Below are 144,179 nucleotides of genomic sequence, written 5' to 3' on the forward strand. Positions count from 1 at the left end.
TTTATTAATGATCTTAAACATAAATAACAGTCTCACACTGTAAATCCATATATTAAAATGAGATTCGACTTTATTTCAAGTAGTGATACAAATGTATGTGGAAATATTGAGAATTTTTAAACTGAGCTAGTAGTAATACAACCTAATGCATGTACATGAAAGTTTGCTCTTCACAAAACTAAGTCATCTAAAGGTGACTAGTAAGACGTATAGGAAATGGAGATGAATAGTGTTTGAATTTTGTGTGTAGGTTGTCTCACCAGAAAATCCAGAAATATTTTTTAAATTGGATAGGAATGTGTAATGTAGTCAGTTTTTCTGTTTTAGGGAAAGCACAGGAAAAACTGGTGTGCTTTAGGCCATTCTTGGTGTTTTTCACACTCTTTAGTTTCTCCTTAGGCAGGTTCGTCTAATTCCACAACTTCCCTTTATTCATGAATTTTCAAATTTTATTCTAATTTCCTACTTTTACTTGAGATTTAAAATGTTTAAGATTGAAGCCTGTTCAATGTTCTTTCCTGTTCATGCGATCCCTTTCTTGGCTAGTAACATAACTATATGCCAAATCCCTGCAGCTAGAAGCTTCAAGCATTTTTTACTCAAAGCACATTCTGTTGGCCATTTCTCCGCATTTACCTGGTACACTGGACTTCAGATTTCTATGGGTGGACGTAATACTTAAGAACTGTTTGATGAAAAGCTTAAAGAGTATGTTTAGTAATTCATTCATAGTTTCAAGGATATTATGAGATTATTTCAATTCTGGATTACCTTAATATTTAAATTTAGTAGCTGTTTGCATTCCTACAGTGTTTAGTATTCAATCTTTTTTTTTTTAGTATTCAATCTTATAAGGGTTTTTCCTTATAGTTAATTTATAGATTTGCAGGGGGGACATGATTAATAAGACCTTTAATTTTGTTCTCATCTTGAGCCACTTAAAATTTTGCAAATGCAGAGTGCACCATTGTGTTTTCCTTAAGGCACCTCCACGATTGCATTTGTGCAAAAAAAAAAATTTGTTAGCTTTGGTTATTAAAGCTGGTAAATATTGGTGTTTTATCTTTAAATTTGAAATAATTTAGGAAAAAAATCACCTGCAGTTTAAGTGATGTGCGCATAATTATGTTGGGTAATTGGTGTGTTTTGTAAACAGAATTATTCCAGTTTTCTTTTAATTACCAGCATAAGGAGGATAAATTAAAGCTGCTTCTCTTAAAACACTATCTTTTGGACTTTGTTTTGGTGGTGCTGGGTATCGAACCGAGGGCCTCAAACAAAAGTAATCTTTAATACGTCTCTTCCTGCTTCCCACCTTCGTCACCACTCCCCCGACAACAGATATATTAGAATCTTGTCTGATTTTGTCTCTCCAGGATCTCTTCCACATTCCTCCTTCTTATAAAAGCACAGTAACATTATCCTGGAAACCTGTACAGAAGGTTGAGATCGGGTAAGAAATAACATTTCAAAGGGATTTGAGAGTTATCAAAATCTGAATTCAGTTGTCACTTTAAATAAGAGTATATTATTAGTTACATGATTCTCAAGAAAATGTTAAAATGTGACAATTAGAAGCACGACGTAAATACAAATTCTGATTCCAGTGTTTTTAAAATAAACTGGTGGAATAAAACCCTGGAACTCAGGGTGGTTGGTAATCCTGTAACATAACTAGATTTTTCTGACAGTTCCATAAAATGAGTCTGTTGCATGTAAGTCTATAAAGCTATCCATTTGCCAGGTGTTGTGGTGTATGCCTTTAATCCTGCCTACTCCGGAGGCTAAGACACTGTTACAAGCTTGGGTACAGCCTGGCAACCTGGCAAGACACCATCTCAAAAATTTTAAAAAGTCTTGTGAATGCCTTCTGACAACATCTGCCTAACCAAACTGCAGTTAATTTGATGACGTGGAACATTTCGTTTTTTCTGATGTGACTGTCTTCTTTTACAGTTAACGTGCTAAGTTATAAATGTACTGATAGCTTTTGGCGTCATAGAATACCTTTTAATTCCTATTCTTCCCGCCATTGTAGGCAAAAGAGAGCCAATGAAGATACAACTTCAGGTTCACCACCCAAGAAATCTACAGCAGGACCAAAAAGGGATGCCAGGCAGATTTATAACCCTCCCAGCGGGAAATACAGCAGCAATTTGAGCAACTTTAATTATGGTGAGCGTTTCCGTTTGGGTATAAGCAGTATGAAATTAGGTAGAAATTGGGTTGTACTTGATTTCATTTACTAATTCCATACAGTATCCTAGTTCTGTGAGTTGACTTGAGTTAGGTTAGGAACTAGAGCTATTGGGGAAACAGTTTCTATCATTTCTCTTAACCCTTATAGTCTTGCTGAATTGAGCATGCAACACTAAACACTTCTCAGACAAGGTGGTGCACACCTGTAATCCCAACACTCGGTAGATGGGAGACAGGAGGATCTCGAGTTCAAGGTCAGCCTGGACTACACAGCAAGCTCAAGGCTAGCCTGGACTACACAAGTAGAGAGAGACCCTGTCTCAACACCAACAACAGAAAATGCTCTTAAAAAGGAAAAATAATGCCTCTTGGACTCACAGGCACCAACAGAAGAAAGGAAGTTGGCATGAATCACCCATTTCTTCTTTTCTGAATTCTAGCTTCAAGGCAAACCATTTGTACATTCTACTTCAGGGATGAGTATATCTTCTGACAAATGTGGTCCTAAGGATCTTTTTTGGATCTTGTCACCTGTTGCTTATCCTTTTTTCTGTAGCTTGTACAAAGAGAGAAGTCACAAGGGTCACCTATGCAAGCACCAGTAAGCAAAAAAAATGTTCTATTTCAGTCTCTCCCTTTCCCAGAATATAGTCCTGCTTCCCACCCATCCATTTGCTCCCGGGGCTGTTGAATCTGAAGTCAAGTGTATTTCTTACTGGCTTTTTGGCCTCATAGATCCTTTCTTAAAAGAATGAGAAGAAGTATCAGCTCAGCTCCTTATCTTGTTTAGCAAGACACAGTTTAATAATGTCAGCAACCAGACATACTTGTGGTCCTGATTACCACTTACAGTTAATTCTACAGTATTTATTAAGGGGAAAAGGTACATTCTGACCATGTACTCTCTATAATTCCATTTTCAAGATGAGATGATTGTGACATTAAGTGAATTCCTCAAGCTGAATTTCTGTCTGAGCAGTTTGGAGAAAGCCATTTTGAGACTGAGAAGTAAACCCTTGTACTCTAGTTAACTCACTTGGAGACAAGTTTAGAAAATACTTCTGAACTCTCACTTACATACCAATATACAAATGTGTATCTCTTCACCTCTTACCTGAAAAATAAGGGAAACACGGGGCTCTTGCGAGCTTCAAATAAGAATATTTGTGTAACCATTTTCTAAGTGAAAATGATTCTGCATTACTTTATTGCATCAGGTACTGTACTTTGTTATTTGTATGATTTAATGTGTCTAACAATTCATTCTTATAATCAGTGATTATCTCAGTGGAAGGATGTATCATAAATGAAAGTAATCAAGAACTTTGACAATACCTAAGGGAATTGGGTTCCTTTTCATCTGGCCTTGCTAATAATTTCAGTCAGTTTTCTTCACTGGAAAGATTCTTTTAAGGAATATTTCTCTGGGACTATAAAAGTCACCGACTCTTGTTCTATCATGGGATACAAAGGACTTGATTTTTTTAGTAAAAGATACACACAATGTCTATCAGTAACTGAAACACTGTGTGTGGACGTGTGTATGTCTGCTATACATTTACAGTTTAAGCAGCACTTCAGGAAATTCACATGGCTGAGAAAGTGAAAAAAACTTCATTTATATCTACATTTATGTAAGTCCCAGTACTTTAACTGTTGTAATCAAAACAAAAGAAATTGCCTATTGGTTGCATTTGATGGGTACATTTTTCACTCCTTTTCAGAATTGATCATTGGTAGTTTAACATATTTCTCATCTATGACACTAACTTTTAAAGATCAGTGGCTTTATTAATTGCATACTAAGTACAGAAATTTATATAGTTTATTTCTTTGGTAGTGACAGGCACCAAAATAAAATAGTTCCAACATTGTCACCTGAAGCCACTTTGTTGATGGAATGTGCTTCATTGAGCCTGTACTGTGAATGTACATATTTAGCACCTTACAATATTCCTTGCTATGTATGCTTCACTATAAATGTTGGCTTGGTTTTATGTACAGAATTAATTTGTAGATGGATTAGTAGAATGCCAGTTTTGCTTTTATAGGGTCTACTGCTACTTTCAGAGCTAAAAGCTGTATTTCTTTTGTTTGCCATACATGAAATCCTGAGCAAGACCTAAACCGTTGTTCGCTTTTTCGTAGAGCAGAGAGGAGCCTTCAGGGGAAGTAGAGGTGGCCGAGGTTGGGGAACACGAGGAAATCGTAGTCGAGGAAGACTCTACTGAATAAGACATCACATCCTTCAAGGACTGTCATGAGCTTAATAAACATAAATTCTACTACTCATTGGATTGCCGGGGATGTCCCTTTAAAAGGACTGCTGCCTTCAGTTGAAAACTTAATGTTCTTTATACCTTTGTATGTATGATCTACTTTTGTAACAGACCATGGTGTGTCCGAGGTAAAAACCACAATATTTTTGGATGCTTTGTCTCAATCTTGTTTTTGCAGTATCATTAGTCAGACTTCATACTGTAGATCTTTTACTTTTAAAACATCTTGGCAGTTTGTTATTGAGAGCAGTTTGAATCTAAAAATGTAATGAAATTCAGTCTAGTTCTGATAATCTGGTAAAGATCATCAGTTTTGAAAGGTTACTGATTTTTCTTCTCCCATCTTAGTTTTTTTACCCAATATATGGAGAAGAGTAATGGTTAATCTCAACATTTTATTTTCCTTGTTATTTTAATAAAGCTGCTAGGCAGTTGTGCAGCATTCCCTACTAGTGTCATAAAAATAGAATACCAATTTTCTGAAAATGTAGAAGTGACAGTACATTTTTAGGAGAAAGTAAATTGCTTTGCACTGCTTCCTTTACTCTTTTCCATATATTGGGATACAGCTTTTGAATATGGGATCTTACTATTTGAATAGAAATGTGTATGTATAATAAGCATATATCTGTATGTATGTATGTGTGTGTGTACACACATATATATATGAGCATGCTGTGAAAAACATCAATATTTTAAATTCCAGGAACGGGTAGTCTTTGACACGGTGATTATCCTTTTGAGGCTGAGTACATTACTGACTTGTTATCTAAGTTTTTGCTCCCCGTAGAGAGTTTTGAGTCAGTTGCACTTACATGATTATTCTTATTTAAAACTAAAACCATGGCTGTATTTTGATAAATTTGGAGATCCCTGTTGGTAAAATACAGCCAAATCTGATGTATATATAGGTTTCTACAGGATGAGATAGTATAATTTAGGATTTGAAGATTTAATAACCAGGGCTACCCAGGAAAAGTGACCTGATAACATCATACCAATAAGTAAAGGAGGCTCTCTGTTTGCTTTTGCCACTTTTAAGACTTTTAACTTCTCAGGTTATTAACCAAATTATTGTATAAGTTAGCAAATAGAATCCTTAGGTTAAAACGACAGATAGGAGGTTTGTGGAGTGTCTAATGTCATGGGCATTTTTAGTAGCACAGACCCATTGTTCTGCATTTATTTCATTTATTTTTGTCCCATAGTTAACGTTCTCTCCCCAAATTTCCTATTAAAATCAGATGCCCAAATGACATTTCTAGTAGTTTGATGTATTTTTTGAGGAATAGTTTGTGATTCCAATGCAGGTGTCTCCATTACCATTACTTCTACACTGGGAAAAAAAACAAAACCCACATGTCTATGAGGAAAATATTTCTTTCTTTCTTTCTTTTTTTTTTTTTTTTTTTTGGTACCAGGGATCGAACTCAGGTCCTTGTGCTTGCAAGGCAAGCAACGGAACCACTGAGCTAAATCCCCAGCCCCAAGGAAAATATTTCTTAAAGGCTAGAATGATACAAGTGAGCATAAGAAATTGGTCAGCTTGACTATGGAGTGATGGCAATAATCTCTAAACATTCCAAAAGACTGAGCTGCACCTAAGCTCCCTTGGAACCTGAACAGACATAGGAACATGGAATGAACATTTGAAAACTTCTGCTAGCTGGTCTGGACCTGAGACACATCAGCCAATGACTTAAAGCCATTTCAAGTACAAAACACATGTTGGAGCTCCAGCTATATAAATCTGAACATTAAGTGTAATTTTTTCTTTTTAAGGATATTTGTAAACCTAAAGCCGAACAAAAGTTTGATACTGATTTGACACTGTTCCTTCCCTTAACACTTTTTGTTCCCCTCCCCTTTCCTAAGGCAATAGAGTGTTTGTTTTTTGTTTGGCTTCAAAAATGAAAATGAAAAACTTCACGCCATGGATTTCCTTTCTTTTTGCAAGACACCTGTTTATCACTTTAAATGTAAATGTTCCTTTATGCTTTTGAAATAAATTTCCTTTTGTAGTTTTGCATCTTGATGTGTTATAACTTCAGGTTGTTGAATATTTATTAACATTTATTGATTGCCTCTCATGTTCCAAGAATTGTATTAGACCTTGAAAATATATAACAAGACACTGCTCAGCCTTCAAGGAGTTCATTCTTTATACAGTCTTGTAAATTAACTGTATTGGGTTTATTTTTATAAATTGTCGGTTTTATGAGCTAATACAGTCTTCTGGGAAAAAAAAGTATTTGGTTCTTTTTATCAAAGCAAAACATCACATACTTACCAAATCTTCATGAAATAAATCATTTCCATCCTTGAATAATAGTTAAAGCAAGGTGGAACTTACTACCAGCCTTTTTTTAAGAAATCTTCCTGAAGTACTAAAGATTATTAGAAATGTTCAGAAGCCAAAGTTTAAGTGGATCAGGACAAGATAACTAAATTCCCAATCCTATTTAAATACCATCTCTATGCTAAGAACTGCCAAACTATCTCTATCATTTCTTGCCCAGCATTTCATAATCTACTTGATCTCCCAGCTATTAACACTGAACTCCATACAACAGCTCTAAACTTCAGCCACAGAGACACATCCACTCCTCTACCTGAAGTTGTTCAGTGGTTCCCTATTTTATTCCTCCCCTTGATCACTCTTCCTCTGCCATTTGACATCACCCAAGCCAGCCAAGACACTCTTGCCTTAGAGTCTTTCTACTACCTACACCCCATTCTACCTTATATCCACATACCCAACCCCATCTCTTTCAAGTCCTCAAGAATCGTGTTTAATTCTACAATCCTTTTCTTATCCCAAGACTAGATTCCACTTACCCTACCATATTGTTTTCTGTAGTATTTACCAACTTTCTCCTTCACATTTGTCTCCGCTAGAATATAGCTAAAATAGCAGAGGCAAGGATGTTTTGCGTTTTGTTCAGTTAGAATCTCAACATCTAGAACAGTACTTTATATATATTAGGCTCACAATACATAGTAAGTTGAAGGCACCGTTGAGACCCTGTGGATACAGTAATGTGTAAGAGACTAAGTCAGGGAGTTTACATTCTATCATCCAGAGTCGGGCAAGCCTGAAAACAGTAGAGCATTAAGTACTGTGAGGACACTGAAGCCTTCTAATGTGTGATGAGACTACAAAAAGAATGGCCAGAAAAGGCCTCGAGGAATTAGTCTGAGCCGAGATCTGGATGATGACAGCTGGCCCGGTGAAGATCTCAGAGGAAAAGCAGTTGAGATTACAACCCACAGGATGCTTGGCTTTTAACGTCATGCCAGGCTGGGCTAGAGAACTGGCTATCCCAAAATTCCTAGGTTCCTAAAACCTGGACCCCAGAACTGCTCTCAGTAACTTCAAGAGCACCACCGTGCTCCTTTTGATATCGGGGGCTATTTCGCCCGGTAAAATCACTTCCTTGATTTTGCCCATGCACCAGGCTAACTTCCTTAGGTCTGAGTAGATTCCACTGGGGATGGGAAGCCTTTCCTCGGAGCAGCCACAGAACTCCCCACCGGTGTGCTCTCGGAGCCTGTCCGTGGACGAGGGTAACGTTGATGCTGATTCTAATAAGCTCTGGGTGATGCCAAAGGCTTTCCGCGTTCAGCCTAGACCTCCAGCTCGCACCTGTTCTTCCCAGTGTCAGGAACCAGCGGCTGTCAAGCGCCTCGACTCCAGCCGCCCCAAACTTATCTGCACGCATGAACTACACTGCTTTCCAAGACATGAGAAACTGAAAGAACAGGATTTCGCGTACAGTATAACGGGCTGAGCAAGATGTCATCTCCGCTCCTTCCTACCCGCGGCCCGCACTGCAGCCTTAGTGTATGGCGCCGCCCTCGTCCGTCGCTCCCCACTCAGGCTTCCGCAGCTGAGACTTAGGGTAAAAGCAAGGCCTCTCTGCCCGTGCGTAGTTCCAAGTCGTGCTTTTTGTTTCCCAACTATCGTACACCACTGGAAATAACCTTTAAAATCTAAAAGCAAGAATCTGTATTTTTTATAAACACTGTCTTCTCACTTAGACGTAAGCTCCACCCTGCAGACTGCTTTTAGCTCCCTCCGGTTCCCACGCTTAGAGATCGCATCTCCTATAGGAAAACAATAACCAAAGAGCGGCTTCCCGCGCGAGGCGCGCCTGGGCCGGACACCCGAAGCCGCACCCCGGGGCCGCCCCCAACGGAGGCCGCAGACGCAAACCATCCGCTGGCAACGCTCTCTCGGCTCCTCCTCCTCCTCCCTCCTCAGCGCCGACCTTCCCAAGATGGCGGGCGGGCGGCGAGCCGCTTCCGCTTCCGGTGTGAGCTGCCGGGCCGGGGGGGGGGCAAAATGGCGGCGGCAGTGGGGGTCCGCGGCCGGTGCGAGCTGCCGCCTTGCTCTGGCCCACGCTGGCTTCTCAGCCTCTCCGCTTTGCTGAGTGTAGCAACTCGAGGGGCCTTCGCCACCACCCACTGGGTAGTCACCGAGGACGGAAAGATCCAGCAGCAGGTAGCGGCCAGGGCGTCCCTGGGCGCCCGCCCTCGCCCCGGGGGGGGGGGGGATTCCCCGGCCGGGCCCCCCTGTGCTTGGCTCCGCGCAGCCCCGCCCCCAGCCCACCTTCCCGTGGTCCCCGCGCGGCGGCTTGGGCGTTCCGAGGTCCCCGACCTGGCGCCTCCCCAACCCCCCAATTGTCGGCCGCCTGGAAGTTCGCAGCTTTGCACCCCGGGGGCCGCGCGCTGCGTGGGCTGAGTAGCCCAGCGGTGGGGGCAGGGACCCTGGGGCCGGCGCTCAGGCTTGGGCTTTAAATCTCTGTCCCTTAGCCCTGCTTCGGTGTCTCTCGGGCCCACGCGTCACCAGTCCTCCCGAGGAAGTAGAAAGCAGGTGGCAGCACGGGTGCGCGCGAATCCCAGGGCAGTGACAGCTGAGGTACTCTCGGATTGGGGACCATTCACTGCTACTCCCCCAGCCTCCTGGCCCACAGGCTGGGATTTGTTTTAGGTTTGGGGCTTTTAGCTTGTGCCGTTGCCCCAGGCCAGCAGGGACTCCTTAGGGACATCACACACTGACTCCTTCCGAAGGAATGCTTGGAGGATGCCTCTGGTGGCGTTGCCTGCATCTTTCCCAGTGTACTTTGCCCTGTTTCTTTACCTAGTTCCTGTGACCCAGCCTTGCTCGGAGGATATGCAATTTAAGTGGATTCTTGTGTGCTGGAACTAATTCCTCAGGGTTGAGACCGCTTTTCTGATGTAACTTTATGGTGGCTGCATTTTGTTTGTGCGGCTGATGCCTACCGAATACTTGTGTGTGTGTGTGTGCGCGCGCGCGTGCGCGGGTTCGACCACAGAATCTTGGTAAACTTAGTGATTTCCAGCACTTAAGAACTATCTTGAAATGTCCAGAAGACATTTAGAAATGAATTGCTTGCCCCCACCCCCACCCCGTGCAATGTAACCCATAGATCCCAAACGTTTTAACCAGTACTGGTCCTTTGGGTTGGCTGCAGTGAATGGTGATAAGAACACTTTACAAGGTTTACTTTTATTTGAGGTTTAGTTTTAGACTTGCTAGGCGATGGAAAATTTTATAGTGATCCTTGGACAAATATGTTCAAAATCTGCCTGTGTTTTCATTATGTTCTCTTAGAAAAAGGTTTCCTTTTGATAGCCGTATCAGCTGAGGCTTAAAATATGCACCTGTGTGTTTTAGAAACCCTGGAAAACACTGCAAGTACGTCTTCTTGACTTAAGATTGGAAATCTTATATTAGTCCTGGTGCTTCTGCTTCTTTGCTTCCCGAGGCTGGTTTTCCCTGAGGCCTTCATGAAGGAAGATGTGGAGTTAAGTCATTTCTGCTGCAATTGGGGAGCCTTTCTCCTATTGGCTCTTTTGCTATATTGTTTTCTGGCCGCAGCTATTTATATTCTGTGACATTGATTTCTCCTCCCCATTTTGGTGTCCTGCCACTCAGCTGAAAAGTAACCCATCTGAAAAGATGAAAGCTGGTAGAAATATGTATATGCTGAACATTGCAATGGGAAAGTAAAATCTGACTTGGTTTGCTTTTTTAAAAAAGAAATTCCTGGTGCACATTGAATACGTATGTTTTAGTAGAGAAAAACGGGTCAGTGGTGACTTGGCTCAGAGAAGGGGGAATCTGAAGACATCTGGATCTCTGCCAAGTCACCCCTGCCATAAGTACTTAGGCTTAAAGTTAAGGAAGCAAGATTTCTTTCTTCATGTATCTTTTAGTGATCTTTTTCATTGAATTTTCAAGTACTTTGCTCTGTGTAGTGTTCACAATGTTAAACTTAGGTAGCCAGAAAAAACTTGTTCCAGAGAAATCTTTGTAAGGACAAGAGGTCAGGAAAGGGAAGTTGGATTTAATCTGAGGAAAAAGTAGCACATACAAATAAAATAAGAGTTGGGTAGCATAGTCAGCTTCTGATTTCCCCACTGATAACTACCCATTAGTCATGCATTCCTTCCTGGCAATAATTTGAATACAGGCAGAATCCAAACTCAGTTTAGATTAGAATAATTTATCACATTTGGGTGTACTAAAGGAAATGAAAGATACTATTAGTACATGAATTTGGGAATTCTATAGAACTGTTTGTACATTCAGAAACATACTTAAAGCTTAGTATATATACTGTATACTGGGGCTGGGAGTATAGCTCATTCCCAGAGCTTTTGCCTGGTTTGCTCAAGGCCTGGGGTTGAGCCATCAGACAAATCAATGTATATTGCGTCCTGAGTGACGTATCAAAGTCCTGCTGCTTGTTCTTGTTATAATTGAGAGCAGCAATATGATTTCAGTCTTAAGGTAACCTAACATCAGGGAAAAGTCTACGATCAAACTGAAATAGCAGATCATTGAAAATTATAGTGGCCAGTGCCATCCGGATTGAAAATCTGATATTCAAATCTACCCAAATTAAGTATAATAAGTCATTATTTTCTACAGTAAATACCAAGAAGTGTTTATGAATTAAAATCATAATTGCCTAAAATACAGATTTAAATAAGGCCATTTTCTATCAGGAGAATTAAAGTTATAGATACAGGGCTGGGAATGTAGCTCAGTGGTAGAGAACTTACATAGCATGCATGAGGATCTGGGTTCAGTCCTCAGCTCTGCAAAAAAATAAACTTAATAAAATATTTTAAGTACAGCCAGAAGTCCTTACCAGGAGAAGTGAATATTCATTTGCTTTTTATATTTCCAGTCCTAGCATACACTAAAGATAGGCGCCCACCAGTTGCATGCTGCAGACTTGAGGACATACATGTATGTTAGAAACCTGCGTCCGTGGGTGAGTTGAAAGGGGGTTTTCGTCAGATTGTGCATTCCTGTGGGCAGCCTCTTCACAGCCAAAGCTGGGCCCGGTGCTGGCACAAGTAGGTGTCAAGTACTTCTCGATTTAGGGAATTGTTTCCACGCTCCCTGCCTCAGCTAGGGACCATCCATACCCTGCCCAGTTTATAAACAGCATGTTCCTGAGCTGCCACTGAATTCCCAGGACTACAGTCCGTTGACTCCTCCAACTCTGAGAGGATCACTGGGAGTTCAAGGCCAGCCTGAACTACACTAACAGATCCTGTCTCAAAAAACAAAACAAAATGAGTTCATCTGTTAGCTAGTAATTCAGAACACAGAACGTACATTTTTCCACAGAAGTTTAGCAATCTTGGCACAGGACTATTTGATAAGTGACTATTTCAGCAACTATGACCCAAAGAAGAGCTATCAGATTTAGTTGGAAAAAAGAGGCTGAATCTCTGTCTATTTAACAGGTTATAAGTGGAGCTGTGGTTTAATTTTTGGTCTAATGTTAAGTAATTCGATTAATCTGAGAGAATGCCTGATATTTCAGCACTTTTTTTTTTTATCAGCACTTTTGAAAAAGGAAACCATCTCTTTATCATAGAGCACTGTTTGTGTTAATACACTTCAAAGATCTGCTTGGACTCCTGCTAAACCTTCACAGTGGCATCAAAGTGATTCTCATTCAGTCCATTTTCTTTCAGGTAGCCACTATTAGAAATTATCTGGGGGCCCGGGGATTTAGCTCAGTGGTTTCGCTGCCTGCTGCGCAAGCGCAAGGACCCGAGTTCCATCCCCGGTACCAAAAAAAAAAAGAAATTATCTGGGCATTAACTCTGGGTAAAATAGCAAGGAGAACTAGGAAATATACAGACATAAACTATAACTTTAAATAATTTCCCTAAGCATTTATAGAACAAATATTTATCCACTGCTCACTTTTCACCAGTCCGTGGTGCTTTGATGTGTGTTCTTTTCCATTGACTACCAACATGAGATTCGCGTTTTTCTTTGCAGACAAGAGAAGCGTAGCTCTTTCTTAATCATCTTTCCTTCTTCCTCCACTTGTCGTCTAGATCAGAGCTCCTCAAACTTTACTTGCTCAAAAATAATCTAGGGTACTTGTTCAAACGAGACATTTCCTGGTCACTGAGAGTGTCCGATTCAGTAAATTTGTGGTGGAACCAAGGTTTGTACATTTTTATCAGATTTCTCGGGAGATGATGGTATAGGTAGGCCACACCCCATTTTGGGAAATTTAGCTGTACTCACTTGGATGCATACCCCAGGATGAGATCAGAACTCTTTCCCTGTCTCGTGTCTCAGCCCTTCTTGTCTCTCTGGCCATGTGTCTGGTCATCCTCGAGGGCCTCGCCCTCCCTCCCTCCCTCCCTCACATACACACACTTAGCCATGGTTAATGTTTAGCGAGCAGCCCCACACTGTTAAGTTCCCCTTGCTTCTGGCCTTTGCTTGTGCCATTCTTTCTTCCAACCCCAGTCTGGCTAAGTCACACCCCTCCCAACTTAGACCTCACTCTTCAGTGAGGCTTCTCTGAAGCCCAAATCTGAATAAGCTGTTCTATTTTGTGTTTCAAAGCATCCTGAATTTCTGTATGAAAGAATTTGCTTCACCCAGCTGTGTGTTGGTTTGCAGAAATGCCCTAGTAGACTGCGGGCCATGCTCCATGGAGGGCGTGGCCCGGTCCAGCCTCGAAACCCGGGTGCCTCTCACACTGCCTCAGCACGCAGGCTGCAGTGCGTATCTGTTGACTGGATGATACCAGCCAGTTGGCCAAGCAGTCTCTGCCTTTCAGGCATTCACGGTTGTCTGCAGGAAACCTCGTAGTACTCCCTGGTGTGATCATTATCTCGAGACACAGCCTGGTGGAAGGAGACTTCCGAAAGATCATTAAAACTCTGTGTACCCGGTCAGTGGATCAGCCTGTAGGCCCCCGGAGAAGGCGCACAGTGGGTCATAAGGGCTGTAATTCAGACCACACTCCTGCCCGCCTGTCATGGGCAGGTTGTGCTGTGCAAGGGAAATCATCTCTTAGTTGCTGATGTTATATCTAAAAGGTCAGCTTTTTTGCTCAGACACCAAAAAGGAAGGAGAAGCAATAAGAGAAGGATAAAACAATGAACAAGAAAAGCAGAAGAGACGACTGAAAGCCCAGAGGTGATGCCAATGAGAAATGGCAGCTGCCTGGCTCAGGGCGGCTCAGAGTCGGCGCCAGGGCTCGGCAGCTGTTGCAGTTTGGAAGCTGCACTGGTGGAACTGAGCAGAAGGCACCCTGGCAGTGAGGACGGAGAGGGCTGCCAGCAGATCAAGTCAAAAATTAACACAGCTTTGCACTTCAGGGTGGAGTGAGCGTGGTGTAAGCAGTACCTGCATCTCAACTATGCTCCGTGGTGCCAAAAACAACAAAAGGCAGCTCCCTGTGTGTTTGTGGCTCTCTTACCATCACACAGTGACAGAGTTGTGCGTGTACATAGCCTTCCTCCCTGTCCTCCCGTTCTCTTGAGCCCACTCCAGTCAGCCCTTCATCCCTGCCGCTCTTGGCAGAATACTCAGAGCTCTCTACATTGCCCACTTCAGTTCTCAGTAATCTTGACCCCTTAGCAGCCCAGCCTGTGTCCTTACACCTTACTGAACGATTTTCTGATGTGGCTGCCGGGATAGATACGCACTCCCGCACGGTTCTTCCTCTCCACCCCTGGCCCTCACTTCTCATTCTCTTCTGCTTCATGCCTGCCTCCTTGAAGAGTCTTGAACGTCGGTGCGCGCCTTTCTCCACTGTTACATGTGTATGCCCAGTAATCCTATGCGGTCTCATGGCAGAGAATAGCAGCTGTCATCTGCGGACTCCCAAACCTTATCTGCCGCTCCAGGACTCCCTGAACTCCAGCTTACAGGTTCTCCTGCCCACCACACATCACCTGGCTGTCTCATAGATACCTCAGGTACACAGAGCAATCAGAAACTACCATGCATGTTTACATTTCTTAAGTTACAGTAAAAGGCACATTGCCATTCAGCCCCCTCAAAATGCTCCTCCTGTCTTCAAGCACACTCACTGGGTCGTTCCTGCCGTTGTCGGAAGTAGTTCTGGAAGTCCTCTTTCATGACTTTAGTTGTGCTGTTGTGGCTGCCTTGATATCCTGCATCAATTCAAAAATATCATTTACCTCCTCTGGTCATTCTGACTTTAGGGAAGGTCCCGAAGTCAATCACATCGCGCCAGGTGCAGTGAATAAAGTGGGCGAGGACACACCGTCATGTTTTTATTTGGCTGAAATTGCTGTAACAGTTTGAATCAGTTCAGGACATTGAGGCAGCTGTGACAGCATTAACTAATGGCACTTAGGAAAGAGGACTTCCAGAACTGCTTGAGAAAGTGGCACAGACAATGGGATAAGTGTCTTTGAAGCGAGGGGGAGGACTTCGAGGGAGATTAATGGCAACGCGTCTTTGACTGCAATGATTTTTTTTTAATTTAAATGTTGATCATAATTTTTGATCACACCTCATGCAAACGTCCTAAACAAAACTTTGTTTCTTTCCTACCCCACTAAACCTGTTCGTCCTCTGTTCCCCAGATTGCTCCGGTGGAAACTATTGGTGCCTTTCCTGGCGCTCCTTTCTCTCCCAGTAACCGGTCAACTCTCCTCCCGCAGTGCATCCTTACCCTGCCTCATCTTGCACTTCGCGTCCCTCCCCGTAACTGCCTCCATCTGTCCCGTGCTGTGGCTTCTGAACTGGCCTCCTTGACTGATTTCGCCCCATAGGGTCTCTCCTCCCCACAGCAGCCAAAGTGATTTTTCAAAAACCCTAAGTCTGGTCCTGGGAGGGACGCAGAGAGCATCACGGCACCCTCACTGGTTTCCATCGCACCTGAGGATTAAAATCCAGAGTTTTCAGCCAGCCGCCTTGGCCCAGAAAGGCCTGGCCCTTGGCCACCCACCACCCTCAGATGCCACTTCCTTCCTGTGCTCCGGCCCTTGCCCATCTCAGGGTGTTCTTCGGACCACCAAGCCCGCTCCTCCCCTCCCCTCGGGCCTTTCACTGTTGCTTCTGCCTCTGCTCGCTGAAGGCAGCACCTTTGTTTCCTTCAGTGAAGGAACTCAGGTGCCTGGCACATGCTGAGCGCTCAGGAAGTACTGAGTAAGTGCAAGCAAATAGTTACTTAGCCCTGTAGTAGGTCTCACGTATATCAGTCCCGAAGGACCATCATGTTAGTAGTCTGGAGCAGGGACATTGTGTTCACTGTGACGGTGACAAGCCAGGTCATTTGTTCTCCCTGTTACAGGTAAGAGGCCTGAGCAACCCAAGTCTTCTCTGAGAGTGTGGTATCTGTGAAGAGGCGTTAAAAATGTTTACGGGATACAGTAATGGTGAACGTCTCTTCTGTATTCTTCCTGAAAGTTTCTGGGTATTTGCAGACACTCTATAGATGTCTTTAACTCTCCCGACTTGAAACATTTTGTCCGACAAACAGCTTTTAGATATTTAATGTTAAGTCTTAGCTATCTGTCCATGTTAGAAAGAAAAAGCTAACTCATTCCCCTGTAACACCACTAGTATTCGGGTAAATGGAGATTCTTAATGTATTTTACCACCCCCACCCCCACCCCCACCCCCACCCCATGACATTTAGATTGTTTTCAGTCTTTACTTTCATAAGCAATGCTGCAGTAAGTGAACGTGTTCGTGTGTATATCTTTGCGTGCCTCTATAAAATATATGTAAGATAAATTCTTAGAAATGAAATTACCTGGTTCAAAGAATGCATTGTGTTTCATTTTCTTAGATATTGCTAAATGGTCCTCCTAAAGGACTGTCTCAGTAGTATTTGAAAATGCCCAACAATATTTGGGATATGCAGAACCTCAGTTCACAATCTGACTTTAAAAGACCACTGCCTTACTCCATCTGTTGCCCTTAGCTAAGGAGTGCTTGGCTGTCAGAAGTATGAACAAAAATAACCCCTTCGATTTGGTTTTCTTATCTCCATGGAAAAATTAAACCTTTATTATTTGTTTATTTGTTGAGATTGCAATAAAAGAAATTAGTCACACTGATTTCTTTCCCCCTTTAGGTGATACTACTAAGGTTTCTCTCTCCTTTTTTTTTTTCCAGTATGGGAATCGAACTCAGGACTTTGTGCTTGCCAGGCAGGCACGGTGCCACTGAGCTAAATCCCCGGCCCTACTACTAAGGTTTCAATGAGTGTCAAGTTGAACTATATTCAGCTGTCTTTCTTAGAGCAGTGGTTTCCAGTGTGCGATTGCAAGGAATTCACAGGCCATTGAGTCTGCCGTTATCTGAGGAAGAACAAGTTTCCATTTCTGGCACTCATTTTAGTGTCTCTTTTCAGACATTTGATGAACTCATCTACAAATTTTTAAGCTCACACATGTTTTGTTCACCACCACAGTGCCTGGCATTATGTCTACCATTTAGTGGGTGCTGGTGTTGTTTTTCTATTGCTGCTATGAAAAATGACCACAAACTTAGTGACTTAAAACGACCCATGTTTATTATGTGCCAGTTAGTAGGTTAGAAGTCCCACACTCGTCTCCCTGGGCTCTACCAGAAGGATGGCAGCACTGTGGCGGTGGCTGCAGGGAGCAGCCCTTGGCCCTCAGCCCTCAGGGACTGGCAGTGCCCATCAGCCTTGCCTCTGGGGCCCCTCTCTGCACATCTTCAAGGCCACAGCGTTGCACCCCTGACCACTCCTCCTTAGTCACCTTTTTCTCTCACCTCCTTTATCCCACATTGGAGGACCCTGTGGGAACTGCCCACCTAATAATCCAAGTCATGTTTCTCCCTTAATTAAGGCAACCCGATTAGCCCCTTCATCTTATTGACAGCATAATTCCCTTTGCCAGGTAACATAATGAGTTCACAGGCTTAAGGATTAAGGCATGGAGACCTTTGTTGGGCCATTATTCTGCCTGCTGCTGTGCTTAGCAAATATTTACTGCTTGAATTAGAGTCACTTCTGAGTGACATATAAAGCAGCTATATTGTCTCTTGTAACACACAGGAATATCACAAAATAAAACAAACCTGAAAGAATCCATGACTCTTGTGTCCTGATCCAACATTTCATTTTCTGGTAAAGTTGTAAATCATCCATTTTATTCAGTCTCTTATTTGTATACTTATTTCTCAGTGACATAAATTAGAAAATATAGACTGACAGCATTTTATAAGAAGTTATCCATTTGCTGTTCATGTTGAAAATGATGGCTCTCTCACTTATCAGTTAGAAAAATGGTGATTGCTTGACATGAACGTTCTCAGAAAATTGACTGCAGTGCTGCAGCATAAATGTCCAAATCTAGACCACAGTTACACAGTATTCTTCGCATATCTGTATTAGTGTGAATTTAAGCATTTACAACTAACCTTGTCTTCCAAGAACTGTGAAAATGAGACTATAAAAGCTAGTTGAGGGTAAAACTTCAGAAAATCAGTATGTAAGGCCATAAAATTTATGGTTTGGTCAAGATTCAGTATTTTAGTTTATTTAAAGTTGAATTTTGATGACTTGGTTTCCTACAATACCAAGACTAGTTTTTAATTTCTCATTAAAATACTATAAAAGTACTCTAGCAGAAAAAAAAATTGCAGTAAGAATGTTACCTTTGATAAAAATATTTCCAAATCCTGATTTTGTAATAGTAGTGCTTTACTGATTTCACCCAATTAAATATTCCAGTGAAATATCTGCGAATAGTACACATTAAAGTTTCGACAGCTGTTACAGGCAGGAGCCCAGGAAGTCCCATTTGAAGAGTGAGCCTGGGCTGGGGTTTTGTTCATTTCTTGAACCTGGAAGACGGTAAAGTCCGTGATGGTTAAACGTGAAGGCAGAGTTACACGAAAAGTACAGGCAGTAGACTTTTCTTCCTCCCTCACCCTGTCCTCTTAAAACTCATCTTGCTTACCACTGTGGTAGCCTGGCAGGAGTCACAGATGGAGGATCTCTTGGGCAGTCTCGAGAGGAGCAGAGAACTAGACTTGAGATAAGGGTAAAAAGAGGAAAGAATAGAAAAGGAACAGAAAACACAGCTGTCTCTTTTTTAGGTGTCTACCTGGGGCTCACATCTATGACAGAAACTTTTTCCTCTATGAATAATACATGAAGGAAAGCTACAAGATTGTTCCTCAGATTTGAGCTTATACTTGGCATTACAGTTTGTTTAAAAAATTAGCCAGGCCTGGTGGTGCACGGCTATAATCCCAGCACTCTGGAGGCTGAGGCAGGAGGGTCACTGCAAGTTCAAGGCCAGCTTGGGCTACATAGAAAGACCCTGGCTCAAAAAAGCAAAACAAAAAAAATAAAACATATTCTATAGCATTCAAAGTTTAATGATAACAAGATGACCTGTAGGTAGCACTTTTTAAAAAACACTTTATAAACGTAATATGCTCATTGTAGAAAAGTCAGAAAACACAAATAAAAAAGCATAGTCACCTGGAGTCTCACCAACTGGATACCATATTCTTAAAATACAGTCTGTACACTGGGTACAGCGGTGCACCCCTGTAATCCCAGCTATTCAGAAGGCTGAGTCAGGAGGATGGCAAGTTCAAGACCAGCACCACTGGGGATCAAACTCAGGACCTTGTGCTTGCCAAACAGGCTCAGTGACACTGAGCTAAATCCCTGACCCAGCTCAAGCAATTTAGTAAGACTATCTCAAAGTAAAATTAAAAAGGGCCAGAAATGTAGCTCAGTGGTAAAGTACCCTAGTTCAGTCTTCCGTACTGCAAAACAAGAGTCAAAAACAAAAGATATATACACTCATTTAAAAAGAGGTCGATTTTTATAAGTATACAAAAGAAATACATAAAGCCAACAAAGAGATTAAAATGTACTCACTCTTGTTCCTACTTATATTCCTGAAAGTATATAGAAACTCAGTCACTGTGGGTAAGAATTTAAGTTGATTCAGCTATTTTGGAGAAAGGCTACCAAAAATAAAAATTTAAAGTGCATTCCCTTTATCCTAGCAATTCCCTTTCAAGGAAAGGAATAGACAGTTGTCTAGAAAATTTATTTGGGAGAATGTTTATCTTTATGTTGTTTTTAAAAAGAGAAGGACTAAAAGCCTAAATTTTGGTTAGCAGGAACCTGAATAAGTCACTTTAGTACATTAACTACTGTATTAAAAATGACGATGCTAACGTTTGATGTATGTTTTACAGGGAAAGAAGGAAAATTACTTGTTTTTCGTGTTTTTAGTTTTTGGAGGAGTTTTCTTTTTTCTTTTTTTTTTTTTTTGGTACCGGAGATCGAACTTGGGTCCTTGCGCTTGCACAGCAGGCAGCGAAACCACTGAGCTAAATCCCCGGCCCTGGAGGAGTTTTCTTGAGACAGAGTCCTGCTGTGTTGTGCATACTGACCTGGAATTATTGATCCTCCTGCCTCAGCCTCCTATGAGATTACAGGCATCCACCTCTGGGCCCAGATAGAAAAATATTTTCCAGGTTGAATTCTGTTACGATTAAGTGCTGTAAGGACAGAGAGCTAGCTTTGCCTGTGATATAATAAGCAGCGTCACTACTAGAAATGGTCACAGCTAATTGGAATCTTGGTTTAATTTGGCAAATTGACCATTTAAAAGAAGCTTTTAACTGCAGCTTTGGAAGTCATCCTTGCCCGGAGCAAGAAGGAAATTCGTGTAGGCAAATTCCCAGTGGGATCGTTTCATTCGTTACTTGGGTGTAGTTCAGACTAGTAAAAATGTGATACTCTTCTGGCAGTGTTAAATCTTTTAATGGAGTAGGATCTGAAAATTAAAAAGAACCTTAGAAATTGTTTGACTGCGTCTTCTCTTGGTATAGATAAGGAAAGAAGCCCAGGCAGGGAAGGTGATTTCCTTCAAGTCACGTGACTGGTCACAGCCATATGGTCAAGGACACACTTCTGAGCCCCAGTGGCTTAGCCCTTTTACCTCCTTTCCAGGTGGTCTCAGTTCGTGATAAGGCCTTAGGGAGTGGAGATGGAACATCTAACAAATGTGGTAGGAGAAACCAGCATTAAATAAGCAGCAGGGTGTTCAGTGCCTTACATTACCCAAAAGCATACATACACTGAGCGTAAAAAGAGGAATACAGAAACAGAGTTTGGGAGAGACAAACAGCAATTAAACAATGTAATAAATGCTTTTATGGAAGCGTGCATCAAGTACCAGGGAAACTCAAGAGAAGGATGACTTCATGAAAGAAATGTCATTCGAGTGAAGTCTTGTGGCTCTTGCCAACAGGATAAAGGTGGAAGCCTGTCCTGGGGAGAGGTGGCAGCATGTGCAGAGGCACAAGGGACCCTTAAAAGAACCACAAGATAAAATGCCCCAGCAGAGGGTCTCTAGAAAGTTAGGCAGAGGTTCAGTTATTTACTTGTTTATTTTTACTTACTTGTTTGTTTTGAGACAGGGCCCTGCCCTGCTGCATAGGCTGCCTGAAGCTTCATGCAGTTCTCTGCCTCCATCCACTTCCCAGTAGTTGGGATTACTGTTGTACACCACTGTGTCCAGCTTACGCAGAGGTTTAAAAACCACATCAACTCTTTTTAGAATTACAAAGTTTTCACTAGAATGTTGGGCAAATCCAAACGCTAGCACAGTTTGATCCAGGACATAAAGAGTATAACAAGGATGCTCTCTCTGTGCCTGCAGCCCCTTTCTCTGGCCTCCTGTGGTTACAAGATGGCTGAACCCCACCAGCTCAAGCAGAAGTCCTGGATTGGGTCTCTTCAGTACCCCCTGACCTCACTTGCTTAATCCCGTTTCAGCAGTATTCACCATGATTAGGGAAAGGAATCCACTGACCAGGGCTTCCTGTTTTGCCACAAAAAGAGGAGCTTGGGTACAGAAGAGCAAAAAAATCACAAATATCCACCAAGCAGAACCATTTCAGGTTTTATATAGAACTAAAATCCATATTGTTTTAAATTATATAATCTAAAATTCTGAATAAAAGATAAAAATATTCTGTTTCTAGTTCTTGATTTAAAATTTTTAAATGCTTATGGCATAATACAAAATTTCATTCATCAGTTTCCAGCAGCTTTTGGGAGAAGCATTTTCCATGCTACTTTCATGTACTCAGATAAAAACATCTTAAAAAAAGAACAGGTTGTAATTATTCATTGTATATAAAGAATTGCATATGAGGGCTTGAATTAAAGTTATAATGGAAATAATGTTAAATTACCTATCATAAAGGACCATTGGAAAATGAGTGACTCAAAATCGCCTTTGTAGAACATCAGAAGTGTTCGTACCCCTAGATGGGTGATTTTGTTTAAAATGTTCACCGTTTGTCTGATCTGGCAATGAAGTAGTTATCTCCATTCTGTGCTCTTTGAATCCATCACAATGTAAATTTACCAAATTCACCAATAATGGACCCAGATTGGAGCTGTGGATGTTAACAGTATCTTGGTCAGTTAGAGAAAGCCACAGATGAAATATGTGAAAATGAACTTGATATTAGTGAAATGTTTGCTACTGACATATATGATTAGGTGCTTATACTTACGTAGTCAAAGGAAAATAAAACTGAATTGCTTTGTTGGTTTTTTGTCTGTTGGGGGTACTAGGGATCAAACCCAGGGCCTTCGCTCTGAGCCACATGCCCAGCCCTTTTTATTTTACTTTTGTGTATGTATCTATCCATCTGTTTTGAGACAGGGCCTCCCTAAGTTGCTAAATTGCCCAAGCTGGGACTGAACCTCCAGTCTTCCTTCCTCAGCCTCCCAGAGTACTAAGGTTGCGGGCCTGTCACCATACCCACATTGTCATTTTCCTTTCTAAAATAAATTACCATAGTAATAGTGAAATTTTGTTTATCTGGAATTCTGAGAATGAATCATTTTTAATAATAGAAGCCCACATAGCCTAATTTCCAAATATTTGGTACGTTTTTCCCTGCAGCATACATTTTGCTGTGAATGTATTTCATAGTTCTTTACCTTCGTAAACGGAGCAAATGAAAATAATTTTACTTTTTCATTATGATTTAGGTAATTATGAGCATCATTTGTTGTGCTTCGTGGTAGGGAAAATTGTAGAGTTGTTGTGAAAAAGCCAGAAAGTGCTCTGAGGTCTTACATGTGCATTACATCTTTTTTTAACCCACCTGTCTAATACCTGTCCTATTTTCCTGCTGGGCTTAGAGTAACCTCTTTGCAGTGCTATCAGATTTATTTATTTAATTTTTTGAAAAAAGGTCTCACTACACAGCTCAGACTGACCTTCAACTCATCATGTAGCTCAAGCTGGCCTGAAACTTACAGGAATCCTCCTGCCTCAGCCTCCCAAGTGCTAGGGTTACAGGCATATGCCACCATGCCCGGCTTGCTGTCAGATTTTTAAAAACATACTCATGTTTCTTCATACATTGTACATAACATAGGTACGTAGGCTCCAAATATTGACTAATTTAGGTGGATCTGAGCCAATAAATAGTATTGGTTGCATGGATGTTGTAATACATGCTGAGCTGTCAAACATACCCTCTTTTATAATCTTCTGAGGAGAAGTATCCAGAAGGAAATTCAGGTTGCCATTTGCCAAAGATAATTATCATGCCTTAAAATTTAAGAACCTGAAGTTATAAAAATACATGTCAGGTTATAAATCCTCCTTTTGCTAACCCTTTATCTGGCAAAGAGCCATGCCATTTGTTGTCTCCTCAAAAAGAGAAACGCAGCTGTCAGTGGACCCCTTTTTTTCTTTTTTTGGCAGTATGTAGTAAGTGATTTTATTATATGGATGGTAGTGTTGGTTCAGCATTGGAAGATCCACCCCCAGAAGTAATCATTTTAACAAAGGAAAGGAAAAAGGCATATGATCATATCAGTAATTGCAGAAAAAGTATTGGACTAAATTCTATAGCCGTTCATGGTAAAAGCTATCAGGAGACTAGAAGTAGAAAAGAACCTTCTCAACAGATAAAAGACATGTGACCCGGAAGGAAGCTCCCTGCCTCCGTCCCAGGCTCCTAGGCAGAGAAGCTCAGCCAGTCCCAGCACCTGGAAGGAAGCTCCCTGCCTCCATCCCAGGCTCCCAGGGCAGAGAAGGTGAGCCAGTCCCAGCACCCAGAAGGAAGCTCCCCGCCTCCATCCCAGACTCCTAGGGCAGAGAAGCTCAGCCAGTCCCAGCACCTGGAAGGAAGCTCCCTGCCTCCATTCCAGGCTCCCAGGGCAGAGAAGGTGAGCCGGTCCCAGCACCCAGAAGGAAGCTCCCCGCCTCCATCCCAGACTCCTAGGGCAGAGAAGCTAAGCCGGTCCCAGAACCCAGAAGGAAGCTCCTCTGCTCAGTGGACCCCTTTTCTTCTGCTGATACTCCTGTCTTTATAGCTCCTCTCGCTGCCATCTTCGCTGAGCTCGAAGAGCTTCCAGGAAATGAAAAGCACTTCTTCACAATTGATTGCTGCCCACACCCCTGTAATCCGAATATGATAAAGTCCTGGTAATCCAGTAATTTTTAATCTAAAACTGAGATTATTCTTTTTTGTTTTTGGTACCAGGGATTGAACTCAAAAGACCTTGCACTTGTGAGACAGGTGCTAAGTCCCTGGCTAAGATTATTCTTTAAATATTGGTCTAATGCAAATCTTTACCTGTCTCATTCTTAGAGCTTCTCGCAGATATCAGGTAAACAGAACTGTTCGGTATTTTGAAATGGAAATATTATAGTCCCACATTGCGCCCCACCACCAATTTTTTTCTAAAAATCTCATTAAAAATATGTATAGAGCTAGGTGTGGTGGCACACTTCTATAATTCCAGCACTCAGAAGGCTAAAGCAGGAGGATGGCTCTTCGAGGCCTGCTTGGGCTACAAAGTGAGTCAAGGCCAACCTAAACTAAGTAGCCAAAGCCTCTGTCAAATAAATAGACAAACAGATAAGTCACCGATCCAGTCAGATACTGAACTTGAGTTCCGAACGGTCAACACTGAAAAGTGAGCAGACCATCTTTGGCTTCCTGTGTAAGGCTACGGTTTTAACATTTTCTCCTACAACCTATTCCTTTGGACAGTGGCTCAGGTCCCTCCATTCCTCTGTTGATGAAATTGAGTTTGTTCTTTCTTTGTTTCTTTATTTCTGTTGGTTTTTTCTTTTTCTGTTTTTCTGCAGCTAAAAATGTTATAGTGAGCATCCTAGTATATATGTTTGCCTACTGGCCAGAGAATATCTCAGCATAGTTTCCTAGAGTTTGGCTAAAGTGAAAGATTATGTACTTTTAACATTTTGATGTATGTTATCAGAAAACCCTCTGAAAAATGAGAGCAAATTTATAAGCCTGCTACCAATATATGAGGGTTCATGTTTCCTACATTTTCAACAACATAGTCTCTTGATCTGTTGATCTGGAGAGCATGAGCTATAGGTAATAAATCTCAAGGTTATCTTACATTATCTTTCATTTATCCCTTCTACAAATAGCCTTCAAATATAGGTGCTTTCAATATTTTCTTTTTACTGCTTCCAAACCTATTCTGATATGGAATGTGCTATCAAAACAAGACAGTCTCTTCTCTGTTATCACAGGCATGAGCCATCTTTTTAGAAAATTGCCTTATCATTCACTGCCAAATATTTCTCTTCTTGAATATTTTTATATAACCTGTCAAGTCAGAATTTTCACTTGAGATATTTGCTATTTCAAGTTGGAGTTCATGGGGCAGCTATTGAACCTCTCATGCCCTTTGCTAAAATTTATATCATGTGATCAGGTTTTTTTATTCTGGTGCTGAGAATTGAACTGAGCGTCTGGTGCATGTGAGCAGGTGCTAGTGCCCAGCCATGCATCTGATCACTTTTGAAATATCCGTTGAGTTTTACTGACCAGCTAGCACTAATTATAATGGTGATTGAAGGAGTCATATTAAAGTATTAATACAAACAGACATTAATGAAATGTGAGTTATATTTACTTGTCTATTGCTTACTTGCAGGTGGATTCACCAATGAACTTGAAGCATCCCCATGACTTAGTTATACTAATGAGACAAGAAACAACAGTGAACTATCTCAAAGAACTGGAGGTGAGGCAAGTGGGCATATGTATGATTTGCAGCCGAAACTTGCAACTCAGTGGAGCTATTGCTATGTTCCAAGAAAACCTAAAACATGTTATTTCTTAAGCCTGATTCTTCTGACCTCTGCAGGAATACACTACCTTTAGATCATGTTTTGTTTTTATAAACCAGCTTATCAAAGTGATTTTTAAGGAGTAGTGAGACTAACCTAGTGTGGGTGTGTGCCTGACTCTTCGTTCATTTATCCTTAAACAGAATTTGTGTGTTTGTTTTTCCATCAAGTAGAAAGAAGATAATAATCGATAATGATATTCTTAAAAGAGGAGTTGGGTAAAATAGGAAAAAGAAAGTTTTAATAACCAAAACATTGTAACTTGTGTTTATTTGCAAATGATGAAAACTAGGGCCTTGCTGTGGGTACTCTATGGTTGAAGTGAAAAGTCTTAATCACTTTGCATCTTGAAAGCTTGAAACTTACAAGTGTAATAAAAGCTGTTTAATAGGGCCAGGGATTTAGCTCAGTGATGCCGCCGCCTGCCTTGCAAGCACAAGGTCCTAAGTTCGATCCCCAGGACCAAAAAAAAAAAAGCTGTTTAATAAATGACTCAAGCATCAGTTTTACCTTTTTATTTTTCTGGTGCTGGGGAATGAACCAAGGGCTTCATGCATGGCAGACAAACAACTGAGCAAGCAACTACAACTGAGCTATATCCCCAACCTAGTTTTACCTTCCTGTTGTTTGTTTTTTGTTTCAGATTTTTTTTCAATGTTACTTTATACATTTTTAAAAAGTAAGTCATAGGAAATTATGAAAGAAGCATGATACTCATATATAACTTTTAATTGCCTACATTTACTTATGGATGGATTACTAATAATAAAATAATTGTTACCATTCACATTTATTGACATTTAAGCAGCTTTATCTTTTTTATCATTGACTTCTACGAACACATTTTGCTTAATTTATTTGAAAAACTTTTTTCTCATGAAATCTCTCCCTAAAAGTTACTATATAAGTTGAATCCAAATTTTAAAGAAACCGTAAATTGTAGGGTAAGTAAACGAAATTGCCAAATGGGAGTTAGAAAACTATTGAGAATACATAGGAGTGATAATAAAAGAATCAGGTTGTGCAAGGTCCCAAGTTCGATCCCCGGTACCCAAAAAAAAGAATCAGGTTGCTTTAGAGCTGGAAGGAATTACAAAGATTGTCATTTTAGAAGCAAGGAAATATTTAAACCTGAGAGAGACTAAGTTGCCTGAATTCATAAAGCAAGATACAGCAGAAGGCTTATCTCTGAACTAAAAGCTCATATACCTGTTATGCCAGGTCGATACTCATTTTCTAGTTACATAAAAGTCCCAGATTTTACGTATATCAAACCAGTATATATATGTATGTCTATAAATAGTTATAAATTCATTTTTTTAAAATTTCTAAGATGGAGATGCTTTTAACACATATTAATCAGCTCTGTATATGTAGTATTACCTTTAGAATATTTATAGGGCTAGAATACCTCAACATTCTTAAAATAGCCTCTCACCTTGCTGCTACTGGTTTTTTCACTTACAAATCTGGAAGTGCTAATTTTTTATTAATGTTAGGGATAAGACAGTAGCTATATTTATAGGACTTCATTCTTGGAAGCATCTGTATTTATTTTAAACATAGTGCTCAAAAAAGTACAGTGAAGAGTAGTTTTTATTTTGAGATGCATAAACATAATAAATGTTTATTGCTGTCTTTTTTAGTAGGTGGTGTGCTACAAATACAAGGTTTAAATTAAATGATATGTAGTGAAAAATACCATTCACTAGGTAGGTAAAATGCAAATGAAGAATATTGACTACCAGTTTTTCACTAAGGCAATATAGGAGTTTGTACTTAGTATACACACAGTAGTGACAGGGAAAATGCAAAAGTAGGCATCAAAATAAAGTGTAGTCAGACTCAAAAGCAATATATGCATCGGCATGAGACAGAAATAAATAGAAACACTACATTGGAAATGTGGCCGAAGCTATGGACAAACTCTTGAGACTCCAAGGTCAAAGCAGCCTATTGTTTTTGACATTTCAGCTCTGACCTTATTCCATGTAAGATAAAGGAACAGATCAGCTTACTCTTGAAGACTGGGGTGGAGCCATTCTGCATATAGAGAGAGTCTGAGGGAAAATAGCAGAAAGACAGCAAAACCTGATGACCACAATGGAAACCAGATCATCCATAAGTTCAGTACTTGCATCCTCAGTTTTCTGAATATCCTTTCAAATTAGAGTATTACCCTAGGGTAGAAAGTCCAAAACTGGCAGATCTGATCCTGGATTTGGAACAAGGTAGAATCTGGAAATAGCCACAAAACTGCTAGAGGACACAGGATGGTCGTGGCATGGTCGAGAAAGAGATAGGAGGGGAAGGAATGCCTGAGGTTTTGGGACCTGAGTGATTGCAAGGGTGAAGTTCACAGTAGCTGAGCTAGAGAAGACTGAAGGGTGTGCAGGACTGGGGAGGAGGTTGGCTCTGGTGTGTGCCTGTTGCACATCCAGGTATAGATACTGAGGTGAGAGTCAGTTGTTCAAGCGTGGACTCAGGGAGAAAGGTCTGGGCTGAAGGTAGACACTTGTGGCCATGAAAGACTTAAAGCCATGAGACAGAGAAAACAGTTTGTGTACAGAGTAGTGACATCTAGATAGACTTCTTGGATACGAGAAGGCAGTGGAAGAATGTCTTCAGAGTTCTAAGGAAAACTTAGTCAAACTAGTTTATATTCTTTTAAACTATCATTCAAGAATGAGGACAAAGTAAAAAATTTTTGATGTACAAAATGTTTATTAGCCACAGACCCTCACTTAAAAGGAAACACTAAGGATATATTTCTGTAAGAAGAAAAACCTAGTGGATGTGTAATGGTGAGTTGAAAACCTTGATATAAAAGTCACTATATTTAAAAAGTTGGTAAATATAGTTATGTATGTGTTTACAGTGCTAAACAGTATTTAGTTGGCTTGGGGCATGTTCGGTGATTGTTAGACTGTTTTAGTCATATTCAAGAGTAAATAAAAGTAAATAAAAATCCTATTTGAAAATTTATTAGCAAATATATTAAAAACTAAGAATGTCATCATCTTTTAAGTAGTCTTGCCAAAGAAATCTAGTCAAACTATAATATAAATTGTTTTTCAGAATAATTGTCATTTGTGATTCTGTATCTTTTATTTACTTAAGATACTATTCTGAGAAGAAGTCTGCAGGCAGCAGTCCGTGACACAGAAAGTTTATTACCCTAAATCTTGCTGTCATCACTCAAGAAATACACAGGACAAAGGAACATGTTAAACCTTGATGACTCAATCAGTAAATTCCTGTAGAGTGGCAAACTACAGGACAAACAGCTCAATTTCTTTAACAAATAAATTAAGAGAGCAGAAACTTGGATATATCACATAATTATAGTATGTGTGATTGAATTCTGATTTTTTTTAACTATTTTAAAAAGAGGGAAGAAACAATTGGGAAGTTGCAGACAGATTAGGTATTTGATGTTATGGAATTAGTAGTTGTTATGTATAAAATTAGTACTTCTTATGTATGCAGTTTTGTTTTGTTTTACAAAGGGTCTTTTCTTCCAAAAAGATACTGAAATATTTACTAATGAAAAATTTAACCAAAATAAAATAAGGACAACTATTGCAATTATAAAAATGCAATCTATAGTTTTCAAACCTACAGTTAAATAAATAAAACAGGAGGAAGATTGTAGAAAGTGTTACCAGCACATGGCAGGCAGGAAAAGAGTAAAAAGCCAAATGATGAGCATAAACCCAAAATAAATGGTTGAAATAAATCCATAAAGACTAACAATACCAATAAGTAGAAGCAGGATAAACTCACTAATTAAAACTCAGGTTATAATATGGGTTTCTTTCTCAGTCCAGCTATATGACGCCAGCCTGGGCAATTTAGTGAGACCCTGTCTCAGTAAGTTAAGTAGGTAGCTAGATAGGTAGGTAGTTTCTACTGAGGAGTCACATACTTCTCCACTCATTCTATTGACCAAAGCAAATCACATGGCCAGGCTTGAGGTCAGTAGGACAGGGTAGCATGCATGTAAGAAAATGGCAGGGTATGAGGGAATAATAGCAAACAGATCATAAGATCTGTTCCTTTTAGTAAGAATCCAAAATCTTACCAGCTTAAAACAGTTAGGTCAGGCTAAATGATCATCTTGGGCCATGTCACTCTGATCCATAAGCCAGGCCCCAAACTCAACAGAGCAGCCACTATCAATATACCTTGCCATTCTCAGTAGTGGAGGGAGAAGAATATGGTAAAACATACACTGGTTCTAGAAAAGCTTCCCCACAAAAGGGCCGCGTGGGACTTCTCAAGTTGCATTGGCCAGAGCAAGTTGTATTGCCTAAGCCTGAGTCCAGAACAGTGCTACATAATTGTCTAGAAGGAGGTCAGTATATCAGTCAATCACAATAATGTAATCTACAATAATTATGTCAAGATATTTTATACACATCAGAGGAGTATTCATTTAGAAGCATGACAAAACTAAATGTTGATAAAAATGTTGTGGGAACGTGGATATTGTGATATGCTGGTAGAATTCTAATTGTTATAACCAGTATGAGGAGCAGATTCACAATGTCTAAATAAATTTGAAAACATACATCCTGTATGATCATCTGTTTGTATCCCTGCAAGAACTTCTACACAGGTACACAAAGAGATCGTTTAAGAATATTGTAACATTTTAATAGCAAGAAAAAAGGGAAACAACTTTAATATTTACAGAAAAGCTGGTACATTTTCAGACATACATTAACATGAAAACATTAAATTTCAAATGGTAAATGTCATTATATTGTGTATCTAAAATGTATCAATAAAATTAATAAAAAATAAATAACATAAAAATATTAGAACTGCAATTATGTAGATAAATCTCAGAATAAATTAAAAGTTGAAGAGTAGCACATTCTGTGTACCTTTTATGTGAAATTTTAAAAACTGATTTATAATGAAAGAATATATATTGGAAGATATATATTGATTTATAATGAAAGAATAAAGGAAAAAGGTTATACAGTATATTTTGTAAGAATATATATGAAATGATACATAAATTCAGGATTGTCCTGACTGTGGGAAGGAAGAGGGATTTGGAAGGCAGTGAAGAGGATTTTTAATTCCTTTTTTGTTCTTTTTTAAAAATATCAAGTTAAATGTATGATGAATGTTAATGTATGATAGGTAGGGTGATGGAAGCAGGGATGTTTATGTTACTCCTCTGTGTTTAGAGGGGATAAATGTGTAAGGAATTTGCCTGGAATGCCCAGGTACCGATAGCAGAACCCTGTATAGTCTGAAGGACTGCAGCAGTCTGCTAGGTTGTACGGGCCAAGGAAGTGCAGTTCTAGAGCCATCCTGTGCAGGAAGTCAGTTGTGGGGCTGCTGAATAGGTGGCTATGTTACAAAGGTACTCGCGTGTAAACATTGTAAGTGCTGTGGTCTGTTACATTCCGTGTATGGGCACCTTCTCAGCGAGACTTACGTGTTAACTAAGTTAACTAAGAGCGTTTTCAGAACCCCTGTCTTCTGTGATAGAGGATTCTCTGACTTGTGGAACATTCATTACGTTCTTTGTCTTCAGCGTTCTCTAGACTGAAATAAGAATCCATCCAGTTCTTATTTTTTTCTCAACAGAAGCAATTAGTTGCCCAAAAAATTCACATAGAGGAAAACGAGGACCGAGACACAGGCCTGGAACAGAGACATAATAAAGAAGATCCAGACTGCATCAAGGCCAAGGTGCCCTTAGGGGACCTGGATCTATATGACGGAACATACATAACTTTGGAGAGCAAAGACATTAGGTAAAGAAGTTTTCTTCCACAAGTAAAGTTGTTTTTCCTAACAGATCTTTCTCAAATCAGTAAGAAATTATTTGTATAAGAATCACAGGAAAGTTTATTGAAATTTCAAAGTTCACAATATATGTTACGTATAGAATTCTTATAAATCAACTAAAAATATTTAACACCACAGTAGAAAGTTGAATGATTTATAGTGAAAAGTAAAATATAAGTGGCCAGTAAACATGGCGAAAACATTTCTCAGAAATGTCACGCAAGTACAAATTGAGACAGTTGTTTTCATCTACCACATTGGAAAAAGTATTTGAAAAGTCAGTAACTGTAAAAATGTAAAGAGCCTGTAACTGGAAGCATAAATAGGTTTAACATTTTTAGGAAGAATTTAGCAATGTTATACTATATCCATTTTGAAAACCACAGTCTTAGCATTCTGTGAGCTACTGCTATTTTTTAATTCTTGACTTACTCCTTTAATTTGAATTCCCAAAATACTTTGACTTCTTATGCAGCTATGCGAACAGGTATTGAATGTTGATTAATTTTGGTTATAAAGTTAAGATGCTATGAGAGTATGAGGAAAATTTAACATTTCTTAAAGTACTGATTTTTATATCCTTCATTCATTTCTTGCTTGCTTCTTGATCTTAGCCCTGAAGATTATATAGATGCAGAATCTCCTGTCCCTCCAGACCCTGAGCAACCTGATTGTACTAAAATTCTAGAACTTCCATATAGTATACATGCTTTCCAGCACTTGCGAGTAAGTAGAGAACTTCACAGATTTTTGTTTTGTCTTGCTTTGTTTTGCATTTTTCTTTCCTTTGGTCTCTTGCTTATAAAAACTGTTTTTCTTCTCTCCTTCCAAGCAGCTTTATAATTTGACAAACATTATCCTACTTCATAAAATACTTCCAAAATAAATGCTACAAGATACTTAATTACTTGTGATCTTTTATATCCTATCATCTCCTTTGATCATGTTTTTCAATCTTTTTCTTTTCTAGGGTGTACAAGAGAGAGTTAATCTTTCTGCCCCTCTATTGCCTAAAGAAGATCCAATCTTCACGTATTTATCTAAGCGGTTAGGAAGGAGTATAGATGACATAGGTCACCTCATTCATGAGGGCCTGCAGAAGGTAAGTCATCAGTGACTTAGAGAGCTAGAGACTGTGCAAACAGAAAATGTTTTTCTCCAAAAAATGCCTTCCCATTTGTATTGTTATTATTCCCATTTGGATTGTGTAGAGCATAATCCACAATTATTATATTATATATACTGTAGTTCAGACATGACTAGACTAGTTTCCTTTATGATAAAGTTTTATCAAAATAATTCATCAAAAAAAGAAATAATATGCTAACATATGCAACTGGGTTTATTTATATTGAGTGTGGAAAAAAGTTCTAACAGTGATATATCTGTCCATAATACATAGATTATAACTGTTCTCTGAACCAGAGAAAGAATCACCACCAGCAATAAAATCTTCTATAATTTTTTTTTTTAAGAAAACATCTGTTTTAAAACTCTGAAGTAGGGAACTGGGCATGGTAGCACATAGCTGTAGTCCCAGCTACTGGTGAGACTGAGGCAGGAGGATCACATGAGTCCACCAGTTTGAAACCAGCCTGGACAATGTAGGGAGACTCCCGTCTCGGGAAAAAAAAAAAAGAAAAAAAGTAAAGTAAAAGAAGCAGGAAATTATGTAACAAGACTCAAGAATTTAAATGTATCATTCAGGATAACCTCGGAATTTAAAAAACATTTTTTGCTCTTCTCTATGCATAAGGAGTACCATAAAATGCAGGTTAGTTTCTAAGTAGTATTATAGTGATATTAAGTAAAATGCATACTTAACAGCATTTCCATAGTTTATTCACATACATAGCTCTGTATCAAAGGAATTTTTCGATAAAAGTAAGAAAATAGTTTGATTTTTACATGCATTATATGATTATTTTTGAGATACAGTTATCATCCCTCTGAAGGTAGTGTGAACCATTGGCAGTGGCAGAAACTTACTGAGTAATGAGGAGAGCATAGCGATTCTGTCTTCTCTGAGCACTGTGACCGCCCTGCACCTCCATGTGTTAACCATCCTGGAAGTGTCCGCGCTCTGAACTCAGTCTGTAGCCCTTTCCCCTCTCCGGAGTTTGTGGTGGAACAGAAAATTCAACTCTAAGCGGAGCTTTGTTTTTCTGGGACCAGCACCTGTCCTAAAGCTATCTGGGCTCCCGGCCCCGCCATCTCCTTAGCATACAGAAAACACTCCTATCACTCCTGTATTCCAGTGGTTTTAGGAGCTGTGTGTCAGGAACCCGGGACAAAGACAAATACATAATTTTTCCATACTGTAGACTGAGCAGCCTGAACAACAGAAATATATTTCCTAGAGTTCTGGAGTTTCCAGGATCATCGGGCCCTGTTGGTCTCTGGTGGAGAACCTCTTCCTGGCTTGCAGACAGTTAGTTACCTTCTCATTGTGTCCTCCCTCACACGGTCTGTTCTCTTGTACGTCTGGGAAGGGAGAGACCGGTGGGGTGTGGGGCAGGGTGGTGGGGGGCGGGGGGAGCTTTGCCTCTCCTGTCCTTCTGAGCGTATCTGCCCCACTGCCTCTGACCTCAGTTACCCCTTGTCTCCTCCTCACAGGCCTTATAGAACTTGGGGGACACAGACATTCATTTAATCCATAGCTGGTGTCACCTAACAAAATTCAGGCCAGTGTGGCTGGAATCTGGTGAGCAGGAGGGAGGATGGTAGAGAATAGACCAGGGCCAGATCGTGCGGGCTCTGAAGACCAATTTAAGGGCTTTAGATTTTATTCCAGGTGTGCTTTAAATATATATTTTTCTCTTACCTCCAGATGCTATGCTGTGTCCTCTGCTGTTATGATCTTTTTAAGAGTTTGTGTAGATTTTTTTTTTTTGGTATGGGGATTGAACTCGTGTCCTTGTCCCGACCCTCATGTAGAATTTTTAATTGAACTCTTTGTCCCAATTCACAATGTAAAGTCTGAAAATGAAAGCTAAAAGTAAAAGCATTTGTTGATTTGAGGGGAAAAAAATGTTTTCAATAAAGCTACCGAAAAGAAGACCAAAACCTGTCAGAAGCTGATTATGAAGGAATGTACTGTCCTTTAAGCAACCATAGGGAGAAGAAGTTCACAGTTGATTGTTCATAGTGCTAAAATCTGTAATTGCATCACTGAAAAATCATATACTTTCCTCAAAGATCGAATGCTTAGGGCCGAGGATTTAGCTTAGTGGTTTCGCCGCCTGCTGTGCAAGCATAAGGACCCGAATTCGATCCCCAGTACCAAAAAAAAAAAAAAGATAGACTGCTTACAGATAAATAATGCAGGGTTATACTTATTTAACCTTAAAAATATTTTTAAATAACTATATTAAATTATATTAACAGGAATTTTTTAATGAAACAGTTGACCCTGTAAAAACTTCAGACTTCATAAAAATCTATAAGAGAAAGTAAACATTATAATTTCAAAACTTGCTTTTATAATATATTTCTTTGGATTTTGGTTTTTATATATATTTATAGTTAAAATTTATTCCCATAGGGTGCATATTTATTAATGTAAGTGTGTGGGTCAAAGGGTAATGACGTTTTTAAGGCTTTTTACATATATTCTGTCAAATTGTCCCCAGAAGTGCTGGAGTAGCTTAACATTTCTACATTTAATAGCTGAAGTTAATATATAGTACAGCGTAGCTAACAGTAAGTACTGGCATTCTTCTTAATCTTTGCCAGTTTATAACAAGAAAACATGTAGCTTTTAAATGTCTCTTTATGACATTATATGGTTCACATGCTTATTGGCTATTTAGTATTTTTGAATCATCTGTTTATATTTTTGGCCCATTATCTTTTTTTTTCTTTCTTTATGTTTAGATATTTATTGAGCTCTTTATAAAGATCTTAAACCTGTCATGTACAGAGTCTGCTAAAAAAAATGTATACATCAGGAAAAGAAAAACTTCTATAAATATTTTAATACTAAATTTATTGAGTCATCATGTGATTAACACAAGTTACCTTTGGCCTCTACAATTACAAGAGGTGCTCAAAGTGGTGTCTTATTAGCTTCCAGACATTTATTAGTATGGGGAACTGCCATTTACTGGCAGACTGCACATTATAAATATGTTTCCCAGTTTATTTTAAACTTCATGATTTTTTTCCCCAAGGCAGAAATTTAAAGCTTTATCTACTGGGGTTTAAACTGAGTTTTTGACATGGTCCAGGTCAGTATTTGGCCCCCCTTTTTTTTTTGGCAGTACTAATACTATGGATTGAACCCATGGCTTTTTATATACTAGGCAAGCACTTTACTACTAAGCTACATCCCTAACCCTTTTTATTATTTTTTTTTAATACAGTCTCACCATGTTGCTCAAATTGGACTCAAATTTTCAGTGTCCTGCCTCCGCCTCCCAAGCAGCTAGAATAACAGGTGTGCACCACTACTCCCAACTGTATTTTGACTTTAGGTGGTCCAAATTCAGAATATGTTAGAGGATAAAAAGTCCCAACCATGAAGGGAGAAGTGTATCCGAACTTTCCAACTTGACTAAATAATATACTTAATTACTGCATACTTAAGATTTAGTTTTTAGGGCTGGGGATTTAGCTCAGTGGTTCCGCCGCCTGCCTTGCAAGCGCAAGGTTCCAAGTTCGATCCCCAGTACCAAAAAAAAAAATATTAATAAGATTTAGTTTTTAACACTTGAAGGTTTCAGTTAGATTCTAAACACTCATAAGAAAATGACAAATAAAAATTCATCTTTCAAAAAAGCATAAGCCTATTTGCTAAAATTTGTATCTTCACTCAGATATTATATAAACAATATTTTATAAAACACTAATTTCAGGAATTTCATATTAAAGCCACTGGCATTTTTTTTTTGGCATTTCTAAGTAGATTAAGCCTTAATTTCTAAAGTCCTGAATTAGAGTCCAGCAAGTTGTGACTATGGGAGTGTTTCAGCTCTGTTTCCCCCTGGAATGATAGCCTGGAGTTGGATGATCATTCATCATGGCTACTCGGTAGCTCATGGTCAAGGAGCTGTGGACAGAAGTAGCTTCTTCGTACTTCCGCTTTATTATGACTATAAATAGTCTTGCACTTCTTCATCTTGAATTTCAGAAAAGCTAGAGTATTAATGATGCTCATTTTGAATATTTTCAGTTAAAGAAACTGAGTTTTGTGAATTGTTGTTTTGTTTAATCTCTAGAATGCTTCCTCATGGGTGCTATATAATATGGCTTCATTTTACTGGAGAATAAAAAATGAACCATATCAAGTAGTGGAATGTGCCATGCGAGCACTTCACTTTTCTTCTAGGTAAGATCTCTCTTCATCTCCTAACTTTCCACATTACTCAGGACAGTTAAAGACATGAGACATAAGAAAGTAACAGCACTGCATTATACTTACTCTCCTCCATGTCTCACTGAAAGTAGTCAGTCCCATCACAAAAGTTCAAAGTGATAACTGTATAATAATTATACTTTCCAATTTCCATTACAGAAGAAAAAATATATATAAGGTAGATGCCTTGTGATTCACTTGAGATCTGCATGCGAGGACCTTGACTGGAGCAATTGTCATAACTTTAACTTTTCTTAAAAGCCCTAAATGAGTTGTAAAGTGCCTGCCAGACCCTAACCTTTGTGGCAAGATTTATAATTGTCAGATTGACTAAGCACCACCAATAATTTACAAATGAAACGTCATGATTCTGACTTTCTCAGAACCTTATTTTCTAAGTAGTTTTCTTACAGTGATTTTCCTGAGCCTAGTGTGAGCTAATTCTGCATAACCATGAAGCACATACTTCTTTCCTAACATCTAGTTACATTTCTCTTCTTTTAGGCATAATAAAGACATTGCCTTGGTCAATTTAGCTAATGTTCTACACAGAGCACACTTCTCTGCCGATGCTGCTGTCGTGGTCCATGCAGCCCTGGATGACAGTGACTTCTTCACCAGCTACTACACCCTGGGGAACATATATGCAGTAAATACTCCTTTTGTTTCATGAGCTGAACCAGTTGCTACTTCCTGGGGTTTTTGTTTTTTTGGGTTTTTTTCCTCAACAGAATGTTTCTTTTTTCCCTTCTTTTGATCTGGACAGTGGAAATAAAGAAATTAAGGGGATCAGTCTAATACTGTATCATAATGGTCCTAGTCTCTTGACAAAAAAGAAAAATAATTAAACTGGGCAGGTTGTGCCTTCCACCTATAGCGTGCCTTCACATAACTGGGATTTGGTCACTGATGAGAGTAATGTTCACTGTAGAGTGAAATGTAGATGTAATTTCATAAATCATTAGGGGTTTCAGCAGATGCAGTGAAGCCCTGGCTAACCTCTCTTCCCCCGTGTGTGTGTATTTTTGTCTCTTCAGATGCTTGGGGAATATAACCACTCGGTGCTCTGTTATGACCATGCTTTGCAGGCCAAACCTGGGTTTGAGCAAGCGATAAAGAGGAAGCATGCTGTCCTCTGTCAGCAAAAACTGGAGCAGAAATTGGAGGCTCAACATAGGTAATTGGGGGGATCATTTCACCAGAACACTAGCACCCTAGATCCTCAGGTAGACCTAGAGGGTCCCTATGACTTCTGCAAGTCCTATTACTTTTCTCCAAATGTGTGGTTTAGCACAATCCAGTGTTTGTATAGAGAATGTTTGCATTTAATTCTCCACAATTTTGACCATGAATTACGGTTACCAAGGTAGATGGAGTTGAGGAGGCTACAAGATAAAGTAGTCTGTTGATGACATTTTTACTTTCATAGATTATATTGTATCAGTAAGATCACATGTAATGCAATATTTGATCTTTTCCACCTCTGGCTTCTAGGATTAGACTGTTGTTTTGTTAGTTAAGTGACACTGAGAGACATTTGGCCCACATTTTAATCAGACTTGTGTATTAAATTATACAGTAATGGAATTTCATGTACTTGGACCTTGTGGTATAATTAATAAAATATGTTTGATTCCATAAATTATAGGGCCAGATAAAAACTTCACATAACTTAAAAGTGAATTATTCATTTCAGGATTAGCTTTAATATTTTGAGTGTATTTTGGTTATTATAAGATTAAATAGAGATTTAGAGTTCATTAAACTTTTATATTTACATATTTTCCAATCTGCTTAAGCATAATATAGTAAAAAGAAGAGAATGATAACTTGCTTATTTATGTCAGGCTTCTTTTATACCTACTCAGATCTTATCCTGGTTGAGTTTCTTCCAATATTATGTTCTTAATAATTGAACTTACTTTTTTTACACAATCCTTATACATCCTAAATCTCCATATGTTACATTGTAATATAGGTAATAAGGTTTTGGTGACTTAATTGGGTAGCTGATTTATTGAAATCAGGTGGTGAAGAATATTTCTATGCAAAGTTTTTGAAGTTTTTCCCAAAATCTGTAAACCAAGGAGCCAGAGTGTAAAATCAAGGTACGATGGCCCTAAATCCTACCTGTCTTTAGACAGAATCAAAAGAAAAAGAAGAAAAGGATTTTAGGAAGGCTTTGAATGTCAGTGAAACTAATACAAATTTTGTGGAGGGAAATAGCATTATTAAATATGTCTATGATATATTGTGATTTTTATTCATGGCGTTTACCCTTTTTTACCTTTCTTTAACCATGTGCTTTATTTAGCCACTTACTTAACAGTGCTGAGGATGAAACCCAGGGGCTCACATATGCTAGACATGCACCTTATCACTGAGCTACAATCCCTGACCCTAAATTTATCTTTTAGCTGATGTAGAAAAACATAAAATTGTACACATTTGTGGGGTACCATGTGAAGTTTCAATACATGGAAACTTTGTGCGATGTTTAAATTAGTGTAAACATACGTATTCCACCACAAAGATATGGTAAATATTTGATAGAGTAGTTTTGTTGATGGCTGAAGACAAAGGAAGCATCAGAGGAGCTGGTTTTTGAGGAGAACCACAGTTCAGCTCTGACAAGAGCTGTGGAGGGCCCACTTTGTCTGCCTCTCCAGCCTGCTGTCCCAGAAGCAGGACAGTGTGGTGTGTTTTTTATGGCAACTGAAAAGTCCAGGGCACCAATTTGACATCAAGATGGTCATCTTTAAAGGAAGGGTTGTGCCTTCATGTTTTGTCCTCAAGTAGAAGAATGACATTTTCTTTATTTAGCCTTGTTATTCTTGAACTTGTACAGGGTTTTGGATTAAATAAAAGGAAAAAATAATTACTGCAGAAACCAGAAATGCTGTGCATCTAAGTAAGTTTTAAAAATTCGTAATTTTAAAGATCTTTTTTTCTGTTATTGAAAAATGTGAAGATCCCTCCAGCGAACACTAAATGAGTTAAAAGAGTATCAGAAGCAGCACGACCATTACCTGAGACAGCAGGAAATCCTAGAGAAGCACAAGCTGATTCAGGAGGAGCAAATCTTGAGAAATATCATCCACGAGACTCAGATGGCAAAAGAAGCACAGTTAGGTAAGTGGTAGCTCCACGAAATTCAAGACAGATCAGGAAATTCATTGCAAGCATGGTTCATTCTCATAACATTCACTCAACCTTGGAGGAAGGAAGTTGCGTTTATGACTTCCGTAGATCTTAAGGTCAAGACTCATTACAGTGATTGCACAAGCAGGCCTGGGAACTGGTTGGGTTGCCTTTTTGTTCACATATTGAAACAAAATCCAAGTCATTTAGATTTTTAGAATCTTGTATTTCTACAACTGTAATCAGTCTCCAGGAGATCTTGTTAAAATGCAGATCCTGATTCATGGGCCTGAGGAGGGGCCTAATATTCTTCCTTCTGAAGGAGCTTGCACATCTAAGAGTGCTGGTGGTGTAAAAACTGCCCTGTGATTAACAAGACCCTGTGCTGTGCAAACACAAGCCAGGGACACACATAGAAATAGCACATACGTGCTATCATGAAATCAACCAATAACAAATGCTGGCGGGGCTGTGGGGAAAGAGGAACCCTGCTCTACTGCTGGTGGGGGTGTAGACTGGTGCAACCACTGTGGAAATCAGTATGGAGATACCTCCAAGAACTAGGATTGGAAGTCCCATTTGACCCCGCTATTCCTCTGCTGGGTATCTTCCCCAAAGAATTAAAGGAATCATACCACAGTGATATAAGCACACCCATGTTTATAGCGGCACAGTTTGTGATAGCTAAAACTTGGAAACAGCCCAAATGCCCATCAACTGGAGACTGGATAAAGAAAATATGGTTTTAGGGCCGGGGATTTAGCTCAGTGGTTCTGGCGCCTGCCTTGCAAGCACAAGGTCCCAAGTTCGATCCCCGGTACCAAAAAAAAAAAGAAAATGTGGTTTTTTTCTAAAATGGAGTACTAAGCCATAAAAAATGAGAAATTAGAGACATTTATAGCTAAGTGGATGCACATTGAGGCGATACTCTTAAGTGAAATAAATAGGACACACATGTATAAATAACGAATAGTTTCTCTGGTGTGAGAAACTGAAAGTGTAAATAAGGACTAAAATGTATAATAGGTAATGTGAAATAGGAAGAAAAGGGGCAAAGGGGAAGGAAGTGGGAGGGCTAGGGGAAAGGATAGAAGGGAATGGGATTAATATGAGAAAATGGAAAAATAGGAACAAAATCTTTGTAAATAGGGAGAACTGGAGGGGTTGAAGGGAGGGCTGGGCAAGGGTGAAAAATAAGAACCAAGAGAGACAATGTAAAGGTGCAAATTTCCAATGATGAATGTCATTATATTGTATACCTAAAATGTACCAATGATTAGAATGAATAATCGATAATGCAAAATAGGAAGAAAAGGTCCAAAAGGGTAGGGGTAGTGGGAGGGGCGGGGAAAGGAAAGAAGGGAAAGGAAAAATGCTGAGAAATGGAAAAAATGGAAGTAAAGTCTTTGTAAATAGGGAAGGGTGGAGGGGGTGAAGGGAGGGCTAGGAATGGGGAAAAAATAAGAACCAAGATGCATTATGTAAAGGTACAATTCCCAATGAGAAATGTAATTGTGTTGTATACCTACCATGTACCAATAAAAGAATTTAATAAAGTGCAAAAAATAAAAAAAAGAAATAGCACATAATGTGGCTAACCGGGTCAAGAAAGCTAAACATCTTTTCTTTTTTCCCTTATACTCTTAAAAACAAACACCGTTGTAGAAGATTTTTAAATTAGAGTTTGTGTCTGGTGAGAATTCCTAACCCGGCCAACAGATTAGTTTCAGGGAGTTCTGAAATCATTTCCAAAATTATATGGAGTTGTTTATGAACAATTTTTTTCTGGAAAAATGATATATAGCTGTTATTAAAAATCTTAGGTTTGTGATCCAGAAACTATAACCACTAGTGACCCCAAAAGGGGAACTTTAGTTAGCAGAGATCATCAATGATTTGGTTATAGCCAGAGTGTTTCATTCAGATTAAATCCCAAAGGATCAGATCTGGCAAGTTGACACCAGGGAATAAATTACTAGGGTCCCTTAAATTACAACCTCCCTTGATAAACACATTGGTCTGACAAGCCTCTTAACCCTTGAACCTTGGCCGTGAACATTTTATGATCTATTTTGAGTATAAAGAATATGTTCAGTCTTTAGATGATTTATTGCTGTTCTAAAATGTAATCAGAGCTCTTATATATAAATTTGAAACAGAATTAGGAAATATATAGGACACATTCTCTCCAGAGACATAGCCAGAGTCCTTTCAAACTACATAATCAATAGATTTTATAATCATAGAGTATAATTGGCACAAGATACCTCGGTGATCATCTAGGGGAGCCCTTTTGTTTTACAGATGGAGAAACTGGAGCTTCTTTGGAATTGATTTAATTAGTAGTAAATTCCTCTATATAAATACCGTCAGAATAAGTACTGTGCTAGGCTCTGAGGTACACAGAGTTGAAACAGAATGACCTGGACTAAGAAAAGCATGTGGGTATTGCTGACCATGTTCATTGTTTGTGTAATTCTTGTCTTATTTCAGGAAATCATCAAATATGCCGGCTGGTCAACCAGCAGCATAGCTTACACTGCCAGTGGGACCAGCCAGTGCGCTACCACCGAGGAGATATCTTTGAAAATGTGGACTATGTTCAGGTCTTTTTCTTGATCTCTTCTGCTGCTTAACTTTTGCATATCTGAGAATAATACCATGTTTTCTTCCCTTGATTTCTTGTCTATCTGATCCCTAAAATTTGCATCATTTAAATCTTTAAGATATTTAAGTATCTGTTATGTTTTTGAAGTTAGATTTTGTCATGAGTACTCAGTTACTGCATGGATAATGCTGTTTCCCGAAGTATTTCTGTAAATGTGTATGCATATGTATTTGATTCTTTTCTCCTTTCCCATGGGAGCTAGAATTGAACTGTTATTAATATTTAACTCAAAATTTTTATCTTCCCTCTGAGCCTTTTATAGTAAACCTACGTTAAATTTGAAAGAGAGCTATCTCTTTCCTGAAGTCATCAGTCCAGTTAATTTGCCTCAACCAGAAACATAAAATTATCATTATCTACAGAAAATGGTTATTGAGCACCATTGCTAGATGCATACCTCTGTCATCTTTTGGTCTCTCTACACACACACACAGAGTATACATTCACATCCACACATACACATATCTGTACAAACAACACATGCACATCTGCCTGCACACACACCTCCTAGCCTATCTGATTGGGGAGAGCTAACACATAAATACGATGATGCTGAATAGCATGAAACTGTTGCTGATGCTGAATAAGTCACACAGGGAATGAGCCCAACCAGAATTCCAAATCTCGTACAAAAAGATACTGAAAATAAAACAGTATTCATACTGTCTTAAGTAAGACCTATCATGCCCTATCATAGATACAGAAATTTCCAGAGATAAGCAGCTTAGGAAAGAAATCAGGAAAGCATCTATGGGAGGATATATCACAAAATATAGAGCCTTTTTAATCTGAAGAAACCCAGACTTCTTTGGGAAAGAGTAAGAAATTAGCAAGCCACTTAAGAAAGGAAGTAGTAATGTGGCTCAAAAGCTTCCTCTGATTTTTGTAAAACGGTTGCTAACACTGTCTCTTTGGTTTTCAAGAGAAGGAATAAAGGAAGGTCAGATTTACAAAATCAAGGACTGTAACTCCCTAACTAAAATCCAAGCATTTTAAGGAGGGAAAAAGAAATGTTTAAGAAGGAAATGGATTGAAGGCCATTGTGATTTTTGAATGTTTTTATGGTTTCAAAACTGTCCTGTACCAGTACAGCTTCCACCACTGTATAGTGAAAGAATATTTTCATTCTTTAAGGCCTAGAGCTCCAAATTCATCATACTCATTTCTTTTTCTCATGCCTTTCCTACTCCATTCCATCCCCGGTCCTGTTCTCCTTCTCTAATGAGGTTTCAGAAATACACAAGAGCTGTGGTGTCTTACAGTATATCAAACATTTTTTACCTTGGTTTAGAGGAAGACTGTATGTTTGTGTCTTTTCATTTCCTCATTTTGTCCACACCTTTAAAGCTTGTATTTGGAATCATTGACAAGAGACTATAATCTCTAGATGACAGTTACAGTAAACCCTTAAGAATGCTTTCTTCCTTGCCTCCACCCACAGCACACTAATTTTATAGAGTAGTAATCACTTTTGTCGAGGTGAGCGAAGGGCATAATGAATGGAATATCTAAATGAGTTAATCATTAAACCTAAAAAGCAATAAATCGTAGAAAGGAAGTAAAGGAACAGGAAGGTAATCCATGCTGCTTTTCTCATACTGCATTAGCAAAGTTGACTGAAAATCGCTAACCGTGCAGTTTCCGTGAGAGACTACTGCTGAGGCATAGTTTTTGGTTTTTTGGTTTTTGGGTTTTTTTTGCGTACCAGGGATCGAACTCAGGTCCTTGAGCTTGTGCAGCAGGCAGTGAAACCACTGAGCTAAATTTCCATCCCATGCTGAGGCATAGTTCTTAAAATTAAAAGAGCTGGTTACTTCATTGCTGACCTTCTTTCTGATTTCTTACTCATCATGAATATTCAATAGCTTTTTTAAAATTTGAGTTAAATCTTGGTCATAACTCCTTTTCCACTCAGAATTGGATTGAGCTTTTCTTTTCATTTTCTAGTTTGGTGAGGATTCCTCAACATCCAGTATGACATCTGTGAACTTCGACGTTCCTACAAATCAGAGTGCTATCAGTGGTTCAGTCAAGTCTTCCCCCGTAGCCCACTCTGTTCTCTGGGTCTGGGGCCGGGACTCTGATGCATATAGGGTAAGTTTTTACAGGATGAAAAATGATTTTCTCCAACAGACAAGACCTCATAAAGCAGTGGCTCTCAACCCCACTGCTGAGCATGGCCCCATTGCTGTTACATTTAGTGCACCAAACATTTATTAAACTTCTAACAAGGAGAAGGCATCTGTTTGGTGGGAGATATAGCCTCTGCCTTGAGTTCTTCTCAATCAAATGTGGCAGGTAGAAACACGGGTTCAGTTCATAGCTTTGCATTTTGAATGCACACCTATAATTCAGCAGTCAGGAGGCTGAAACAGTAGGATCACGAGTGCAAGGCTAGCCTGGGCTACATGACGAGACCCTGTCTGTACATTGCTCTGCACTCAGAATATAATTACCAACTAAGCTCGACCTAAGTATACCCTTGTACATATTTAATCAGCATTCTTTTATTGTACTCCCACTGTGTGGCTGGCTGGTTCTAGGAATGTCTTAGTCAAGTTCCTTATCTCTTGCAGCTTACAAAAGATATCTGTATCTTCTAGTGGAAGATACAGTGAACAAGTTGACAGATACTCATATTTAGGCTAGAAATTATATGTTGGCTGATAGCAATGCCAAGGTATCAGGACAGAGGCCATGCTTTTTATTCACTATTAAAATTTTAGAACTTATTTATTCTAACAAAATTTAAACAGCCACTTAGATTTAATTATATAAACTCCTCAAAGTTTGATAGCTTCAGTATATAATTTTAGCAGGCCTTTGGTATAGTTATTTATATTTAGAAAGATAAACATTTTATAAGTCAAAAAACAATTGTTCATTTTGGTATTGGCAAAGAAAAATAGTTTCCTGTGCCAATTTTACAGGCATATATGTCCTTTAGTTAGAAGTCACAAACTGTACCCAAAATTGACTTAAACAAAAAGAAAAATTGTCCTTAATGTGGAAAGTCCAGAGGTGGGGTAAAACTTTAGGTTTGGTTGACTCTGGGTCAACAATATCATCAGTGACTCATTTCTTTCCTTCTCTTCACTGTGCCATACTTAGTATGGATTTCATCAGAAAACTTGTTTTCCTAATGATCGTAAGATGACAGCACAAGCAGCAGCCTGAACAACATCCTTTTTGTTCATAAGTAGCAGAAGAAAGTAAGACTTGCTTTTCTTTCCCAGAAACCCCAAGCAAATCCATGTCTCACTGGCTTAGCTGGCTTAGGTCCACCCAGCCTTCAACCAGTCTGTGGTGAAGCAGATGGAATGACTGGTTTCAACTGAAAATCTGCAGTAGAAAGAGCACTATGGAATTAATCTACCACAGTACATTTATCTTAAAATGTTTCTGTTCAGTTACCCTAATAGGCCCAAATTCTTTTAGCAATTTATTTAGCATGTTAAAATAGTCAATCTAAAGAGGTTTATGAGCAGCTTGCTTTCTTTCTTAGGACAAACAGCATATTCTGTGGCCTAAAAGAGCAGAGTGTACAGAGAGCTACCCCAGAGTCCCTGCTAGATGGGAATTGCCAACGTATTTTCTGCCTCCGGAGAACAAAGGACTCAGGCAAGTGCTGATGGATTTGGCAAAGCACCTGATTCTGCATGGTTGGCATCTGGCGGTTCTTATAGAGCACCAGCCTTGGACTTGAAAGGTTAAGTCTTTATCTTGAACTCACTCAAACTTTGAAAATATGAATCTTGTTCCTTTTTCTTGTGCTAGGATCCACAAACTCAACAGTGAGGATTATTCTTCAGAAGAAGAGGCCAAAACCCCTGGCTGTTCCATAACTGGCGTCAGAAAAAGCCACACTCTGTCCTACTTAGTCAGAGAATTAGAGGTCCGCGTGGATCTGAAAGACAAAATACCAGATGACCATGCACGAAAAGTAAGGCTCCCTTAGGCTGGTGTTTATTGCCGTCCATTCTGGGTGACTTCTGAAGCCGCTTTGATGCAACAAGAATTTGATAGAAGACCACTGTAGAGCTTTATGTTTATAAAACTCAAGGATAGAGTTAAAGAATTGAAATGATTGAGAAGTCAGTCGTGCTAATAAGGGAGTGCCAGGCAAGTGTTCCTTGGGACTGCTGTTGGCATGGACCAACTGAGCAGCCTTTGTTCCTCTAACCCAGAGGGTCCACAGAACAGCGCAGAACCCTTTACCTGAAGGAGCCCATCTTACAGAGGCCATTCTGACCCCTTCAGTTCAGCTATGTGCCCCTCAGTCCTCCAGAAGTCTATATAAACAGAAAGCTTGAAGGTTCTGTTCCCCTGGCCTTACCAGCCCTGCTTTGGCCATATGAGGTCCTTAGGAATATGTATCAATTTGATAGCCACTCTAAAATTATAAGTAAGTTCGGTTATGCTGTTTTCTTTCATTCATATTATGTATGACTAATAATATTTCACTACAGATTGTTGATCTGTACTAGATACTGTTGCATAGCCTTTTACTGAAAAACACCCATCATGACCACCTTTTTAAAAATTTCAAAACTATAAGCCGTTACTAATATTTGGTAAACATTTACTGAGGCAAAACATACCACTTTCCAGCTACTGTTTTGTGTATTTGGAATACAGAGGCAAGTAGACCATGATCTTTGCATTAGAGTTGCTCACAGTTATCTAAATACTACAAGAACATAAAGTAGATTAAGGGAAATTTGGTACTTTCCAATGAGGGAAGATAGATTTTTATCAATTACAGATTGTCCTTTGAATAATTTCTCATTCGGTTCTTGACACTTAGGTTGACTATACTGGGATAAATTACTGTGTATGTGTAAGTGTATGTATGTGGTTGTGTGTATGTGTGTGGGTGTATATTTTTTTTAGTTAAAGGAAACTAGTGCATACATGTGAGCAGGTCAACAGCTGTTGGTATGTCAGTGAACTCATGTTCTATATATTATAAATATCTATTCAAAGTAACTGTTTCTAAGCTGTCCTTGTCCAGGTAAAGACTACCATCCATAGAAATTCTTTTTAAATGTTCAAATGTCTTCCCTTTTTATTTTCAATTGAGTCAGTCTTCCTTTTGATGTTTTCAGATTTTGCTTTCCCGTATTAATAACTATACTATCCCGGAAGAAGAAATTGGGTCTTTCTTATTTCATGCTATTAATAAGGTGAGTCATTTACTTAGGACACCTGAAACTTACACTGCTTAGTAATTTTGACTAAAAGTTAAAGTGTTCTTATTAAAGATCCTATTCAAGTACTATATTTTTTAACTAACGGAAGTGTTTTGGTATTTCCAGCCCAATGCTCCTGTCTGGCTCATACTCAATGAAGCTGGGCTCTACTGGAGAGCAGTAGGAAATAGCACTTTTGCTATTGCTTGTCTTCAGAGGGCTTTGAATCTAGCTCCACTTCAATACCAGGACATTCCTCTTGTCAACTTGGCCAACCTTTTGATTCACTATGGCCTACATCTTGATGCCACGAAGCTGCTGCTTCAGGCTTTGGCCGTCAATAGCTCTGAGGTGAGGATGGATGGATTGTAGTTTCACATTCTATGAGGGGAGCTGTTTTACTGTACAATTTCTATTTTTCTAGAAATGGCATAAAAATGTCATGTTTTGTTCTTCAGAGCAGAATTTGCGTGTTTCAAGAGTGAACATAAAATTTTTTTGTCTTTTTAAATTTTAACAAGTAAAATTTATAACTACACAGTTAACTTTTTAAAGAAACTTCTATTTAAAAAAGAATGATACAGCTGTAAAAATATGCTGCCATCTTTTTATGTCAGTTAGAAATACCTGGTTCTTATTTTATCCTCATCACTGTGTGCTAACTGCTTAATATATATACTATTTTACAGTTCTAATTTATAGGTATATTTATACCATCCAAGCCAGAACACAGTTTCAAAGTTGTTTCGATAAGAATAAATAGGTAGATTAATATTCATGCCCTGAACCTCCCACACAGTCAGTAGTTCTAATATCAAGGGCACCACTTTTCTTTTTTCCCCTGTACTTTAGCATGTCTGAAACCAGGATGCATAACTGTTGTCATACTGAGTTTGATGAAATACAGTTGTAATAAAAATAAATTAAATCGATCTCACTTTATGCCTAAAGGTTTATATGTTGTTATCTTTAGAAACCTTTGGAAAGATGCATGAATTGTTTAGGTTTATTTAAAGTATTCCAAAAGTAAAATTTTAAGTGTGAAAACAAAATATTGCCTGTTAAAGATTTTCCTTTGAGGGCCAGGGATTTAGCTCAGTGGTTCTGCCGCCTGCCTCACAAGCGCAAGGTCCCGAGTTCGATCCCTGGTACCAAAAAAAGATTTTCCTTTGAAATACATAAATTTGGATTGCAGGCAAAGTTTACAATCCCTGTACACAAACTCACAACTGGATTTTAGGCAAAGCTTTAAAATGTCTGTTTAATAGGTCAAGTTCCCAATGTGCACATCAACTGTTTAATGCTTACTATGTGCCAGTTGCTGGTACAAGAACAGTTTATACACGTGTATAAAACATGGGATGTGATGAAGTAGATGTCTAAATGGAAGGCTCTGTACAGCTGTATTCCTGTGATACCGCTTAAAGTTCACTTTCCACTGCTACCAGCCAAGGCCGTTAGGCAGTACTTCTGTGGAGAAAGAAGAATTTCCTCAGAAAGCTAAAATTTTAGCTATTAAATACAGTGGTGCTGCAACAAGAATAAAAAGACAAATCTGTGGATCAGGGTGGATACGTCAAAAATACACCTTTACCAGCACTTCCTCCCCAACTGTCAACAGTAAGAAGTACTAATTGATAAGCGTGTCTTCTATGAAAATATTTCATAGTCTTGCAACTTTACTATACTAGTGACCTTTAAAGCTTGTTTTATTAATAAATTTATTGCTACATGATTTTTAAAGCCATCAATTTAAATGGCTGTAGAAAAATTCAATGGATTCACATGCCACAAGTTATTTGTTAGGTGCTAACAATGCTTAGCTATTACCAGTAATAGGGTTTTCTACGGGATTATTTTTCTGTATTCCAGATACTTTTCTTAGCTAAAATTGCGAAGTGAGATTGCTAATCAGTAAAAGAATGAATATTTTGTTAGCTTTGTTACAAAATGCCAAGCAGTCCACCAAAAAGTTTGGGCCATACGTATTGCTGTGATTCAGATCTACAAATACTCATTTCACCTCTGTCTTCAACTGAATTGGACAATTGAAACAACTGCCAACTTTTTTAGATTTTTTTTTAAGCTAGGGCCAGATACTATACCCAGCATTTTGCATTTAGTTATCATAGCAACCCTGTGAGATAGAATTGCCTCTTTGGTAGATAAGGAAACTAACAGGAAAATTATGGGATTTACTAAGTCACAGAGCTTGGATTTGAACTGAGGGAAACTGGTCACAGAGCTCCCACTCTTGAGTGATGTTATACTGTCGCTCAGTTAATATTTATAAAACAAATTTGCTTGTTTAAAAATATCACTTCTCTGTTACAATTTTTTACCTTTCAGTCATATTTTTAAAGGTTTACATATTCATTTTATTATTTTATTAAAAATTAAGTTTTGTATGAAAGCTTTGGACAATTGTTTTTTGTCGTGTTAAAAATATTTCCTTTGCCTTTTTATCTTAGCTTTTAAAAATTATCTTTAAACTATTCAGTCTCCTCAATTTTGATTTCTGTTGTATTGTCACAAGAACTTGAAAAAATTCTTATTTTGTTTTTGTTTCTATAACTTGATCTTAGTTGTATCTCTTCAATCTAAATATACACCAGCTTTATGGTGCACTAGGTATTATAAATCCAAGGAAAATTAATACAATATACCCCACAAAAGATATTTACAATATTCCTAGTAGCTTTAATCATAATAGCCAGAAGCTAGAGGCAGCCCAAATACCAGTCTATAGGAGAATGGATGAACAACCACAGTATAATCATACAATGGAACATTACAAATCATTTGGGAAGAAAAGAATGAACACAAAAAGATCAGTGCATTTTTAATTTAGTGAAAGAAGCTACAAAAGGCTACATGATTTATGTGTATATAAGAGAACATGCTGTGTAATTCCATTTATATGAAATTCAGGAACAGGTGAAGTTAATTTATGGTGATGGAAGTCATATCAGCAACATTGGCTACTTTTGGGGTGGGGTTGGGTTAACTTAGGAACCTCCTGGTATTCTAGAAACATTCTAAATGTTTTATATCTTGAGCTCGAGAACTAGTTACCTTATGGGGATATATTCAGATTTTAAAAATTCATTGAATTGTTTAAGACTAGGATACACTATACACTTTTACAAGTTTTTGTCTCATTAAAAAGGTAAAAAATACATTTACATATTGTTACACAGTTTACAATTGGCTGGTGTAAATCAAATAGACAGTTGGCAGTAATCCTTATTGAGGTAACCTAAGAAAAGCCAAAAGACACACTGTCCAGGTTTTGTAACTCAGAAAATACTCATTCATTAACATTTTGCTGATACTTTGTTTACTTATTTTTTTCTTTTTAGCCCCTGACCTTTTTGAGCCTGGGAAATGCTTACCTTGCTTTGAAGAATATCAGTGGGGCACTTGAAGCCTTCAGACAGGCTTTGAAATTAACCACCAAATGTCCAGAGTGTGAAAACAGCCTGAAGTTGATCCGCTGTATGCAGTTTTACCCATTTCTGTACAACATCAGCTCTTCCATTTGCAGTGGTAAGCAGCTACTTAATGCTGGCAAAATCATGAGCTCAACTAAGAGTTCCTATTCTGACCAGCAGAACACAGAAAATAATTTTCTCAATCTTTCCCAAGGATTTTAGATAGTGTACTTCTGGAAACAAAGGGAAGCAGTTAATTCATTACTTAATATAGATACCTTAAAGTTTTATGACTTATTTTTCTCCTAGAATCCTGGTTAAGAAAGTATATAGTATATGCAGCTGGATTGATAGATTGTTTTTTTCCTCATCCCAAAAATCTGTTTAATGACCAGTATTCATGGTAAAGACTAGTTTTTTGCTTATGAAGCCCAAGTATGTAATAAGAGTTGAAGCAGTTCTTCAGCATACTCAGCCTCTAAAGTACAGCCCGTTTCCTTTCCATAAGGTGATTCAAATTTGGGCCTTTACTGCACCCTTAATATAGTTACCTGACATGAAAAGGTATCCCTCTCTCTTCTTCCTGTCTCACAGCTGAGGGTGCTTATGTGTGTGCCGAAGTGTGTGCATTTCAGCAGAGCTGATATCTAAACCTTCTGCAAATTCGTCTGTTAGAACCCTCTAAGAGTCACATGATGCCTGATTATTTCCACTATAAGGAGAAAAAGTGATGCACTTGACATTCTGTATTGAATTATGAGAGGTGCAGTTTACAAATAGTGTGAATCTTCAGTACCTGTCCATTGCTAACGAGGTATACGATAAAGGATGTTCAAATTAGGTTGCAATATTTAAGCAGAGATCTATCATTCCAGCTCCTGCACTTTGGATATTTAACAAAATAAAATCTGACACCCACTTGTTCATGTGACTTGACTAAAGAACACTGATATTTACTGGAAGATTTGGGACCAGAAATTGGTTTTCCTCATTCACTATACCAAACTGCCTTAGGATTTTAATGCACTGTTAAACAATAAATAAATGCAGTGCGGTACTTGCATTAAGTATCAGAATCCAATTATTTAGTAAAGAAACCAAAAATCTCTCAGCAATATAATGCATAGCTCAATTGTGGATTACTCTGGAGCACAATATGAATTAGATTTCTTGTATGAATACTCAAGGCCTAAGATGGTATTTAGCAAGGGTTACCATGGAGTAGCTGCCACTAGAATCACACAGACTCATGTTTGAGCCCCAGCTCTGCCATCACTTTCTGATCCCAGTAAAGTACATTAAAAACAAAGAAACCTTATCATGTACTTGTTGTAAGGATTGAATAAGATTTTTATCAGGTACTAGGTGTTAGATAAAAGTAGCCCATTAGAAAGTCATAGTAAATACAAAGTATGCAGGGCTTTAATGGTGAAAATTATTATCTTACTTAGTCCTGGAAAATACGTTCTATTAAATGTTGTAGGTCACCTGTGAACAATCTTGTAAACAGGATTTCACTTTTTCAAGGAGTTTCTTACATTAGTAGAAACTCTACTATCCTCTCACTCACTTCTCTTGGAATTTATTACCAGGTGAAATGATTTTAGATGAATATAGTCGTCTTTTTTCAGTTTGAAAAATCTTTCCTTAGCATTAGTTTTGCATCTTTTAGTTTAGTATTTCAATTTCTTAAAATTTATTTATTGGGGAGGGGGGTGATAGTGAGGATTGAACCCAGCATTTTGCAAATGTGAGGCAAGTACGCTGCCACTGAGCCCTCAGCCCCTCAGATGAGTTTTTCAAGACCAAAAAATAGTTAAGTACTCTTGGAAAACTTCTCAAAAATAATTTTTCTGATCACTGTTGTTACTCTTATACAAATTCTCCTTAAAGATCATCCCTCAACCCCCACAGTTCTGGGCTGAACCCACTAGCAGTCGCCCACTGAGCGACAACCCCACCCCCTTTTAGCTTTTGCTTCGAGATAGGGTCTTGCTAAGTTGCCCAGACTAGCCTCCACTTTGCAATCCTGCTTCAGCCTACTGAATAGCAGGCATGTGCCACTGTGCCCTGCAAGATCTATGTTTAATGAATGTTTTCTAGCAAAAATTCTGTCAATTAGCACGGAATTATTTATCTGACAATTGTTCCAAACTTTTATTAAACTAGAAACCATATCATTTGTTGCTATTTATGAAATGCTTATGTTCTTAAAGCAACTTATTGTTCTTAACACTCTTCCCTTTGAATAGCATTTTTGAGACAGGGCCTTGCTATGTACTTCAGGCTGGCCTTGAACTCACTATATAGCCCAGGCTGGTCTTGAACTTGTGGCAGTCTGCAGTCCTCCTGCCTCAGCCTCCTGAGTGCTGGGATTACAGACATGCATCATCATGCCTGACTCATAGGTAGCGTTATATCACCATCACAACTTTCAGGATGCTGTGAAGAATTTACTAGATTGGCTTTTTAATTGTCCATTCAGGTTGTTTTGTTTTGCTTTGCTTTGTTTTGCTTTTTTTGGTGCTGGGCTGTGTACATGCTGAGCAAGTGCACTATCATTAAATAATACCCCAAGCCCCTCAAAATGTTGATTAAACATTTTATTTTGCTAATTTTGAAATAAATACTGTTTTTCACATTGATAGGTTTGTTTTATAACCTAATTTAACTTAATTTTCTTCAGTATTATTTTCCTTTTATTCAAGAGCATAAGACCAATGGTAGATTGTATTTGTCAGACTTCATTTACTTGAGATGCTTATAGGCATGCCACAAGCAACAGTACTGATATTCATCAAATATAACCAAGCATTCAACCCAGGATTTCTGAGCCCTGGTCTTTTGTTAGTTCACTGAGACATATGCTCACTTTAAAATGTTAGCCTAGGTGTTTAGATATTATGAATAAGAATTCTACAGAGAATTCAGCCTTTAATGTCTAGGTTTTCTTAAAATTTTGTGCAAGTTTTTTGATAACTTTTACATTTAGAGAAAAAAAAATTCAAGTCATGTACAGAAACCTTAATACTTGTTTTCTGTGTGCAGATGTATTAGCTTATATTCTCTTCACGGTTTTTCTATACTTATAGCGTCTATTTATGTAAACCTATCTTTTGTTGCAGTTTGTTTCATTAACTGTGTGTGGTTTTTAGTCTGTGTTCATCAGCCTACATTTCTGCATATTTATGTCTTACACCTTAAAGGAATTTAACATGGTGTTAAGATTTTGAAGAAAAACAAATCCTGCGTTTTGCTGCCCTCCTGTGGACTGTCCCTGGTATGCTACCTGCTCAAAGACCTTTGTTTTATTATTTTCCTTTTAAGAATTAGTGAAGATACTTGCTTACTTTTTAAGACAGTTCAATGGACCCAGCTTTGGCAGCATTATAATATATGGTCAGGCCACCTCCATTTAATTGTGTAAACAGAATTTAACTTTTGGTTAATTTATTGCAGGTTTCAAAATCCTGATGTGGGTGATACATCCTGCAACAAAGCCAAATATAACTCTTTATATATTAACTATCTAGATCTTTATACAGTCTTTCTTTAAAAGAGCTATAGTTACTTGATTAGCAGATAATTCTTTGACATATATCTATGGATAGAAAGGAAAATAAGAAAAAAATTGTTAAATTTATGGCTCTAGAAGCAAAGGTATGATTTACTGTAGTCACAGTAGAGCTGAAATTAAAATCTGAGTCCTCTGTCTTCCAGGGCCAGTGCAGTTCCCATGCATTAATTCTTTTACTCCCTGTAAGTTATAAACTACCCCACGGTCATGATTGGAAAAATCCATGTTTATAAATTCTTGGGACATTTTATGAAAGTGATACAATCACTTCACTTTTTATGTCATCCCTCAGAAGAGGTACACACATCCCTACATGAAACATGGGTCTAAATTAGGTAATGGGGGGCAGCCATCATGAACCCTAAAAGCACACCTGAATTAGTGTCTTTTACTCTAACATGGTACCTAGATCTTTTTTGAACCTTGCATTACTAGATTCCTGCTAGTGGATTGCCTTTGATTTTTGCACAGAAAATCTGATGACTCTACTTATAGTATTAGCTCAACAGCCAATATTTTTCTTTTGGATTCCCAGCATTTAGCTTTTATGAACAAAATAATTACCTTTGTTTTCAGACTTAGGATAATGTTTATTGTAGATTATTAACCTGGGCTAGAGGTGTAGCTTGATGGTAGAGGACTTGCCCAGCATGCAGAAGACCCTGCGTTCCATCCCACAGCACCACAAGAGAGAGACAGAGATTGGTTGGTTGTTAACCTGGCCAAACAATTATTAAGAAAAGTGAAATTTGGCAGTGAATGTAATCCTTAAGCAACAAAATATTTGTTTTCTTTCAACCAAAGGAGACTGGGTACAGCGTATTTCATTCAACTATTACTTACCTATTGTGTGCCAGTTTCTAGGAACTGGAAACCAAACACAAACCCCCCAACTCTTACGGAGCTTTATTCTAGTAAAAAGAAATGAAGAATAAAGGATAAACATAAATTATTTAGTATGTAAGAAAACTGTTTCAGGGAAGAATATCATCATGGGGGTGTCATCAAGGGAGGTCCCACTGAGAAAGTGACATCATGGAAAAGACAAAGGAGGTGAGGGGCTCCCAGCCATGCAAGCATGCAGTGTAAGAGCATTTCAGGCAGAGAGAACAGTTGCTACCGAAGCTCAGGTCAAGGAGTAAACAGCAAGAAGGCCGGTGTGGTTGTAGTGGAGATGTAGATGATGGCAGAAGTGAAGGTGGGGAGGATACAGCCACATCTTTACGATGTATGATTTGGAAGATTCCTCTGGCTCTGCCATGAATAGGTGTAGTGTAGTAAGGGAAGACACAGGGAGACCAGTTAGGGTGCTGTCGCAGCGGCGTCTGTGAGAGATGGCATTGGCCTGGCCAGTGGGCCAGGAGGGGGTGCGAAGGGGTCACCTCTATAGGGTGGGGTGGGGGAAATGAAAGAGAGGTCGAGGGGGCAGGTGTCTCCTCAGATTGGGACCTGAACACACGGTAAACCGGGTGCTATTTGATGGGCTCTGGAAGCCTGAGGAAGGAGCAGAGTTAGGATTACGGGATAACACTGTCACTCACTTATGAAATGCTTCATATTCATTAACTTGAAATAAGGTAGAATTTATAACCTCTGAATTAAAAGCTTAGCACTTTAGATGTGGAGATAGTCCATCCAGTGTTAAGTTACTATGTTGAGTCTCTAAAAGGAAATCATTGTATTGTTTAAATACTAAATTAAGTTGCCATCACAGTTCCTTCCTGCTCTCAGTGTATGTGGGGACATCCACTGAAGGGCATTGTTAATCATGTTTTATGATCACTTACCTGCTGATTGGGCTGGAAAGTTTTAAGGACAAAGTGATTGTACATAGCAACGGAGCGAGGTACATGGTATGAGCAAGATGAGGTGTGTTTTGTCTAGAGCTCTCCGTTAATCATGGAATGGGATCCTTTCAGAGAGCTGTGCTGCTGCAGCCTCCTGCAAAGGGCTGACTTTCAGTTAGGCACATTTATGTGTAGTAAGTTAGGCAAGGTCACTGGATGTTGTCTTTTAAATCTCCATCTTTCCATCATCAGTTGAGTTTTGAGAGATACTTTAGTTTATAAAGTGTTAAGTTTTGCCATCTCATACAGCAGACATTTACGTGAGTCTTCCCCATTCAAAAAAAATCCTCTTAATGGGCAAAATACACATATGCACTATTCGTTCTACATTAGTAGAGTGGACTCAAATTTTTAAGTGATTTGTATCTCAGAAAATCCTTCATGTGTGCTGAGACAGCTGAAATGAATTCCCAGTTTGGACTTTTTTTTATTCTAAGTGAGCACCAGGTATTTAAACCGTTTCGTGAATTTGATCATTGGATGAAAACCACAAACCACATATGTTAAAAATTTGGGAGAAAATGAGTAAAGTCCTGGAAGCCATGTGATGGGGTGCAAAGTAGCCACTGAGATGTGTACCTCCAGATGACTTAATTTGGAGACATAAAGCAAGAGGAAACAGTATGATACCATAAATTATTTTTCACCACTTGGTTTTGTGCAGTGAGGTATGTATTTAGGTGTGTGTGTATGTGTGTGTGTGGATACCCTCAAATCCAGGGCCTCTGAAGTCGGACCTGTAGTCAGGGAATTAGGTACTGAAATCCACAGTGCTCTGCTCAAAATGTTCTTTGATAGAAGGACCTCAGTGAGCTTTTGAACCTTGATTTCAGTGTAGTCATTACCAGTACCAGTGAAGAAGACAATTAGCCACGCCTGCTCTTTGTTCATACACCTAAGTCCTAGGAGATATTACTAGACCCAAGACCTGATCAATTCTAGAATAAGTAAGATCTCATTTAGAGATGCTGTCCTTACCATTCACTTAATCTGAGGAGTAAGAAAGTCCAAGTAGCCTTTGAGATTCTGTTAAACCTTGATCTTGTTTTGTACCCTTGCTCTAGGAAAAGACAAGCCTGATACGCCCAACAGATACTTCTGGCAAATGGTACTGTTATAGTCAGGGTTTAGGCAAGGGAATACATTAAATACAGGACACATAATTATAGGATTATTTTATGGTAATTATGCAAAAAGTCAAATGCAAAGGAGTGCCAGAGAGATTAACCACACACTAGAGCCCCAAGGATCCAACTGAGGGCCTGGATCCCAGCAATTTCCCACACAAGTCCAGCTAAAGGCTTAGAGCCCAAGGTAATGCCTCCACAAGTCCAGCCAGTGGCCTAGAGCCCATGCCAATGTCTCATGCTTGTCCATATTGAGGATCTGCACCTGGAAGGCCCAAAGGCCAGTGGTGGAAGCAAGAAAGCCTACGACGATGAGATAAAGGATTTGTGTCACCAAGCTGAGGCAGGAAGCCAGGAAGCGATGCTCACAGTGAAGATCAGAGCTCCCCTGATGAGAACAGCCTGGTTCACATCAGGAAAACCATCCACAGCAAACTTCTAGAAAATCAGCAGGCCAAGACCTTCCCCTCCAATTGTCTTTTTATGGTAACAATCCTCAGGTGGATCCTCCACGGCCAGACCTTGCTGATTCAGTTCAACTGGGCCATACAAGTTGACCATTAGTTAATTCACTGCAGGTCTCTTCATCTCCATTCCTACATTTGCAGTGAGGAAAAGGACCAAAAAGGAAGACTAGTTGTTTTCTTACTGGAGTCCTTCTCTTGGCAGTAGCAGGTGACCGTTCAACTTGTAGCAGGAGAAAGGAGAAGCAAATGGCAAACCTTAAAGTATGGATCCCTAGGAAATCTAAGCATCCCCCGTGTGTACGCAAGACTCACTCAGAGTTAAGAACTGAAGCTGACTCACTGCAAGCTGAAGTGATGCTCACTGATTACATAAGAACTTCCATGTCTGTCTTGCAAAGTCAGCGGCAGTTGTACCAAATCCTGGTGTGTAATTTGCCCATGTGAGCATTTTGTTTTCTTTACTACATACCTCCTGCACTCTTGGTTCCATGCGTTTGGACATGTTTCCTGCAGCTCTTCCCCAGACACAACTCATCCTTCTCACCCTGCACAACTACCCATCCTTCAAGGCCCACTTCTACCATATGACTTAGCTGACCCGTAATTGTAAGTAGTCTCCCAGTTACTTTCACGCCTCTCTCCTTCAGTCCCAGTGACTTGCCGCGATAGGGATTTATGGACATCACACAGCTGTCCTGAAAGACTCCACAGCAGGCGCCAGTCCTTTTCTCACCCTCATACCCCAGCCCACCGTGTACAATAAATGGTACACAACAGGCGGGAGCAGTAGCGGATCCAGGGCGGCGCACGGCGGACCATGGCCCGGGCCGGCGACCCCGGCCTCCCCGGGCGGCGGCGCGGAGCGGGCCGACTTCCGGGAAGGAAAGGACATGCTAGTGTGCTTCGGCCGGCGCGCTTAGCGCCGCGAACATGCGGCGTTCCCTGCAGGCGACCCCGGGCTGCGGAGCGGCGGCGGGCGCGACCCGGGAGGGCAAGAGGGGGCGGCGGGATCGGCGCCGAGGCCTGGTCGAGGAGGATGCTGTCCTGAAAGAAAACCGAAAACGAAGTGTCCAAGCCGGCCGAGGTGCAGGGGAAGGACGTAAAGAAGGAGACGTCGCCTCTGCTGCGGAATCTTATGCCTTCATTTATCCGGCACGGTCCAACAATTCCAAAACGAACTGTTATCTGTCTTCCAGATTCAAGCTCTGCTGCTTTTTCAGTTTCTGGAGATGGAGTCGTTTCAAGAACTAGTAGTTTCAGAGTTTCTTAGAACTCCAATTCAACGAACACCTCATGAAATAATGCGAAGAGAAAGCAACAGGTTATCTGCACCTTCTTACCTTGCCAGGAGTCTAGCAGATGTCCCTCGGGGGTATGGCTCGTCTCAGTCATTTTTGACAGAAGTTAATTTTGCTGTTGAAAACGGCGGAGACTCCAGTTCTCGTTATTATTATTCAGATAATTTTTTTGATGGTCAGAGAAGGCGGGCACTTGGAGATCGTGTGCATGAAGACTACAGATATTATGAATACAACCACGATCTCTTCCAAAGAATGCCACAGAATCAGGGGAGGCATGCTTCAGGTATTGGGAGAGTTGCTGCTACATCTTTAGGAAATTTAACTAACCATGGATCGGAAGACTTGCCCCTTCCTCCTGGCTGGTCTGTGGATTGGACAATGAGAGGGAGGAAAATATTATATTGATCATAACACAAACACAACTCATTGGAGCCATCCTCTTGAACGAGAAGGACTTCCTCGTGGATGGGAACGAGTTGAATCTTCAGAGTTTGAAACCTATTATGTAGTTCACACAAATAAAAAGGCTCAGTACAGGCATCCCTGTGCTCCTAGTGTAGCTCGGTATGACCAGCCTCCTCCTGTCACATACCAGCCACAGCAGACTGAGAGAAATCAGTCCCTTCTGGTACCTGCAAATCCATACTATACTGCAGAAATTCCTGACTGGCTTCAAGTTTATGCTTGAGCCCCTTTGAAATATGACCACATTCTGAAGTGGGAACTCTTTCAACTGGCTGACCTGGATACCTACCAGGGAATGCTAAAGTTGAAGGAACTGGAACAAATTGTTAAAATGTATGAAGCCTACAGACAGGCTCTTCTCACTGAGTTGGAAAATCGCAAGCAGAGACAGCAGTATGCCCAGAAACATGGCAAAAATTTTTAAGTTAACTTATCAAAAGAAATTTTAAGTTTTATAAGAGCTTTAAAATATTTTCACAGGCTCAAAACATGCAAATACCTTCGTTAACAAAGGCAGCTTACTTTTTGGAAATTATAAAATTCTAATTTTACATGTATTTTGCCACTAGAAGTTTTCTTTTATTACAAAATAAAAATGAGTTTATCATTCTAAGAGCCAACATGGTATATACATCCAAATGCTGTGTATTAAGAAACTGCTTTGAATATTCTTGATGGATAAAAATGTGGCAAGAAAATGACATAACCATATATTAAATAGGAATGATCACTTGGTAACTTCTTTTTTTGTACCGGGGATCCAACTCGGGTCCTTGCGCTTGCGAGGCAGGTGCCTTGGTAACTTCTTACAGCAGCAGTACCTTTCTTTAAAAAAAAAAAAAAATCTATGCAGTATTTTTTAAAAGATGTTTACTGCTTTAATGTGGAATGTTATCTGGAATGGGATGGTTTGCATGGTATCATGGCCTAGTGCAAAATACAGAATAGGATTTGGAACCTTTATTGTGATAAATTTCGGTATATGATGTATGTTGTGACCCCTCTTCCCTGCCAAGTGTAAGGGACCCTTTTGCAGCACGTTGAGATAATCTTTCAGGAATGAATTTCAACAGAAGGCTGGGTGCAGCTCTCAGCCAGGGCTGGCTGTGTTGTCTCAGCTGCAGAGAGGGGACAGCGCTGGTGCCCAGCAGCACCGCACACCGCCTTCTCACAGACGGGGCTCAGCTGCCAGATGTGACAATCAGGGATTCCATGGGAAATCTTAGCCATTACATCAGTTTTGTATTACTTTTATCTTCTAAGTGTTTCTGCAACAAAGCTTTTTAAGCCGTATTATTCCCAGTTTCTTCCCTTTGGTTTATATTAAAATGTTGTTCATCATTAGAATAGTATATTTGATTACAGACAAATATATGATACTTCCAGCCTGTAAGTCTCTAAAATTTTGTGAATTTCATAGCTTTTTAGTTATATATTTACCTGAGTTGTAAATACATGTAAATATGTTTTAAGTTTTGGTAGTCTTCCAAAGTATAAAGCACTCCCAGTTAGACATAAGTGGGTTTGAATTACTAATAAAATGTTGTGCTTGATTTTATAACAACTTTATTAAATATATTTTTGTGGAAACTAAAAAAAAAATGGTACACAACATACACTTCAGTGGGGAGTAACTGGTGATATTTGAAGTCTGAACTATTCAGAATATTTAAGGAGTGAAAGGAATAAAGACTAAGTTGTATAGACCTACCTTTTGCCATCTCCCTTTAAAGTTTATAGCTCCCACCATAAAAGGGAGAGGAGAAGAGTCTTATCCATTATACATTAACAGCTGATATTCTCCCACCTGCAGGCTCCACTTTTTAATGAAAGTTTACCCAAAAAGTCCCTTTTGATCCACATTCAGAATTAATATCTGTGGGTAACTCAGTAAACCTAAGGAAGTCTAGGGTTTTACTCTCCAGTATTGAAGAAAATTTCCCTAGACTGAAGTATACCAGAGACTTAAATTTTTAAAAATAATAATAGTTGGGCTGGGGATTTAGCTCAGTGGTTCTGCTCCCTGCTGCGCAAGCACAAGGACCCGAGTTCGATCCCCGGTACCAAAAAAAAAATAATAATAATAATAATAGTTATTGCAATTAATTTTCCTTTTTTCCAGTATAATTTCTCCATGCAAAATTCTCTCATAGAATTCTAATGAATGTGTAAGTTCTCCTCTTTAGAGATATAATCTGAGCTGTCACATTTTAGAGAAAGTTACAGTGCCAAGGACTTGAATTCCATTGCTGAAGTAGTGTCAGACAGTGACACTGCGTCCTATGCTTCTGTTATTTAGGAGGAAGCCACATGGCAAGATGAAGAGCCCAGGTTTACAGCCAGTTCTCCTTTTTCTGCTCTAAAAGGAGGCAAGGGAGTATAGTTCTGCGGAAACCAACTCAGCCCCAAACCCTTGGCTGAAGCAGATTTCCTTTCCATGTATGAATAGAGTATTCTCCAGGATGGCCTTGAGCTCCAGATTATGTCGTAAAGGAAAACACGCATACATATATTTAGGATCTTATGCTTTTCTTTCTTCCTTTTTGTTTCCCCTTGCTACTCTTTTCTGACTCCTTCCCAGGAGGGAATGCTGGTGTAAGCCTGCAGTTGCCGATTGCAAGTCTAATGTGATCTCTTTTCTCTGTGGCATTACACTTTTAAGGTCAATCAGCACATGGCCATCACCGTAAACCCCCTGCAGAGAGTTCCCTTCAGCAGTAATTGCTGAACAAGAACATGTCTGAAGAGCCAGTGTCCTGTTGAAATCATTTCTTTTGTTTTCCCCAAATAGAGGAGAACACAGGGCAGAGAAGACGAGTTGTCTTCATTTGTCTCTCAGGTACAGGCATCAGTGACCAAGGTTTTACCCAAAATTGAATTCTGTTTTCTTATTTTAGCAGTGATTTCATTCATGGTGTCTCCCAAGAATCTCCTTGTCATACATAGGATAGTAGTTCATCTCTCATTTTGGATGAAGACATAAAACAATTGATTTGCCTAGGTTCCTGTACTAGTTTTAACTAAGGGAGAATTTGAATTCATACCCTGGAATGTTCCTCTTGGTGGAAGGTCTGCTGGCCTCTCACTGTCCTTGGAGGTATAAATCAAAAACATGTGTATTTGTTCCCAGTAAAGTTTCTTTCTTCCTCTAGCATTTTACCTGTTAACTCTGCATAGTATCAAAGCCCCACAGACCACCCTAGTAAAAGCTTCCTGATAATATTTCAAAGTCATTTTATGCAACAGTGTAAACAACTAAAAGACAGACTTTTTATTCACTTCCTGATTTATTTTACTACCCTTTGTAAAAGGTAGACTATATTTTACTAGAGAAATAAATACCATAAAATAATACTGTGGAGAAACTTAAAGTGAAACATTTACAACGTGTTTCTAGTTACCTATTTACAAAACAAAATTCAGTTTTATAACTGCATAATTTTGAATGCAGTTGGCCAGAAAGGTAAAGACAGATCCTGCTGTCTGTTAGGCAATTTCTGTTTGTTAAAAGAATGATGGAATCTGTGCTGTCCTTCCAGGTACTTATATTTAATTGAGTGTATCAGAATGCTTCCTGTAAGGTAGCTTTTCTAAGAAAGGAGACAGTAGAGTATAATCGAAGCCTATCAAAGCAGGGTTAGTGGGAAGACCTTTAGAATATTCCACCGTTCTGTCTACGGCCATACCACCCTGAGCGCGCCCTATCTTGTCTGACCTCAGAAGCTAAGCAGGGTCGGGACAGGTTAGTACTTGGATGGGGGAATATTCCACTGTTTGCAAAAAGACTACTTTTCTAACATCTGTTAACTTTGCCTTCAAATTCTCCCTCCCATTACAAATCAGTTTACTATCTATGTCTTAGAAATTCATTATATGATAGATTAACATAGGAGTATTACTCTTATTTGTTGTGTGGAGAAAAGTGTGTTAGAGGGAGGGAAGTTTGGGGACCAGATTGAAGCAAGACTAACAGCCTGGAGGCTTGTGGAGCATGCAGAATGAAGTGTTGCTATAACTTCACGTATAGCTGTACTCTTTTCATTTTGTAGGGCTATGAATTCACACTGTCTGTTAAATGTCCTTCAGTAGGGGCCTGTTAAGCTAATTTCTTATTCCAAATTTCTTAGGTCTTAGATATGCTGAGCAGTTTAATTTGAATGAATTGCTGTTTTCTTCTGAACAGCTGGTAGAAATGAACTCTCTACTGCCTCCCCCATTGCGTGTGGTGTGTGTGTGTGTGTGTGTGTGTCTGTGTGCATGCACGTGTGCACATACTGTTACTAGCCAGTTGGTCACACTAGAGATTCTGAGATGGCCATAGCTAAAAGGCCTGGTTAAAAGATTACACTGGGATAACTTCTGAGTGCACTGCAGCTTTTCAGAGGAGCAGCACTAATAACAATGATTACACCTTATGCTGGACAGTGCTCTAGTTCTTCACACTTCATTCTCAACAGCCTAATGAAGTAGTTCTGTTATTAAACTCAGTTTGCGTGTGAGAAATCCAATAGACAGAGAGTTTAAAAGCAATGAGTCCTGTTTACAGAACTAGAAAGTCTTGTAAACAGGGTTTGCACTTACATAATCTTCTGGTCTGGGCTCTTAACCACTGCCGTAACACCAAAAGACCAAGGCGATCCTGTCTTGACATTAGCTTGCCTCTTACTTGTAGCATTTGTTTTTGTTGTTGTTGTTTTGTTTTTGCTTTTTTAGACAGGGTCTCACTGTGTAGTTCAGGCTGGCCTCGAACTCACAGCGATCCTCCTGCCTCAGCCTCCCAAGTTCTGGGATTACAGGCGTGCACCACCAGGCCCAGCAGCATTTCTTTATTATAACTAACTCCAGTGGACCCTAAGGTACCCAGGTTGGGTACCAATTTATGAGATTCAGAAGGTAAGGATCCCTTTTAACACGCAGATGGTAACTCAGCTCTAGAAAGTGGAAAATACTCTTCTAGGAACTTTGTAAACAGAATTAATATGAGAGGAAAGTCAGTTTCTCCAACCTAAGAAATGATAGGAGTTCCTGAGAACTTAGTTTACTCTGAAAAACTGTCTAACCACAGGATAAATTACACCTTTATCCCACAGGAGATTATACTTTGACAAGATATATTAAATATTTTTGTTTTGTAGAACACCCCTGTAAGATAGGTCCACTCTTAACCCAGTTTATATAGGAAATATTCCAAGCACAGGAAAGGATGTTGATGTGTCTACAATCTCCCAGCAATTCCAGAATTGAAAATACCTTTCCTTGTGCTTTTATAGTTAGTTGGTATTTACATTGTAGTCGCTTGCTTCTAAGAAAAAACAAACAGCCAGGATTTGAATGAGATGTTAAATGCTTGGCAAGCAAGTGTGAAGCATTATGCATAGAAAAAAAATGTTTCCATTTTCACCTGCGACCTTATTTAAAACATTTCATCTAAATCCTGTAGTTCCTTTTTAAAAAGTAAAATAAAATCGTACTTCTGAAGGTTAGTCTAAGCCATGTGATCTCCTCATTTTTGCAACAGCAGAAATCCGTAGCAACATGCCTAGAAAATATGACTTGTTACTTTCCAGGTGTGTCCACATTTCCTCCTTCAACATTTTCTTGCTTCTTAAATGAGAACATCTTCTTCACCTCTGCCAGGATGTTAAGTAGTATTTTTCCATGTATGCAATGAAAATTCCCATTTGAGCTAAAGTGAACCTATATTGTGGTCCAGAAAATACTTTAGTTCATTCTGAAATTCTTCACTTCCCCTTTAGACCAAAGTAATTTAAAAATCAGGCAATTTAACTTTCTGTTATTAGCTTAGTACTTAGGCAAATCACACCAGCACTCTAAACCAGTCTATATTTGTTAGTGTAAGAAAGTTAATATTAAGAGTTCTTAATCTTAAAGCATTTAGTTTTTATTTGATCATTTTATGTGGCCTACTTGCAAGAAAATACCCTAACATAAACCTCTTGTTCTTCCTTTTGTTCCCCTAGTTCTCCTGCTTGGGGCCTTTTCTACTCTCCATGGAGAGATGTTGGCCCCAGTTTCATGAGCTGGAGGGCAAGATATTCTTCTAATGCACAGGGCTTGCTTCAGGAGAAGGTGTCCGGGTTTAAGGCCGCGTGGGAAGACTAATTTTAGCATTAGGGTTTTATGCACACCATATCTTACAAATTTTTCCCTAAAATGCTTTTTGTATTGCACACATTTAAAAAGATGAAACCAATTAAATTTTTACAGTAGGAAAAGGATGAGAGAGAAACAGAAAAGATGCAAAGAGTAGAGGAGGAAAACAGTTTCAGAACACTCGGAATTTCAGTATGTTACTCTGTTACAGGTTTGTCCTCTGCTTTGGTAATGTTCAGTTTTGCACAGCACATGTCAGGGTGACAAATGCTTTCTCCAGCATCATTGTCGTCATTATTTGCTCTCTGCTTTTAATAGTCAGGTTTATTTATATCCCAATTAAGAATTGTCTCTGAAGACTGTGATGTTCTTTGTAGTAAATTATAGTCAATTGGGTGTACAGAGTTGTTTGTGGTCATGACTCTGTTTTAATATTTTATGCTTAGTTCCTCATACTTAATTGCATATCAGATAGTGAAAACAGAAATGGAGGCAAATCATCATCCTCTGGCCTTTTATAGGCAAATCTGGAGAAAGAAATTAGCCACCACTGCTTACAGCTTCTTTCCCAGTACCCTTCCGTGGACGCATGTGCACATGCATCACCCTCTGTCTCCGACCGATTGTACTTCTCACTGCCTCCCACACCTGATGAGAGCACCTGTTCTTGTAGCTTTGCCCACTTCATTGCTCTTCCCGGCCTCCATTGCTGCCTCCTCTTCTGTTGTTGTTCGGGGCAGCACTCTCTAACGAAAAGCCAAGAAGCTTTGTATTAAGACAGACCTGGTTGCCATTTACTTACTGTTGGACTTGAGGCAAATTGCTGAAATTTACTGGTAATCCATTTCCTTATTTACAAAGTGAGGATTAATAATACCTCACAAAGTTTTCATGGCAGAAAAGTGGAAGGAAAAAAATAAGCACTTAATAAATATTGGCTCCCTTCTTTGCAGTTCCCCTTTAGTAGGCCTATGTGTTCTGCACAACTCAAGTTCTGCAGTTTGTCTCTGAAGCACTTATTTGGCACAGCATGCTGCCACCATATTACTTACTTTGTGTTTACCATCTTCCTAAGTTGCTTGTAAGTTTCTTGAAAACTAACACTCGCTTGAAGAAAAGATCCCTCGGTTTCTGACACAGCCTTGTTGTGTATAGTAGCCTCAGACATGTGAGAATATAGAACTGGAAAATACAAAGCAAGTCCCTAAGTGTGGGGTCTCCTTACTGTAAATTTCTTACTTTGGAAAAGGTGTTGAGTCCAATGCATTTCTTGGCACAATGCAGGAAATAGCTTGAGGAGGCCTTTCTTAAAGTATGAAGCCTAAAAAGAAGCCATCAAATCCAGAAAAAGACTTCTTGTTTATCCGTTGCTGCAGAGCGAGCTTGGTTGGGTACACATCTCTTTGAGACAACATTCTTTAAAAAAAAAGCTTTTAGAACATGTTTGAATGTCCTGGTAAAGGAGAACTCTTACACAATCTTGACTAAATAATTGTCCTCTGACAGGAATTTTGTGACCTTCTACCAAATAGGCACCTTGAGTGACGATGTGAATAGAGGACATAAAGGAGAAAGAAGGTACCTGCTCATTGAGCCAGAGCAGCTGGAATAAACCAGTGACAGCAGGGATACCTGGGATAGCCATATCACTGACACATCAGATACGAGATCCTAGTGTTCCCTTACTCAGAAAACGACCCTCAGGTGGAGCTAAATATTGGGTTTGTCCATATTAACACACACTTGCTAGTGGGATCAAAACCCTTTGACTCATGATCAGTGTAGAAATACAATGAAATGAAACCATTCTATATAAATGATGTGCACCAGTTTTTTAAAATCCTGTTTCACCACAAAACTATAGTAGAAGTCAGACCCACTCCATATATCAAAAATATTAAAAATGCAAGAATTTCATTCAAGATAGGGCATTTTATGCATAGATAAATCTTTAACCACATGGCCTGAACTTGTTTTCTGAAAGAAAATAGGTACCTTTGCTAAATCACAGTCTTAAGGAAATCTCTGCCATTACCCTCCTTTAATTCTTTGGTTTTCAATTTTTTATAATCCCTTACCTTTGGTATATCTCATTTTTTCTGTGATGCAAGAATGGTAAATTTTTCTGCTCTAATTCATCTATCAGATTTATTCGGGTACTAATCCATCATGTCTCACCTTCGAAAAGCAAATAGAAGGAAAATGTTTTGATATTTTTAACTTCAAGGGAATATTTCACAGTAGCCATTATGAATGGAACAAGATCTTGATCTTGATCTGTGTTGTCAGGTTTTCCCCCTGAATGGTTGGTTCTTACAGTAGCCTAGCAGTTGAAACTCGAACTTCAGGGCAATCTTGTAACAGAAACAATCTGGCTGTGTGTGCAGTGCTCTGCTAGAGAAACACTAGTCTTGTTAGCTTCTTGCTCGTCTTGATGTTTGGGGGCCTTGCGTTACGGGATGGTGCAGAAGAGATGTTTCTAACGTGGTATATCTGTGTCTCTTGTCATTGAGGTGATTGTCATGAGAAAGCCCTGGACAACGGCCATGGCAAACAGAAATATTATGACCAACTGCAGTTACTGGATGCTGCTGAAGAAGAGCCCTCTGACAGAGGGACAGAGGAAGACCCTGAGCTCTCTGTGAGGAACTCAAGGAGGGGCCCTGAGGCCCTTAGACTTGAAAGTAAGTTGATTTGACCTGAGCCGTGCTTCTGGGGAAGAATCAACTCTCGAGCTTTAACCTTAGGCTTTTCTCTCCTTTCAAGAGTTCTTTTAAGAGCCACTCATGTAGAACCACAAGCGTGACCCTCAGAGGGTGAGGCAGAAGATCAGCTCCACTTGTGACCATGCTCTTCTCACTCTCTGTCTTCCACCTCAGTGTTGACTTTCTCTAGAACGAATCTGATTCGTTTCTTCTCAGTGTCACCACTCTTAAGTCATGTGGGGCGGGGGGGGGGGGTTATATTTACACTAACTGGGTAAAATGTGAAGATTTGGAATACTGGCCACATCTACCAGGCCCTCTCCTGATGTTCCACTTGACGACTACATTTTGAACTGTGCATAACTCCCCCTTCTTGAAACTCTCTTCTCCACTCTGGAATCACTTGTTCTTAGCTCTTACCTGTCCTCACACCATCTTTTTCAGTTCTTTCCCTTGTCCTGTACTCTGCCCATTTATTTGTTGGGGTACCCAGTATCCTAACCTTTGTCTAATTGTCTTAGCCTTCTACCTCTTACCTCATAGGAACTTGACACCTTTGAACACACTAGTGATTCCAAATGTATATTTTCATCTAAGACGTTCTCTATTAACTCCAAATGTTATTTCTACTTTTTACCATAAAAATGTCTTTGTGTGCCACAGGTACTTTAAATTTAACATACCCAAAATGGAATTTGACCTTATTTTACCTTATTTCCTCAACCATTTCCAATTCCTGTATTCCAGATATCTGTTAATGTATCACAACTCACCCAGGTACCCCTATATCCAGTTCATCTCTAGACCTGTTGAATCCATTATCTGTTCCTTCTGCCATTGCCTGAATTTAGATTTTGTTCATTTCTGCCTTTGCTTTTGCAGTAATCTGTTAATTTGGTCTCTGAGCTCTAGTCTGTTATTTTACTTTATGTATGAAGAAAAAAACGGAGACAGGGATAACAAGCGAGTACAATATACTTGATGTAGCAATTTAAAATCAGAAGCAGACACTGTTACCAGTTTTGTGTGTGTCCATTGCTGGACAAAATACCCAACACCTGCAGCTTAAAGGAGAAGTTTCAAAGGATTTTATCTGCGGTCAGTTGGCCGAGAGCAGGAACATCAGTACCAGAAGGGTGTGCTCAGTTCATGCAGCCAGGAAGCAGAGCAGCGGTATCCACGCTAGAGAAGAGGAGCCTACTCCCCCCCAATACACACACACACTCCCTAGGCTTTATTAATTGCCTAGTTGGCTTTGAAGCCAATCAGGTTGACAATCCAGCTTAACCCTCACAGTGTGTGTCCAAAGACTTGTTTCTAAAATGCACTTCTGATCAGGTAAGTTGCCTAGCTTGAAGTTTTTCAGTGGCTCACTTCTTACCTATTGGTAGAATTGAATTATCTTGGAGAGAAATGCAAGGCACTGTGGCCCCCAGTTCTCTCTGCAACTCGGTCACCTACTAGTACACTGCATGGCAGGAAGCACACGCTTTTCGCCCTTGCCCTCCCCTCTCCCACTGTGCTCTTCTAAGCCCTGCCCATCTCTAGGGCAGCTGGGTGCATACGCTTTATGTCTTATTTCCCACCAGACTATGAACTTCGTGTATGCCATATTCTATGTAACTTTGTATTCCTTGTATACATAAATATTTGTTAATTAATATATTTTCCTTCCAGTATAGACAAGATTAACATACTTAGCAACTATGAAATCTTATCCTTTTAATATTGCATATAAAAAAATGACATCTAGTAGAAGCAAGCTAAACCTCAAAGAGGAAGAGTACTGCTGTGACCTTTAATCTCTTACCAGAAGCTATTGGACTTTAAAGAAACTAAAGCCCATTTACCAAATGAGAAGAGATTTATTCTTAACCTGGATGGCAGTTTGTTCACTTACCATGGGACAAGTCCTCTTTGGTCCCTGGTAGCCTAATGTCCCCTTTTTTTTGGAATTAGGAGACTCATAACTAAATGAACGCCATGAGCTTGCGTGGTGTCCCAAGAATCAACAGACAGAAGTGGGGTAACATTAGGGAGATCTGATTCCATTCATAGAAACAGTGCTTATGCCAAAACACAATACAACTCCCTAGTGACTAGGATATTTATGACTACTGAATTAGTCTTTTTTTTTCTCTAGGACAATTCAGAATAAAACCCAACCAAAATCTTGTCTTTTAACTCCCTTTTTTATGAACACATCATCACTTGAAGCAGATTATATAACCTAGTCTTTAAGTTTAATTCCATGTTCTCCATGGAATTCCATTCTGTCTCATACTAGGGATAAAAGCAGACCCAGGTCCCTTCGGCAATGTACAAACCATCCCTTAGGGTTGATTCCTTTTCCCGTTGCTAATTCAGTCTACAATACGATGATGGCTCTTCACTAATTTTATTCTCAGGTGTGAAGGTGTGGACTTCTCCTTACCATGTGTTTTAATTCTAGGAATATCTTGGTCTTACTCTCAGGTACTGACAACAAACGCATGTAACTATGGTTATAAAAGTTACCGTGTTCATACCAGTAGAAAAAAGCCAAACACATACGTATCAAAAAGAAAGGAAGAGGTCCGTTTAGATGTCCTTTTTTAATTTATCATTTTGCTAAGGGCTGGTGAAAATTGTTTCACTGATGAACATTTGAAAATCACTGTTTCATCTCATCTAGTCTAGGATCCTCCATGACAAACCCCGGTTATGCAAGGAAGAACACAGGTTTGTGGTCAGAGCATGGTCATGTCCTAGCTCTGCCACCTACTAACTGTTAAATCTACTCAGCTTCCTTTATCTTGCTGATTTAAAACTGAACAAACAAAAATATCCTATAGAGTGGTTTTGAGTAGTTGAATAAAAAAAATTTCAGAAGCATTTATTTTAGTGCCTGGGATACAGTTGGAATCCAGTAATGTTCACTTACACAAACATAGGCATGACGTACTGTACTACTTCAGGACTGACAGGCTGCTTGTGAGCTAAAGTCCTCACAAGCATATACGCATAGAACATGCTCCGTGAACAACTGTCCAGCTAAAGAGAACCCTAACCTATTTGCCTGTTAGTTAATTATGGAAGGAGTCCGTATTTGTTTTTCTTGGTTATCTTGAAGTTCTCTGTTTTCTCTTGCTATACTGACTCAGTTAAAAGAAGGAGAGTTATGGAAATTAAAACTCATAATTATTATTTTCTGCTCAGAAGTAAATTTTTTACCTGTCTTAGTCTGAGGGAGTTAAGCCTTTTGTGCTTTCTGCTTATGGGCTTGAAATTGTATGCCATTGTTGATTATTAAATCGTAAGCCAATCTGCAGCTTTACAATCTCACTTCAAATCAGATCACTGACATTAAGGAGAAGACTGGAACTCCAGACAGCATTGCACAAGGCCCTGTGGTGGTGGAGTCCTAATTTGGAAGTCCTTAGTAGGACTAAGAATGTACCAGTCTATACCTATAGTATCTATTAAAGGTAAAATGTGTCCTGCTGTCCCCCGAAACCACGTTAGTACTCACAGCTGTTGGTACTACTCATACAAGATGATCTGGAGGAAATGTTTTGTGTCACTTTTGAAAGGAGGACTTTGCTTTGCTGTCCATTTCTTCGACTGTCTGACTTCATTCATCTTTGTTTACTGTCCACTTGTTTGGTTGTGAATCTCATACTTTGCACCCTTTGCTCCCTAGTACTCGTCTTCCAGGATTGTCAGTGCTGTGTCCTGAGATACAGTCACATTCCTTGACTCACCTGATAGCTTTCTACCTCTCAGTGGTGTCCCCAGGAAGTCACTCACTGGCTTCTGCTTCTCCCTCAAGCACCCTGACCTCGGCCTCTCCCTGGATGACCCATTCCATTTTCACCGATTCAGATCTTTCCTAACATTGAGTTGAGATACGGTTTTTCATTCTAGTTCTGCCTGACAGCGTCAGTCTTATTTCTCATTATCCTCACATCTCCTTAGATGCTTGAAGAAGGTTATTGTTCTCGCCCACCCCTCCCCAGTTCTTAGCCTCCTTTCAGTTAAATGTCTTCATTTCTTTCAGCAACCAATCTCGTGTCATGGCTTTTATTTTAGTTTATTTTTTTTTATTTTTGTTTTTTGAGACAAAGTCTCGACATGAATTCCAGTTTAGCTTTGAACTATGTAGCCCAGGCTGGCCTTGAACTCGCGGCAAAGCTCCTGCCTCAGCTTCCCCAGTGCTGGGACTACAGGTGTGTACCACCACATCCAGCATGTTACGGCTTTTAATCCCTCTGCCATCTTTGAAGTCATCTCTGGGATTTTTCAAAATCTTTCTAGCAAAATCTTTTTCAAGCCTGGGTTTTGGTGCAGTATATCAGCTACTGCTCTCACCACTGGGAATACCCTTGGCTTCTTTGGTCCTTCTTCATTTAACATGATCTGAGTACTTCCACCAAGTCCCCGTTCTGCTTCAGAAAGCTCTTTAACAGAGGTGCCCAGGCTTAGACACCAATCCCCAGGTGTGTTGGGCGCCTGCAGGATTGTGCTGATCTGCTTTGTATTTGGGGCGAGGCCATAGCAGCATAGCTCCATCTCTCAGCACTTTGCCTAGTGCCCTGGGTTAGACTTCATCCAAGTTGGAAATGTGAACTCACGCCAACTTCACAATATTTATTCTTTTTCCACTGTGAAAATGGTACCTGGGTCTTAAGAAGACAAAGAAAAAGTAGAGACGTGGGTCTCAGTCTCTGTTTTTAGTTTCTGTCATACCATCTGCTCCCCAGGCAGCAAGCCTAAGATTTACTTCTTCCTTCATCCAGTCCTCCTCCCAAACCAGAATTCTGTTTTCCCAGCCGTATCAGACTCTTACAGGACAGCCTGTGTAGGACAGTGTCTGGAGACGTTTCCTCAAGTTCCATGGGTTGTAACATTCCAGCCCTCGTTTATTAAATAAATGAGTTAATGATAAGAGTCTAAAACCCCAGCTCTTTATCCTCTTGTACTCGCCTGTTGTCTTGGTAAATAGCATTGTGTTTTCACATTCAGATTGTAAACCTACATTCATATAGTAAGAATCCCATATTTCACATTAGAATCTTGAGATCATCTTTAAGCTCACCATATTATTAATTTTTTTCTCTATTAAAGCTTCTTCACATACCTCCCACACCCCCCACCCCTGTAAAAAATTCTCTTTGCCTTCAGCCCACTTTGAGCTCTGAAACCCCTTTCCAACTGGCCTCCTTGTCTTCCGTCCTTCTCCTCCTTTCCCAGCACTCCCCCTCCCAATATACCAACTGATTACCACTCTTAGGACGCTGACCTTCAGCATTAGTATGGCCCTCTTGTTACCCTGTTGTTCTTCTGCTTACGAAGCAAGAGGCTCCCTTCTGAAGGAATCCTCTTCCTGACTTTCCCAGACATTCTTAATGTCACCCACCTTCCTGGGAATCTTACTTACTCTGTCTTCACCATATACTCTTCTGATTGATTTGAAGTTAGCAGTGTCATCACACATGTCCTCCTTATCCCTGCATGTGTTTAGCTGTTTGGGTACATGCGCCTATGTATGTGTGCTATTTAAAAGAAAAAAATCACTCTAAAGAACGCCTCCCTGGCCCTGACCCTTTTCTCTCTGTCCTAACCCTGCCATAGTGGTCTGTCTGCCTTCCCCTAAAAAGCATTTTGTGATTGCATTCAAATAGTGTTTTCTTCTAAAAAATGAATTGTTCCATGTATATACTTTCATGTCTCTGATTTGATTACAAATTGGTTATATTTAATTCCTTGGGATCAGAAATCTTCATACTCTTTGTTCCCACCCTTACAGCATTTGTAGCACAGAGATAGATAGTAGGCTCTAAATAAATAAATCAGTTATTTTTTTAATTCATAGCACATTTATAATTACTGATTCCTAGCCTGTGGGGCGTAAATGTAAAAATATGTATGCATATCATGTTGTTTGGGCATTGTGATCACCTGGACCTCAGCAGCCTTTGCAAAGGTCTAATGGCTTCCAGCAGCACATTCCATTGTCTCTTCATTGGAATACTGATTTCCACTAATAAAAGATCCTTTCACTAAGAACTGTAATAATGACATATTACCATACAGTAAGGGTACAGGGAAGCAATAACATTTAGGAGCTAGGTTTGCAGAACTTTTCAGGTAAACAGCATGCATGCTTTCCAGACAGTACTTACTGAAAAGAAGAGAGGCTTCCAAATATGTACAGTATCAGTGTGCAGCTGCGCCTATACTCTGGGCTAGTAGTTACCTGTGGGCTCCCTTTGGCCAAAAGCCACTTTTCTTTAAGCCTTTATTTTTTTGCTGGAGTAGATCTACCAAAAATTTCCTATCTCAGAACCAGGTACAAGGAACCATATAGTAGCCATAAGGGAAAGTAGGAGAAGAATCTAAAATGAGGTGAGGAATACTTAGAGACACTCTATTGCTACAAGTCAGATTCTGTGCACCTCTTCTAATTAAGTTGCTGTTTGGGGTCGCAGTAGCAGCCCTGGCCAGCTGCAGCGACATTTTAAATCAAATAGTGTCTCAGACACCGTGCCAAGGTGTGATGCCCGATTGTTTTGCTTACCATTCAGCTGGGCTGACTGCAGTAGCAAGTGACAAGGCAGACCTTAGCATCTGAACTCTTGAACCGCCAGTAGGACAAGGCAAAGGCAGGAGTAACAGGCTCTCAAGACCTTCACAAACCAAATTGTTCAGAGTTCCCAGTAATCCCTCCCACAGCCATCTGGCTCAACTCTGCACCAGGTTTAATGTTGAGCATTAGCAATATCCTAGCAAACAGAGGAGCTGAAAAGTAGACTTCTTTGTCTGCCTATATTTATACTACTGGCTGCATGATTTAGGAAAGTAACCACTTTTGTCTATAAATTCTAAAAGTTTTGGCAAACTCATACGCTTGTTTCAGAACTCGGTTAAAAATAATAATAGGGCCGGGGATTTAGTTCAGAGGTTCTGGCCCCTGCCTTGCAAGCACAAGGACCTGAGTTCAATCCCTGGTACCAAAAAATAATAATAATAATAATAATAATAATAACAATAATTATAAAAAGCCATAGAAACCAACACATTGGTTTAGAAAACATAAAAGGACATACTTGAAAAGACAACATTACATTTTCTCATGGCTTATTAATAAATACATGACCCCTGTCATTTTTTCAAGAAAGAATAAGAGATTACTAATAGTACCCCCAGCCTCCCCCTCTCTATAATAAAACGTGGGACAGAGACACTACCAGAGCTGAGGCTGAAACTGCTGGTCCTCTGCGTGTACGGCTGAAAGCTTTAAGTCATTTTCAGCACTGGTGGCAGCCTTGGTTCTCACTCGAAGCCACCTCAGAGACTACAGTGTGCGTTCCTCAGAGGAGCTGCGAGCTGTGCCTGTTGACTGGTCAGTATGACAGTCCTGACCCTGGCCTAATTATCACTATGTTAGGAATCCCTGAACAAGCCAGAATTACCAGCTGATGAGTGTTGTCCTAGAATGGCAGGCTGACATTGTGTGAGCCATCAAGCTATGCTCCCAGGTTATCTGGGTGCAAGTTATAAAAGGAGGCTTTTAAAAATATTTTGGTACAGGGTCTTGGAACTGACACATGTACACACACTTTTTGAGACAGGGTCTTGGTAAGTCACTAAGTTGCCCAGGCTGAGCTCAAATTTGCCTTCAAAAGAAAGCATTTTGTTTTTGTTTTTGTACGCTATCTACTTCCAAAAAGGATTAGAGATGACTTTTGTAGAGCACACAGTGTAAGGTGCAACCTTTAATGCAAACTAAACAGCAAAAATTTAATCCAGAAGAGGAAAGCATTGTTTCACAGAACTCAGAATCATGTGCCCTGAGCTTCCCTTTTATCTAAGCATAGAGGGAAACTTGGAGAGTTGTGTGGCGTTCGTGAGGCTATGAAGGAAACAACTGCGTTCTCGGGAGAGAGGATTTCCACTAGGTCATTTCGCTGACACATCCACAGGAGTCTTTATGTACTTGAGCAACATAAATTTTTATCTTAGTAAACATTTTAGGAAGAAATTGCACAAGTATATCGATACTACTTTTATCAGCCATTATGAAAATGGGAACCTTCATGTGGAATTAGGATAGTTTTTCATTAAAGAAATCATTGTTCAGGTAAGGCAGTTAAGCCAGCTATGTCAGCTGCACATGCAGCTGTGATATTTCATGACATTGGAATAAAGTTTGAAGAATCTCACATATTAAATTAAATACCCGTAGTAAACTTCATGTCTTTATTGTCTATGTTTTGTATACAGAGCAAGTAAATCTTTCAAAAAATAACACATAGCACGGCTGTTTTCATACTCACTAGAGACATAATCTGTGATTGCCTACCATTAAGCTACTGCCATTGTTCTTAGCCAGGCTTTTGACCAAAGATAGATGACTAAAATGATACTCTGTTAGGGATTCTGAAGATATTGGAGGGCATTTTTATGAAGGTAGGCTACAGAAGTGCCCCGAAGCAAAGCCCAGAGTCTTCCCCAGAAGCCAGTTGGAGTTGCACACATAGTAGAATGAGCTTTGTGGAAATATGCTGTTTTGTTGTAATATGCTGGTCCTTGAATTTCAGGTACAGTGGTTGAAGAAAGCAATGGTTCTGATGAAATGGAGAGCTCAGATGAAACAAAGATGTCAGAAGAAATACTGGCTTTGGTGGATGAATTCCAACAGGCGTGGCCCTTGGAAGACTTCGGAGGAGCACTAGAGATGAAGGGGCGGCGTCTAGACTTACAAGGGATTCGGGTCCTGAAGAAAGGTCCCCAGGATGGAGTGGCCAGAAGTTCTTGCTATGGTGACTGCAGAAGTGAAGATGACGAAGCAACAGAATGGGTGAGAACTTCGCCAGGGCAGCCCTCAAGGAATTGTAGCCCAAGTCTTTGAGAGGGCTCATAGTGTGCACGGAGGTGAAGTTTTTGTTGGGTTTGTAGCACTGCTTACTCCATATTCCAGGACAGCCATCATACTGGAACTGTACTCAGGAAGCTTTTTGAGTTGCTCGTACCAGCTCTTCTAGAAGGTTCAAGGAAATGGGATGGGCGTAAAGCCGTAGCCAAAGCCTGGAGACCTGAAACTGCCCAGATCAGATATCTTACTTTGCTTTTCTGCTGTACACACTCTAAGAATTGGTGATTTTATTCATTTCATTAACCGTTTTTTATTTAGACCTTTAAGAATTAAGCTTAGGGTCAGACAAAGGACTACTATCTAGAATATATAAAGAAGAGAAAAGGAAAAAAGGAAAAAGAAGAAAAAAAGAAATAAAAAAAAGAATTAAGCTTAAGGGCCAGGGATTTAGCTCAGTGGTTCCGCCACCTGCCTTGCAAGCACAAGGTCCCAAGTTCAATCCTCAGTACCCCACCCCCCAAAAAAGAATTAAGCTTACCTGGGTACTGTGGCCTTTAATCTCAGCACTTGGGGGGCCAGGGCAGAAAGATCGCTTACCCCTAGAGGTTTAAGACCAGTCTAGGCAACTTAGTGAGACCCTGTCTCAAAAAAAGAAGAAGAAAAATGAAATTTAAGGAGAGTCTCAACTGTAGCACAGGAATGAGATTTTTCTTTTCAAGCTATTTTTTAAACTTAATACATAAGAATTACACATAATCATGGGATTCATTGGATATTTCAAGTATACAATCGCAGTGGTCAAAACAATAAGCACATCCATCTGGGTTATTCTGAAAGCCGCTGATGTCCACGGTGAGTGACAGATCTGATCATCAGTCTCATTTGTCCCTAACATGTTTTTGTTTCACAGATCACATTCCAGGTCAAACGAGTTAAGAAACCCAAAGGAGATCATAAGAAAACTCCCGTGAAAAAGGTGGAATCAAACCAAGCAGAAAACGGACACCGTTACCAAGCAAACCTGGAGATCACTGGCCCAAAGGTGGCATCTCCTGGGCCGCAGGGTAAATTCCAGTGTTTAGGATGCCGGTTTCTACCCTCAGATTTCACTCTCATTTCTCACAAAGGATGCATTATGACTTAGAGCAGTTTAAATGAGAAGGTAAAAGGGCAAAATCAGGCATTGGTGTAAAATGTTCATGTTGACATTTACTTGATTTTTTTTTTAACCATTGACTATTTGTCTTATACTCTTAGCTTATACTTGAAGTTTAAATATCCTATTAATTCCTAATACAACATCCCAGTGTAATATGTCTAAAAGTGTGGCTCGGGGACAGATTCCCTGGGTTCAGATTCCCTGGGTTCAGACACTGGATTTGCCATTCATTTTTCTGCTTCTTGTTTTTCTTATCCATAAAATGGGGGTAATGATCACATCTACATTAGAGGGTGGCAGTAAGGATTGTGGACTTTATACACGTAAAGTGCTTTATCCATCAGGCACATAGGCCTCAATAAATAGTAACTATCTAGTATGTTTTTGTGTACCAGACAACTCCATTAAATACTGGATAAATGTTTTGGAGCTTATTACCCCAGAGTTTAACATGTACTTTCAAGAGCTCACAGTTATCCCAAAGCTCATCTCTGGGCCCCAGTTAAGAGCCAGTGCCATGAACCCGGTGGACTTTTTCTTCCAACAATTAAATTGTTGTGATAGAATTCCTTGTTAAAAATGTTATATCCCTTTAAAGCGCTATTTATACTGTCATTGACTGAAAATTCAGGTCATTAAAATGTCTTATTTAGTTACCAGAGCTGAAGGCAGAGGGCACATAATAAAATAGGAGGAATGGGGTCAGCTTGGCTGCACTCCAGAGTGAGCTTGTAAGAAACTGAGGACACTGAGAAGGGTGTTTGGTCGTGACTAGAGGTAAAAAGCTTGGATTGCTTGTACTGTTGAGGATGCCAGCATTTGCTGACAAATTGCGGAACGAAAGTAACTCTCCTCCTTTTAGGTCTGTTTCTGGATCAGTGTAAAATATACTGAAAAGGGGCCAGGGATTTAGCTCAGTGGTTTCACTGCCTGCTGCACAAGCGCAAGGACCCGAGTTCGATCCCCAGCACCAAAAAAAAATATATATATATACTGAAACTGTAAAACATGGAGATGAAAATTCCTGGACTAAACATCAGATGTCATAAATCATGATGGAATAAAATTTAGATGAATTTTACATGCTCTTAAGGTGAAGGACTTTGTAAGGCAAAGAAAGAGAAAAACAGTAAAACTCTGGCACCAGAAGGTACCACAGAATAAAAAGATAAAGGACTGACATACAATAATTTTCACCAAATATTTCTATACACATATAGAATATGTGATAAGCAAAGGATACTGATATCATTTAAAGAGCAGCATCTAAAACTCAGTGTAGGGCTGAGGATTTAGCTCAGTGCTTCCACTGCCTGCCTTGCAAATGCAAGGACCTGAGTTCAATCAATCCCCAGTACCAAAAAAAAAAAAAAAAGCAATAAAACTCAGTGTGAAAACTGTAATATTTCAGTGAAATATGTCCAGCTTTGCACACATATGTGGCACTAAAGATATGGGAAGATTTTTAGCTCACTAGCAATCAGGAGTGCAGACATAAACAGTGAGTCACCAATCCTGCTTCTCAAATTGTCTTTTAAATGTGTAACACCTAGTGAGAGTTCATAAAAGGAATTTGGGGATACTTTGACAAGATATATCAGAAAATTTTAAAATATCCACTAATTCTACTTGTCCTGATTTACCCTAAATAAGTTATCTTATAGATACCAAAGATGTAAATACAAGGGTATTGGTCATGGGGTCACTTAGCATAGTAAAAGATTATAAATAACTTTAGTAGTAATTACCTAAAGAAATGACAGCATATCTGCTGTATACTGTGCAACGAGATATTTGTGATATACTAAATGAACAAAAGCAGTTTATAAAACAGCACAGAGAATACTCCTGTTCTTATAAAGTGATAAATATTCTGTCTTTTGTCAACTACATTTTTTTCACATTTCAGTACCTCTGAGATACATCTTACAGTTGATTGTGTGATAAGTAATAGCTGACAGGGTTTTTTCTATCTTAAATTATGTAGAGTAATATATATCTTACAATTAATGACATCTTAGATTTGATGAAATATAGTATAATAAACAAGCAAGTCAAGAAGGAAATCATCAAAATGTTATAAATGGTCATTCCTGGGTGCTGAAAAAGCTGTAGGTAATTTTTATTTTTTTCTATGGCCTTTCCATAGTCTAAATATTTTATAGTAAGCCCATATTATACTTTATATTATAAACAAAAAACTAGAACTTTCTTATAAAAGTGAAATTTAAAGTCACATATGGTTGAGATGGTACTAAGCACTTAAGCAGCTGTAAGTGGACTCAAGTTGGTGGGTCCAGGTAGGGCATGGAATGTCCTTGCCACAGAACCACTCGCTGTCGTGCAAGTGAAGACCTTGAGGCGTGGAGGAGATGTGAAAATACTACAGAGGCTCACCGTCCCAGTTTGTAATTGTGGATTCTTTCTTCCGTCAACGAATGAGTTCTCTGGCAAATCCTGGCCAAGTTCTAAAGCTAATTATTAAACAGATAGTTTGTGAGCCTGTAGGGGAAAAGTGGAGGTCGTTAAGAGCCATTATAGATGTACTAAGAACTAATAATAATGCTTAACTAATTTCATTTCCTTTTTTGGTTAGGGCTACTAGACTGAAAGACCAGGGAAAGTCCCCTAGACATAATATAACTGGATTTCCACAAGGCATTTAACAGAGCCTCTTTTGATATCCTTGTGAATGAAATGGAGGGATATGGGCTCCAAGTTTCCCACTGCCTCCAGGAGAAAGCGCAGACTCCCTAGTGTGGCGCACAAGACCCTTTACCGCCCGGCTTCTCTGCCCTTCAGTGCCTCTCTGAGTCAGCTGTGCTCTTACTTTACGTCTGTGCCTCGGCACGTCCACTCCCTCTGCCTGGAATGCCCTTCTGTCACCTCCGCGTGCTAAGATAGCACTCACCTTAAACTTCAAACTTCAGTGCCAGCTCTTCCTTCGTACCTTCTAGCAGAATCCGTTGAGCGTTCCTCTGTGCAGCTGTTTTACTCCTTCACTCCAGCACTTACCCTACAATATTAGAATGATTTGTTATGTTTACCCTCCTCACTAGACTGTGAGCTCAAGGGCAGGCTGTCTTACTCTTCCTGTCTGAATCCCTAGTGTCTTCCACAGTTCCCGGCTCCTAATAGTTGGTGCTCAATAAATACTTTTCAAATGAATTTCTTAAATACAAAAGAGAAGAGTAAGCTTTGTGAAATGTATGATTCATTTAAAGTAATTAATTTAAACAGCTAACTTGAAACTCTTCCATACTGTTCTCTGTTTTATTAAAATCTCAATCGGATTTTTTTATTGTTAGTAAATTCCTCCAGTACAAAAAGTGCTATAGAGAAGTGAAGTTCTCCTTCCTACCCATTGCATTGTTCCTTCAGAAGACCCCATCCAAGATAATTCTTGGTTCCACTCTTCTCTTGGTGACCTCATCTAAGTTAAGAGCCTGGACCCAAAAATAGAGCCTAGAAAAGATACCAGTAAACAGAGCTTTAAAAGCCCTAGATAGCTTTAAATAGCATGGTGATTGGGAGCATGAATGTGAGAGTGAGAGTCGAGCGACTTGGGTCTGGATCCCAGCTTCACTGCCACCTCCTAGCCACGTGACTTTGGGCAAATAAGTTCCTCTCTCTGAGCCTCTTGTTTCCTTATCAGAGACATGAGGATTAAAGCCTGGCTGCAGCACAGGACCCGAACACACAATAAGTGCTCTTGAAGGAAATGGTAACCAACCATTCATTATCACCATTTCCCACCCTGATGCTTCGTTTTACAGCAGTGGAGATAGATTCGGCAGTATGTGGAAACATCCACGTTGTCATGTCTGGGGAGGGGGTGGGCGCAGGCCAAGGATGCTGCTAACATCCTCCAGTGCACGGGACAGATCCGCAGCAAAGGATGAGCCAGCCCCACGCTCAGCATTGCCATGTTGAGAAACTGCGTTAGAGATACACATGTCCACCAAGTTAGAATTACCCTTATAAAATCAGGCTATAGAGGGACAAAATTAAATTTGATGAGGTTAAAAATTTAAGCATATTTTGACCCTTATTTCATATTGATCAATCTTAAAGTCTAATTTTACATCACCAATTATCTTTATAATAAGGCTTTATGCAAAAATGCTTTTTATTCCTATTGCCATGGATGAGAAGATTTTGCTTAGACCTATGTGGTGGAAATTCTAAAGACTCAAAGAATGACCAGCACCACCAGATAGAGACACCAGGGTGAATGTAGGACACTCTGGGTGAATGTGATCACCATGGCACATGGCCCTTGGGCTGGGTTCCTTTGCAGTTGTGTCTATTCATACTTGTGTCTTTCCTTCTAGGAAAAAAACGTGACTACCAGAGTCTAGGATGGCCTAGCCCCGACGAGTGCCTCAAACTCCGCTGGGTGGAGCTCACTGCCATTGTGAGTACCTGGCTTGCAGTTTCTTCAAAAAACATTGAGTGAGTATCTTCACCCTGACCTTCCTTTGCACCATTCTTGTGCCTGGGATCCCCTAGGCTTCAGCTGACTTCAGGGAAGCCCTCTGTGTCAGCAGCTCTCAGAAGAGTCACCTGCTGGAGCTGTGGTCAGCAGAGGATGGCCTTGCTGGTCACAGCCCACAGGTGGACTCAACCCATCAACCCACAATAGGATGCAGTGAATGTGCCCCCTTTCTCGGTTCCGTTACCTACAGTCATGTATAGCTTAGTTTGAACTCAAGACCATATCCCTCTTTGTATAAGTGTAAAACTCATAGTCTCCCATGGACATCATAGGATCTACCCCAGGTCTTATAATCACTCCTAGTCAGACTGATGTAGTCCCAGGAACTTCAGTCGCCACTGATGTACCGACACCTCAAGTCTGGATCTCCAGACCAGACCATTCTTCAAAGCCCAGGCTTCGTGGCTTTTGTGTCTGTACCTCTCTTAGGCACCTCTAGTTCAAGAAAGCAAAACCCGCAATTTTCATGCCCATTGCCCACCTGTATTAATCACTTTCCCATTGTTGGGACAAAATATCTGACATCCACAACTTAAAGATGTTCATTTTGGCTCAGGTTTCAGAGGGTTCATTCCATGGTCAGCTGGCGCTGAGGCATGGAGGAGGAAAGCCGCTCAACCCATGGCAGACAGAAAGCAGAGAGCTGAGGAACCACAGAGAAAGATTCAGCCTCCTCAGGCACAGCCCAGTGTGCCCCTCCCTCCTCCACCGGGGCCAGGTCCTATCGCACATTCACTATGCACTCATCAGCGATGGGTCTGCCGATGAGTGCCGCGCCCCCGTGGTCCAGGCATCTTCCAGCAGCCCTGCCTCCGAACATAGGAGGTTTTAGGGGACCCTTTTAGATCTAAACCATAATGCCATCTAAAGAGCATTATTAGTTTCCTTTATTTTGCCATTTCATATTCTTAGTAAATATCTCCACCAGTGCCGTTGCCATTAACCTGGGTATCATCCTGAATCATCTTTTTCCCTTATCTTTCAAACCTGGTGGTGACCAATTCTTAGTACTTTCCCTCCCTGAGAACTTTTCAAAGTCATCTGTGTACTTTGCTTTGTCTGCACTGCTGCCTCCTTAAACCAAATGACCACTGTCTCCTGTAGGTACGTAGTATATATAACGTCTCGCTGGCCCTCTTGCTATCTTCACTTTGGCCTCTGTCCCATCCATTTGCTGCACGGTACTCAAAATTCTTGAAATGTAAGCCAGATCATTCTTAAAACAGTCTAGTAACTTTTTTTTTTTTAAATAGTGCTGGAGATCAAACCTAGGGCTCCCTATATGCTGGTCAGATGCTCTCCCGGCTTTCCACTAACTTCTTCCTGCTGTTTAAAGCAGCCTACAAATTCTCCTGCTCTGTTCCCCGCCTCCCTCTGTCTTCAGCTCCACCCTCCCTCTGGTCAGGGCTTTCTCTCACGGTGTGGCCTTTCCCTGTGATGTCTCACTGATCTCACCTCTTTCACCCCCGCTCTCCTCCTGGTTTCTCCTTAAATCTCGCTTCTTTAGGGAACCCCACACCAGCCACTCCTTCCAGATGCAGAGGAAGTAAATACTCTCCTACGATACATTTTCCTTATACCACGTTTTCGCCTTTTGTGCCTTACTACGTCTGTAGGAAGTGAATGCCCCCTGAACAGCAACCATCATAAGAGCAGGCACTACGTATGTTTTCTGTATTGTAGCCCCGGTGTCTGACACATAGTAGTCTCAGAATAGGTAAATAACAAATGGATCAATGAATGAATGAATGTTTGCCTGAGATAGTTTGAACTCTGTATAAAGCCTTTTTAAATTTTTACAGTAAATTTGGCAGTGCCACCCTGCCATACCAGTTCATGTGATAGTCTAGAATATTTAGCCTGAGTGCAGGGAGAAAATGATCGCCTGGCTTCATTACGGGAAGTACTTATATCTCATACAGAGTATGGTGCACAGCTGTATGTGTATAAAATTGACTAACTTTTAGATGACCTGTGAGGACAAGCGTGCTTCTGTATGTAAAGGAAAAGTGAAAGATTCGAACGAGTTGCAGGGTTCATTGTTACCTGTACCCTGGGAGAAGAACTCCTAGAAGAAAACCCACCTATTTCACCCCACCCGGGGGGCGTAGCAAATGGGAGCTACGATCAGCTGATGGTTAATACTCTCTTGTCAGCCCACTCAGACCCTCCATAGCTGACATGGTCATCTCTGTTTCCCAGCATCACGGAACACATCGATTTTGCCACCCCCATACAGCAGCCAGCAACAGAGCCACTCTGCAACGGCAATCTCCCCACGAGCATGCACACCCTAGACCACTTGCATGGCGTGTCCAACCGAGCCAGCCTGCACTACACGGGTGAGAGTCAGCTCACAGAGGTGAGTGCTCAGGCTTGCTTTAGTGTCACAGTTGCAGTGTGACTGGTACTGGGAGGCACAGCCACCGCTATCTTTCAGTTGACTGTTTTCTGGGTGCCTTCAGGCCAAGCCTAGTCTTTTAGGCCCTGGGACCAAGCTTATGCGTTTTTTTTGTTTTTGTTTGTTTGTTTATAATTACGAACTTTTAGCTCTGATTTACCTCTCAAGGTGTATAGTATTGTTTCTTCCCATTAGATAGAGGCCTTGAGAGAAATATTTTCCTGTTACAATTCTTAAAAAACAAAGAAAGGGAGGCAAACCCTAGCAAAGAAGATGGGGTGAATAAATTTTGGTACAGATATAATATACAATGACACCATCAGGAAGGAGATAGTAAAAATACATTTATCAGAATGAAGACATTTTCAGATTACCTAAAAACATATGTTATAGTACACCACGTAATCTCACACTTTATAAGGATTCTGTATATATGTAGAAAAGTATTTGAAAGGTGTGCATGTGTGCGTGTGTGCGTGTGTGTGTGTGTGTCTGTCTGTCCAGTGCCTTTAACGGTGGCTGTGTCTGATGACAGAATTACGTAGTTTTTATATCCTTTATTTTCAAATGTTGCTGTAACAAACGTGTTTTACATGTCCGTAGATTTTATGAAGTGAGGGAGGGCTGCAGGGATGCCAGAACAGTATAAATGTGCCTTCCACGGACGGCCTGGTGAACAGGACCGCAGCACGTGTCCCCAGTGCCCAGCTCAGTGTTAGCAGCAACATCTAGACCGTGCCTCCTTTCACTCGTCTCATCTGCCATCTCCCTTCCCTTCCAGGTGCTGCAGAATCTTGGCAAAGACCAGTACCCTCAGCAGTCACTTGAACAAATTGGCACCCGAATTGCCAAAGTTTTGGAAAAGGTAAGTCAGTCCTCAGGGGCCCTGGAAACTTGCCCACCCCTGACTTCTTTGTCAGAGTTTTTGCTCCTGAATGGCTCACACCTCTTCTGGTCACTACTAACCAGTGACCAGTGGCACAATGTGAAGTAAGCACACTCAGGTGTTCCAGTTGCTTTCCATTGTTTTTCCCATCGCTGGGTTAATATTCTTTTCTTCTTCATTTGCCTCCTGTGGTGAAACTTAGCCACTCACTTCTCTCTCCTTTACTGCAACACAAGCATGTAGAGGTGGTGGAAGCCACACTGTCTAGGGATATGCAGTAAGTCAGGTGTTCTCCTGTTGGTGGACAGTGGTGTTTTGGATAGTAGTTGGGAAACATATCTTAAAATATCTTTTCTCTTTAAATCATGACACAAAGTATTCATAAAATTGCATTTTCATGCTCTTTTATCTCTGTGTGATATTTGTGTAAAGAGGAATTTTTAAATTTTAATTTGATTGTGTTATGGTGAAGAATGACTCCATTCCATTACTATATAATATTGAAGCAGTTATAAAACAGTGATTAAGAGAAGCAGCTCAACTTCCCATATGAATATGACAGTATGAGATAATTTCTTTCCTCCTTTGGCTGTCACACATGGAAAAACCACCAGCACATTCCGTCTATAATGAAACCAGGGAGCAGATGTGATCCTCAGACTCCAAAAATATCAGAATTGCCAAAAGTGGTTAAGATCAACACAGATGTCATGCAGAATAAATTGTAGCAGAAGCTAAGCTGGTATAGCAGTTTCAAAATATGTCAAGAAAAATCTACTACATGAAGGAACTTTCAACAGATAGCCCACACAGGAAAGTCCTGAGAAATAAAAATAGCATTGATACAAATATATAAGAAAACCATAGAAAAGAGCAGTAAAACTTACCAATGAACACTCAACAGAAAAATATTGTCATGGGACAGATTCTGTTTCAGAGACTAGACCTTGCCATGATTTTTTTAAAAAATCTTATTAAACAATTTGTCTGAATGAATAAAGGTCACAAAGCAAAGAATATAAAAACAGAAGATAGAAACCAGAAATACAGTTTAAGATTCCCTTATCAAGAATGCTTGGGAAAATAGAAAAAAATAATCACAGAAATGAGGACAGAATTGGAAGGAGCCACAAGGAAAATACAAACAGAAAAAAACACATAAGACAGAAATGACCAAACTGACCAAAATAGTTAAAAAGATTTGGAGAGAATATGGACAGGTAAAAATACATTTAAAGCTAGAATTCAGTAAGACTGAGCAAGTCTTATTTTTATCAAATATACCTAGTTAAAAGGCCATACTGTGTGCAAGAGAAAACTGATCCAAAATAGCCAGCAGCATTGCTTATTCAAGCAAATTACGTCAGTGTAGAAAGGAGCTGTCCTTGACACCAGCACTGCAGCCGACTGCTCTCCAAGAGAAGACACTTGTACTTTGGAGCAACTGGATCCTCCATAGGGCAGAGTGGGGGCAGCGGATGTTATTGTTGGCTTCACAAGAAGTAGGTCCCTAAAGACCTTTCTCTTCAGTGAAGGAAGGGCGGGAAGGAGGGAGGGGATAGACAGATGCAGCGTAAACTAACTGAAAGCTGGCCTGGAGCTCCAAGAGGCCAGGTCCATTTGAGGACAGAAGTTGGTAAGCTGAGTACTGAGCCTTGAGCCAATGACTAGTTGAGCTGAGCCTCAGAGCCCCACACTGAGCTGTTGCAAGTTACACAAGAACAGCTTACAGTAGAATTAAGACTAAAAACTGAGGTCGTTGGGTAAAAGGAAAATTCGAAAAGAGAGTCAGCAGAATATTGGAACAAGTTATAAAGAAATTATTTCCAAATGAAGTCAAAATAAAAAGAAACATAAGAGCGAATAAACACAATGGATAGTGCCTAAGGAAAACAGAAGGCAGAGATGAGGGCATTTGGTTGGGTCTGGTTTGGTCTGATTTAGTTTCTTTTTGAGATAGGGTCACACTGTATATAGTTCAGGCTGACCTCAAACTCACGATGATGCTCTTACCTCAGCCTCCAAAGTGCTGGGATTACAGGTGTGCACCACCATGCCTGGTCTCAAAATAGGATATTTAAAGAATCAGACTAGAATTGAGGGTGTAGCTTAGTGATAGAATGCCTGCTTAGCAAGCACAAGGCCCTAGGTTCAAATCTTAGCACTGCCAAAAAGGAAAAGAAAAATAATGTACTTTGAAAAAAATAAGAAGCTATAATTTTTATAGATAAATTGAAAAACCTAAATGAAATAAATATTTTAAGCCAGAATACAACTTAGAATAGTTGACCTTGGAAAAGACAGACTCTAATTAAGACCAATTACCATAGAAATATTGGAGAAAATAGTAAACTCCCATTATGTTCAGTGGACCCAGACAACATCATGGAACATTTCTACTAAACTTTAAAGATGAAGAAATGCCGATGCTGCTATATTCTGCAGCACTAAAACAGGAAAACTTATTTTATGAGGCAGATAAATTATTGATCCTCAAACGTGAAAGAGTTAACATCAAAAAGAAAACTACAAAGCCTATTCACTTCTCAATGTCAGTTCAAAAGTGATCAACAAAATATTGGCAAACAAAATCCAACAGCACATTTTAAAAACAGTAAGTCATGACCAAGGCCTTTATTCCAGAAATACGAAAGTGATTCACTATTTGAAAACCGTTACCATCCCTCAAATTCACACAGGTAAAGGGGAAAATATACAGTCATTCCCAAACTTGAGCAAACATTGGACATATTTTGTACCAACTTACATTAAGGACTCTAGGAACTGTTAGTTACTTTTCTTAACATGATACTCAACATGCATGAGTGTTTGTCCACTCGCGTGCAGGTGTGCGTGTGTGCAGAAATGCCACAACCTCCCTAGATGCTGTCTAGGCACTTTTCTGCTAAAGAACAAGAAAGAATGTGCATTGTATCTACTTTACTTCACACAATTTGGAGATAATAATGTAGAGAAAGAAAGAAAAGATATTCAGACTGCCTACTTGTACTTACTATCATATGTCTGAAAAAAAACCACAAATGCATCCATGGAAAAACAACTACAAAAAATAAGAGAATTTAATCAAGTAACAGGTCAAAATCAATCAATAAAAATCTTATTAAAAATTAATGCACTTAGGGCCGGGGATTTAACTTAGTGGTTCCACTGCCTGCCTCTGCAAGTGCAAGGTCCCAAGTTCGATCCATGGTACCAAAAAAAAAAAATTAATAAACTTATTTTTCAAGTTAGGATGTAGTAGTGCAGGGAAGTGCATGGAGCAACTTGAAAAGCCAGATAAACTTAAAATCACATTTATAAAGATCAGCCAACTAGAAGCAATGGCACAGGAAAGCGCTAAATGACTAATGACAGAGGAAACTTTCCAAGGTGGGTTGGTTATTACAAAATGTTTTCCTCTACCCAGGGGCTTTTGTTGATTCTAAAAATGAACTAAGACCAGGGAGAATCACAGTGTTGGGGGAAAGAGGAACAATAAAGCTAGTAGCACTTGCTCAAGGTGGGATTAACAGATTGGAAACCAAATACATGGCCTTTTTTTCCCCCCAAGGAGCATTAAATTAGAGCTAAGGCCACAAAAGAATCTGGGGTATTAGGCTCAAAACTTAGGAAAAGTAGAATGAAATAGCTTCATCTCACACTGCTTAGAAAACAGCCAACCCTACACACATGGATAGCCTTTCTCTGACCTTATACTGTATGCAAAAATTAATTCAAAATGGGTCAAAGACCTAACATAAGACATAAAACTATACAATTCTTAGAAGAAAATATGAGGGAAAACCTTCAAGACATTGGATTTGGCAAATATTTCTTGTATAAGACACTAAAAGCATGGACAATAAAAGTAAATAGATAAACAGGGCTACATCAGAATTTAAAACTTCTATGCATCAAAGGACATTAACAGCAAAACGAAAAGGCAACCTATAGAATAGGAGGAAATATTTGCAAAGCATATAGCTTATAAAGGGTTAATATCCAGTATATATAAAAAATTCCTATAGTTCAATAATAGAGCCAAATAAGCTAATCTGAAACTATGTAAAGGACATGAACAGACATTTCTCCAAAGATGACACACAAATGGCCAACAGCATAAGAAAAAATGGTCAACATCTCTAACCACATAAATGCAAATCAAAACCACAATGACCTATTGGCCCATTAAGTTGGCTACATTTAAAAAAGTAAAATAAAGTAACAATGATTGGTGAGGATATAGAGAAATTAGAATCTTTGTGTACTGTTGGTGGAAATAAAATTGTGCAGCTGCTATGGAAAAAGTATCATAATTTCTATAAAATTTAAAAATACAATTATCATATCCAGCACATCCACTTCCATGTATAAAAAGAATCCATCTTCCCACTCATTCTTTCTGCCGCCATCTTGGTTCCACATTCTTCCCATAAAATGCCTAGTGAAGCTGTCCTTGCTATAAAGCAGGAGTTGCCATAGCCCCAGGCTTAGACAGGGTCTGAAACAGATCTGACAGTGATAATCATCAGTAAGGAACCAGTCAGTAAAGCAGAACAGAGTCCACACAAAAAGAAGGCACAGAAGGCTTTATCCAAACTAGGACTTGGGCAGGTTACAGGGGTTACTAAGGTCACTATCTGAAGTCTAAAAATACCCTCTTTGTCATCACAAAACCAGATGTCTAGAAGAGCCCAGCTACAGATACCTACATAATTTTGGGGGGAGCCAAGATTAAGGTTTTATCTCAGCAAGCAGTTAGCAGCTGGTGAGAAATTCCGTGTTCAGCGTGAAGCTGTTTCAAACATTCAGTAAAGCACACAAATTCCAACTGTATGAGAGAGAACGGGAAGAGGTTGATGGAACAGGAGTGGAAGTTAAAGACGTAGAATTGTTAAAGACAGGCAGTCAGAGCCCTGAAGAACAACAGTAATGATATTGTATATGCTATTATGGAGGTAACAATGTAACCATCTGAAAGAAGGACTTTTTTGTCATTTAAAAAGGATAACTGAAACTTGGTTTAAAATTTGTACTCTTTCTATCACAGACTGATGGCTTATTGGGGGAAAAAAGAAATTACCATCTGAGAGGAATATTTCCACACCCATGTTCCTACCAGTACTGTTCACTGTAGGAAAGAGGTAGAAGCAATTCAGATCAACAGAGGAATGAACAAGCAAAATGTGGTATATACACGCAGCACACTGAGCTTGAGAAGAAAGGAAACTGGGGCCCGGGATTTAGCTCAGTGGTGCTGCGCCTGCCTTGCAAGTGAGGGTCCTGAGTTTGAACCCCGCTACCCAGAAAAAGAAATTATGACACATGCTACAAGACGGATAAAATCTGGAAGAATTCTTGTAAATGAAATAAACCAGTCACAAAAAGACAAACTCGGATTGGTTCCACTTGTATTAGGTATCAAGGGTAGTCCAATTTGTAGAATCAGAAAGCACAATAGTGGTTGCCAGGGACTGGATGGAAAGAGTTGTTGTTTAATGTGTATAGTTTCAGGGTTACCAGATGAGAAGGTTCTGAAGATTGGTTCTACAGCCAGTGTGGATCCTCTAAACATTGCTGAATTTTGCACTGAGAAATTATTAAGATGGTCCTTTTTATATTATGCTGTTTTTACTAAATTTTTAAAATCAGGTTAGACCTCATAATATATAATTTGTCCCAAAAGAACATGACAGACCCCTGGAAAATATCCAAACCAAAGCATGTAAACATAAAGGAACTTAAGGGTGGTTCAGATAAGGCCATAAAACATGTCTGCAACGCGTTAAAAAGGAAAAAAGCTTCACATATGGAGTACCAGGAAGAGTAAAGCGAATGGGGCAGAAGCAGTGTTTGAAGATTTAATGGCTAAGAAGTTTCTAAAAATAATGAAAGACATTATTCCACAGACTCAGGAGAGTCTGCTACCCACAAATATAAATACAAAGAAGCCCCATTATAACATCATAGCAAACTACTATAAGAAAAGACAAAGAATAAAATCGTGTTTGTTTGTTTGTTTGGTACCGGGAATTGAACTCAGGTCCTTATGCTTGCGGGGCAGGCGGCGGAACCACTGAGCTAAATCTCCAGCCCAAGAATAAAATCTTTAGAGAAAGAAAATCACTTTCAAAGGAACAGCCGTAAGACTGGCAGTGAGCTTTCAGTGGAGCAGTGGAACCAGGACACAAAGGAATGACATCTTAGTTGCTAAATAAAAGTACTGCCAACCCAGAATTCTGTACTCTGCAAATATCCTAGAAGAATGAAATAATCCCTATCATGGTATTGGTGGAAAGACTGCAGAGCGAAGTAAATGGAACAGAACAGAGAGGCCATAACTGTATGGTCAAATAATTTTCTACAAGAGCACCACAACATTTGAATGTGGGAAGTAAAAATCTCTTCAACATATGGTTTTGGAACACCTAGATATTCATAAAGAATAAAATAACCCATACCTCACATAATCCACTGCAACTTGAGGTGAATTATAGACAAAAATGAAAGTAAAACTAAAGCTACCAGGACAAAACATAAGAAAATATATTCAAGTCTTCAGTGTATTTAGACAAATAGTTTTTAGGACATAACAAGCATGTGCTATACAAGAGAAAATTGATAAATTGGATTTCATCAAAATTAAAACAGCAGATACCTAACAGACAAGCCACAGATTGGGACAAAATAATCACAATACATGTATTTCACACAGGATGGGAATCCAGAATATATAAAGAACTCCTGCAATACAGACTAAAACCCAGTGCAATACCACTTAAATACCCCTGGAAAGGCTAAAATGAAAAAGATTGATACTGATAAATGTTGAGGTGGGTTTGGAGCAGCAGGAACTCTTACACTGCTACTGGGATTATAAAATGGGATGATCATTTTGTAAGCAGTTTGGCAGTTAAACATATGAGACCCAGTAATTTTACTGCTAGGTATGTATCAAAGAGACATGAAAACATATGTCCACAAAAATACTTGTTTAAAAAAAAGTTGACAGCAGCTTTTTTCATAATAACTAATGAAAATGGAAACAGTGAGATACTTGTCAGGAGAAGAACGGGTGAGCACTGGTATATTCATACATTGGATACTATTCAGCAAGAAAGAACCAACATGGTGAATCTCAACAATATGTTAACAAAAGAAGTTGGGCACAAAATAATGCATAATATCTCATTCCGAGTATATCAAATTGTGCACTAGTTAGAATTAACCTGTGGTGAGCGAGGAGAGGCAGATCAGTGATTGCTTCATGGGGAATGGCATTGGCTAGAAAGCAGCATGAAAGAACTTTCTGGATAGTTGTATATTTCTGTCTCTAGTTGTCAAAACTGAATGTTACATTTAAGTTCTCAGCATTTCTCTCTATGTAAATTATACCTCCATTTTTTAAAAATAAAGATGAAATATATTAGACCACCTAAAACTAAAATATATATGTTATCTGCCTACAGACTTGCACTAAAAATTAACTACCAGGCTTTTTCAGGCAGAAGGAAAATTATCTCAGATGGAAGCTTAGAAATAAAAGAAATAGCAAAGAGCAACTGAAAGAGTAAATAGTGGAGAACACAGAAATAGATATGGTGCTACAAAATAAAGACATCTTCTAAAGTTAAGATGTTTGACAATGGTAATACAAAAGCAGGAGTTGCACTGACCATCTTAGGTAGTCCTGGATCCAGTTTGACATGTCACATTCAGCCAGCTCAGCAGGCCTCACTTAGCCTGCTCACTCAGAAATATGTGGGATGGGAAATGCAAGATCCGCTACCACAGCAGGAGGTTGTGCCTTCGTGGTGAGCCTCACCCTAGTCCAGGGGCCATTCTCTGCCAAGTGACAGCTCAGGTACAAGAGAACACATAAAACAATTCATTGTGGTAACCTACCATAGTTTAGGTGTCGAAAGTTCCAAATAAGAATCAGTGTCTTGTATAATGGGGAATATTTTACTACCCATCTATGCAAAGGGGCATGATTGGCTATAAGAAGCGTAGCACTCAAAAAGCTCAAAACTACTTTCCATGATGTATTTGTAGCTTATTTGCAGTTGTGTAATCCAGATTCTGTTTACCGGAGTCATTTGAACCAGTAGATATTGACTACATTGACTTGTAAAAGTTTTCCCCCTCTATTAGGTTTTCAGGGGAGCAGAGCTTGAAAGTTTACCCAACACTGGTTTCCATTGTAGGCTCACAGACTAACTTTCATGACCCTGAACTAACTTTGGTACAGTACTCAGACTTTAGGGTACATCAGAATCACAATCTTGTTAAAATATAGATTGGTGGACCCCTGTGACCTCACTTCCATATTCAGTAGGTCGAAGAATTTACATCTCTAATTAATTCCCAGGTTATTCTGCTAGCCTGAGAACTATATGTTGAAACCAGTGCCTCAGGAAATGGCAGTGATAATAGAAGTGCTGTTTTCCCATTTACCCTTCAGAAGGCAGCAAGAATCTCCATATTCTCTTGCTTTCATCTTTTAAAAATAGTCATTATTATTTCTTCAGATGTCCATCGGTAGTTGTCTTCAGGAAGTTGAGTTTGCATTGCCTGCATCACTATTAGGATGACATTAATCAGACTCCATTTAGAACATTGTCCAAACCTCAAGTTGCAGCTGAGGTTGCTCCACCCACATGGTGCTCAGAACCCTCAACAAAGTCTCCTGCCCAGGGGGCCCAGATTTGCACCTGCAGTTTGTGCACCAGGTTGCTACGTAGTCCTATTTGACCGTGTGAACTGGTGCAGAGTAGTTCTCCACTTATGTCCCCAACCTCCACAGCTATGGGCCTGTAGACACTGTCCCATGCTGATTGGATCAGTTCCATTCTCTTTGTCCACAGGCCCAGCCACAGACATGGAGTTCAATCTCACGTGCTTGGCTCCTCCCTGCCCTCTGAGCCATCTATGTCGAGTTTGGCCCCAATGCATCAGCTACACCAAGGCATTATTCCTGCCATTCAGCCCAGCTCTCGCAGCTGGGTTTCTGATTGGGTCCATTTCATGGACAGTGGACAGGAGTGGGTAGTTTTCTCAGCATCAAATTGTCTCCAGCTGTTATCCCTTCCCACAAGGGGAAGTTTTATCCTGTTGCATGATGCTAAGCTTTCACCATCAAACTATGGGAAAATTGGCACCCCATGAGGCCTCAGTCTTTTCTGTCCATGCCTTTTATGTCCTAAGGCTTGGCTGTGTTGAACTAAAGCTGTGAAAGTCCATTTTGCTCTTGCTACTACTACTCTGCAATGTCCAGTGGTTTAAGATCTATCTAGATAAGTCATTCTTATACAGTATACCTCACCTCAGTAGGCCACACATGGCCTTGCCTTCACTAAGAACGGAGAACAAGAGGAGATACAAGAAGCCAGTAGTGCAGCTTTTCATGTGTTTCTCCCAGAGCCCCAACACTGTGTGACAGCAGTCCCAGGGGACTGTTCTCTTCCCCTCCTCTCAAGTAACATGTCCAAGACAAAGGCTCAGGACCACCAAATGTGGGAACATTCTGGCTTAGAGATCTCAATTTTTTTCCTGCCCCAGCAAGGCCCAAGCAACATCACAGTTTGGAAACCCTAGAGGTGTGGCTTTCAACCAGGTCATTGACAATTCTCCCAGTCTGCTTGCAGTTTAACTGTCAGTACTATAAGCAGTGCTGCCTAGTAACACAAGTGGCGTTTTGCTTTCATTAGGTTTCAGTTTTCGGGGAAATGCAGCTAAAAAGTTAACAGGAGATTAATTTCACATGAGTATGCATTGATAAAGTGTTAGTTTTAATATTATCAGGAAAGTAAAAAGTAGTATTGTATATTTTTACTCTTTAATAAGTTGAAGGTGCCTGTTATGATCACAAAAAGAAAAGTTTCAGGAAAAATGGAATAATAGAAACACTGTGTTAATTCAAGAAAAAAAGGACAAACTGAACAAACGGGTGGGTAAAATGAAAGGCAAATAGTAAAATGATAGAGATAAACCCAATGTGTTGGAAAGCACAGTAAATACAAAAGGACTAAGTATTAGTTGGAATACTAATATTAGCATACTGCCTTAAAAAACTGAATCCAATTGTATGCATCATAATAGTAACACACTCTAGCTAAGTGTGGTGGTACATACTTGTAGTTCCATCTATTTGGGACCTTGAGGTACGATCACTCATGACAGTAAATGGAAACAGTTGCACAGCTGGAGGGGACAGGCTGGATACAAAGTCCCCCTTGGATGTTCATTGCCTGTGAACTTCCACACAATGGAGATTTTCACAGCTGTCAAGAGCAAGGACCACCCTTGTGACCTAGAGGTAATATCTAGGATATATGAAGTGGAGAAAAACCAAATTGGAAGAAAAGTCCTCTTACCTTACTATCTTTTTTGTTTCCCTAACAGGAAGGGACAGAGAACTATATAGACAGGAAAACTGAAAGATGCTTTTTAATGGAAGAATAAATCTTTAAGGTATTTTTAAATGATTTCCCATTCAGGAAAGAAGAAAATAGGGCAGAGGGGACAGGAAAATAATCTGGAGATTTCCTTGAATCTGCATTATTTTATCAGTTTGACTTTAGAATCAAAGATTTTATGTAATGACAAAAAATAAGTTTTAATAAAGCAGTTCCTAACAAAGTAAATTTGAATGGACCTAACTAGGTATTCAGTTTATGGCTGCATCAAGAAGGATTATTTTTAATGACTTCAAAACACACTTATTTGACTGTACATCCCTAATGCAATTTACCCTACGAACAAAAGAAAATCTTACACTGTTTTCAATGATACTGTTGGTAACAGTATTGATAGTGCTTCTCTGAGATTGTATGTATATGTATTGTGAAATAAGTAATTGGAGATTTTTTTGGTTTTTTTTGAGACAGGGTCTCGCTATGTAGTTCAGACTGGTCTTGAACTCCCTAAGAAGCCTAGGCTGACCTCGAACTTGTGGCAATCCTCCTGCCTCAGCCTCTCAAGTGTTAGGATTACAGGCCTGTGCCACTACGCATGGCAGGGAGTTGTTTTGAATTTTGTTTTTAACTGACATCATTGTACATATTCATAGGCTATGATATGTTGCTTCTGTACATGCATATACTGTATTGTGTAATAATCAGGTCGGGGTGTTTAGCATTTCCTTCACCTCAAATACATTTCTTTATGGTGAGGACATTCAAAGTCCTTTCTTTTAGTTTTTTTGAAATATACAATATAATATTATTAGCTATGGTGCTCTGTACAGAACACTAGAACTTATTCTTCCTATAACCTGTACTTGTGTATCTATTTACCGGTCTCTCTTGCCTTCCCTCTACCCTTTGCAGATTTTGGTAACCATGATTCTCTTCTGAACTTCTCGGAGGTCATCTTTTTTAAATTCCACAAATAAGTGAAATCATGCAGTATTTGTCTGTGACTGGCTTGTTTCACTTAACATAATGTCCTCCAGGTTTATCCATGTTGCCCCAAATGATGAGAGTTCATCCTTTTCATGGACAAGAGTATTCCATTGTGTGTACATCCCACATTTTCTTTATCCAGTTCTCTGTTAGACTGATTCCATGTCCTGACTATTGGGAATAATGCTGCATGGGAGTGTGGATGTCTGCTGAACACACTGATTTCATTTCCTTTAAGTGTATACACAGTAATGGAACTGCTGGATCATATCTTAGTTCTATTTTTAAGAACACTTCTTACTGCTTTCTAAATGGCTGTACTAACTTACATTCCACCAACAATGTTTAAGAGTTCCTGTTTCTCCATCTCTATGCCAGCATTTTTTAGTTTTTGTTTTTGTCTTTTTTCCAACAGCCATTTTAATCTAAGTGAAATGATACTTCATTGTGGCTTTCGTTTGAGTTTCCCTAAGGATTAGTAATGTTGAGCTTTTTTTCATATTCTTGTCACCTTGTGTGGTCACAATGTATCTTTTGAGAAATATATTTAGGCATTTAGCTTTTTGCTATTGAGGTGAGTTTCTTATATATTCTGGATATTAACTACTTGTCAGATACATAGCTTTCAAACATATTCTTCCACTCTATAGCTTGTCTCTTCACTTTGCTATGCAGAAAGTTTTCAGTTTGATATGATCCTATTTGTCTGTTTTTGGTTTTGTTGCTTGTGCTTTAGAGTTCTTATCCAAAACTCATTCCCCACACCAGTGTCATGGAGCATTTTCTCTATTAGTTTTCTTCTAATAGTTATATAGTTACATTTAGTCCAATAAAGGAGTTTTTAGTCCAATAAATGAGTAATTATGAAGAACAGAAATTTGAGGTAAGGGTGAAAAGAATTGTAGATATGAGAATGATAATATTGAATAAACATCTGTAGTCCTAAGTTGGAAATATGAGCAATGATTTCTGATGCATTTTTATAATTTTTAAAATAAACATTTCCTGGATTTATTTGCTGAAAAGACAAGAAGTCGTGTCTGGCCTGGCACTAATAGGCACCTTTAGTGTCCAGGTGGTGATCTTTAGCTATCATTTTCCATTAAAAGGAATCAGTATTCCTTAGAGAAGCAGCTTCTTCCAAGTCTAAAAGAGCAAGGAAACTCCCAAAGAGAGCAAAGATTGTTCCAAAAGAATGCAGAACCCACTTAAATGAGCTCACACAAGCGTTCCCTTTCTCCTACGTATGTGTCTGTATAATGATTCATTATAAAACATTTGAAAGATGTCACAAAGATGAGAAAACAAATTGCATCAGAATGAGTAAGTAAATAAAAGCTAAGTGGCACATCCTTAAAAATACATTTTAGGTATTTGAGTCAAATATTCAGTGGATGGGTGGGTTAGATGGACTAGTCATAATGACATAAATAGTAACTGACGTACAAGCTTTATGTAAAAAAGTACCTGAAATCTGGAGACAGAAAAGTGAATCAGCAGACTCAGGAAGCACCATGTATCCCAAACTAAATAAATAAAAAGAAATCCATGCTTAGAGACATTATAATAACAATGCAAAACAGCAAAGACATCGATAACTTAAAAGAATTTGTTTCAGGGTGCTATCAGGAAAACAGAAATGACACTGCTTATTTCAGCAAAGCCAATTTAATTTGGAGAATGTATTATGTGGTTGTGGAGAACTGAAAGAAAGAAGAGGAAACACTGAGGTAGACCAGAGATAACTGTCAGCAGCATCTCCCACCTCTAGGGATAGAAGGTAGCCAGTGAGGCTTTCAGAACTAAAAGTCCTAGGAGTTCTGGGGAGTTGCAGCCTCTATTCCTGAAGAGGAACACAGCCTGTTTACTGGCGGGATGTGAGGCTGCCTGGGAACACGGGGTACCAAGATTAACTGGACACTAGAGTGCTGCCAGCCCCAAAGGCTTCTGTCAGAAGCACACTGGTGGGAGCAATGTGCAAACAGGAATAAAGAAGACCCTTCCTCTTTTTGCCTTCTGGTCTCCCAATGCACACATTTTCAAGACCTAACAAAAAGCATATCCACAAAGGAAAAGTGTGAATCGCAGAATTAGAGCCACAGTATCATAGTATAGATTACAGAATTTGGATTGAGAGAGAATAGTTTAACTTCACAGCAGCCATTCATTCATTCATTCATTCATTACATTCAACAGATATGTAGCAGAGGCTTACTACTGTGTATGCCATTTACTTTGAAGTGCTTGGGATAAATCAGTGACAAAAAACTGAAATATTTTTGACTTCATGGGGACCAAGAAACGATTGCCCATGGAGAAATTACAGCAAAAAAGGCTGATTCATAGCAATTAATAGTAATAATAGCAATCTAATTAATAGCCAGATGATAATTTTGAAAGCATACCGGACTCCCCTAGAATTGCAAATTGTTTGGCCTACAATGGGGGAAGAATAATGATATTTAAAGGTTAGAACTGGGAAAGGTTCACTAATGACTCCCTAAAGGAACTGTTCTATATAATAGCCACAGCATTATCTGAGACAAGATTTGCTAAGTAAATAAAACAACAAATAGTATGTAAATCTGAATATAGCCCATGAAAAGTAATAATTCGTGGATTTTAAAAGAAATGACCAAACAAACACCGTACAGAATCAGAACACAATGTATGGTTGAAATTGGGACGATAAAAGTATGTCCAAAGACCCTTTATTCAGTAGGAATGATTTGATATGTTCTTTAGATGTAAAGTTATTTAAGAGTAAAATTTTAAAATTAATGTTAAAAGAATGCGCAAACCCCAAAACTGTCAAGATCATATAATGAAGTAAGATGATGATCGCCAGGGATTTAGCTCAGTGGTTTCGCCACCTGCTGCACAAGTGCAAGGACCTGAGTTCGATCCCCAGTACAAAAAAAAAAAAAAGATGATGATGACAAAAGATAAAAAAAAAATAAACCCCAAAAAAGACAAAAATCAAGGGAGGAAAAAAGAATCATCCAAGAATCTGGATAAATGTATAGAATCTGTAATATAACAGTGACAGTAATGTCAAATTGGATCATTTTTTAAGGGTCTAGATGTTTTTATAATGTATACCTAAGGCATGATAAAAATGTTGGGAAAAGATACACCAGGTATGCACTAACCCAAAGGAAATAAGCATAGATCTATTACCTGAAAAAAAAGGTATTTTAGAATAAAAATTAGAAACAAAGAGAATGATTACATAGAGATAGAATGTTCAGTTCACCAGAAAGGTATACCAGTTCTAAACAGAAACTCAATATGTAAAGCAAACAGTGATAGAGCTATAGAAAGAAATTGGAAATCTGTCAACATTAAACAACTCTCTCCAGTATTGATAAGCAGTTGATACGTGCCTGAATCTGTGTTCATGGGGGACATTGAATTGGTCTGTGGTTTCTTTTTATTATAATGTTTTTTGTAAAGTCTTGGTATCAAATCATAAAGACTTTGTGTAAGTATTCCCTCCACTTTATTTTTATGAAAATTTTTAGAAAATTAGTATTATTTCTTCCTTAAATGTTGGTCAGAATTCACCAGTAAAGCCATCAGTATAAAAGTTTCTTTTCTGGCAGTTTTTTGTTTGCTTGTTTTGTGGTACAGGGGATTGAACCCAGGGCCCCTTGCTTGCTAGGCAAGCATTCTACCACTAAGACTTATGCTCAGCCCTTTCTTATATTTTGAAATAGGGTCTTGCTAAATTGCCCAGGCTATGAATTTGTGACCCTCTTGCCTCAGTCTCCCAAGTGGCGGAGATCACAGGCATGTGCCATCATGTTCAGCTCCTTCTAGGAGGTTTTCAACTACAAATGTATCTTTAATAGATACAGAGGTATTCAAATTCATCTGTTTTTTAGTGATCTTTGGTAGTTGTGTCTTTCGGGGAATTTGTCCATTTCATAGAAGTTGTTGATTTATTAGTATAAAGCTCTTATCCCTTTCTGTAGAATCTGTAGTAATGTACCTCCTCTTAATCTGATATTGGTTCTTTGTGTCTTCTCTCTCTCTTTCCTGATCAGGCCAACTAGAAGTTTATCGATTTTATTGACCTCAAAGAATTAGTTTTTGGAGCCATTGATTTTTCTCTTTTTCTGTCTTCTTTTTCATTGATATTTGCCCTTTGGAATTTCCTTGTCTTCTACTTGTTTACAATTTATTTGCTTTCCTTTTTTTAGTTTCTTAAAATGGAAACGTATCATGGATTAATTCCCTTTCTTTACTAATGCAGATGTTTAGAGCTAAAAGTTTTCTCTAAATTTATGGCATATTTGATTTGTCAATTCTTATTTAAGGGACTTTATAATTTTCCTTCTGGTTTCTTCTTTGATTTTTCAGTTTTTTGGAAGTATGTTACTTGGTTTCCAACTAGTTGGGTATTTTCCAAATATCTTTCTTTAATTGATGACTAGTTTAAGTACATTGTAGTAAGTGATCATATTTTGTATAGGTTGAATTCTTTTGAACTTATTCGTATTTGCTTTTTGGCATAAAATATAGTCTATCTTGGTATATCCCATGCACTAGAAGGAAAAACATCTCTGTGGTAGAATATTCTAGAAATGTCAGGTTAAATTGGTTGATAATATTGTTTGTGTTTTCTTATCTTTAATCTCTTGTCTTTTTTGAATTATTGAGAGGCATGCTGAAATATACAGCTATAATTATGAATTTGTTTATCTTTTAGTTCTGTCAGTTTTAATTCGTGCATTTCTAAGTTCTGTCATTAGGTATGGATAACAAAGCAATACAAAACAAAGATAGAATGCAGACCATCAACAGTCCAAAAGTCGTTTATTTGAAACATTTAGCAAAATACACTACTGGCAAAAGTAATCAAGAAAAAAGAAAGCACTAATGACTAATATTAGGGAAAATGGGAAGCAAAACTACAGCTATATCACATTTAAGAGAAGAAAATGAAACACAGCTTTGTCAGTAAATTTGAAAACAGATGAAATAGACAAACTCTTAGAAAAATGTAATTTTCCTAAATTGATTCAAGAATAAAAAGAAAATCTGATAGGTCTCACAACTCAAATAAATTGAAGTGCTAGATTGAAAAAATATTCTCTCAAAAAACACAACATCTACTGATTGTACAAATTAATTCCATTAAACTTTTGAGAAATACTTTATCCCAATATAAACAGATTTAAGAGCAATAGAAAAAGAACACCTCAGTCACTTTCTTGATATGTGTTACCTTGAAAACAAAACGACACTAAGAGAATGAAAGTTGTATATGGTATATTGTATAGACAGTTAGTCTCGCTCTATACAGCAACATCAGAATCATAAACAAAATCCTAAAAGACAAAATCCAGCAGCAAATTTCTTAAAAAATTCACATTGACCAAGTTAGATTTATCCAAGAAATATTGAACATGGTCTAACTTGAACAAAAATCTGAAATTTCATTCACCAAATTGAAGGAGAGAAATTATGAAATCATTTCAGTAGACTGCATATGAGAAAATTCAGTGCCCAGTCATGATGTAAAACCAACACAAATTAAGAATAAACAGAAGGGGCCGGGGATTTAGCTCAGTGGTTTTGCCGCCTGCTACACAAACGTAAGGACCCAAATTTGATCCCCGGTACCAAAAAAAAAAAAAAAAAGAATAAACAGAAGCATCCTTATCTGACTAAAAGAATTAACACAACTTCAAAGATGATTCTTAATGGGAAAATATTAAAAATATTCTTTGAAGTCAAAAAGAAAGAATATAGACCACCAGTACTTCTTTTCAACCTTGTACTGAAAATCCTCACAAGTACAGTAAATCAATAAAAAGAAATAAATGACATTAAGTATTAGGGGAAAAAAATGTTTTTCAGAAAAAATGTTATTATTTACATAGCAAACCTAAAACAAACTAAGGACAAATTTTTAGGAATAATATCATTTTTATCAAGGTAGCCTCCTATAAAGTCAAGAAATAAAAATAAGTTGAATTTCTTTCAGCCACAAAAAAGCATAATTTTAAATGTGTTTACATTGTTATAAAATAAAATATTTCCAATAATAAATCCAACAAAAAATAACAAGACCTGTGTGCAGAAAATGATAAAACTTAATTGAAATGCATTTTAGAAGACCCAAACAGAGATATGGATAGGAAGACATGCTATAAACATGTCAGTCTGACTTACACAGTTAATGCTATTAAATAAATATGCCAACAGGATTTTTATGGTGCTTGAAAAGTAGAACATTGAATTTATAAGGAAGGGTAAGGGGAAAGGAATAGACATGATACTCTTGCAAAGTATCAGCAGTCGTTTAGCCAATTTCAGTCTTCACATCTTACACAAATACACAATTCCACAGGAATACAGGACCATGAATCAAAAGCAAAACTTTTAAAATTAGAGTATTATATGGGAGATGGTATTTCTGGCCATAGAATAGGGAAAGGTCTCTTAAAATAGACACCGAAGCACTAAATATAAAAGGAAATGTTAAGTTCAGTTACATTAAAGTTTAATTTTTTTTGGTACCAGGGATCAAACTCGGGACCTTGCGCTTGCGAGGCAGGCACCGGAACTACCGAGCTAAATCCCCGGCCCCTAAAGTTTAAATATTTTAAGGTAAAGAGCAGTAAACCAGAATGAGAGAAAATATGTAACATATTTAACCTACACAAAGGGTTAGATAGGAAACATACAAACTGATGAGAAAGATAAATAACGGAATAGAAAACACACTGGGGCTTGGTTTGTAACTCAGTGGTAGAGCCCTTGCCTAGCATGTGCAAGGCCATGGGTTCAATCCCTAATTGCCAAAAAAAGCAGAGAAAATAGAGAATTCTTTAAGAATACTAACACATTGGATAGAAGAGATATATATGTGGCATAAACACAAGAAACAACTCTCAGCGTCACTAATAACCAGGATACACAAAATAAAACCACAGGTAGATGCTATTTGAGCTCCCCAGGTAATACTAAGGGTTAGGAAGGGTATCAGGATCAAGAGGCACTTTGAAACAATGCTGGTGGGAATGTAAATTGGCACACCACCTTTGGGAAACAGTTGGACATTCTCTTGGTATATTAGTATTGTCACAGCCTGTCCCCCAGCAGTTCCCTCAGGTATCTATTCTAGATTAGAGTAACTGCATCTTTATTTGCAACAGGAAACAGCTCTACAGAAAATAGATAAATGCATTGTAGTAAGGTCACTTAGTAGGCATTTAATTGTACAGCAAAGAAATTGAATGAATTAAGACTATACTGCCACATGGATGAATCTTAGAAGTACAGTGATACAGAAAAACCCGAACCCCCAGAAGACTGTGGAGTATACCATTTTTATAAAGCTCAGAAAAACATAAACTAATATATTGTTGAAGCAAATAGCTATGTATGCGAGTGGGAGACCTGTGCTTAAAAGGAGCAATGTAATGATAAAGACGACATTGACAACAGTGTGTGCCTCTGGAAAACATGCAAGAGGATGGAATAGTGTAAGGACGTACACACAGATGCAAATTCATCCTTCAGTAAGTGGTGGTTGCTGGGCTATTCGTTATTTTATACTTTACAGCATCGATATATGTTATAGAATTATATGCATATATATTTGTATCATGTTTGCCTATATCATATACTACTATAATTATACATGTTGTACAATTATATATTTATTCTATGTACTTACCTAATTGTAAATGTTTTACGTGTCAGATATTGGCGTTGAAGAAAGATAAGTGTATGTAAAAAATAAAGATCCCTTTTGGAAAGCCAATCAAAAGGATCAAGACATTAAGGAGGAGGAATAGGGATAGAGGTATATAGCTCAGTAGCAGAGCACTAGCCTAGCATGTGTGAGGCTGTGGGTTTGATTCCGAGCACCACCAAAAGGGGGTGGAGGGTAAATCAGACTAACTTCAGACTACTCTGTGATGGCTTCCCACACCCACACCATGAGGCATTGAAAAATGCCAACGGATTGAGGAAAGAATATGCTGTAGTTTTATATGCAGCCAGTCTTTATGTCAGGCATGAAGGCTGCAGACAAAGTTTTGCACATACATGAAGGTCTTAGTTTGCTAGGGTGGCCATAACCAAACACCACAGACTGGAACAACAGTAATGTATTTTCTCACAGGTCTGGAGGCTGCAAGTTTGAAACCAAGGTGTGGTCAGGGTTGGTTTCCTCCAAGGGCTCCCTGGCTTGCAGGTAGCCATGCTGGCTGCCTCTTCCTGTGTGGTTCCACTATTCCACAGGACCCTGGTGTGTCTTCTTATTATGTTCTTCATAGATACCCAGTCATGCTGGATTAGGCTGTATGCTAATAGCCTCATTTTTACTTATTCTTCTCTTTAAAGACCTCCAAGTACAGCTGCATTCTGAGAAACTGGGGTTGGGATTTAAGAATACGAATCTTGAGGGAACACAATTCAGCCCATGCAAATGATCTCCAAGAATACAGTTACCTGACCATTCTTAAGGAAACTACTAGAAGATGAACTTTAGCCAATGGGAGAAGACTGTGGAAACCACAAAAATTAATGTCAGTAGTCGCTGAGTATATGGTATAACTGTAGAACCGATACTGACACAGGTGAACCATATGGTGACAGATCAGAGTATAAATACTACACCCTGACAGCATGCAATTGTGAAATTACCAAAACTTAGATGGAAGGAAAGAAGAGAGGAAATGACACATTTTCTCATTGCCTCTTCTGTAACAGCTGGGGAGGAGAGATCATCCATCAAAAGTGGCAAGTGAAATATATAGAAAAATCCAAAATTAGACCCAACTCTAAAGTCAGACTTAAATCAAGTGATGGGAATTTTGTATATGGTAAAGATAGCATGTCCACTTTTATTGGAAAAACTTAGTAGCCATCAGTGGTATCTTTTACACTAGGTTAAATTCCAAATGGATCAAAGACTTATTTTTATTTTTTATTAGTACATGTTTGTTTTTGGCTTTGTAGTTTTGGTACCGGGGATCGAACTCTGGTCCTTGCACTTGCGGGGCAGGCAGCGGCACCACTGAGCTAAATCCCTGGCCCTATTAGTGCATGTTTGGAGTACATAATGTTTACATTCCTTGTATGGAGTTGGTACATGTACCTAGCCCACTTTCATTCCCTTTTTCATCTCCTTTTCCTCTTCCACCTCCCTTCATCTCTTGATGAAATAGCTCTCTCCCTACTGGCTATTATCTGTCTTTTATTTTGCTATTTATTTATAATTTGGGTTTCTCATATAAGGGAAACCATTCAGTATTTAAGCTTGTGTGTGGTTTATTTCCCTTGATACTGTGGTGTCAAAGTGCATCCATTTTTTTTCAAATGACTCAAGTTTACAAATGGATCAAAGATTTAAATGTGAAAAATGGAATCATAAAAGTTCTGAGGAATAGAAAAAACATAATAAAATGCCTTGATGACCTTTAAGTGACAAAGGCCTTCCTAATTACAGCTGAAATCAGAAGCCATCAGAAATAAATTAATATATCAAAACCTGCATCACACAAAGCACTGTAAGTCCAAAAGCAGACTTTAAACTAGGGATGCATGTTTGTAAATCAAATCACAAGTAAGGGAGTGGTCCTCCCAATATATAAAGAGCCTTTCCCCCCCGATAGAATAAAGACCTCACAGAAAAAATTAACAAAATATAAAAACAGTTCATAAAAAGGAACTGTTAAAGCTATAAAATATAAAAGGATAGTAAGTTCCACTCATAAGGAGGAAGATACAGATTAAAGTCATATTTTTCACCTATCACATTGACAAAGGTCCAAGAGTTTAATAAAAGACTCGGCGACTAGACTATAGGGAAAGGGGGCCACTCACTTTTATCTGGAGGATTAGATTGTTACCCTCTTGGGGAGGGCAGTGTAACATCAAAATGAAGTGTGTATTCTCTTGACATAGTATATCCACACCTGGAAATGTGTCCCCCCAATGTACTTGTAAAAATGTAAGATTACACCTGTACAAGATTATTTTTGCAGCATTGTTTGTAATAGAAAGTTGGGAAGAGTAGACTATTCATTAATAAGGATCCAGTTAAATAAATAATGGGTCATCCATAAAAGGAAATACAGTTCAGCTGTTAACAAAAAAAGAAGCTTTTTGTACACTGATGGAGAAATCTCCAGGGTATATACTTAGTGAATAAAGCAAAGTACAGATAACTGTCAGTTCTTATATAAACAGTAGGTTACCTCCTGTTAAAGAAGGGTGGAAATGTAATTCTATATACATTATTTGCTTGTGCAAAACATAAGTCCTGAAAGGATAAATAAGAATCTAAAAGTAGTATTTATTTGTCAACAATAGTGACGAAGATGGCAGGAAGACTTTTCTACATACTTTGTAGACTTCCTGGTTTTTTTAAACATGTGAGTTACCTGTCTAAAAAGTTAATATAAATAAGAACATGAACAAGAAATACAGTTCTGCTAAGTAGTAGTTGAGTGACCTTGGACAAGAGACTTAACCTGCCTGAATCATAGTTTTCTCATTAATGAAAAGGCTTTTTAATGGTATTAGTAAGCTCAGGATTAACAAGAGCACAAAGTACTCAGTAGAGTGCCAGCACCCAGTAAATATTGAGGAAAGTAGTGGTGATGGGTTACTGGGCTTAATCCTGGTAATGTTAGTGATGAGTATGTTAGTGAAGAGACACCCAGCGTGGCTGACCTTTTCTTTGTAGAACCAGACGTCCTGGGTCCTTTCCAGCATGGCGGCCCTCTACTGGAGAGTGAAAGGCCAAGGGAAGAAGGCCATAGACTGCCTGCGCCAGGCCCTGCATTACGCTCCACACCAAATGAAAGTGAGTGGGTGGGACTTCATCCTATGGTCCTTTCTGTCGCCCCATGGCTTGTTTTGAGGTGTCAGTATCCTTCCTTGGGCCCAGCCAGGAAGAAAGATGTGCATGGGTAGGATGGGGCGGGAGAGCCTGTGGCCTGGCTTGTGTCACGTAAAGCCTGTGAACTGTCCCCCCAGCGTAGCCCTGCCTGAGAAGGGGGACCCTGAGGGAAGATTGTCAAGATCACTGTGGGACGTTGCCTCACTTAGTACCTCTTCTGCTATATTTAGAGTCACCCACTGTATAGTGAGTACACTGAGCCACCACCCTGGAAGGCTTTCTGGGTTTATCTTACCCCAGGGATTTGGAGGCCACCTTTTTTTTTTTCTTTTGGTACTGGAGATTGGACCCAGGGCCTTTTCACTGAGCTACATCCCCAGCCTTTGATTGATTGATTGATTGATTGGAAACAGGATCTCACTAAGTTACCCAGTCTGGGCTAGAACTTGCAGTCCTCCTGCCTCTGCCTCCCAGAGTGCTAGAATTAAGGCATGCACTAGCATGCCTGGCTCTGGAGTCCTCTTATGTTCTTCACTTGAGTTTGCTTCCAGGCTCAGAGACTGAAGCAAATTTCCATACCTTCGTGTAGGTATGATCCTTGCAGGTAGTTTCCGATCCTTGTCAAACACCTACATAAACACCCTTCCCCCCCACCCCCCAGCACTACGGATTGAATCCATGGCTTCGTTCATGCTAGGCAAGCACTCTACCACTGGGCCACATCCCCAGCCCTTCCTTTCCTTGTGACATACCTATGCACACATGCATGGCAACCCTGCTAACCCTGTGTGACAATTAGTCTTTCCCAAAAGGCCAGTTATTGTTAGGATGGCTGAGAATGTGCCACTTTTAAACGGCACATTTGTATCCCCGTGTGCAGAGTTCTGCATTAACCCAGACCTCATACTTCCTAAGACATGGCTTGCGTCTTTTTTGCCTATCCAGGCAGTACATAGAGAGCTGGAGGGAGCACAGGCTTTACTGCTGGGTATTGCTAAGTTCTAAACACAGCTCTGCTTACTCCTAGCTCTCTGACCTTAGGTGAGCTACTGAACTTCTAAGACGTGTACTCCTTGGATGTCCATTGATGACAGAGATGGGTCCCTTTTTTTCTTTTTCTTTTCTGTCTCCTATAGAACTCAGCACAGTGTGGTACAGCCAATAGTTGCTCAGGTAACGTGTTTAAAGGGAAAAATTGCAGTACTATTGCTTCTTGTTCAGTCCATCATCTACAGTGAGGCAGTGGGGAAGGACCAAGGATTTGCTGGAGAGAGCCAAATAGAAACATTGAGACTGCATGCCAGATAGTCTCTGTTGCAATTAGTTGACTCTGCTGTTGTGGTTTGAAGACTGCCCTAGAAATAAAGACCAAACGGGAATGATTGTGTTCCAGTAAAACTTGACAGAAACCCGAAGTTGGAGACTGGAGAGTTGGCCTGTGGCAGAAGTTTGCCAGCCCCTGCTCTAGACGACACAGTCGTCCTTGCACAAAATACTGTCTCTGTTACAGCACCGCTCAAAGTGGAGTCTGTGAACAGATGTCTGTCTGCACACTTTTTATTTCCAAACTGCAATAAGGCAGGAACATGCAGCAGAATAAATCAGCTACGTCGCTGGGCAGATTGTGTACTTAAGCTGTTTTCGTTTCGTTTTGTTTTGTTTTGTTTGGGGCAAGGTTTTGTCAATGAAAGAAGGAATTAATTTGTATTTTGGTGCAAGCTCCTGTTTCGGTCTCCTGTCACAGACCAGTAGCAAACAGCAGGTTAGCGCTGAGGATTGGACGTCTGTGTCATTTACCGGGAAACACATAGTGCATTCTGTGTGATCAAAAGCCCAAGCTGAGAGCGCCACGTTCCCTCTTTCCACTCTCCGCCTTTCTTCAGGACGTGCCCCTGATCAGCCTGGCCAACATCTTGCACAACGCCAAGCTCTGGAACGACGCTGTCATAGTGGCTGCCATGGCGGTGGAGATCGCGCCGCACTTCGCCGTGAACCACTTCACGCTGGGCAACGTCTACGTGGCGATGGTGAGGTCGGGCTGTGAGCTCATCTGTGATCTCAGAACTCCTCTGAGTATGTCGTTCATTGTCCTGCAGTTCCCTAGACGTTGTCTGTCCGAAATTGCCAGCTCCACCGAGGATAATTTTATGAGAAAAGGTTTGAGAGCTTGGCTTGTTTGTTATTGGTTTTGGTTTTGGTTTTGGTTTTAGCACCGCATGAAATTTGTCTAAACGTTTGCAACTCTGGAGTCCGCACCGTGAGTTTAATACTGGTAGCAGAGTCAAGTTTCCGTCCATGTTTCTGCAGACCCCGCCTGTTCCAGACAGCCCCGCCTAACACTCGGTGTAGACATGCGCACATCGTCTCTTCTGCCAGCTTGGCGGAGGTGCTGTCATTGCCCTCCTGACACCCCGCACATACGTCCCTTGATTTCTAATCCTTTGTTAACCGTTTGTCTCTCCCTCCGGACTGCAGGCTCTTTAGGGACAGCACTCCTCTTCATCTCCTGGTCCTAGAACCTTACTGTGCTGGGCACGTACTAGGTGCTCCTCAGATTTTTAATGAATGGTGACAATCCCAGTAGTTTCACAGATAAAATTTACAGAGAACTTGGCAAAGCCATCATCCACATTCCTCATTCTGGTCAGAAACAATGACCGATTTCAGAACGTAAATCCCAGAGGTCCCTATAAAAGCTGACATAACTGAATTTGACATAAGAATCGTGCCATCCACTTAAAGCATGGAGTCACACACGGGGCTGTACCCAAGATATTCTCAATAACAGAATAATAGAACGGGTAACCCTTAGCTATAAGCTTTAAGTATTGTCCTTAACTTCAGAGGCAGGAAGTATAATTTGGCCAGGTTACTAGTGCTGAATGTGGAGATTTCCCTCTCTGCGATCTATTTTTGTCCGCTGTAAAGGGGAGATTTGCTGCTAAGAATGAAGATTCTGTCTCTCACTGGGCTAGACAGAGTCACTTAACCAGTTGGTTCTGGCTCTTCTTGAGAGGATCTATGTGAGTAAAATATTAACACCTTCATCCTGGCAGTGGTCACTTCCAAATCCTGCTGATTTTGTGAAATGTGAGGAAGAATTGGAAGTCTTTAAAATTTACAAGTCTAATCAAGGTACCTGACTGGACTTCCATCTTTCCAGCTATGGTAGAAAATCTAGGCAGATGCATAATGAGCTTTCTCCAGGTATGATTCTAGAGATGTCCTCGAGGATTAAATGGGAGGATTTCAGAAAGCACCAAGTTCAGTGTGTAGCACATTTCAGGTCCTCACTAATGTTAGTTCCTGTTACTTTCACCGTCACTCCCACAGCTGGGTCTCACCTCTGTAAAAGCTCATCTGCCCTCCCCTCTGTGCCGTGAGGATGAGGCAGCCTTGCTCTGCCCACCTCAGGGCTCTCCCCAGAGGCAGGTCTCCTGAGGTGACACTGCAGGCCTGTCCCTAGTACACAGGCGCTTCCTGCCTGGAACAGGACGCAGTTCCTGTTCAGGCTGGCCATGCCATCCCTCTCACATATGCTGTTGGCCCTCACAGGAGGAGTTTGAGAAAGCGCTGGTGTGGTACGAGTCGACCCTGAAGCTGCAGCCAGAGTTTGTCCCAGCCAAGAACCGGATCCAGACCATCCAGTGTCACTTGATGCTCAAGAAGGGGCGGCGTTCTCCATAGTGCACTGCTGTTGTCTTCCCTTGCCTCATGCTCTCAGAGCAGAGTCTACAGAGAACCCAGTCGTTGTCAGCAGCTCCTTCTAATGACGGCTGAGAGAATGGCCAAGACTTGGAACAGGGCCTGGATGGATGTGGAAGTCGGTTCAGTGTGATTCTAAGCTCCTCCTTCCCCGTACCAACCTCAGAGGGGCACCTTCAGAAACACAGATTTCCTCAAAGGGAAATGCAGCTTATAGATACCATGTAAATACGGAGCCAAGACATTTCTGGAGCTTTGCTCTGCCTCCAAAGCCTCAAGGCCTTCAGGGCTCCTCTCTGCGGTCCAGCCAGCTCCACCCTGGAGGAGGCCGAAACCACACTTCTCATTCTCTGCTTCTGTTGCTGCCTGAGCGGGCAGGGGAGAGCCAAGCCCCCTGCCCTCCGCCTGTCACCGGGCCTGTCCATTCCGTGCTGCTGTTACACGCTCTCAGAGGTAGTTTGCAGGGGAGGAAGGGGAAACTGATTTTAAAAACAAAATATTCACAACAACAAAAACTCTTAGGGTCACCTGGCCTTCGTGACGTTATTTATGTTGGGGAGGGAGGGGGGCTGAGAAGGGGGAATCAGCAGTGGCAACATCTTCATCATTTGTACTTTGATTACCAATCACAAGGAAACCAATATGTTGCAATCCTATATAACAGGTTATATATATAGAATATGTATATTTGAAGCCCTCTACAGACCGCGTCTGTGTGTTACTAATTCTCTGCTCACTGTGTTACCCATCTTGGGGTAGGCGTGACTGTCAGCTGCCTCTTAGGCCTTCCCACTGAGCTCCTCGGGAAAGTAGGGAGCAGAGGTCCAGGGTGTCCATGCAGTGCCTCTGCCTGTGGTCCCAGGGGAATCACGAACTCCAACATTTTGGAACCATCAAGGGCACATACTGAGAACAAAAATAAAAGTTGTTTATAAGCAAAATAGGTCTGTGGTGTGGCTTTTCGTTAGAACCAGGCTCATTTGAACCCCGGTGGAGCCTGTCTTTAACCCTGCTTGCCTTTATCTTCCTTTCTACATCGGCAAAATGAGGGGCAAGCAATCCATCACCCGGCTTCAAGGTGGGTGAACTCGCTAGCGTGATGCATTTGACTGGGAAAGGCACCTAGTCAGCACATATGCAGAGCAGGGCGTACAGCTGACCTTCCCGGGAAAAGAAGAATCAAGCACAAAGCCATCCCCCCTCTGAGGAGGACGGATGGGGGACATCACCCCAATCAGTGCCATAGAGAGCAGGGAGCAGTCGTGCCAGCAGTAGGTGGAGCGGTCCCTTCAGGTCAGGCCTGCCCAAAGAGCATTCTGTAGACTCCCAGAGCACCATCTGCTCACGTCAGATACGGGCTCACCGCACTGGGGCCCTTGGTTCTGACACTCACTGTGTAATTCCTTAGAAGTAGCTCGGTGATCAGGCATCCTGTGGGCTCTGCCCTGTATGCATCTGGAGTCCAATAAATTCAGTGCTATCTGATGTATTCGGAGAAGAGCAAGCTCGTCTCTCACTGAATAAAGTGACCCTTTCCTCACTAGGAAGAACCTTATAAATCAGTGCACCTATCTATACTTCCTGCTTCCCCACTCACCACCGTTGGGCATTTTAAACAGTTGCTTAGTTTTCCTACGCTGACATATGATGAAGTTCACTTTTTGGTGCCCAGTTCTGTGAATCTTGCCACGTACACAGTCATGTTGACGCCAAGCAATCAGGGTGTAAAACTCCCATGGCTCAAAAAGGCTCCCTCACCCCGCCCCCTTCTTAGTGAAACCTTCCCTGCCCTTAACCCTTGGCAACCACCAGCCTGTTCTGTTCCCTACAGTTGTGCCTTTTCCATAGTGTCCTACATTTAGGATTGCACGAACTGGACAAGACAGTGCCTGCCTGCAGTCCCAGTGGCTTGCGAGGCTAAGGAGGATTCAAGGCCAGTCTGGGCAATTTATCGAGTCCCTGTCTCCAAATGAAAAGATGGGCTGGGGATGTAGGTCAGTGTGAAGATCCTGGGCTCAATTCCGTACCACAAAAGGGTGGGAGGTTACACAGTGAGTCTTTTTCACTTACCCTAGTGCACTTGTGGTTCACCCAGGCTGTGTGAATCGGTGATTCGTTACTTTTTCTTGCTGAGTAGTATTCCATCTACTTGCCTGCCAGAGGACACTGCGATGCTTCCAGCTTTTACTAATAAAGCTGCAATAAACAGTCATGTATAGGTTTTCGTGTGCGCAGTTACTTTTGCTATGTAAATAATTCAGCCATTTTCTTGCTTTAGATCTTTGGAAATCAGGCACAGTCAGCAGCAGTTTCAAGTCAGTTATACAGGAGGAGCATGGGGTAGGAGCAAGTGTTAGTCTGCTTATCTGAAAGAGAGGGCAAGAGCTCCACCTTTCTCTGGAATAACTGGGAATCGCTTCAGGGCATTGTTCCCCAGCTCGCCTGCAAGTTCTGCGTCAACTCAGCTTGGTGAGAAGCTGGGCTTCATGACCCGTGGATCCATCGTCACGCAAAGAGGAACAGGCAGGTGGGAACTGGCAGCACCAGGGCCACTCAGGTATCTTCCCCACCTGCCTTGCAGCTTTCCCGCCCTGTTGCTGTCAACCCAGAACTGTCTGGGGCTTATTCACTACATATGTCAAAGATTTGACTTGTGCTAGTCTAAGATGTTGGTACTAACTTGCTTGAGTGGAATGCTGAGCCCAAATCTCTAGGATAAGGGGCAGCGTTTACTGTCTCTTCTGTCCCACATATGAGGGGCTTCCAGGAAAGACTCCTCCAGGACGGGCCATGTCATAGGGGCCCAGCCCTGGAGCAACTCTGTGGTGGGGCTGGGCCTGATTCAGAGATCCCAGATGGGCTCAACAAACCTGAATTCATGTCTTAGTCCTGCCTCTTAATAGCAATGATCTCCAGCAAGTCATTTAGTTTTGCACTGAAATTCTCAAAGAGAGAAAATACTGTGAAAACGATGAGGATTACTGTATATTTTAGCTTTTCATCGCTGTGACAAGATACCTGAGAATAACAATTTAAAGGAGGAAAGATTTACTTGTGCTCATGGTTTCAGATGTTTTAGTCCATGGTCACTTAGCTCTATTATTTCTAGGTCTGTAGTGAGGTAGAAACATCACAGCAGAAGGGCGTGGAAGAGGAAAGCTGCTCATCTCCTGGCAGCCTGGAGAGGGAGGGGCGGGGAGAGAGAGAGAGTCCAAATAGAAGATAGAGTTTCCAAGGTCCTACTCCCATGACCCTCCTTCAATGGGGCCCCACCTCCTAATATCCCATTTGGCTGTGAACTCTTCAAAGAACTAATTCACTGAAGAGGTTAGTGCTCTCATGATCTTATCACTGCCCAAAGGCCGCCATGCCCTTTCTGCCTTGGAGCCAGCAGACTGTGGACTGAACCTCTCCTTTAAGTTGTGAGTACCAGGTATTGTGTGTCAGGATTGAGAAGGTAACTAAGACACCCACAAACTGAACTCTGCTGTGTCTGCTATCTGAGTCCTCTGGGGTGATGTAGCCTTTTCTAGGTGCAGGGACTTCACTTTCTACTCTAAGCAGCATCATCGATGGCTCAACCCTTCCCTGCATTTCCCATCCTTTGCTTCTGCCACTCATTCAACAACCATATATCAAATACCTGCAATGTGCCAAGTACTGTGCTGGCCACTGCAGGTAAATCAGAGTGATGGAAGAAGAGAAGGTGGATGCAGAAGGGGGTAAGAAATGAGGCTGGAGCCAGATCGTGCAAGACAACAAAAAGAGAGCTAAGGAGTTGGGACTTTGCCCCAAATACAATTCAGAGCTACCCCAGCATCACTTTCAGCCTCAACTTAATGCTTCCTAAGCTTCCACGTGTCCATTGAGCATCCACATTTCCATGCTTGGGATCATGATATTCCCCAGGATGCCAATTCCCTGCAGCCTTCCCCCTTTTTTCATTTACTTAATTCTACTGCCTTTCTGCTCACAGGATGCCATGCTTTCTGAGCACCTGTCATAGTCTCTATGGTGACACTCATCACACTGTGTTGAAATGACCAAATTGTGTATCTTGTGTCCAATCAGATCTTTAGCTCCGTGTCTAATCAATGTCTATATCCTCTGCTCTTACAACATTTAAGCCCAGCACAAAGTCATAAGTTGATTTAAAACTAGAAAAAAAGAGTTACTAAACAATTGACTTAATGGTGAGCAGAACCAACAGTACCCAAGAGAAAGTACACTGACATCAGGGAGAGGAGACTAGGAATAGGAGCTACTGAAAGGAAAGGGAAGTACTGGGAGTGTAGCTCAGTGGTGCAGCACTTGCCTAGCATGTGTGAAGCTCTGGATTCAATCCCCAGAATCATATAAAAAATAGGATTGAAAAACTAAATGAGAAAATTCTTTTAAAAAAAGAAAGAAAGGAGAGAGAAGAGAAAATCAAGGAAAATTCTACCCAGTGTGTGGAAAAGCTGCTTTCACTCAATATGCAGAGGTACTGCCTGGCCCTCAGCCCCACTTCTGATCCCCTAACTGCACCTGACCCATGTACAGCACTTTGGACAGGGTGAGGCGCACACTGTACTATCAGTAATGTTAGCTCTTCTTACTAACCTAGGCCTCCAGTCCTACCACTGGGCCTTTTCCTGATTCTACAAATTACCCTTTTTTTAAGAGTTTTGTTTCATTTCTAGATTCTAAGGCATTGATTCCAAGCCTGGAAGATGGGCAGCTTGCGCCAAAAGAACACTTAATACAAACACCAGGAAGATTTTCCTTTACCTTGGTAGATTTCTTCTATCCTGTCTTTCAGGTCAATGGTTCTCTCTTTAGCTATGTCTAGTCTAGTCTACTTTTAATCCATACATGGAGTTTTTATTTTAATAGTTATATTTCTTGCTTATAGGATTTTTACCTGGTTCTGTTTATCATATCCACCTGTTTATGTTTCATAACCTCTCCTTGTTTTATGGATCCTAGGTTTTCTTTTAACCACTTGAACAGTTTCAGCCTATTTAATTTTCAATTTGGTCTATTATTTCTCATTTATCAGGGATGAATTCTGTTTGTTGGATTGTGGATCAGCTAACCCCATAACATTATAATGTCTTCAGTTCTTATTCATTGGATCACTACTCTTGTGTTCTCTTATGTTCTTAGCAATCACATCTAGTCACATAGTTTCGAATCATCATGTATGAGACCTCCAAAATATATGTCCAACGTAGATGTCCTCTCCTAACTCTAAGCTCGTTTCTCCAGGTATCTACTCAATATCTTTATGTGCTCTGTACGTAACTGAATCCCTTCTCTTCCCCACCAATTACTATTTAACTTTTATCTCCCCATCTGAGCTAATAACAGCTCTTTCCATCCAATTTTTCAGGTCAAAAAAAAATCCTACAGGGGCCGGGGATTTAGCTCAGTGGTGCCATCGCCTGCCTCGCAAGCACAAGGTCCTGAGTTCAATCCCCGGTACAAAAAAAAAAAATCCTATAGTAATCCTTGACTCCTATTGAAACATAGATCATGTCATTCCTTTTCTTAACACTAGTGACTTACAGTAACATAAACTCCTAAAAATACAAGAAAAAAAATCTACCAGATCCAGTTCACCTGGCTGGCTTCATCTCCCAGTACTCTCCCTCCTGCTGACTACTCAGCCCTGCTGACCTCCTGGCTGTGTCTTATAGCCTCAGTCATACCTCTGCTCAGGGCATTGGTGTTTGTTCTCCCCTTTGTTAAAAATACTCTTCCCTATTAAAAGCAGCAAATAAATATATGAAAAAATGTTCAACATCACTGGTCATTCGAGAGATGCAGATGAAAACAACACTGAGATTCCACCTCACTCCAGAAAGAATGGCTGCTATGAAGAAATCAAACAATAACAAATGCTGGCAGGGGAGTGGGGAGAAAGGAACCCTTCTCCATTGTTGGTGGGAGTGCAGACTGGTGCAACCACTGTGGAAATCACTGTGGAGATAACTCAAAGAACTAGGACTAGAGGTCCCATTCGACCCAGCTATTCCTCTGCTGGATATCTTCCCAAAAGAATTAAAAGAATCATACCACAGCGATATATGTGCACCTATGTTTATAGCGGCACATTTTGTAATAGCTAAAGCTTGGAAACAGCCCAAGTGCCCATCAACTGGAAATTGGATAAAGAAAATGTGGGTTTTTACAAAACGGAGTACTAGTCAGCCATAAAGAACGAGAAACTAGAGTCATTTATAGCTAAATGGATGCACATTGAGGCCATACTCTTAAGTGAAATAAATAGGACACACATGTGTAAATACTGAATAGTTTCTCTGGTGTGAGAAACTGAAAGTGTAAATAAGGATGAAAATGGTTAAAATGAATAATTGATCATTTGAAATAGGAAGAAAAGGTCCAAAGGTGTAGGGGTGGTGGGAGGGGAAGGGGAAAGGAAAAACTATGAGAAAAGAAAAAAAAAATGGAAACAAAGTCTATGTAAATAGGGAAGGGTTTCGGGGTAAAGGGCGCACAGGTAATGGGGAGGGGAGAAATACTCTTCCCTTAAACACCTGCTCAGCACATCTTCTCACCATCGTTCTCTATGAGGCTTCCTGGATCATAATTTTTTTTTTAGATAAAGTCTTACTACGTTGCCCTGGCTGGCCTCAAAGCCATGGGTTCAAAAGATCCTCCAGACAGCGGGAAGTACAGGGGTGTGTACGGCTAGCTGTGGATCTTGATATTTAAATTGTAGCATCCTCCTCTGTGATTTTCTAATGCCCTTTCCTTTTTTCTCCTCTTTCTTCATCACGCTTATCATTCCTGGGTCTATCCTGTATGTTCTTTATTTATTGTCTGTTACCCTCAGGATCAAAGAATGCAAAATTTGCCTCTAGGCCCTGCTGCAAGGTCAGTGTCCAGAAATCCCTGCTGAATGACTGCATGGGTGAATGAAGGAGAGCTGCTGGACTCCCTCATACACTGTATATTTGTTTTAGTTGCCCGGCAGCAGTCAATGCCTGAGCTAATTCTCCAAGTTATTTGGAGTTGCAGACCCCGTCCCATGGGGAAGTGTTTGAGATGGCTGAATTCCTTATGAGGTTGAACGTGTTCTTGTGTTAATTTCTCAACTTGGGATTTCTACACTGTACTGCACGAGAGTCACGGTTGCGGCTTCCCCAGGGCAGGAGCCTCAGAGCCCTAATATGCTCACCTGGTGCACAGGCACCTTCTGGTGGCCTCACAGTGAGCCCAGTTCCACCCCTCAGCTGTCCATGAGGCCCAATTCCTGCCCCTCCAGGGGCCCAAGACTATGGCTTCTGCCAAAAGTCTCAGGCCCCGGGAGTCATGCAATAGCATAGACCCCATCCCAGGCCTGGGGCCTGGTGATTTCTCTTTCTTGGTTCTGAATTAACTATATTTTTGAAATATTATATATTGCCTTTTTGGTTTTGTTTTTTTCTTTTTTTTCAGTACAAGGGATTGAATCCACAGCCCAGCACATGCTAGACAGGGCTTTGTCACTGAGATACATCACTAACCATTTTCTTCTGTCTCTTTTTTTTTTTTCCAACTTGGGGTATCACTGCATCACCCAGGCTGACTTCAAACTTGTGAGCCTCGTGCCTCGGCCTCCCAAATAGCATAAATTACAGGCTTGCGCCACCCTGGCCCTTGTAGCGCTGGAGTTGCAGATAGGAGATTCCCTATCTCTATATTCTGCGGTGACTGGAAGTTTCGAGGGGCGAGGGCTACAGCACATCTCAGCTTTCCCCTGAGGTCGGGAATCTTCTCCTCTGGTGGCGCAAACTCCTGTGTGAGAAGCTTCACCACGAGACATAAATTATATCTGTCGAGAGGACCGGAAGAGAAGGAGATGTTTAGATGCACTGTGTTAAGAGCAGACTCCTGTTTTGTCTGAAGTTAAACTGCTCCCAAGTTATGATGCTCCCCACCCTGGAAGTCTCTGCACCTAGTAGAAAGCCCGGCTTCTCTGCAAATGTCTCTCTTTTTTGGGGGAGGTTCACTTTACTATCTGAAAATGGGCCCTGAATTCATCGAGGTTCTTCAGAAAGACGAAACCAATAGAAATAGATAGATCATCTCCCACACACGCACACTGTGTCTGATACTGGTTATGTTTTGTATACATGTGTGTATATATAAATGTAGTGTGATTTAAAATACAGTGAATATTTATATTTAAATTTTTTTAATTAATTGGGCAATTTTAATATGTATCAAATTTACTTTACATTGATAACTGAAATACTGAAAATGTGAAATTTTAAGTATTTTTCTCAAAAAAGCTTAGCAATTATCTTTTTCTTGGGAAAGGTGGAGATCCAATTAAGCATTAATGTGGCCAGTCCAGGTTTAACGAACATTAATATCTGAACAGCAGTTCACATTTCTTATCTACAATAAGGTAGAATATAAACTTCTCAGAACTGAATTTTAGTAAAAGTTTCATGAGATAATTTACAGGAATGTCAAATTCTTGAACTGCAAACTCAAAACTCTGCATGGGGATTTTTTTTTAGGGGGGGGCCTTGAGTGTTCCTAACTTGAGAACATAGACAACTTTCTTACCTAATTCCTAGGAAAAACATTTCTGCAATAAGTGTTGTGTCTGCTTTACTATAATTGGGTTGTTTTTAAGAAAGAGTACCAGCTTTGTGGTTGGTTTTCCACAGTTAATAAAAATCCATCAAAAACATCATAATATAATTAATTTGTAAGGAAAAAAGTTGTTTTTCAAAGGCTGCAGGAAAAGGAAAGAAACAGCACAAACACTTAAAGCTAGTCACACTGCAGATAAATCCGATATAGTATGCAAAAGTTCTATAAAAATGAACAAAAGATATGTTTACTTCCTTTGCTCCACTGTCCATCATAAATTTGCATGCGAGTTGCACTGTAGCAGTTCACTGGTCCGATTTAAGAGTTCAAGGTCCTCTTTGTGTATTTGGCCCACTGATGTCCACGTTCCAGATAAACTCCATTCAAAAGACAGAAATGAGGGCAAAGACTCCATATAACAAAGCACAAGGATATGCTACTAAAAGTTGCTGTCTTTCCATGGCTAATGCAGAAATAAAAATCTTGGAAGCAGAAAAACTACACCATCCAATAATTCCAGCAGTAAAAATGATTCCTAACATTCCTTGTAAAGAAAATATCACCGCAAAGCTGCAAAGTAGGATCATGGGAAGAAGACAATATCCAAGGACACTTGCCACACAACCAAGTGAAACACCTGTCATACTCATTAAGTTTAATAAACAAAACATTTCTAGACATCCAATTGCACTGATCCCATATACATAGCCAAACTGGCTTTTGCCAGCCTTCTACTAAAGGTGGCTCATCCTCAAAGCTGTTTCCATAGAATGGTTGAGGTGTAGCTGGAGTATACGCCTGAGCTGCCTGGAAAGTTTGCCCAGTGTATGGCTGCGGTGGCTGCATCATGTCTGGAGGGACAAATCGGCCTTGCTGTGAGCAGGCAGAGCCAGCATACTGTTATAGGGTCCTCCACTTCCTCCATAATCAGTCATAGGATTGTTGGGACTGGTCATCGATGCTGTAACTTGTCTGGGAGAAATCCATGTTTACATTATCAAAACCTGACATCGCACAAGATCAAGGGTGGAGGGAGCAGCGGCAGCAGCACGGACGGCCCCTAATAACCCCCAAATTCAACTCCAAAACGTACACCAGCCGGTTGCTATATGTCACGGGGCTAAAGAACTGCTGTATTTTAAAATGTATTACAGGGCACCTTGCCACTAATCCCTCTCAAATACTCCTGCTTACTTTGAACTCACTTATCCCCACATTTTTTTTCACTCTCTGAAGCAGTTCTGAAAGTCTTCTTTTGTGAGTGTCTCTAGTTGTGCCATTATGGTTGCCTCCACCTCCTAAATTGCTTTAAAGCATTTATCTCTCATGTCCATTTGACTTTGGGGAAGGGCCAGAAAGTCACACAGTGCCAGATCTGATGAATAAGGTGGATGAGACCACACCGTCATGTTTTATTGGACAGAAATTGAATCATAAAATACGGTGAATGTTGAAATTAAAATATTCCTCCTCTTGGAAACACTTATCCCATCATTCTTGGCAATGTGTCTTTTACCATAACAAATGTTTTTCTTTTAATTTAGACATTCACAGTATCTTTTGATCACCCTCGTGTGTGTGTGTGTGTGTGTGTGTGTGTGTGTGTGTTTATAAGAAATTGGCTCATGTGATTATGGAGAGTTAGAAATCCCATGATCAGCTGTCTGCAAGCTGGTAACCCAGAAAGCCAGTGGCCAGTTCAAAAGCCACAGAGCCGCAGAGCCAATGGTGTAGATTCAAATCCAAGTCTGAAAGCCTGAGAATCAGGAGTGCTGAGGACAGGCAAAGAGCGAGGCTCCCGTTCAGGCAGTCAGGTAGAGAAGTCAGCCTCCTCCACCTTTCTGTTCTCCTCGGGCTGTGCAGATTGGGTGATGCCCCCCGCAAGGGGAGGGCCACCCTTAGCCCATGCTGACTTCACAGAAATGGCTGGCAGGAGCCTGTGGCTTCTCCTCTGCGCCCTCCAAGAGTCCTGAGGATGAGTCCGGAGTCATTTGCGCAAGTCATTCTCTGCAACCAGTGCAGAGAGCGGCTTCCATGGAGAGAGGCCACTGCGGGGTAGGAGGCTTAGGAGGCTCAGCTGCTGCCAGGTAAGAGAGCAACTCAGCTCCTGCCCGTTGCTCTTCAAATCCTGCAGGGGGCAGCGGGACACAGGCTGAGGAGCTGAGCACCAAAAGGCAACTGAAGGAATAACATTCCAGATGGTTGTGTCTTCAGGCACCCTGACGCTCACAGCTGCTGGCCGCAGAGGATGGAGAAGTGGTCAGGGCCCCCAAACCTGCACTGACCTGCAGCCCCCACTAACTACTCTGCCCATTGCTATCTACTCTTAAATTCATTTAAATGGAATATAATTTAAAACTCAGCTCCTGAGCTCCTCACATTCCAAGCGCTCAACAGGCACAGTGGCTGCTGTATCAGACGGTGCAGAGGTGAAATGGGTAGATCCTAGAAAGTGAACTCTACCCACCCCAAATGCTCCACCACCCAGACACCAAACAGTCCTCAGTGGAAGTCACCCTAGAGAAGGGCCAGTCACAAAGGCTCTGACATATGGGGTCCCAGAGGACCCCTGTCTCTGGGGTCCTTCTTAACAATAACACTCACTCCTCAGAGCTGGACAAATCCAGGAATCGGGGCTCCAGATGAAACTGAGTGTGAAACAAGCTGACCCTGGTTCTTCGGCTAAGAGAGCACATGGAGGTGACGAGGACCAGCAGCAGATCCCACATGAGCTCCCCCAGCCTCAGTGCCTCTGCCTCGATGCCCTTCCCTTCATGCCTACTCATCAAGCAGTGAGCACCTTGCCAGGGCCACCAGTGGCTACCCACCACCCTCAGCATCCACAGCTACGTGCCAAGGCTGCTGACCACACGAATGGGGACACGAATGGCTGTGGCGGCACGCTTGTCTTCACATGGGCAGGCAGTGCTGGAGAGCTAATGCCCCAGCACGTGAGGTATGACCAGATAGACAGCCCTTGAGTGCGATCCTTCTGAGGGGTGTTCTGTAGTCCCAGAGTTCCATGGGAGATTGAGCCTTGCTGGTTCCCGCCCCCCCCCCCCACCAGGAGGACACCTGGCTGACAGGACACCTGGCTGACAGGACACCCCTCATCAGCTCTCCTCTTCCTTCTCTCACTCTCCTTCCCCTTCTGGGTTCCTTCAGGCACTTCCCACAAAGTGGCTGGTACAAATCCTCAGAGCCTTCGTCTAGGATAACCCAAGGCAAGGCCAGGGCCCTCTGGTGCCAGGCACAGCAGTAAACACAGAAGAAAAGAGGTTTTTAAAAAGCAGCAAACCCACTTCCTCCCTTGTGAGTCTGAGTGCAGTGGGAGAGGCAGGCCTGGAAGGGTGACCAGCCCTGCGATGGGGCCAGGGAGGGTGTTCAGAGCCCCTGTGAGACACCAGCAGGGACTGCGGTGGGAGAGGAGTAGGAGTGGTTCTAGCAGGAGGAAGGTATTGGCTGGGCTGAGTGCTGACAGATGGGCGACAGTGAATGGGGAGCCGCTGACATCTTCAAGCTGGGGATAGCATGACTGGATTCACATTTCACGAGACCACCTAGCAGGGGTGTGGAGAATGGACCAGAGGGTCTGGTCCCGCCAGGGAGGCAGGGGCAGGAATGCTGACAGGAGAGGAAGCAGGTAGAGCCAGGCCTGGGGATGAAGATGAAAGATCACAGCTGGGCTGACGGGGGAGAGTCACCAGGACCTAGGATCTCAGCCACTTGGCCTGAGGGAGATGAAGACTTCTGGCCAGCCCCCCGTTTCCACCCTAAGAGAGTGGCTGGGTGCTGCTGCCATTGCCAGGAACACAAACACAATAAAGGGAGTGGGTTTGAGAGGAAGATGATGGCTGAGTTTGGACATAATTGGGAGGTGCCTGTAGCTCCTTGCTTCTCCACCTGTGGCCCCAAGTACTTGACAGAAATGCACATGCTCAGGCCTTACTGAATCAGGAACTCTGGGTGTTAATAAACCCTGTAGCCCTGCAGGTGGCGTACTGGGAAGTGTGTACCAACTGGCTCTCCAGTGAAGAGGCTAAGACATGGCAACAGGGGGAGGGACATGACCCGGGGAGGGACACTCCCAATACAGTGTCGCCATTATCACAGTGCACAGAGCCAATCAGAAAAGTGCTGTTCTGGACCAATCATAAACTTGCTGTTTTCAGCCTTTCGCTTGACTCTAGTGCTGTTCATAGGATGGATCAAAAGATGCTCTTTTCAAGTCTTCGCTAGCATGTGGACACAACCAGTCAAAAGACAGTTTCTGATCCTTCATTATATGTAACAAGAAGCCAAACCAGTTTTTTGAGAGGACAGTTTATAAGTGGCATAAGGCCAAGTAAGCATTTGATAGGATGATTTTCCCAGTGCCTGCTTTGCATGCAAGGCAGATAACCTGGGAGTTTTGGATACAAAACACCCCTTTCCCTATCCTCAGGGCTGCTGGGAGCCTTTTCACTGGCCAGTTCTCACTCTGTAGAGCACATTTCTTTTCTGCCTTCAATAAATGTACCTTTCCCTGCCTTTCCCTTTTATCCAATTCTTTAGGACACCAACAACCTGAAAAAAAGCCCCACAGGACCCTCCATCCAGTAACAAAGAGAGCCCCTGATTTGTAGTGTTTGCCAAGTCCTGGGGTACAAATAATCCCACCACGGCAGATTTCAACCTGGCAATCTGACACCACTAAGTGAAGCCCACCACGGTCTATCCAGGGTGATGAACCTGCGCCAGGTGGTTCTGAGGCACACCTGTGGCCAAATGAGTGGGTTCTAGTTGGCAGGTAGATTCATGGGTCTAAGGTGCAGCCATTTGGCAGGTGGATATGTGAGTCTGGGATGCAGGAAAGGCTTGGGAGATGTCAGCACAGATACAAGTACCTACCAGGTAAATCTGGGGTATGCAAACCCCAAAATCATGCAGCCACCCGGGGAGAAAGACAAGCAGGCAATCACAGCAGAGGGAAGAGTCATGAAGCACTGAAAGAACTGTGGGTGGCACAAAGTAGGGGTCCCCAAAACCTGGGAAAGCAGAGCTTCTCAGAGGAGAGGGCAGCCCTTGGGGGTTCAACCCCAGGAGAGAATTAGGTCAGGAGAGAAGAAGGGCCTGGTGTCCCAGGCAGAAGGAAAAGCTGGAGAGAGACCAGAGGAGGCCCATCCAGGTGTGTGTGGTGCAGGGGGGCAGTGTGTGTGGCACCATGCTGAAAGCGAGACCAGGGAAGCCAGGTTAGACAGGTCCTGGGCTCGGGCTGAAAAATTTACACTCCATTTGGCACCGCATGAGCAATCATTGAAGAATATAAAGCAGCGGAGGTTGTAATCACCTTGAGGGGCCGTGCTTCATCCATTATTCACTCTGGAATTTTGCTGCTCAAACATTTAAAGCCATTCTGTTCACAGGGCACCTGTCTTGAGTTCTCACACTGGCTCCTCTCTGGCGATTTCTCATCCTTCAAGGCTCTCCCAAGTATCATCTCTGTGAGGAACCATCCCTGGCGGTGAGGTGATTTGGAATAGGTTTCCTCAGTCCTTCCTCAGGCTCCACAGCACCTGTGTTTGTTACTTTTCTCTTGTTGCTGAGACAAAATACCCAACACTCAAAGTTAAAGGGGAAAGATTTATTTAGCTCACAGTTTGTAGAAGTTTCAGTCCTTAATCGGCTGGCTCCAAGGCACCCGGCAGAGGGATGTCGCAGAGGAGAAACAGTTCATGGCGCCCACACGGTAGCAAAAGCAACAAGGGAACCTCAACAGCGTCTTTCTACCCCTTTTATCTTATCCAGACCCCCAGGACTAGGGCCGTGCCAAACCAATCAGTGCACTGGTTTAGTAATCACACGCCCTTAATCCCAGCATCACACACTCTAGATCCAGCCACATCTGAAAAGCCCTATGACCACATGAAGCTTTGAGGGGACATCTAGACCCCAACCGTAATAGCACCCCAGCCAGCTCCTCGCTAAATCTGCCACAAACCACTAGCAGTGATGATCTTCACTGTCTTCACAGTGGAGGAGAAAGTCAGACCTTTCAACTCAGAGGCACAAAAGGGAAAAACCAACTTTCTTTCTGATTACAACTGGAACTGAATTCAACTCTGTTCTCCAGGCCCTCCCAGTTCTCCCAGTTCAGGGTACTTGGGTCAATAGAATAGGCATCTTTTCAGGTCAATGTAAATATTATTTCATCACTGTCCAGTTCCAAGGGTCGCTTTAATAGAAGCATTCACTAATTAAAGTTTCTTCCCTTTCCCTTCTCCTGTCTTTCTAGCTGGCCTTTGGGCACAGGGCAAGCCTTGCACATCACAGTGGTTGGGAGTGGCCCTGGAGAGGGGAAAGGAGCTAGAGGGGAATTTCCCAGTGCAGCCTTTTGTCTGCCTTCTCTTTAGGAAGGTGGGCTTGGGCTTCCCCAGGAAGGACACTGCTTCTGCTGCTGACACAACTGGGTACTTTGCCATCACCGTGTCTGGAATCCTGGCCTCTTCTTCGTACCTCAACTGCTCTCTGTTCCTCTTTCAGTCTGTAAAGAACCCTTCTGATAGCACACTTCCCTTCCCTTGTCAATGACTTTTCCACTAAGCCAGTTTGTCCCACTCCTTCCCTACGGCAGAAGCTTCACAGCCTGGCCTTCACGGTGGAATACTGCAGAAGAGGGCGCGGGGGAGAAAAGGAAAATGACTGTGAGGGACAGTGTGTTGGAAGGATTTGCATCACTGTAACAAAATACCTGAGGCCGCTACCTTTTTAAAAAAGGTTTATTTAGTTCACAATATAGGAGGTTCAAAGTCCAAAATGGAACAGAGAAAGGAGAATGCCAGAGAACGGAGAATGTATGGCCTCTGGTAAGGGTCGGTGGGGGCACAGCATGGCAGGGGCAAATGCTCACATCTCAGACCAGAGCAGACAGAGAGCAGGCAGGGCCACGCCTGCTCCTTCCACAACAATCCTCTCCAGAAGTCCTCAACTGGCAAGAGGTGGCAGTAACCTGCCTTGTGCTCAGTGGCTTAAGGACCTCTCACTGGGTCCCACCTCCCAAATGTTCCAACAGCGCCCATCAGTGTCACCCTGGGGGCTGACTGGCCTTTTCTTATGGACCTTTGTGGGCCGCTCAGTATCCAAGCCACAGCAGAAAACATACCAGACGTGTTTTAAAACCACCATCCTGATCACAGGTATCTGTTTGTTGGCTGCATGTATTGACCAAATAGAAGCTTCTTGAGGGCTAAGACCCTGTCTTTTTCACAAATGCACCTCCTTCCCCTGGAACAGTGCCTGGGTCATGGTAGGAGCTCCATAAGTGTTGTGGAATAAACAGACAATGGCGTGGAATGAGTATATCTGATTTGAGTCCAGGTAACTAGTGAAAGAAGACAAGTCAAACTTCACCAAAATTGAAATGCGTACATAAAAAAATCCCATCAAAGAGTGAAAACGCAATCCACAGAATGAAAGAAAAGATCTTCAAGTCATATATCTGATAAGGGAGTAATATCCAGAATATTTTTTTAAAACTCATAAAACTCAACAACAAAACACATCCTGCTTAGTGCCGGGGATGTAGTCCAATAGTAGACCACTTTCCTACCATGGGTGAGACCCTGTGTTCAATCCCAAACATTGCAAAAATTTTAAAAAGTCCAACTAATTAAAAAATGGGCAAAGGAATTGAAAAGATAATTTCTCTAAGCATAACATTCAAATGGTAAATAAGCACACACACAAAATGTTCAATATAAAAAAAATCTAGAGAAATATGAGTCAAAAGCACAATGAGACACCACTTCACACCCATTAGGATATCTATTATGAAACAGCAACAACAAACACACAAAGCAAGTGCTGGCAAGGATGTTGAGAAACTGGGGCCCTTGTGCGCCGCTAATGGCACAGCTGCTGTGGAAATCAGTACGGCAGGCCCTCAAACAACTAAACATAGAATTCCCATTTGATTCAGCAATTCCACTTCGAGAATTAAGTTTCCAAAAGAATTGAAAGCTGGGCTGCAGATAAGTATGTGTACACCCATGCTCATGACAGCATTATTCACCACAGCCAAAAGGTGAAAATAACCCAGTGTCCTCCAACAGCCGGCCGTGTTCTGAAGATGGGTAGTGGTAGAGGGTGGTGATGGATGCACAACAATGTAAAAACTCTTAATGTCACAGGGCTGTATGCTTATCAATGGTTAAGATAGTAAATTCTAGGTTATATATAGTTTATCTCAATGAAAGAGAGATAGGGAATGAGAGAAAGAGGAAGGAAGGGAGAGGGAGGGAGGAAGAGAGAGAGAAAAAGGAAGGGAAGGAGAGAGGGAGGGAGGAAGGAAGGAAGGAAGGAAGGAAGGAAGGAAGAAGGAAGGAAGAAGGAAGGAAGGCCAGTCATGAGGACTTTAATCCATTGGCTGAGGGGTAAAGGAGAAGGAAAAGCCATATTTTTGGCTTGAGTGACTGGGTAGAAGTTGGAGCCATCCGCTGAAAAAAGAATCTCCTAGGAGCATTCAGGCTCCGGGTTAAGGGTGAGGAGTCCCGCTGTGAGGGGCCATGGGGCTCCCAGGCGGTGATGTGTGGAGGCCGTGGAAGTGGCACAAAGCTCTGAGGAGACAGATTGAGAGGTCGTCCACGTCTAGGGGGAGCGGAAGCGCGGGGCTGAGGAGATCGTGGAATGAGAGCCAAAAAAGTAAGGAGAAAACCATGGCCAAGCCTGGAAACCCAGAAAGCAGCAGTGAACTCTCACCCTATTCTTTACCCCGTGTCTGCCTGGAAAATGTCTCCTTGTTCACCAAGGCTCACGGATGTCAAAGAAGGGTTCTAGCCATCTGGAGTTGCCGGTACCTGGCAGAGTTCAGCAAAGCTTTGTTGAATGACTGACGGAGCATTTTCTCTGAGGCTTGTGACATAATCTGCATTTTTTTTTCCTTTGGAAGGAGAATTTGGAAGGTAAGAAGCTGTTTGACCAGGCAGTTCGACAGTGCCCTTCCTGAGGAGCAAGGCCCAGTCCCACGGCTTGGCTCTCAACATCCTTTGTGGGAAATGTCCACTGTCTATTAAAATTCTAGCTTTCCTCCAAGATCCACAGCTCATTCCTAATGACCTCCTCCCAATTTCTTGGAAGTAATAGCTTGATTTTTTTGCAACATTTTTTATCATATTCTGTCTTTTTTATGTTGATATAGAATTTCCTGCACTGGGCTCCAAACTTCTTACAAATATTCACTTGCCCTAGTGCCTTAAGTAAGGAAGGTGGAAGATATGCCTCACTGAATGATGAATGAAATTCCTGATGAATGATGAATGATGAGCAATGCCTGGCCTTTCAGATAGCGGGAAGGGGGCAAATGTGATGAAATCTCTGATAAAGAGACCTTTGTATCAGCTGTCATGGTATAACGCACACATCTAAATCTCACTACCTTAAAACAACAGTCATTTATTATCATATCTTACCTCTTAAGGAGTAGGCTGATCAAGGCTGGGCTTGAACAATGATCAGGGCTTTGGTGTGGACCCCTTCCCTAGGCCAGGTGGGCTGGGCTTGGCCCCTTATTGTTGTCACTCTGCTCCACATAGCTCTCCTTCTCTTCCTGGGACCAGCAAGCTAGCCCAGAATATTCTTCCCACGGTAATAGGAAGGCCCCTAGAAAATCATTCAAACTGAATCAAGTGACCACTTTTTAAAGACCCTGCTGTGTCACATGTCTGTTAATAACCTGTTGCCTGGGAGGCAGAAAATTCCTATTTGTTCTCAGAGCAGACTCAATGGCAACAGGCATAGCTACCGGAAGGAAGGAAGAATCGGGATCTATAAGCCTGGCCTGGTGCTTCACACCTATAAACCAGCACTCTGGGAGGCTGAGGCAGGAAGATCAGAAGTTCAAGCCCAGCCTAGGCTACTTAGCAACTTAGTGAGACCCGGTCTTAAAATAAAAAGGGGCTCTGGGTGTAGCTGGGTGTGAAAGCCCTGGGTTCAGTCCCCAGTACTGAAAAAAACACGAAACAAAACCTACCACTCACATTCTTCAAGTTTTGCCTTCCGTAGGCCAAATGAATAGGATTTTTGCTCCCTGCTCTCTGTTCACTCTAGAAGGACTTGAAACTTTTTGGGTGAATGTAGTGCCACTCTGGGTGGACTTTTGGAGTGTCACTTCCTCAGTGAACTTAAGGCCTCGAAGATCCCTCTGTGGCAGCAGACCCCATGGGTCCTACAGCTGGGTGCTGGTGTATCGGTTTCCTCTGTCACCCCAGGAGCGCTTGTCTGATTCATCCAGGTCTCAGTAGATGTCTCTAAACATCTCGAGTGTGGTAGCACGGCACATATCTGTCCACGGTGCCCTCTCCATTCTCTGATTTCCTCTGCACATTTTTTGAGCTTTGACTTCCCCTTCTCAGTATTGCTCGAGCGCTACATTTACAATTCCTAGTTGTAAAGTTACGTGGCTAACTTTACCCCAGAAGACTGTACTTTCATCAGCTCTTTCCCAGCTCTAAGTTCTCAAGCGAGTTTCTGGAACTCCTGCAGCAATGCTGGCGCATTTGTTTGAGTCTCTGGAGGGTGATAAATCTTTGCCTTGTTAGGGTGGATGGAATTTTTGGAAACAGCTAACAGTCATTTGGATCCAAAGCCAGTGACTAAGGTGGGTGATCAAGCTGGGTCACCCTGGGGACAAAAATGAAATGTGGTTAAGAAGAGACAAGCCCCAGACTTTTTCACAGTTTTAAAGTTGTCCCTGAAGACACCTCAGAGGAGCCGCAGAAGGAAGCAAAGACGACGTCTTGTGAGCAGTCCACCCCTCCTGAGGCGAGCGCTGGGAATGGGGCCTGTACACCACTGGCGAGGCCGCTCTGGCCTCAGTTGCTGTATCTGAGGTTCTTAGTCTTTTGCATCCTTTGAGAACCCCATGAAAGCACTGACTCTCTCCAGAAAAAGGCTCATGAGCTCGTAATTTGCATATGATCTGGGGGCGCTAAGGATCTCTGTGTGGAAGGCACCCTCACACCAAACTGAAGCCCTAGAGCAACAAGCATGGCGTTTCTAGTTCCTTGGTGCCTGCCCACCCGAACCACGATGGGTGGGACCTCGGAGTTCTCCGGAAGTGTAAGTGAACTCGCGGTGACCTTTGTGGACCAGATCCGTGGGCCGGGTCCTCCCAGTCCCTCTGAGGACAGCGGTGCCATCTCAGCAAGGTTCTCGCTGGGGAAGAAGCAGGACAGAGCCTGGGACTCCAGTCAGACTCGGGGCCCAGGCTTGGAATGATCTTTACTTTGGGAGCCCAGGGACCAGGCCAGGCCCTCTCGAAGTCCTGAGCGCCTCTCCTTTCTGCACCGGAGGTCCCTTCCCCCACCAACCCCTTCACTCTAGGCAGCTGCCAAAAGCCCAGGGGTGGGAAAGCGGCTGGCTATGCGGCCTCGCGACCACAAGAGGGAGCAAGGACACGGAGTCTGGCGGTGCGGGTGTCTCCGCCTTCATCTCCCCAACACCCACGCGGGCTCCCGGATTGCTAGCGCTCCGCTCGCGGCCCTGGGTGCTGTGTGGAGGTGGGCGAGGCAGGCGGGCGGGCGCAGAGCTCAGCTGGCTCACCCGCTGAGCAGCTCCTACCGCAGCCTGTGTGCGGGCAGGGACAGGGGACAGAGGCCTAAGGCAACCCTGGGGGCCAGGGGTGTCCACCCCAGTGCTTCTGAGCTCTTCACAGGCCTTTATCAAGGTCTACTTCGTCCCCTCCTAACCTTCTGTCTTCTGTATGGAAAAAGCAACCCAAGCTCAAAGGGGAAATGAGAAAATGCAAACGGGCGAAAGACACCTGTGTCCACCCCCTCTCAAAGCACCCCATCTTTGCCTTCCTGGGGCCCGCATAGATTAGTTGATGAGCAACAGGGGGCCTTTGGGCGGGAGTGCGTTTGTGTTGTGGGGTGTCTGAGCACTGTGTGTAGCGCCACGGAGACACTCCCAGGTTGCCAACCACAGTTCCCTTTTGGGAAGAGGAAGTAGACCGGGCAGGTGGGGGGGGGGGCAAAGAAGAGGAAGTGCACTGGCAGCCCCTCTGTGCCCCTTGGTCTGGTGTCTTTACTCAGTGCAGCCATGCAGTGGCTGCCATCACTCCTGCCACACCTGAGGATAAAGGGGCTTTCCCTGGGCCTCACAGTGGGAGCCATGGAACCCAGGTCTGAAGTGACAACTGTCTCGCCCCAGAAGCTGCAGGCTTTCCGACCCCCCGGGGCCTCCCAGGGCAGAGAATGCAGTCCTGTTCCCCACCCCACGCCCCACCGGCACCCTGGCATCCACGCACATCGCCAAGTTTTCAGGACACCACCAAGCTCACAGCTCTTGTGCGCTCAGCCCCTGCCTCTAAGCCAGCCGTGGGAGGCAGCGCCTCCTCAGACACTGCAGGACCTCAGTGCCTCTGGAGAATGGGCCACAAGGGGCCCTCTGCCACTCTACTTGGGGCACAGACAGCTGTAAGAACAGCACAGCCCCCTCTGTTCCCGTCCTGTCCTCCTTTCCTAGGACACCCCTTCCCAGACTCAGCCTTGAGGCCCAGGGAGAGGCCTTGCTTGGTTGCCAGGGCAACAGCTCCATTGTTCCCCAGCACCAGGCCCCTCAGCTCCTGGACCCAGCTCTCCCTACCATTCTTGAGCTGGTGGAGCCGGCAGGGCCCCATTCTACTCCTCAGGGCCTCTTTGTCACCTCAGGAGGCAGAGGAGGGGGAGAGGCTGGCTGGTCACCATGCCAACATCACACTGCCCACATGCCAGAGGGGGAAGGGGAAGGGAAGGAGTGGCGGGAAGTGCAGCAGTCTAAGGAGCAGTCAGTGCATCCCTCGGTCACCTGCCCGAGGGCCACCAGCCCAGCCACAAGCCTGAGGGTCCACTGGGGCAGAGGATTTCTCTAGCTCTGTGGTTTTCTCCCAGTTTGCTCCATTTCTGCTTGGTTAAACAAAGCCTGGTGCTCAGGGTCTGTCTTCCACACCCTGCGCGTTCAGCCAACTGGCTGGTCCTCAGCTATGGGAGGGGAGCCCAGCTATGCCCTGCCCCAGCCAGGATGGCAGTGCCAATCCCATCACTCGTTCACTCACTCTGGCTCTCCCGTCCATTCAACAGCATCCTGAGGTGACCCTGGTGACTCCGGACCGTCTTGCAAGTTGAATGTTATTAAAACCCCTTGCACTTGGGGAAGCAGTGTCAGAGGCAGGATCCAGCATCCTCACCGCAGAGTAGAGATCACATTATGCCCCCCATGGCGGCATCCTGACTGTTGCCATGCTCACTGAGTTGGATTATTGACTGAAATAACACCCTGACAAGGAAGCTAAGGGCAAGGTGTCTTGGCCATTGCAGCGGCTTGGTAAGTGTTACACTGAACAAATGAGCATTCAGGGTCATTACTCAGTGCACCGTACCTGAAGACCGCTGCTCACTCGTTCGTTCATTCATTCATGAACTTGGTAAATAAGCACCAAGGACTTCTGCATGCTGGGTGATGGGCCCTGGGGACATAAGGAGAAGACAAATATCCAGTTCTGTGTCTGGTGAGAGCTGCAGTCCAGGTGCTGGGAGAGCTATTGTCCTAGTGTCAGGTCTGACACCCCAAAGCCAGAGGCCCTGATGACTGACCTCGATGGCATTGCTCATGTTCTGAGCCACAAAGCGCCAGACCTGAAATTGATCGTGAGACTCATCTAGTTCCAGTTTTACCTGCCTTTGGTTGCTTCATGTCCCCCCATCACCCTCTTGATCTGTAGCTATATCCCACCTACTCTGATTTAACTACGATTTTTCTCTACACAGTGTCACTTACTAAGCTCTAAAGACAAACGTGAAATAGAAACTTGGCATCACTATTGTGTATTTTATGTCACAAAATACACTCATCAACCAAACAGTGTGGTGAAACTCTGAGAAGATAAAGTGGCTGCCCCGATTCTGAGACCCACTCTCGTTACTGAGCAGGGGGATGAGCAGGTGGTAGTGAGGTGGTGGAACCCTGGGGGCAGCACATTGATTCCTTCTCTTTGATTTAAAAGTCTTAGAAGAGAATTGGAGTAGGAGAAGCTATGCTTGGTGGGCCATGGACTCTTACCCAGGCGCTGGCTGGTGAGTGCCACCTAAGGCCACCTCAGGAGCCTGCTTGGTGCCACCAGCAGCTTGAGACACACTCGTGCATCCTGCCCCTCTCTCCAGAAGTCACGGTGACTCTAAAGAGGACAGGTGGGGGGCCCCTGGATGACCTCCCTGTGGAGTCCTCTGTGTGGTCCTCTATCCCTTCCACTGATCCTGTGCCTTAGTAATGACAACCTCCACTGTCACGTGTCCCCTCTGCAGCCCACCTGTCACCTCCAGATCAGCACTGTTCGGTCTCTCCCTGCAGCCTCCATGCATGCACTCCACATAGCCACCCCTCAGAGAGGAGCCCCAAGACCAGAGATTCCCCAGCCATGCTTTGTTCGATGCTCAGCAGGGCCTCAGTCACTACTGCGACTCACTGGCTGCCTCCTGGATTCTGTTGCTGATTGGCTTTTGACATTTTTCCTTCTAAGCACATTATAAGAGGAAAAACAAGCAAGACAGCATTATACAGAGAGGAAGTAAGATCTGAGTCTCCAGTTCTTGCCCTCCCTCCCCAATACACACTGAAACACACTCACACTCACAGCCCATTACTAGTGCCTGAGGGCCTGCCGTTAGTGCCTCATTCCTCTGTGTTGAAGTCTTATTGCAGTTAAAATAAAAAGCAGTGTAAGAAAGAAATTTTCTTATCATGTGATCTAATTCCATTTATATGAAATGTCCAAAATAGGCAGACATATAGAGGCAGAAGGTAGATTAGTGGTTTCCTAGGGCCAGGGGTAATGGGGGTTGAGGTAATGGCTAGAGGATATGGGAGGATGTTGTTTTGTTTTTGAGGTGATGAACATGTTCTATAATTGATTGTAGTGATGGCTGCGCAATTACATGAATATCCTCAAAACCACGGAACTGTACAATTTAAATGGATGAATTATGTGGTATGGTATGTGAATTATATCTTGATGAAACTGTTACCAAAAGACAGAGAAGGGGGCAGTGGGAAGGTAGGGGAAAGAGAAAGAGAAGAGAAGAGGGAAGAGGAGAGGATTCGTCATCAATCCTGGCCGATTGCAGATAAAGTGACTTTCCCTAACCCCTGTAATAATAATCAAAGCGACATTTACTGAGTGCTGACCCTGTGTTTGGCAAGTGTTCTTTGCTTAACTCCTTGGTGAGGTCAACAGTTTACAAAGCTCACTAATGGAGGTTACCCTTTGCCCCTATGCAGAAGGTGAGAATTGGGGTATTTCATGGCTTCCCATACTACTTCCAGCCCTTCTGCTAGCACATCCTCCTTATGGAACCAGGTCATCCATTGATACCTCCACCCACCTCCATTCCTCTACATTATATACCAGCCCATAGAATCCCCTCCAACCCAACCCAACCTTCCTCACAGATGTGCCCATCTGGCTCCTACATGGGGCCCATCCCATGAAGACTATGCAGACTTTGAAGAAGGTTGGCTGTGTCTAGCAGGAGAGTTTAAAGTAATACAGTAATAAGCTCAGGGTTTAAAATTCATGATTCAAAATGCAGAGGCCAGGGTGAAAAGGAAAAGAATGGATGGGAGGGGAAGGGAGGGGATCAGTCCCTTTCAAAAGCACATAGTTGCAGGATGGTATGTTTACTGGAGATGATGATAGAAAATACTGCTGCTGAAATGTGTTCCTGGGTTTTAACGAAGATAATGAGATCCCAGCATGGCCGAGTAACACTCGGTGACCACAAATAAAGTGAACAGAGAAGACAGCATGGCCTGGGTGGTAGTCAGAATGGATTGGCATGTGGTGTCTTTGATCATGGTTACCAGGAACTAAAGTATATGGGGAACTGCATTAAGGTCCACTGGTCTGCAAAAAAATTCTAGAGCTCTAGAGATCTGAGAAATAGTCTGAGGACATCAGAAGGCCGTTAAGTTTTCCCTGAATTCCCAAAACTAAGCCGGGTGAAACTGTACTCTCCAGCATAGGATATTGCAAGTTTGTACTGTAAATCTTCCTTGTGATTTTCTCCAAAGGGAATTATGGTCATTTAGTGGAGTGACTGCATGCTGACAAAAGAGAAATACCTGACTTTTGGGGGCTTACTACTGACTCTGACCTAATCCAAATCCCCGGGTATGGGTTGAGTGGGAATTAACAGGAATCAGGAAATAAATGGACTTTGGACTCCATTTCATAGTGAGCCAAATACATTCATATCCATCCTGAAGTTATTTATCCAAGCCCTGAATGTTCAGTTGGGATATATATAAATACATATATATATATATTTCAGTTGGAATATATAAATATATATATATATATTTCAGTTGGAATATATATATATGTTTTTTTTCCAGTGCTAGGTAGAATCTCCATATTGGGTTCCTGCCTTTTGGATTAAAGACCATTGTGACTGAAAGGACCAAATGGTTTCTCTCCTCTTTACCCCTACTCTTCTGGTCCAGCCCTCTTTCTCTCTCTTTCTCTCTCCCTGTCTCTCTCCCACCCTCTCTCTCTCTCTTCTGCATATGCCCAATAACCAGTCTCACTGACTCCCTTCACAATTCCCTCAATCCATCCTCCATATACACAACAAATCTTGTCATGTCACCCTCTTCCTTAAATCCCCCTTAAATCCCCTCCTCTCTCACCTCGAAGGTCTTCAGGATAAAGTTCACATTCCTTGTCCTAGACACAAGGCGCTTCACGGTCTGGTTTCTCTAAGCTCATCTCCTTCCACTGATCCTGAAGGTCCCTCAGGTGGGCCTAGCCTGCAGTCCATAGGCCCCATGTACCCTAACAGCTGGTAACATGGCTCCACGAGATCACAAATTTTTAACATTACTGTGTGATTTTTAAGTGATACTTTTTCATGACCTGATTGCACAGTGCTCCAGCACAGAATGTGTAGGTGACAACAGAAGGCTGTGAAGGGGAGGGCACAATGCTAACTCTGCCTTCTGTGCCCGCCACACACACTCAGTGGATTCAAAACTTGTGCACTTTAGACGTTCTGTGCAACTTGGCAAGGAAAACTCAGTGATTCCCATTAGGAGTATTTCAACCTCCTTACACGTGTATACCTATGAAGACTGGAATCTGTTGTTAAGCAGACATTTTTTTCATTAATTATTAAACTTGGGCTTGCTTTATTCCATAAAATAATTTAAGATAATCATTAAAAACTAGAAGAAGTGTTTTTACTTATGTACATTAACTCTATTATATATTTTATATGTGGCCCAAGATGATTCCTCTTTGCTTAGTGAGGCTGAGGCAATACAAAAGATTGTGTACATTAACACACACAAACACCAGTCACCCCACAGGTGTCCCTTTCTGCCTCCTCACCTGGGCCCCTGTCTTCTCATTCTTGAGACTCAACTCCTCACCCCCTCCCAGAGGTTTCCCCTGACCCTCAAGAGTACAGCTGACCAACACTCTAGTTCATTGACTCGGAACTTAGCTCTAAGTCTGCATCGCACTGCCACGCATCAGAGGCAAATATCCTCATCATAGCCCCCTTCCCTGCATTACATGTTTAGTATGTCAAGGTTCTACCACAAGACCAAACTATACTTATCAGTGTGCCTGGTACAGAAGGAGCACTTAAGTTTTGTTGTTGTTTTTTAAAATTCTTTTATTGGTACATTTTAGGTATGCAATACGTTTACATTCATCATTGGGTGCTTGTACCTGTACATGATGTATCTTGGTTCTTATTTTTTTCCCCATTACCTGTGTGCCCTTCACCCCCTCCACCCTTCCCTATTTACATAGATTTCATTTCCATTTGTTTTCTTTTCTCATAATTTTTCCTTTCCCTTCTTTCCTTTCCCCTTCCCCTCCCACTTCCCCTACCCCTTTGGACCTTTTCCTATTTCAAATTATCAATTATTCATTTTAATTTAATATTTACACTCTCAGTTTCTCACACTAGAGAAACTATTAGGTATTTACACATGTGTGTCTTATTTCACTTAAGAGTATGGCCTCAATATGCATCCATTTAGCTATAAATGTCTCTAGTTTCTCGTTCTTTATGGCTGAGTAGTACTCCATTTTATTAAAAAACCCCACATCTTCTTTATCCAGTTTCCAGTTGATGGGCACTTGGGCTGTTTCCAAGCTTTAGCTATTACAAACTGGGCCTCTATAAACACGGGTGCACATATATCGCTGTGGTATGATTCTTTTAATTCTTTGGGGAAGAGCCCCAGAAGAGGAATAGCTGGGTCAAATGGGACCTCTAGTCCTAGTTCTTTGAGTTATCTCCATACTGACTTCCACAGTGGTTGCACCAGTCTGCACTCCCACCAACGATGGAGAAGGCTTCCTCTTTCCCTACAGCCCCGCCAACATTTGTTATTGGTTGATTTCTTTTTTTTTTTTTTTTGGTACCGGGGATCTAACTCAGGTCCTTGCGCTTGCACAGCAGGCAGCGAAACCACTGAGCTAAATCCCCGGCCCTTGGTTGATTTCTTGATAGCAGCCATTCTTTCTGGGGTGAGGTGGAATCTCAGTGTTGTTTTCACCTGCATCTCTCGAATGACCAGTGATGTTGAACATTTTTTCATATATTTATTTGCTGCTTTCACTTCTTTGTCTGAGAAATGTCTGTTCATTTCAGATGCCCATTTTTGAATTGGGTCTTTGAATTTGGGGGATCTGATTTTTTTCAATTCTTTATGTATTCTAGATAGTAGACCTTTGTCTGAGGTACAGCTGCTAAAAAATTTTTTTCCACATTGTAGGTTGTCTCTTAGCTGTGTTGGTAGTTTCTCTTGCAGGGAGCACTTAAGTTTTACTTGAGTTTCATTTATCAATTGTTATGGTTTGAATTGTGTCCGCTAGAAGCAGATATGTTGGAGAATTAATTCCCAGGACCTCACTCAGAATATGACCTATTTGGAAACAGAAATCATTAAGATGCTGTTCTTTTAAAAATGGAAAATTGATCCAGGAATGGTGGTACGTACCTGTAATCACTCTGGGAGGCTGAGACAGACAGATCACAGGTTCAAGCCTGGCCTAGACAATTTAGCAAAATCCTGTCTCAAAATTTTTTTTAAAAAAAATGTTTTTAAGGAGGACCTGGGGATGTAACTCAGTGAGAAGTCCCTGAGTTTGATCCCCATAACTGCAAAATCATAATAATCATAATAATAATAATAATAATAATTTAATCCACTGCAATGTTGATGACAGAATAGTGCACCCAATGGCTGTGCCCATGAGCCCAGGTGGCAACTTGCCTCAAAGTCAGATTTGGATTTCCCAGACAAGAAAAGTAGTACATCACTGTAAGCCAGGTGAGGGTCAGGACCTCCCATAGCTATGCCACCTATTTCTCCTTTCATGCCCACCACAGCTCCCCATCCTACCACCATCAACTTTCATAACAGTGAATCAGCCTACTCTCCTGCTCAAAACTCAATAATGCCTCCCCATAGCACTTACAACCAAATCTCCACATGCGGAAGCCTCTGCTAGATTCACCCGACACCCAGGTAAAAACCTTCTGCCTCAGCATTTCTGTTGACCACACTCTTTCCCCACCTCCATTGCCCTCAACTGGCTAAGCTCCAAGAATCTTCCTCCAAGAAATACTCCTCCAAGAATCTCTTCCTGATCTTCCACCTTTTATTAGCCCCTCAGTGGATGCTCTCAGAGAAACTTGGCTTTATCTTGCCAAGATTTTATCATGGTTTTGAGGTAGGAGGGCTGGGGCAAACCAGACGACTAACTGGGCAAAATGTGTCAAAAGTGATAAAAACCCATGGCTGACAAGTTGAGTGAGACAGTTTCTAGAATGAGAGATCGTGCACAGAACACGGGACCCACGTGACGTCAGGTTTAAGACTGAATACTGTAGACCAATCAACCCAAAAAGTGCTAGTTTTCAATCCTTCCTTTGAATCTGGTGCCGTTCACAGGACCAATCAGAAGATGCTATTTTCAATCCTTCATTTACATGTGGACACAACCAATCAAAAGACACTGTTCCTCATCTTTCATTTACATCTGGTATGAAGCCAAGCAAGTCTTTCAATAGGGCACTTTAAATCTGGCAGCAGAACAAGTGAGTTTCTGATAGGACAACTGTCCCAATGCCTTATTTGCATGAGAAGGGAGCCAATCCAGGAGTTTTGAATACAAAAGCTCCTTTCCCTATGTCATTGTGGCTGGGGCCACTCAGCCCTTTCACCAGCCTACTCTCACCCCTGTAGGGTGTACATCTTTTCCTTTTTCAATAAATACACCCCTCAACTGCCCTTTCTGTGTGTCTTGTGTAATTCTTTGTTTGGGACATCAAGAACCTGGGAAGAGCGCCCCCTGGGCCCCTCCATCCAATAACATTTTCTACCAACATGTTTATGTATGTGGTTATGGGATTCATGTTCATATCCCACACCAGATTAAAAACACTGTGAGTGTTGGACGCCTGTTTTGCCCCCTTTGACTTGCCAGTCCTTACCACAGTGCATGACATTAAGTAGATACTCAATTAAAATTTCTTTAAATAAATGAACAAACTGAGTTCTACTCCTTAACCCATTAAAACAAAACCAATTTATTTGGATGAACATAGAATTCACATCACATGTCTCCTCCAAACAAGTCTCTTGATAACTTTACAATCATTAGCCTGGTTCCAATTTCAGTTTTCTATCATTTTCAGGTTACCTTGCTGGTCAGGGTCCCTGAAGGAAGCAGATGGCACTCACGGATAGGGTGACTGAGGAGCATTTAGTGAAGGGGCTGGTTAGGCAGTGTGGGCAGGGTTAAGGGAAGCCAGCAAGGGATGGGGCTGAGAATAATGAGGATTTGTTAGCATTCCCAGGCCAAAGGCACAAGGAAAGGGGTGGACGCCAGAACAGAAGAGAGCTGCTCAGGTATCAAGCTCCCTGTCAAGAACAGCAGACTTGAGGGATGGAGACCCAGAAGGGAAGGGGCCCAAAAATAAATATCCCAACTCTGTTCTCCTACTTCTCAGTCTCATGACACTCAACTACATGGCTGGACCCAGTGGAAGCCAGAGTGCCGAGAGCCAACTGATGGGCCCATAAAGCTCAGCTTCCAGGATACAGGGCAGAGTAAATGAATGAAGAGAGCAGCTACAGGAAAAAGTAAAGACATCCATCCTGGAGCTGACGCCCCACACTGTTACTTACGGAGAACTTGGTGCTTCTTCCATTCTTCACCGATGCTCATCTTCTGTTTTGAGATCTCTCTCGAATTTAAAGTTCTGTTGGACCTTCTGGTGGAAGATTTCTCTGCCAAGAACCATGGTCATGACCCCCAGCAGAAAGTCCATTTTATATAATGTAAGTGCTAATTCAGAAGTCTCAGCTCTGATCTTTTAACACTTCCTGGCCACTTCCATGGCTTGCTCTCTCTTTTAGAGTTGTCACATCAAGAGTAAAAGAGAGAGAGGCAGCTGAGTGCAGTGGCACACACCTATGATCCCAGTATTCTGTGAGGCAGAGGCAGCAGGATCCACGTTTGAGCCCAGCCTGGGGAACTTAGCTACTTAATGAGACTTTGTCATATAATTTAAAAATAGAATAAGAAGTGGAGATGTAGCTCAGTGTGAAGGCCCTGGATTTGATTCTCAGTTCTGCAAAGTGAATAAAAGACACAAGTTCAATTTGGTCCTGCCTTCTGAGTGCCCAAGTCATCTCCTAGCATTTCTGCAGCTTTGGAGTTATGAGGTCCCTTTGGGAGTAAATGCTGTCCAGTCCCCAGTCATCTCCCTGGGACCCAAAGCATGCATGTGGACTGGAGGCCACATCCCAGGGACAGGGGCCAGTGATTCTTGCCTTTGCTCTGGGGAGCAGGTGTCTCATACTCTTTTTCATCTCGGGGGCTCAATGGCTGTCTCACTTTCCGGCCCTAAAGTGTCCCGCTCAGGCTCTGCCTCGCCTTCCTCTCGCTCGACCTTAGTGCTTGGAACCTTTTGCTTCAGACTAGTTCTGACATGGAGCAGCTGGCTATGGAGAATTCTGATCCATGCGCCCATAGGCTGAGGGTGCCCCCCACCCCAAGTTAAGGCGTTTCCTTTAAATTAAAATATCAGCAGCTTAATGCAACCTAGAAGCTCTAAGTTGTCCTGAGTCGCCCATGCCACGCCCACACTCATTTCCCTAACGAGCTCTCCTGTCCTTCCCCGTGGCAGCTCAGTTCCCATCCCTCACTTGCAGCCAGGTCGTGTCCTCTCCTTTGCCCTTTGTCACAGGGTCAGCAGAGGAGGAAGAACTGCAGGGACCATGGGGCCCTCCTGGCTCCCAGCCCAGCAGAGGCTTCGATGGCTGTTGGAGAGGTTGCTGTGTCCCCCGGGAGCGAGCACCCACTGGGCACTGTCCTCACAGCAGCCGGGTCAATGAAGGGGAATCCAAGCAGGAAGCCCTGGTGCCCAGGTGGCAGGGCTGTGGGTGGAGGGGTACGGAGGGATGGAGGGGACCCAGGTAAGGGGCTGCCCTGCCCTGCGCTTGGCCCAAGCGGGGCCTCCAGACACTCCAACTTCAGGCTTAGTTGCTTTCCTATCCCTTCACTAGGATGAGTGTTCTTT

General features: G+C 41.2%; 2 protein-coding genes, 1 long non-coding RNA gene and 3 pseudogenes across 15 annotated transcripts in view; 4 read left to right on the plus strand and 2 right to left on the minus strand.

Annotated features, from left to right (window-relative positions):
* The window catches only part of Api5 (apoptosis inhibitor 5), a 22,738-nt gene extending 16,231 nt beyond the window's left edge, over positions 1–6,507 (plus strand). Inside the window, exons 12-14 of one of the 2 annotated variants that reach the window (XM_004852002.4) lie at positions 1,377–1,453; positions 2,039–2,175; positions 4,348–6,507. In XM_004852002.4, the coding sequence (XP_004852059.1) occupies positions 1,377–1,453; positions 2,039–2,175; positions 4,348–4,430 (297 nt within the window). In that variant the 3' untranslated portion in view covers positions 4,431–6,507. The remainder of the gene's footprint in view (positions 1–1,376; positions 1,454–2,038; positions 2,176–4,347) is intronic. The other variant, XM_004852003.4, reaches the window with a different exon arrangement.
* A 2,284-nt stretch (positions 6,508–8,791) lies between these two features.
* Ttc17 (tetratricopeptide repeat domain 17) lies at positions 8,792–113,906 on the plus strand. 3 transcript variants are annotated; one of them, XM_021264328.2, is made up of 25 exons: positions 8,792–8,982; positions 25,781–25,870; positions 31,587–31,756; positions 32,405–32,516; positions 32,761–32,892; positions 37,010–37,119; positions 37,651–37,795; positions 38,184–38,323; positions 40,118–40,278; positions 42,781–42,893; positions 44,903–45,049; positions 46,461–46,576; positions 46,733–46,898; positions 48,064–48,141; positions 48,274–48,498; positions 51,510–51,696; positions 68,993–69,163; positions 77,767–78,026; positions 78,952–79,105; positions 83,535–83,655; positions 85,901–86,060; positions 86,881–86,964; positions 109,105–109,224; positions 111,144–111,417; positions 112,816–113,906. In XM_021264328.2, exons 1-25 carry the CDS (start codon positions 8,824–8,826, stop codon positions 112,824–112,826), a joined length of 3,606 nt encoding a protein of 1,201 aa, XP_021119987.1. In that variant the 5' UTR covers positions 8,792–8,823; the 3' UTR covers positions 112,827–113,906. The 3 variants fall into 3 exon arrangements, with proteins under 3 accessions (XP_021119987.1, XP_004852057.1, XP_012930248.1); XM_004852000.4 differs by having other exon boundaries at positions 111,144–111,287; XM_013074794.3 differs by lacking the exons at positions 109,105–109,224; positions 111,144–111,417; positions 112,816–113,906 and adding an exon at positions 92,036–93,636.
* Positions 48,492–82,770, minus strand: LOC106009977 (uncharacterized). 9 transcript variants are annotated; one of them, XR_015449008.1, is made up of 7 exons: positions 82,112–82,764; positions 81,598–81,702; positions 78,580–78,679; positions 67,141–78,267; positions 56,002–56,069; positions 55,767–55,876; positions 51,682–51,814 (listed from the first exon to the last, which is right to left on the minus strand). It is a non-coding gene; the product is annotated as an uncharacterized LOC106009977 (long non-coding RNA). The 9 variants fall into 9 exon arrangements; XR_015449003.1 differs by adding an exon at positions 48,492–49,617 and having other exon boundaries at positions 51,543–56,069; positions 82,112–82,770; XR_015449004.1 differs by having other exon boundaries at positions 51,678–51,814; positions 55,723–56,069.
* On the plus strand, positions 59,636–67,355 carry LOC101718456 (protein salvador homolog 1-like; annotated as a pseudogene).
* LOC110350624 (nascent polypeptide-associated complex subunit alpha pseudogene) lies at positions 86,971–92,029 on the plus strand (annotated as a pseudogene). The gene has a single exon (XR_015449002.1). The product of XR_015449002.1 is annotated as a nascent polypeptide-associated complex subunit alpha pseudogene (transcript).
* A 7,930-nt stretch (positions 113,907–121,836) lies between the features above and the next one.
* LOC110350598 (protein YIPF5 pseudogene) lies at positions 121,837–122,588 on the minus strand (annotated as a pseudogene).
* Positions 122,589–144,179: the final 21,591 nt, after the last annotated feature.

The sequence above is a fragment of the Heterocephalus glaber genome, unplaced genomic scaffold (genome assembly GCF_053883595.1).
Source record: "Heterocephalus glaber isolate CG9 unplaced genomic scaffold, H.glaber_assembly_v1.0 deba00000594, whole genome shotgun sequence".
NCBI classification, from domain to species: domain Eukaryota; kingdom Metazoa; phylum Chordata; class Mammalia; order Rodentia; family Bathyergidae; genus Heterocephalus; species Heterocephalus glaber.

Bases quoted from the DNA above. Each gene is read 5' to 3' on its own strand.
- Ttc17 (XM_021264328.2), top strand. From the start codon at position 8,824: ATGGCGGCGGCAGTGGGGGTCCGCGGCCGGTGCGAGCTGCCGCCTTGC. The intron at 25,871-31,586 runs GTGAGGCAAGTG...TTTTCTCAACAG, and splicing joins ACTATCTCAAAGAACTGGAG to AAGCAATTAGTTGCCCAAAA. The intron at 51,697-68,992 runs GTAAGCAGCTAC...CTTGTCATTGAG, and splicing joins CAGCTCTTCCATTTGCAGTG to GTGATTGTCATGAGAAAGCC.